The sequence below is a fragment of the Labrus mixtus genome, chromosome 18, assembly GCF_963584025.1.
Source record: "Labrus mixtus chromosome 18, fLabMix1.1, whole genome shotgun sequence".
Lineage (NCBI taxonomy): Eukaryota > Metazoa > Chordata > Actinopteri > Labriformes > Labridae > Labrus > Labrus mixtus.
The window spans coordinates 13,232,436-13,359,378 of record NC_083629.1 but is presented as its reverse complement, the minus strand read 5'-3'; the positions used below and the strand labels follow the sequence as shown (position 1 = coordinate 13,359,378).

The 126,943-nt window shown below is 41.6% G+C and overlaps 1 protein-coding gene across 2 annotated transcripts; it reads right to left on the bottom strand.

Annotated features, from left to right (window-relative positions):
* Positions 1 to 56,952: 56,952 nt before the first annotated feature.
* On the bottom strand, positions 56,953 to 126,409 carry kif26ab (kinesin family member 26Ab). Of its 2 annotated transcripts, XM_061062802.1 has the most exons (16): positions 126,154 to 126,409; positions 125,723 to 125,941; positions 98,663 to 99,139; positions 92,807 to 93,012; positions 73,808 to 73,991; positions 70,635 to 70,847; positions 69,469 to 69,562; positions 67,884 to 68,146; positions 66,868 to 67,051; positions 65,911 to 66,070; positions 65,430 to 65,592; positions 61,297 to 64,543; positions 60,327 to 60,520; positions 59,422 to 59,445; positions 58,987 to 59,137; positions 56,953 to 58,895 (listed from the first exon to the last, which is right to left on the bottom strand). In XM_061062802.1, the coding sequence occupies exons 1-16, from the start codon at positions 126,214 to 126,216 to the stop codon at positions 58,714 to 58,716; spliced, it is 6,024 nt and encodes a 2,007-aa protein (XP_060918785.1). In that variant the 5' UTR covers positions 126,217 to 126,409; the 3' UTR covers positions 56,953 to 58,713. The 2 variants fall into 2 exon arrangements, with proteins under 2 accessions (XP_060918785.1, XP_060918786.1); XM_061062803.1 differs by lacking the exons at positions 92,807 to 93,012; positions 98,663 to 99,139; positions 125,723 to 125,941; positions 126,154 to 126,409 and adding an exon at positions 76,300 to 77,417.
* Positions 126,410 to 126,943: the final 534 nt, after the last annotated feature.

Sequence of the window (126,943 nt, the reverse complement as noted above, 5' to 3'; positions counted from 1 at the left end):
AGAAATTAACCTGTAGCGATAGTGAGCAGTCCTCTGAAACTGCAGCAAAAAGCGCCGTCTGTTGACACAGGCCCTTAGTAAAAATTCTGGTCTCAACCCTACTTTTAGATGGAAGGCCACAGACTGTAGTGCTGGGTTTGCATAATTCAGAGACTCATAAACTGCTAACTGAGTACAAAGTCATTCAGTTCCTATCAGTTGTTGAAACAATACCAACAGTCTCATGTGGACTTCAGGCTGATTTTCTATATACAGTTTTTTTTTCTGTCTTTTTAAGTCTTTTATATATTTATGATACAAATGCATTCAAACACTCACCATACCTCTTATCGTATACTCTTCCAGCATAATACTCAGGCTCAGTGTGTTTATGTTGCTTTCAATTGGAAACATCTTCTTATAAATTCTTTTTTTTAGTAAAACCTTTTCACACTATTTAATTTTGGATAAACATCTGGCGGATAATACATCTTACTCCTCTGCGCCTACAGATACGCCTGATTCAATAGCACCTGAAATAGCACACACAGACACGCCTTCAGACTGATGTACTCTGTGTTCCTGTGCATTGTCAGCTTAACATAGGGAAAGGTAGAAATAGGTAGATTTAAGAAGATCAATCACTGAGGCGGTATATCTTTGCATGAATAGAATTATGAAAGTCTGTAATTGTTATTCATGAAAAATACAATCTGACAAAGTAGAAGTTTCCTGCCTACAATAGGCTTGCCAAGAGGTGGAGTGAAAGAACATGCTCTGCTTTATTGACAGCCCAGGGGAACATGATTCCCTTCAATGAATATCATTTGGCATATCCCCATCCCACGCCTTCAATAATTTACAGTATTGATTTGAAACAAGGTCATCCACTGTGAAGTGGATAGAGGAGTACAGTGCTTTCATTTAATGCTTTAGTGATCTGCAGCTTCTGATTTGGAACACAACAAGAAAGACACAGGCGTCTGAATTGAGCCTGTAGGGAGCAGTGACACAGGCGTCTGTCAGTGTGAAATAAGGACTCAGGGAAAAGAAAAAAGATGCCTTTTTTTCCCACTACTGATACTTCACATGTGACATCCTGATACCACCATGCAGCATGATGAAATGCATTATGGGACAAATAAACACAACATCAGAAGAAATCACTTAATCTACATTTTTGAAAAATTCTACAAATTATTAATGGCATTGCCCCGTTTCTTTGACATTTCCAATCAATTACAGATTATATCCAGGTGATTTAATGTGATTTGGAGTTGCAGCGGAGCGTTTTTGGGATGTGTGGCATTAATCAAAGAATTATGCGATGTGAAACACAGGGGAGGCCTGTTGTCACTGTTACAGCCAAATCAATCAGACTCTGGTGGGCCCCCTGTGAGCACACAGGCCATTTTTATTCTCCTAATATCTCTGTATCTGTGCGAGTGTCTATATGCACAAGCATCAAAAGGATTTTCCTTTGTTTTGGTGCTGTTTTTTCCCCACCTTTTATTTTAAGAATGTAAAGCCTTAGATTCAAAATGAAATGTAAAGGATTCAATTTCCCAGGTAAATCCATAGATCCTTCTTTGACATGCTTCCTACAGCTTGAATGTATGTACTCCTTTGTTAAATACCTCATTCTTTATCAAGCAGCACAGCAGACTTCCTGTATCATATTGGATGAGTTATAGAGCGAGCTGCTTCCTCCATCCCCCCTGGCGCTTCTGAATAAAAGGCTTACAGCATTTCTTAAACTATTATTGGGAATATCAAACATCCTTTTCCACCAGTGAATTAAACCCATCGCTCTCATCTTGATGGCTCTCATTCTTCTATTTCCAGACAGACTGATGCTGCTGCATGCCAGGTGAAAGTTATATTTTACCACCCACTGTGTGTGTTTGTGAGTCTGTGTGTGTGTGGTTCTGTATGCAGTAGGCAGGGGTCTGTTTAGCCAAAATATTAAACAGTTATTTCCCAGTTCAGACCTCCGTGTGTTCAAAGTTGCATCAGTGTGTAAGTAGTTAAATGTGAGAGTGCTCATAATTCACAACTGGAGCTTTTCCAAGATTCTTATCTCGCCGCGGAGCAATTAGCACAGACTGTTTCCACTGTACACCTTATCCCATCAATAATAAAACTAACACTTTTAAATAAACACTAAAGAAAAAGGTCATCAAAGAGCAATTTTGTTCAGCTACTGCACATGATTATCTAATATATACAGACCTTCAGTTGACTTCCACACAGTAGATTATGTGATACAAATCAGTGGAAGCAGAGTTTTTTTTTTCTGCGCTGTCTTCATGATAAGTCTTGTGGAAAGCCTTTTCTTTCTTCTAGTCTACTAGCAGAAATCCAACAGCAATCCCCCTGAGATCTGACTCCATTCACACCTCTGAATGACACACACTTCATCCAGACTGGGATGAGACGTATGAATTATTAAATCCAAGCATCGTCTATCCTCCGCACTTCATGAAACGCCGCACTTCCTTCATGGGAAAAACCCCCTCCAGTGACAGCCAGACACATTCAGTGCCTCCAAACGATCTTTGAAGAAGCGATAACATTCTGACAAACAGTTAGCTAATAACCCAAAGTGATCCTTTTTTAATTTGACTGAATCGCATGAAGTCCCTCTTATCGACGGTGTCATATGTTCTGTGTGATGCCTCTCCAACAACAAGCTCCCAGCAGGGGAGCTGAGGATTAGGAAAGGATTCTTCTGACATCTCTGGAAACCGCTCTACACAACCAGCTGTCTGCAGTCTGCTGGCAGAGGCTGCAGACCGTTCAGATCCAGGCCTCTGACTGAGGCACATGCAGGCAACCAGGCCAGCTGTCCAGTAATTAGCCTATTAAAATGGAGATCCAGGTACAAGTAGAGCAGCAATATGAAGATCAACCATGTTTATATCTTAAGCCTTGGGCAATGTCAGAATGGATTCGTAAGGCAGGTCTTTCTTCTGATCAGCTGGAATGTTTTATCACATAGTCCAATCAGATCATAGTGCAGCTGTAGTTAAATTACACCTGACTGTAACATAGCCCTACATATCTAAATGCAGACTAGGGTCAAATAGAGCCTCTCTGAATATAAGCTTTGGTGAAAGCATTTAACAGATAAGGGACATCTTCTCGTATGTCCCTTCCGTCAGCGCATTGATTGAGGTGCAATGTCTCCTGTAAAATATGAACTTTCTCATACCACTGCTTTAATCATTTTTAGCAGTGAGTCGTTTGCTTTCTAGTTTGTAATTCTGCGCTAGCTCTGGATCGTTGGATACACTACGTAGTTAACAAGCTTCGTTCACACACATATCACCTTTCGTGATAACTGAATATCTAGTTAAATTTTTAAAAACGCGAGTTGCATTACTTTGGCCTCTTTATAAAATGAGCTGCTCACGAGTAGCATAGTATCAGAAAGATCAGACATACAGGCATAAAGAGACGATAGGAAGCAGGGCGGGCTGTCTGATCAATTAGAAGATGTTCAAGTGTGTGTAAATAAAAACAAAATACAATTCATATATAAAATGACCAAATATTGATAGATAACCTAACAAATAAATCTGTGAGTGTATTTTGCAATTGCAATTTAAAGAGCTGAATGAAGCAAATACTTTACATTTTTGCTCAATAAATTAATGAACTTTTTATCAATTATCAAAATGATAAGACAATGTGTAAATGAATGAATTGACTAAGTTTTGTTTTCACCTGAGCCACTTTAAACTGAGAATATTGCCACGGGTTGTTCAACAAGCAGCGTGACACCATTAACTGGAGCAGCAGAGACCATCCCTCTCCTTGAGGAATTGCTGCCCGTCTGCACATCAGTTATAGAAGACACATCAGTCTCTGGTATAACAATGTTGAATCACTGGCTGTATCAACTGCCTGGAACGACAAAATTAAGCTCCTAAATTTTCCTAACAGTGTCTGATGAGTGATGAATCTCTCCAGCTCGCAAGCACTCTCATCCTTCACCGACAATACTATGAATGTCTTTAGATAACTCTACATCTGACACACAGACTGATGGACCACACAGTATACTTGTATGAAGACAGGGGACAAAACAATTTAAAAGGTTAGACTGGTGTCTGTATTTTCCTACATATTAAGGTGGTCAAAGGTTGGTGACTGTGACCTGAATAAATTCTCTCGCTTTAAATGTGGCAGCTGGACGATTTCTGAGGATGCTAGGTCAGGTAGTTCTCATTAATGAAGAGTGCAAAAGACTGTGAACTGGAAAGTGCAAATGAACAGAACAGATACATTAAGTATTGATTTACACAGAGGTGCATACTAAAAAGCACTTGGGAAATGCTGATTGGACTCAGGAAGGGAACAAACACTTTCATCAAAAAGGATTTAGCATTCTAAAACGCCAAGAACAAGATATCTCTAATGAGCATCACACAAAACCATGGTGATAGTGATAGGATTTTAACATCAAGGATTATTCAGGTTAATTTTCTCCTGCACTAATCTACCCCATGCTTCGGTTGGCAGCTGAATAAGGATCTGAGAGTCGAGCTCTAATGATCTACATTTAACACATGACCTGCGCAGACATGCCAGCTATTCTGTTTGACTTCAGAACATGGGATGAAAAATGTACGTTCTAGATCACCTCAATCAATACTCCCATTAAGACAGAATCAACTGACCATTAAAAAGCTGTTTCTCCAAAAAAAAAAAAGATGGAACAACCTGACTGGTAACGTAGAGCAAAGAACACGCAGACTAAAACCACAGAGTCAACAATGGGAGACGAATCTAAGGCCAAGTGTGGCATAGATGTTTTAAAAATTGCATACCTATTTAGTTTGATTGCTAAAGGCCGGCACATTCATTTTCTCTCTCACACATACATGTCAATCTTTACATGAATATTTAATGACCCTGAGAAAAGGTCTGAAACTGGGCAGACAGTATTGACATCTTGTTATTGCACCTTAAGCTCTGTGAAGAGAACTTCAGTAGCTACAAGACTTTCACAAGGTTTAAGGCAGAGAAGCAAAAGATATCTGTGTTATATGAATACCTTATCTTATAGTATATGGTTCCGGATGATTCTTCTTCCAGCAGAGGAAAACTGAAGACAGAAAGTAGTTCAGTTTAAGAACACAACTTTATTCCTATTTTGAAATTCACAGCCAATTAAAGCGTGGGAGATGCTTGACTTTTTTGCTGTCATGTTTCACAACTAGAAACTAGCTCTTCAACCTCAGTCTGCTCAGGGAGAGACTGTTGGGGGGTGCAATAGTTTATTTTCACTGCAACACTACCACATGCAGAGTCCAACAGTTCTGTATGTGCATCAGGGTTTTATCAATCTCCAAACAAATCAGATCAAATCTAGGGAGGACATATGCCTCTGGGGGAAAAGGTCAATTTTGGGAGCTACAATGTATCCAGGGGTATTAGGCGTCCAGCCAACACTTCCTTGTCCATGCATTGCCATTGTTTACAGTCAGTCTTACGTATGATTCAATACGCTTAATTTTCTGTCCACATGAACTGCTTTCCTGTATACAAAGCCTGCAAGAAACCATAGAACACTAGGACTACAACCAGAAAACTTCCAAAAATTACAGGTTTAATTGAAAAATTATGATTTGTAACGTAACAAGTAAGGTTTAAAGTGTTTTTTTATTATTTGTTTAAGGAATGCTAACTTGCATTTTTTCCTAAAATAGAAAGAAATCAATAAGAACCTTTTGTACAAGTTAGTTTTTTTTACAGATGAAACAGATCTTCCACTATCATTACAATAGTGTCAAAACTGAATCTGAACACAGACTCTCTAAACAGGATATATAAGTACTGTAGGTACAAGAAGACTCATACCATATCTAATCTCCATATAGAAGACAAGTACACAAAGTGAACAGAGAGATGGCTTTATCCACGGACTCAGACTTCCGCTGCCTGTGTGTGAAGATAAACAAGGTAGAAGGGAGATTAAAATGTCCCAAACATTTGGTGTGTTTAATTGAAACCTCCCCTGGGACGGTGCAGAGGGGACGAGAGGGCGGAAAATGCGTCTGGGGAGCTACCACTGGGCTCCTTGTAGGTGAATCCATTCCCCCCGTCGCCTCTCAGAAGGAGATGATGAATAGTGTGACATCAGAATCCCACAGGGAGGAGGAGCATGCCACTGTGTTCTGAAACAACCAGGCACTACGTGGCCTTCAAGTGAAGATTTGGGGTGGGGTCCAGATGTAATCAATAATTAATCAAAACATTAAACATTTTTCCTTCACTGTCATGGTTGTGTCACAGATCTTTAAAAGATGGAATTCCTTTAACCATAAAGTTAAATCGTCTAGTTTGCTGATTGGTGAGCCACAGCTCTACTGAGCGTCCCTGTATACTTAACAGTTACAGCGGATAGCTACGTCTATTTGAAATGATGACTCATGCCTTTTGCACAGCGATATTCAGCTTCTTCCCTTCAGGTGGAGGTGTTTAGTCCAGAGGTGCAGAACAAAGCGGTACACAAATAGCCTTGTTCCTGATGCTATCTGCTGCTAGCTGAACAAGCTTTTTGGTACCTTAAGTACTATTGATACTTAAAATTAAAAATATTTTTTTACATTGTTTTTTTTGGTTAGGAACATATTTTAAGAAAGCTGGAACTGGGGTTGGGGTTCTAGCCAGTTGCATTATTGGGTTGTAGGATCAAGTGCTTATTGAGTTCTAGTAAAATACAAAATTCTGATAATCTTAAGGTATTTTTTCAAAGACCAATAGTTTCTTGATGAATCTGTCGCATGGAACCACAAAGGTACCAGCTCCAAATGTAATACAAACGAATAAGTTCCAATAATTTAAAGTTTGTGAGGATTTAAATAAAACATTTGTAATGTGTCAGAGGATTGTTTATTTAATACAAAAATCCTTTCTTTTTTTTTTTAAATAATTCTGATTATTTGCCTGGCCGGAAGTATAACATTGGTTTTAGAAGGAAAAGAAAAATAGTATGGTGTTCATTCTTTCTCAAGGACCACAATAGTATTAGCTCCTTTGTGGTGCCCATCCCTCCTATCAATGAGCATTGAACCATGTGACTGACACTGCTGACTGATGGCTTTTGTCAAATCAATGAGATGTGAAGAAGGGCTGTGATAATGTTGTTAGCAGCATCGTTTTCTTTTGTTCTTGGTTGAGCTGGTGATTGATGGAAGGGGATGACCAATTTTTTTTGTTCAAGGTCAAGAAGAACTGAGTGCATTAGATATAAACTTACTGTGCAGTAGGTGTCCTTGAAAGTGCAGCAAGAAACGAGCACAACGAAAATCACTGACACATCAGTTTCAAAAACAATCTTTGAAAGCAGTGGGTTTAATGAGGATCTTCTTAGTAGATATCTCAGGCATTAAGGAATAGATCTACATTTAAGCCAGTGTGCAAGGATGTGACGAATCAAACAGATGTTGTCAGGTAGTTATTCCTGTGAGATGACTATTTTCATTGACATATTAGTGCTGTTTTGGCCCTATGAAGAGCCAGGAGAGGTATTCAGAAATGACTGAAAACAAAGGCATAAATGTTTTTTCAGACCTCATTTCCATTTCAAGCTGAGAAAATGGCACTTTGCTTTGATCACAGTAGTTGCATCGTCCATCAGGGAGCAAGTGACAAAGACATTAAATTGATGAACAGAAGCCTCTTAACACTTTAGTTAATTCTCTTTCATGGTAAGCTTTTATAGTTGTTTTAATTCCAAATTCAGGCATCAGGAGCAGACAGTTAAATGGTTTTATTTACATTAATATAAATACCCTTACTGCTTATTTTTGCCTTTGTGTGATAACTTTGTAAGAGGAAATTTGGAAAAACTTTAAAAGAGCGGCTTCAAATGACTGAAGATGAATGTTTAAACATTAATGAAATGTTATTGTTACTTTCCACGTGGCTCTGGTGGTTGTGATTACATGGGTGCTAAACTCCTGTCACCCTTACTTCCCACTAAACTCACTGGTGAATTCTCTCGTTTGGATTTTTAATTAGCTAAACTGAGAATATAAATTAGATGAGAAAATACTTTTTTCTTTTTGTTAAACAGATTAGAGATGCTTACTCGATTCTCAATTAGCTGCTTAATTTAAGCTGTGTGTGCTTGTTTGTGTGAAGCCCAGTTTGTTCCAAAGCTAATACCCACTATGCTAATTTGGTTGAGTACAGCAGAGAAGGGTAACGCAACAAGAGACAGAAAACAAATGAACGTGTCTGGGATTAGTTCCCTTTGATCACCAGAAGCACAGCATAGCGGGCATTTTCCCAAAGAAAGTTTGACAAATTGTTGCTGTAGCATCAGGAAATTAAGGATTTTTTTTTTCCACGGGGAAATCTTTAGTAAAGCAGTTATAAAAACATGATGCTGGGATTTCTAGTCAGGTGCAATGAGTGAAAGGTGGTTAGCACACTATAATTCAAACATGCTTATCTCAAAATTCCCCTATAAAAAATAATTTGTTTATATTTCAAAAATATTTGTTGGCAGGGTGTGTCTACAATTTAAAGTCATCAGCAACATGTGGCCCTTAAGAAAAATCTGGCAACGTTTCTGTTGTTTTATTTAATAATGTGTATGTATTTCAATATAGACAGATTTTATTGTGCACAACAGGGACTTTTTTTTTGCCCTACAGTGTGCAATGTGCATGCCTCCAAAAGATATACCCTTAACAAAGTATAACAGACATTTGTTCAAAATACATAGAAGATTATAAAGATGTGTAGGCTGTGGAATTTGTCAACACTAAGTCAGAGTATTGTTTCTATTATCCTCCCAAAGAGATATAGTACATTGTAATGGGTCATTAAAAACTGCAGGGTGGAAAATGGCATGTTCACTTCTGCTCTTAACCATCTGGTGGCACTCTTCCAGCTCTCAGAGACCCAGGAGTGTGCTTCATGTACAGTCTCATTATGGGACCAAAAGCTGCTGCGCCCACTGAACAAAGGCTTTTGTGATGGAGATCACTTTCCATTTGATCCTTACAGTAACACTGCCATGATCAGATAAAGCATTTATGTACAGTGCAGTTCCTGTTTACACAGCTTATTTTCCTTTGTTCTGTTATGGTGAAACACCTTCCATTGATTTAATCACAACCCATTCAGAATGGCTTGATCTGTGACAGCCATAATGTGATTAATGAGATGCATCACTGAACGATTATATCAGTGATGAAGACCAACTCTGTAAATGATTTCCACATTACAATTCATTAGACTAATCTAGTAAGTGGTTTCATTCTTGACAGATGGACAAAGATGTCACAATCGTTCTGAATATCACTCGGATATTATCTTTTTCTGGGGATAATAAGTAGATGTTCCGTACAGTTTTGCTTTTCTATGTCTCTATATTCAAATGTATTGACGGGACATATTAAACATTTAACTTAAAACACTAAAAGTGTAAAAATGTATTATTTTTTATGTAACTTTAAACAAAACTGAGTAAAATGTTTTTTAAAAATGCTGTCACTAGACAACAAAGTCTCTAAATCGATGATGTAATATTTTGGTACTGGAGTTAATGCGCCCCTTATGGCAGCCGTCCTTTGTGTGACATGATGATTTCGCACCATGAGCTAATGTCCACAGAATCAGAAAGGCTCCTTGTGAAAAGAATTATGCCGAGCGTCTCTTCTGCCCAAGTGGCAGCAACCCCCCACCCCACACGCCCACTGTTTTGACTGTCAGCAGCCCCGCCTCCCCTCCTCGGCCCTAATGAGCCATCTCCTGGGGCAGGGGTTTACCCCTGCTAGGGGTAAAGAGGCCATCATGTTGCTCTTCTAAAGACGACACATAGCCATGACTTCCCCCTAATTGTGCGCCTGTGTTGGCTCATTTGTTTTCCTCTTTAAAAATGTACCCCCATATTTTCCCCTCCCCACTTATACACAGGCTGTAAGCAATTTGGGGGGAGCACATCGTTTGTGCTGGCTGGGGAGGGCTTTGAGGCCTCTCTCTCTCTCTCTGATGTATGGGAACCGCCCCACACACACACACACACAACACACACACACCCGCAAAGTACAATGAAAATATGAAACACATAAACATTCTTAATTATGCAGACACAGACAAATACACACAAGTACACACACAAGTACTCACACACACACACACCCATTGGGACTGTTTGTGTGTGTGGCGAATTTCAAAGTAGTAAACACCAAAGCCAGACTGACTGTGACCTGTAGGAGAGGAGACCTTTAGCTGGCACATTAAATATTGATGTGGTAAACTTATGCAGATTGTTTATTGACTGGTTTCAGAGAAGGAATAGGGGCGGGGGGAAATCATGCTGGTCTGGCTAACTCCCCTTTTTGTTTAATTGGTTTGATTTCTGAATAGTGTTTCAATGCATTTCCTATTCATGACAGTTGGTTCCAATTCCGGAAACAAACAAACAAACAATTGAGAAAATAATTAAAAATACTGACTGCCTTGCTTAAGTGCTCCTCTAGAGTAAGTCTTCATTTTGCACGGGATGATTCCATCAACACAGACACAATTAGTCTGTAATAACTCAATCACACACAATTAAGGCTGATTCAATGTAAACACAACCCCCCCTCATTCACTTGACTTGGCTGTGACATTTGCCAGGTGGTGTTTGCATTCACTCTGTATAGACTATTATTAGTCTCATGCTCTACAAGCATCCTGCTGATCTGAATGAAGGCAATAAGGACATACGAATCCTTCGACTCAGAGACTAGACCTGCACTTTGTGCAGATATTCATTAAGGTAAAGTTAGTTTACTAAAAGGTTTTTTTTTCTTCTATTTATTCATTTTAAATCTGTGGGGTGAAACATGCCCAAATATAAGACTTGGTACACTTTAAGGAAACATATTCAGGTATTTTTTTAAATATGCATTTGAGCAAGACATTCAGAAGACAATTACATCAGGTAAAGGAAAGCTGCACACTTTACAACCAAATATTAGCAAATAGATAAATGATTTTCTGTTAATCAACAAGTTGATTCATTGACCCACCAATGATGTGCCTTATATACTCTGTTTATCATGTTGATCTACTTTTAAACTGAAGGCCATTTCTTTATGGGGCTGCTTCACATATGTTCATAATTATGACTTTTTATGTATCTTTTTATGAAGTGTTATGTCCACATGAATGGACATTTTCTGTTGTTTTACTTGCGATGTATTCATTGTCTACCTGCCCAAGAAAAACAGATGCAAATTAGCTATTAACTAACTCTGATGCAATTACATTTTATTGTGTGCTGCCCCTGTGATAATATACGAAATACAAATGTTGCAGCTATACAGCCAGCATAAAGAATTGAGGGGTTTGTATAGACTAGCTAGTTTAAATTCTACACTGCTCTGCACAGGCTACAAATGCTGCATTCAGCTGCCTTTTTTTGTACTTCATTGACTTCATCTATGGTATATAAAAAAGCACAATGATGACAAATGTAAAATGTTAGATTCATGACACATAGGAAGCCTCTATTCTGAGATGTTTTCACATGTTTTATGGATCATTATGTCTCAATCTACCTGCTTTGAAAAAATGGTTTGACAGCATCATTAACTTCATCCAGTAAGGGCATTAACTGATCTTGGCCAGAGATTTTTTCTTTGACTGATTGTCAGAGCTGTATATCTTCTCATGAAGGGGTAATTAATTACAAATTTGTAATTATTAGATTACCCGACAGTTTGAAAGCCATTGAAAAAATGATGTGTGGAGAGAGATGAAGATTACTCTGAGATAAAGAAATTAAACTGTGAAGGTAAAATTGCATTTGGCAACATATGCTGATTGTGTCTTTTCTAACTGATCTACGTAAGCAGCTCAATAACAAATGGGTGTGTTTAGATGCAAGGAGATCCTTAATTGTGAAAAAATGTTATCTCATATTCAGTTGTTTCATTTTCTATCCAAGCACGAACACATAAATACAAATTAAAAAAGGAGCAGACTGCCGCATTCTGCATGTTTAATGGGGAATTACTTTCTTCAAGTTCATTATCTTGTTCACAAAAGCTGAATATAACATAAATTGCATTTTAATTACATGATTGTAAGGCTGCAGAAGTCACATATCAATGTCAGCTTCTTATAAAAGACACATTCTACTGTCAAACTGCACTGAGATGTAAATTAATCTGACAGTGTTTAATTAAGTGAGTGGAGCGATACTGTTTTACAGTCAGACTCTTTGCTTCTGTGAGCAGCCTTGTGGAGGAGGGATGAGAGGGTAGAACGTAAAAGAACAGGCAGACCACATAACATGACGCATACTGTACAGATTTAAATGTAAAGAGAGGAAGGAAGGATGCATTTCTGTCACAATTTTCTTCAAACTCTTCTCCCTTATAGTCTCATTTTCATGTTAATGTCACTTTCCATGATGCAATGTGCAGTCTCTGTGAACCTCACATCTACCATTAGGGCATTAGGGAAGTGATATTACAGATCAAATCCAATTTGCAATGAAGATTTACACAATGCAGCTTCACTGTGTGAGACCCTGATGGGTGAATTCTGATAAAAACCACTAAACACACTCAGGTGAGTCACCTAGATTAGATACTGTTCAGGTACTGGCTGATATGTTTTCTGATGCCTGCCGCTGCCTGGTTTGGTGTCCCCTGCCCAGCATTACACAGTGTTATGGCTTGTCCTGACCTTCTGTTCATTCAGACAGCACAGCATGGATGCATGGCTGGGAAGGTGTCCAAGCCATGCAGCACCATGTGGTTAATCCCAATGAAACTACAGTTGCAAATATCTACTAGGTTGCAGCAATGGAGGAGCATGACAAAGACAGAGTCTGGGTACCGAATTCACTATGACATTCCTGTGTTATCCCAGAGAGCGGATACCATAGATAAATACAGAGAGATAAAGAGGGAGACAGTGATACAGTGTTTTTGCCTTAGGTGAGACACCTGTTACTGTCTCCACATGACAGAGAAAAGAGAGATCAGAGAAGAAGCTCAGGAGAATGGGCTTTGAGTGTGCATAGCTGAGTTTCTACCTCTGACACAATTGTTCATAGCTGCTTTTGTCAGGTTCCTGTTATTTCACATACGCACAAAAAAACAAAACAGCCATGCAGATGTAGTGAGCATGCTTGTATGATCACACGTTTGCTCCTCCAGCAAGTACACCCACACACACAGCAGCACATAAGCTTGGGCAAAGGTCCCTTTCACATCTCCTCTTGAGTATATAGATAGCTTAAAAAAAAAACTGTGGATAGAAAAATCTAACATTTTCTTTCAATTCCTTTCATTGATACAAGTGTTTCTATGGATGCCAGCTACTGTATATGAAATAAAACACACCCAACATCTTGAGAGTGAGTAAATCAATGCCGGCAGCCATACTGGAGCAGACATTAAATAGCATCGCTGTTACTTTCCCTCTATGTTTAACTTAGACAATCCCTATGACAAAACACACCGATGTCCTCCTCAAACTACTGTACCCACAGAGTAAATCTAATTAGTGCCTGTTTTTCAAGGGTTTTCAGTGCGTGACTGGATGTTGTGATGGGCATATGTGTCCATACCTACAGGGGATGTGCGCAAAGAGAAATACTGGAGGAGCGAGTCAGAGAGCAAACGTTGGTGCGTGAGTGATTGTGTGTGGAAGGGATTAGCCTGACAGCCTGATTGGCATGCAGGTGGAGTACTGCCTGCTCTCAATGCAGCAATATTTTGCAGCAACCCTCTGACAAGCAGGTGCCACTCAATCACGCTCACCCAATTCATACTGTTTCCTTAAAGCACAGATGGTGCAGGACTGAATAATGATTCCACAGCTGAAATTTTTTCAAAATTCGCACAAGGATATAGGGCAATAAACAGTATTTCATTTAAAATTAGCAACCTGCACTAGCTGCAGCTGGTAGTGACAGGAAGAAAAGGAAGTAAATTAGTTCATATTAATTATTTTTGTGAGTCTCATCCTCAATTCATGCTTACATGTCAGCTAACAATGCTTTACACAGTGCACCAGCAGCTGATCTCTAGTCTGCTGTTGCATTGTGCCTTCAGGGGAGGGTTTTTTTTTTCAAGAGGTAGCTTCCATTCTCGCCCTGCATGCACACTCAATACGGTGACACCAAATGTGTCCGGTCCTGCTATCAAGCACCAGATAATTGTGTGGCCTCATGGAGAGCCAGCACATGGAGTTTAAACTTGCCTCCGGCCATGAGCACCCTGCATCACTGTTAAAACCAAAATGTCAAAAAAGCAGAGAAAGGGAGTGCAGACACTGAGTTTACTGCCTTGAGGGAATGATATAACCTTGCTTAACGTGTCCCTGGTGGGCAAGAATTTGAGGGATTTTTACAGGTAGTGCAGGTGTTTTATAATGTAGAGTGCAGCAGGAAATCACTTCTGCTTTGTCAATCAAGGATGGATTGTTTTATGGTGTAGAAGTCTTTGAGGGGTTTCAGTTATAGGATAACACAAAAAAAAGAAAACATGGTGACATGCATTGCAACAATCAAACAGGTACTGGTTCTCTCAACCAAAAACTGTGGTGCTCCATGCAGGGCAAAATCTCATAACCCAGTGGCAATCGCCTGACAACAATGTATCCAGTGGGAGCAAAGGTACATTTTTCTGGTCTTTAGGTTTAGCAAGAGGTTATTCAAGGAAAAGACTTTCTTTGTGAAGTAAACTGGTAAAGATTTAAAACGGGGTCTGCAGCGTATCCCAAAGCAGTTGATTTAAGGGGTTCCTTAAACAGTGAATTATTATTAATGCTGGGTTTGATTATAGTACAAGAAATGTGTTTCTCAAAACCAAAACCTGTTAAGTGTGGATGTAGGCTTATTCTTAATTCTATCACATGAGTGGAATCCTTTTCCAGTGACAACCTCTCGAGAGGATCAAACTGTGCCCTCTTCTTAGATTGTTAACCGACACCTCTTCAGTCGATCTGACAGAATCTAACACCTTAAGGTGTCCTTTAATCCAGTTTATCATTATCACCCTCCTCCCCTCTCTTGTCCTCTCCTTTACTTGTTTTCTTTCTCATCGGCACCCAGACCATGGTGACCCCTGACCCTGCTGGCGCTTGAGGTTAACACAAAGCTTGATGACTTCCAAAAATTGACAGAAAAAATTTCTAGCCATAAAGCACAGAGGAAGAGCCACAGTAATTGAAATAAAAAAAAAAAAAAAAAAAAGAACTGGATTAGCCAAAGTCAGGAGAAGAAATCTGACACAGCAGTCCTTTACAATTAAACAGAAGCTTCGATCAACACCTTTGCAACCTGCTGTAATCCTCATCACCAAAAAATAAAGTGAAATAAGTCGCAGTGGGAGCTGTGATTAAAGCAAGCTTTCTGCTCGGCTGGTGGGTACACCTCACAGAAAAAAACAGAACATAAAACTTAAATTACGTTCTTTTATAAATCTATTCGAGAGTATAAAGTGGGAAGTTAACAAACTCACACTCGGCCTTAATGTTTCATTCTTTTCTTCATTGCAAGTAATCTTCCAATAATCTTTGAAGGGTTCCCAGGAAGTTTTGAACTGTACAGTAAATTGACTTGAAATGCACTTCACTGGTAAATGACAACTCCATCGTGAAATCTATATTTTTCATCTGTATCTTCTGAAAAACCACAACGTCTTAAAGTGTTGAATGTCAATTAGGGCTGGGTAGATATGTCTTTGTGCCTTCGATTTTATCACAACTGTTGGGTGCTGATTCAAATTCTGAAGTATTGTATACAACAAGTATTGCGAACCGATAACATCATCTTTTTCAGCAAAAAATAAGTGGAATTATACAGTAGGAAAGAGAGTAGAAGTATAGTAGAGTAACATTTCCAAAAACATGCCCATCACACCAGCCAATCTAAAAAACTGTTATCTTTTACAAACAAAGACTCAGCTGCAACATCTAGACCAAACGTTTCTTCAAATTCACTTTCTATATAATCATGAGCTGACATGCATCTGTTTCCTGTGTTACCTGGGCAGTCCCACCCCTTCTAGTATAGGATTGGCTGCATGGAGCAGCCATATTAGCAATTTGCTGAACAGCACAGGCTATGTTTCAGTAGTAGTGCTCAGAGCAGCTGAAAAAAAACTAAACAAACATTCTGAAGCGGTAAGCTCAATTTAGTATGTGAGCTTACAACGGCTACCGCAAGCGGGTAAGGCTAGCTGGGATAAGGCTAGCAGGGCAAATGCTAATGGGCTAATAAAAAAATTAGATACTTGAGTTAATTGTTTTTTTATTTCAGGTCTAATGTAAATGCACGTGAGTGCTAAACATTGAAATTGAGTTATCTGGTCAAAGGTATCAAAATAATAGAATACTTTGTCAGCATTTTAAAGCCATTGTTATATTCTGAGGATCTTTTTTTTGTAAATGCTGCAACATTTGAAATAATATCTCTCTTGATTGGAAAGGATTCAGTGTCTTGTCATAGAGTAAGTGCTTTAGTTTATAGACCTGCCAGTATTTAGGATCCTGAGGGGCTCGCAGTAACATGCTGACACCATTTTATCCATTTAGTTGAAAATGAGAGGAGAGTGCCTCGCAGTTTTATGATCTTATCCCACTTGGCGAGATTTCTGTCGCTCCTGTTATGTCTAACGCCCGCGGCATGGAAAATAGAATATATGCTCTTGTTGCTCTCCCTCTCTGTCTGTGAATGTGTTACAAACTCCTACACTCTAAAATATTTGTCTGCACACTAAAATATTTGTGTGTGGGTGTTTGCAACCCCTGAGTGCTTGCCCTTTGCATAAAAAAACAGCAGAGCTTGTTTACCTGTCATCTCAGAGCCTCTCAGCTACATTGTTTACCTCTTCCTGGAGTCTCTCCCCGCTGGACAGAAGAGCAGTGTGAGTCAGCAGATCAGAGGAGAAGGCAGACTTCAGGTTGAGAGCAGGCTGTGTTTAGAGACAGTGCCAAACTTTACCCTGCTGATGAGTGACCTGTAAAGAGGAAATGACAGTCAGACACAGATAACACCTACAGCAGAAAATTACAGAATGTCAGACAATACAGACGGAGGCCTTTTCACCCCCATGAACCTCTACCACTCCAGTTTTGTAAAAAGAAAAATATTTTCGGGAGGACCAGTGGCCTAGTGGTTAGTCTGGTGCCACATGTACAGAGGCTGTAGTCCTGCAGGTGGGCCTCCCAGGTTTGAGTTACATCTGTGGCTCCTTTACCGCATGTCATTCCCCACGCTCAGTTACAGCCAACCAGTGTCCTATCTAAATGAAGGCATAAAAGCCCAAAAATAAATCTAAAAAAAAGAAGCAAAAATTGTTCTGTCTTTTTTTTCTGGCACCGGTTGTTGTTGACTGTCTGACTAACACCTGAACCTGTGAGATTGAAGTTGGAGTGAAGAGTTGTATTTAGGCCAATGTGTCCTGTCTCTTTTGGTGTCCACACGTACTTATCCCTGTTGTTAGTGTTTCTTAAGTGTTTCTAAATTAAGTAACAAAAGAAATATTACCTGTAAACATTTAAAATGTAGTAGAAGCCATGAACTTGAATAAAGACTAACCAATCATGGACAAGATTGACAACCAAAGACATGACTTCTGCTATGGAATTCACTTTAAAGAATATTGTGTTAACAAGGTGAAACCACTACCTTATCCCAATATTTAAACCCAGCTATTATGTATAATTCATTAAAGGAATTTGGTTGAAAAAAGAATCCATTAAAGGTGTACTGTATATTAAGGTATACATAGCATATACAGCTTTGGAGTTTCAAGGTGGGAGAGGGATGTAGTGCTACAAAAAATGCAGAGAGACAAAGAAAGGAGCAACACCAAACGACTGTCTGTGATTACTCATCATAACACACCATGCTGAAGTCTGTGGGTGTCCTGCCTGAGCGTAAATCAATGCCTGTGCTCCCTTGGGCTCTTTCAAAATAGTGACAGCTCCAGGCCTCACCTACTGTAGTCACGACACATCCCCCCTTATACTCAGAAATAGCAAAAAATAAAAACATTTTGCATAATAAAAACAGACAGAGGTTGACAGTTTGTGTAATCGTATGCTTGTGCTGGCAATTTATCAAAACTTGTTGCCTAACATTATTACTTTGGAGAAGAGGAGGGTGATTTAGGTAAAGATATTACATTATCTTCAGAGATTCACACTGACAGAAATGATAAAAAAAAAGCCAAGAGATCAAATAAAGGTATTCAATATGGGTGTGACATGAGACAAGACGATACACTATACTGGTATCACTAGAACAAGACAAGAGACAGATGTACTGATTCACTATGTAACCCACGAGACAGCAGGCTCCGAATCCTTACTTTGCCCCAATAACTAACTGCTATGTGTGACAGTTCTGCTTTGTAACAGAAATGTATGTGCCTGTTTATCCTCCATCTGTGGTGGCATCTGTTTCATATTGTGTTCCCTCTTTGTATGCCAGCATTTGGCAACAACACATTTCAAATGTTATTTTTATCTGAACACACAATGAGCATTAGGGAGGCAGCCTATTTCTGTATGTGTCTGCTTGATTGCATTGACAAATTTAAGATGACAAAATGTAATTATATGTATTAAACTGCGAGACAGAAGGTCTGTCAAAGTTTGAACTCAAAGAATAAATGGCTGCCCTCTTACTCCCATTAATATGTTCTTTCCTCAAAAGAAAAGAAAAGGAAGTTGTTCATTTGTCAGTGTCCTGCAGAAGTGCATATGAAAATCACTTGTGCTAAAAGCCAGGCTAAGTGCGAACCTGATGTCATCGACGTTCCATCTTCCACAAGGTCGGGATCCTGTCAAGTTCAATGACCCCGACCAAGAGTCAAGCTTGTGGTCGCAGGACACTGTGTGTTTTTGATGAATCTCCATCTGTGAACTGGACATCAAGGTCATGGACAAGATGCTTTAGATTTAATTTGATAGCAGCAGTGTGCTTGACTAAGTGCATCTTTCCAACGACCACTTGCCTTGGATTGCAGTTTGGTGGGCTGTGCAGCAATAAATTTCAATCCAAGACATAAAACTGTCCAATCAAGACCACACAACTATAGCGTGGGATGTCTTTTTTCTCGTCTTGTTATAATTCCATTGTAATTAAATTTTAAATGTGAATCTTATAACAAGCAAAAAAAAATTTAAATCATGGTTCACACATGGTGTACCCATGCATAAAAATAGTAAAAGTATCATTTTCTCAGACATGCTGGCAGCCCCTTGCATGCATTTTGCCTTTAAGCATGGTCCAGATTGGAGAGTAATGGAGCCTATGAAATCAAAAGGGATGCCAGCCATGCTAAAAGAATAAGAAGTGAGATTCACCACACACCATTTCACACATACAGGACTCAGAGCAGCCACAGAATGAATGTCAGAGGTATGTGCTGTTCAAGAAAAACCTATGCATTTATACGGGTTTCACCTTCACTGAATACAGCAGGGGGATGGTGCAATGTGCCAACCATGAAATGAACTATTTCTGAGACATGTCAGCTTAAAGAAAGCAGTGCAGCTCCACACACCTGTAAGGGTTACAAATACCAGCTGAGTTGAAGCTTATTGTAAACAAACAATACATTGCTACAGTTAAGTGTATACTATTGAAAAGTGGCTACAGCAAGTAGGGTACTACTAAATTAAATAATATACTTTGTATTCTACACATTGACAATCCATCCTTATTGGGCACTTCCAACATTTAAGGATAGTTTTTTTGCTGTTGATCCAAGAAACAAATCAATGACCATCCCCTTAAACATGCCAACTAGCTTAATATCATATCAGGCTGGAAATGAACAGCCACATGTTAACAGCTGCAAACACACAAAATAATATTTAGCTTTTTAGCAACTGAGCTATAGGCATTTTATATTCCAATCCTTGCACTATATTAAACTAAGCCAAGCTAAGCTAAGCTAATAAATGTGGCTTCTTAACTATGTACGATGTAATCACTATCATTTTATTCAGACTCCAGACCAGAATGTGGAAAAATATATATATTTTTTAAATGTTTGATCTTTAGTTTAAAAAGCAAAAAAAAAACTGAACGATTATTTTAGATTTTCCTGCAAGAACATCATTACCCCTCCCTTTACTTTTTGGATGGAGTGCATGCTGACTTGCTGGTCAAATGAATTCTGACATGTTGAAAATGAGAGTGTAATTAAAAGATTAGAGTTTTTGAAATCTCTGCTGTGGGTCAAACAAAGGCCATGGTGCCACGTCATTGCAAACTCAATAATTAAAGCTCTGATTTAAATAGTCACAGTGCCAATTAACAAGAAAGTTTGCCATTAAGTAGAGGAAGAGACAAGAGTGAAAGGCTCAGCCATATCAGGGAGGCGGAGCTGCTCAGCTTTCCTCTCAAGTGTTTTCATCTAGTCGTGATGTGTGTTGGTATTGTAGCAGTCGATGTCATTACACTGTAGACATAGTAAAGAGATGTGAGGAGGTCAGGTTTACTATGCAAAGCTGTAAACCTATTTTATGGTGACTTTCACGAGGCTCTTGCTAGCCTGTCACTCTTTATCTGCTTAGCAGCCGACAGACCACAGCTACACCACGACCTCTGATCTCGCTCCCATTTGCTGTTAGCAACCTCTTTGAATTTTAAGTCCGGCGGCCGATCCAGGACTTTAAAGATTGGCTTTGAAGTTTGGCGTGATTAACACATAATAACTCTTTTAAATGATCTTGCTTTAAAAGGCGTCATTTTTCAATCCAATAAAAAACTTTAGTCATTTCAAAGCAGAATAAACTAGCTTTGTGACACAGTATTCTGGTCTTTATTTATGTGGCTAAATCTCAGTTCATTTACAGACCCGGCTGCTATAGTGTTATTGCCTACAAAGGTGACTAATGAGCCTGAGGTGAGAAGTGAAACTTGTCATTAGAGTGAAGAGTCTAAAAGGGGGAAAGCTGAGAGGGTCAAGACTTGTGTGAAAGGAAACAGGGATGGTGATTGAAACTGCAGAGTAAAACTTGAGGTAGGGGCTTGTGATTAACTGAAAGGCCAATCATTATGGCCCCCCCTATCGTTTAACACCTTGATTGCCTGTCTGCCATGTCCCTGTCAGACTGACTGCTTCATCAAAGCTCTTTGTCTGGTAAGAGCGCCCCATTTGGTCACGGAGTCATTCCCAGGAGACCGCAGGAGACAGGCAAAAATTGGTCAAGAAAAATGTCCTAAAATATATTACTTCTGTGAGACATTTCAGGCTTTTTCCATAGCTTAGTGAGTAATAGTGAGTCACAACTCCACATGGATCCTTCATTGCTCCTCAGATTATATACAACCCTATATTCAAAAAAGTTGGAGCGTTGCCTAAAATGTAAAAAAAAAAAAAAAGATAACATGATTTGCAAAACAGTGAAACTCTGGAATTGATTGGAGAAAACGCAAAGACAACATATCAAATGTTGAAACTAATAAAAGTAATTGTTATTGGACAATGTATTGACCATTTAGAAATTCCAGCAACATGTTTTTAAAAAAGTTGGGACATGGGGGCATATTTACTACTCTGTTGTATCACTTTTTTCTTTTAACAACACTCTTTAAGCAAGGTCTAAGGAGACCAATTTCTTTCAATTTGAAAGTTTAATGTATAATAATCTGTCAGCTTCCAACAGTTCAAAGTATCTCTTGTCTTATTTATGCTTCAAAATGCTAAAACAAAATTAATCGGGTGACAATTCTGGACTGCAGGGAGGCCGGTTTATCACTCAGACTCTGTTACTTCAGAATCCAGATTCATGCTGAGCCCATTTATGGTTTCTTAACAAATGTGCATGTTACCCATGCCATGAGCACTATTGCACGCCCATACCATCACAGATGCTAGGGAGCAGCTAATTTGCTAATAAGGTATTTTAAAAGATTATATTTCTATAATGTTTTGTTATTGTTAAAGTCTACCAATTTTTCCCCTGACCATTCTCCACTGGCCATTAAAGGGCAGAAGAGAAAAGTTTCTTCACCAGCACCAGAGACCTGGATAGAACAGGGTGTGAAATATTCCTATAAAATGGAGATTAAATGCCCATTTTGAATTGAGCAAGGGAGCAAATTATGTCCCAATTGCTTCTCTTTTTAGAGCTTTCAATAAAATGCCTCACAAATCGGGAAGGGGTTATGGGTTGCCACATCTAACTGACAGAATAATTGTGGAAAGAGCTATTTCACTGGTGTTAAATAAGGATTGTGAATGATGGAGGTGGACTCTCAGCGTGATGTAGTAGGTATATATTTTATACTGCATTCTCTGAAAATAATAGAGTTGATAACAGCTTGTTTGATAATTTAAAAAGAATAAGGCGAGAATTTATTGTACACTTTTGGCCTACATCTTCATTCTCTTTATCATCTGTATCCCTGAAGCTCAGACACCCCATTCTAGTCCCTGCCCGGGAGGTCTGGCCCTCCCAGTGACCCCAGTGTACCCCTTCAGACTAAACAATGATGCTGGGTCAACTCCTCGTGGCCTAAGACAGATGGCTGGCTCCTCTCTGTGGTCACCACCATGGCCAAGGTCACCTCCCCTGCTGCCTTTGCACCTGCACCCCAACACTCCCATCATCATCATCTTTATTCCTGCTACACCTATAGCACAGGCCACTGCGCAAATCCCCTACTCACCCCCTCCCATGTTAAAAGAGAAAATGAAGCATTTAGATTCTGCTGGTGTGCGCTGCAGCATGCTGAGGACTACATACCACCTGCAAACAAAACCTGTAGTACAACAGTGCAAAAAAAAAAAAAAATAACTATGTGGTCGAAGATAAATTCAACACAAGACATTTTTCATTAATGAAGACCTGATTCTAGTTTGGCGTAGGACGACAAACGATAAAGACTGTGAAATAATGTCATATTAAGACAGATGCATCCCTTGCATTAACACCGAATCAATTGGCACCTGTGTCATGCTAGAAAATGCTCCATGGCAGACCATATATGGGAGAGTAGTATTGACTTCAAGAGGCTGTGATCCATGAGAGAGGCAACTGTCACCATAGCCTGACTCCCTCCCTCACCAATTCAATACAGCAAACCATCAGATCAATGTCCACAGACACAGTCCTCCCCCCTGCAAAACTAATTATCTGAGCATTTTATACTGCCAAGTCCCCTCCACGCTTTGTTTATGTAGCGCTGCAATTAGTGAAAGAGTCAATAAAAACCTGAGGGAGGTAACCGGTGGAGGAGGAATAATAGTAGAAGGTGAGTGGTGGAGTCTCAAGAAGGCTGTCACTGCACAGGAAGCAAGAGCAGGTGGGAGGCATGAAGGCAGGACTGAATGTGTGACAGAGCAGACTACATGTTGGTACATTTTCACGACACATGTTCTAACACAGACTGTTCCTGCGAGTTTCTCACAAGTCAAGTCCGAGTGCAGTGCCAAAGTACTGTGTTCTCTAGCATCAATTTCCCAGAAGTGTGATGCTGCTGGGTCTTTATATTACTTCAGCACGCACAATTAAGTTGCTGTGAATATTTATGGTGGTTTTAAAGACATCTTTCTCAGTCCCCCAGGTGTCACAAAGTGACTGTAATCAGAATTCAGAGTAGTGTCCCGCTCTCTGTCGATAGCCTGCTTGTCTACTGAGAGCTGTAAAATTCAGAGGCTCAATCTGCTTTTAAAGGTCTGCTTAACCAGCAGGAAAGCTGCTAAGCTACAGTAAGTGACAGCAGCAGCTCGTCCTCTTGTACTTCTATTACCTCAATTAATGCTTGATGTACACATAAAAAGTAGGGCTGTAGAAAAAGTCCATAGATTAAAAATGTAATTTTATAACAACAACCTCCACGCCTGTTGATGTCGCTGTCCAGCTAGTTGGCTGGTTTCTGGGCCTAAAGCTGCCACGAGCAAGAGAAGCAGCAGCGGAGGTCAAGTGGCATCGAAAGAAAGTGATGCGAGGGCAAAATAAGATGTTCACTTGTGGGGTTTTTTCACAGTGTTTTTGTTTTGAAAACAAGAAAGATTTTGTTTGTATGTTGTTCATTATATTTACACTGTCTGCCTCTATTTGTCCCATGAAACCCACAGCGACACAGCCACAACATGGACTGTAAGTGTTCAAATTCACAGGCCGGCAAAAACCAACAAATTGTTACAGACTGACACTAGTGTGCAATCACAATTTCCTGCAGAGTATTGGCTCTGAACTTGATGAACAAAAAAAAAAATTAAAATACAGAGGCCAGGGTTTGTGCAGATACAGACATCACTACACACTTCAGCTAGATTATAGTTGCTAATTGAGATGAAATATTTGAATATGATTGATCTTTAACCTCAGGGAGGTACAGTGAGACTAATATGTTGATGACTCAGTGGGAGTTGGTCATCTCTCAACTGGAAGGTTGGGGGTCAAATACCCAGCTCCTGCAGACACATGTTGAAGTGTCCTTAGGCAAGGGTGTCCTGACAAATATAACCGATTTTTGACCCATCTCGGACTCACACGCGTGCAGTTTCATGCCATGCGCACTGCCTCACAGACACTATAAGAGAGCCACACATACAACCTGTAAGAGTAAATGCTCTTGAACAATCAGACAGAGACGTATGGCTTGTGAATCGAGGATCTGTTCATTTCTCTTGGAGCAGTTCTTTTATAGCATCCCAATCATCCCGTTATGGGCAATCATCACACTGGGCAATTACAACATGTGTGCTATATAAAGACCATGTCCTAGAAGTTTCTTGGCCGGACAACTGGTCTATTACCAGGAAAGGGTGGGTGGGTATGTGTACGTGAATCAGAACATGACCTTATGACCTGGCTAAATTCAGAGGTTAGATAACTATTAGTTTGTGCTGTTGCTGTCCAGATTGTGTGTTTCTGTTATGATTCAACCTTTCAAACTACAACATAATTCCCCCTTTGGGGGTTAGCAAACCCACAAACAATAACAGATCAACACATCATTACTACAATAGTCATCAATATCCATCAATCAATATAAGTAAGGGCGAAAAACCTGGACCTGCTCCTTCATCAGGAAAATTCCCCTACGACACCCATAAAAGAAATATTTAACATATCAGCATTGTAGACATGAGGTGCCCATCAGCAGAAGAGAATAAGGTTTGACTGACATACAGGAGGATAAAAAACAAATCATTTACCTGCACTTCCTCCTCGTGCATTGAAGTACCTCTCTGCAATTGTTGGATCCTTGTGTCTGCGCTGCCCATATATGCGCATTCCTGCAGTCTCTCTCTCGCTACCGAACATACCGTAATAGATCCTTCCTTCAGGAGTCAGAGAGAATTCAGCTGAAGAGAGTGAGAAAGTAAAATTCACTGTTTCTATCATTTGACTTATTAGTCAAAAAGAGAATGAATGATGGCTCTTCAAATCTTCCAAGGAGAATACAAGGAATAAAGCGTTTGATAATCAAAAAATGTCAAATTCTTGAATGTTTTTAAGTGGAGGTTACTTGAATGAGAGATGGTCATGTAACCTGGGGCAGTTTTTTAAATATTATTTGTAATAAACAGTTACTTAACAGTCAGTATTTTATTATGAACATTTTAGTCAGAAAAGTCACATTTGTATTTGTTAAAAATATTTATTCATTTATTGCTTTATTTATTTATCTGCTCCGAGGCTGTAGTCCTTGAAGCGAGTGGCCCAGGTTCGAATCTGACCTATGACTCCTTTCCATTATGTCATTCCCCACTCTCTCTCACTCCCGGATTTCAGACTCTAACTACTGTCCTGTTTCTCCACTAAAGGCACAACCCCTCCCCAAAGAAAAAAAATAAAAATCAGAAATCGGAATCAGCCATAGATGTTAAAATCTGTTATTTTCTAAACAGTTATATGGAAATTTGATTAAATATTAAATTTAATTTTGAATTTTCCCCAGTGAGTATCGATTAGTATTTTTGATTTTATAACTACAATATTTACTTGTTTAAATTTTCACTCATTATTTGTGCTTATACAAGCCTCCACTTATAAGTGGCAAGTTCCAGACTACAGTGTTTCCAGCAGCACTCTATAGTCAAGGCAGCTGCCTCAACAACAAGCACCATTACATTTTACATACCACCATTACCTTTTTACATACATCCACCTTTCCTATTCCTGCTGTACTGCCGGAGTGCCTGTGCATGGTGTATATATTTTGTGTTTAATTTAAAAAAAACATACCGTATATTTACTATGTTTTTGATGTAGTGGTGTTGAACTCTTGTTGCCAAAAAATAACAACAACACTTTGAAACATGTAGCACACATGACAAAACCTTTGGAAAAAATTAGCACAGGCATGCGGGACAGTTTAATTTAATTGTTTTCATGATCGTGGAAAAAGAAAATCCTAATAGAAATTGAGACTCTTGTAACTGCCCAGCACTACTACTACTACATTACAAATACAGAGAGTTAGAGTGGAGTATTACCAGTAGTATTTAACAGACAATAGTGGAAATTAAATCAATCCAAATACTTACATTTCCTTTTTTGTGTGTATCTGAATGTGTTAGTGAGATTGTGTAACACAGCAGGGGGGAGTGAGCAAAAGATTGAAAGCAGACTTTATTCCTCTGGGATATAACGATTGTTTTTGTTTGTGGTGGGTATAACGCCTACCATCTGTCGATTGAGCTATTCTGAGTCCGTCTGAAGCTCGTCTATGTGATAGAAAGGAGATCCGGAGGAAAATTATCACAACTGATACAAATCTGCAGAAATCTCCTAATCCTGAAATCCTGTTCATTTGATAATTTAAAGACAGTTGGTGAACCATTGAATATGCTTGTGAATGGTGACACTTTAAGTCTTTGGAGCCAATAGATTTCCATGTTAACAGTAGAGCCACCAGTGTTTCATTTTCCTCCAGAGAGCTGCTAAGCCTGAGCCACCAGCTTGTAAAACCTAAAGACCTAAACATCGCAGGCCTTCATATGAAGTCTTATCTTTAATTTAATTAAAACCTTGATTTCCCTTAGCTGAGCGCTGATTTCCTCCAGGTATAATTATGCTGGTTTAATGTGTGCACTGGGGTGTTTGGTCACTGGCAGATGATCTATCCAGAGAGCATTGATCCCTGACCAGCACAGCCAGGAGCATTTATTACCTTAGTGTGTATCAGATTAGAGCATACAAAACACTTTGCACACAGATCACTGCAGTGCACAGCAACTACAATGATGCCTAACTTGTATAGCCAAAGAGATGCGTATGTTGTTAATGACCAGGGTTTCATCAATTACAGTTTAAGTTTTAGAGCTTTATACAGTTTTAACCTAATCCCATCATCATTTGAGGATTAGGACTGTTAACGGCCAGTTAAAGCCCTAATAAAAAGGCTGACAGGCAGGTTGGGTTAAAGTTTACAGTTTTTATTGTTAAAAACAGACAGAAGTCATGATGGGTGGGCAGATCGAGAAAATGCTCGGGCAGGCAGTGGGGACAGGCTTGTAAAGTGAAACAATAGACAACAAGTTATATCATTTGCCATTCTTTGAAGTGATACAACTGTGAGCCTTTCTGTAACAGAGGGAGGTTTGGCATTTGAAATAATAAAAAAGCAGTCCAAACTCTGTGATTCACAAGAAAAGGACTTAAACAATCAAACCCAACAGCTTGTTGAGGTTTTCCACTGAAGATGAGCAGCTATACTCAATGCTTTAAAGAAACGCTATTTATGTCTATTTTATCAGCATTCAGAATAGTAGATGTCATGTGATTGCAGTATGTTTTTAAAAAAAATGTTTTTGAGCAGAATGAATACAGTTTAATAAAAGCAGAAAATATTTATAATCTTAAATACTTTTTATTAATTGTTGCACTTTTCTAGACTGATAAGAGGATTTTAGACCAGGATATTTAACACCCTTGCAGCCATCCTACTCAATTTGAATTCAGAAGCTTGTTTTCTTCTCTTAGTAAAACAAACAATACTGGCCAAATGCCCATCTTTTATGCTTAATTAAAATCTATTCTCTGATTTTCTTCTCTCCTTTTTAATAGTTTCCTTTCAAACATAGTGAGTAAACAGTGTGGCTAGCTGGCTAACTTCCCCTGCCCTACAGGTATGCAGACAATTAGAAAAGCCTCCCTGTTTGTTCTAATTCCCTGCAGCCGTTCTGCTGCAGGCAGGAGAGTGGTGGTGCCTTTTAATCAGCACCGACGTAGGAAGCTCCCATGTGTGACCAAAGCCCCCCCAGACAGTCTGAAATGAGTCAAGAAAAAGAGTTTGGTCCCTTACTCTCTCACAATCACTCTGCTTTCCTCCTCTTTTTTTCCTGTGCCTTTCTCCAATTGCTCTGTGGCATTAGGTTGGCGACTCGAGTCTCAGTGTTATCTCCAGACAGCAGCCACGGCAGCCAGAGCCAAAGTGTGGAAACACAAGATCCTGTCTCAAACTCAGCCTTGGAATGGAGCTTTATCAAATGCCAGGTATGTCTCAGATGTCTGAAAAAGGTTCAGAAACATTAAAAAAAAACTGCCCTACAAGTGCTTCAGACATCAGTGAGCAACTCTCTTCTCATCAAACCGTTTTTTTCCTGCTCATTCACTCACCAGGATCAGTGGGGCTCAAGCATTTCCCAGAAAAATGGTCAAAAAGCTATTATGCAAGAGTTTGTTCTGTCCAAGAAAATTTGACATGACACATTTCATGAGAGCAGATATGGAGTACAATTGTACTCTGACTAAGTATATCACTTAGCCTCAGGAGTACTGTTTTAGTATGATGTGTTCTGTATACTGTTTATTAACGTAAAAATATAGGCTAGATGATAAGAAGCACTGTGTAGTCAGAGTAGGAAGAGTGCAGGAATGTGTTGATCTGTCGCTTGGCAACTGTCCCGTTCCAGTCAAATAGGGGAACTAGTTTAGCTGCAGGCAGGGAAAAATTAATGACTAAATGAAAAAAACAACGAGTTGTTACTGATTACTACAACATAAAGCTTGTACACCAATTGGAATATGAGCATATCACACTCTGGGCCTTGCTGTTGTACTGCATATCAGCACAGCTAGGGCCATGCTGATAGTGTTTAACAGGTGATATTTTTTAAGTTAACAATTGTGACAGGACACTGGTCAGACACATGTTCTAAATTCTTTCCTATTGTATGGAAAACTGCTATGTTTTCAATTTTGGTCAGGATTCCCATCTTTAAACTAGGACCCACAGAACAAATCACAATAATAGTCAGGGTTTTTCTACCCACTAATTTGTTTTGGAGCCGAAACAAAGGATTCCCCAACTCAAACAGTTTCCTGACATCCTCGGCACAGAAGAAGGAAGCGTCCTCCTCCCCTTATCTTAGAGGAAGACGCTCTTTGTTCTGAACACAGTTGAGGGAATCTTTGACAACATCAAAGAGTTGAGGAGCGTTTCTCCTACTGCTGTGCTAATGAGAGACGACCATCCTGCACAAGTGTGATTACAGCAGCTTCATTAAGGGGTGAACTCCGCTCTAGAAACCACTGCCTCTGGGAGCTTGTCTACTCAGAACTCATATTCAGTGAAGATCAGGTCTGTCAGCGATGAGTGACTGGGTTAAAAGCACCTCTCTGATGACTTTTGATCTTTTGGAGAGAAAAAAAACAGTAATGACTGGTTTCTATTGTAAAATCATAAAAAGATATGGCAATCATGTTCAAAGAAGATTACATGTAAAATCAGCATCCTGCTAAGCCTGACAGAAACTCTGGTGCAAATTCACCCCAGGCTGAACAGATCCAGTGTGTGAGCTGAGCTGTTTATCATTGCCTGGAGAGCTGGAGAGCTATTCACTCATAACAGAGAGGGAAGGGAAAAACAAAAGGGACTCAGTTAGCATTATATGTCACAAAACATAAACCCAAGAAATCACCAAAAACCAACTGAGAGTAAGAAAGAGGGGAAACGAGAACAGCTTGACCCTGAATTGCATTTCTTCACCAAGGGACGCATCAAGTTTATTTCCAGCAAAGTCTTCAGCAATCATGCATCACAACATTGAGCATCTATATTTACAACCTGTGCACCATGCACTCATATTGTTATGGATTATTCTGTAAGACTGGTCTTTGTAATTCACCATGGTTTATGGTGAGATTAATTGATTGACCTTTTTTTGTTGTGTGTCTGTAGGGAGTCTGAGTATGGAAGGGAGAGAAAATAATAAGTAGATGTGTTAGTTTTGCAAATTGAGCCACATTAACAAACCCTAACACTAAAGATAAAGTAGAATCTTTACAATACATTCCCACTCACTGACCCATATTATCTTCTTTATGGGCTAAGTTAGCAACAGTATCTGATGCCACCTTTTGATATATAAACCACAATCTCCTCCCCCCTTTCCTCCATCAAATGGGGATAAAAGGTGCCTCCCTCTCTCCTCTTCTCCACCCATCTTGCTATCATTATTTGAGTTGCATGAGATCTCCCATTAAAATTAGCAATGTTTTATGGTAATTTCCTGTTTAAAAACCCTGTTGCTGAGGAAGATAATTATGTCGATTATTCAGGCTCGCGTACCCAAGATGCAAAGGGCACAGCCTCCCGTTTGCTCTGGGCCGTTCTTACCCACAAGTGGAAATAATTGAAATGTGGCAGATGTTTAATTATTGCCATTTTAAACACAGTAGACTGTAATGAAGAATGTAACGTTTGTACATTACAGAGTATGGTAATCACACATTTAATACAGCATGGTAGTAATTATTTTCTTAGTAATAGAAATGTAGAACTAGTGAAATGTTTATCAGGCTCATGGTTCATCATCACTCAAAATAAATAACCCTGAATACATTTATGCTAACAAAAAAAATAAGAATTCTAGTTTCCTTTTTATAAAGACATTTCAGGACAAACTTGGAAAAAGCAATTCAGGACAGCAACATACATTACATCAGGATAGAAAATGTCAGAGCCAAAATATTACATCTGACAGGAGCAGAAAATTCCCAATATCGTAAATGATGATGTATGATTTTGCAATACGGAGGTAACATGATGGATCAGTGGCCGGTTTTGAAACTGGTGTCCTACTGGAAATTCTAAGGAAACATGCTGGCCTGATATCATCTGGAATTCTCTTAATAACAAGGGTAGGCACAAGGGCAGTGGTCTCAAAGGACGTCGTCATCTATTATTCATCTGAAGATCTCATGAATTAATAACAAGACAATCTCACCATATATGTTTTACATCACAAACAGGAAAATACACTATTATCATTAATATTGTCTTTTTGTATCTTGCTAAATTATAATTCTAGGAGGAAAATGCAGCACAAAAAGGACTTGATTGAGATGAAAAAAGAGAAGTAGTGTAAAATCTTGTATAATTCAACTAGAAATCAATTTGTTCAGTTGATTGTAATGAAACAGGGCCAGTAAGCCTGACACATGTCATCATTTTCAGTCTTTAAAGCTCCCTTAAGTTTTAAGCGTGTTGTGAGACAGACTGATAGTAATATTGATGCCGCTTTATGACCTGAAGAAGAAAATAAGATCATCAGTGTCTAGATTTATCATTTCTATATAAACATTTTTTGTAAAGCCTGTAAACACTGCTGCGGGGTAGGTTTAATAGTGTGGGTTATAACAAGTATCTGAAACAGCCTTTTTTTGTCAGTAACAACCAAAATCACTAATTATAGAGCCCCAAATGAGTATTAATCTGCTGTTGAAGAAAGTCCCAATAATGCACTTATTACATCCGTACCACTCTAAAAAAAAGAAAAGTCAAGAAAACTTTACAAAGTAAAGCAACCAGCTGCAAAGCCTTTTTGAGTTTAGTCAACTGTGTTGTGTCAACTTCAAGAAGTTTACTAAAAGTGCAATCTTAAGATTGTCAAACTTAATATTACCATTAAGATCTACTTATTCACTTAAGTTGGAAAAAAATATTTGTTTTTAATTTGATAAAATGGAAACTGTGTGTTCTTAGATTGAAAACATACAGCAACAGCACTTCATCATTTTAGTTGAAAGACTATTAACTTTAGTTCAACTCAAAAAGGGTTTGCAACTAGTTTCTTTACTTTTTTAATTTCCTTTCACTTTTCCTTTTCTTCAGAGTATAACTAGTATTTTTCCAAGAACTAGCATACCAGTTGTTTGCTCTTTTTTACAAAGGGAACGTTTAATTTAGACAGATTAATGTCATCAGTGTGAATAAATGAGATCTGGAGCAGTCAGAAGTATTAAGAGCCCATTGCTGGTCTCAATCTTTTTCATGGAATTTGTTGACCTTAACAGACAGATAAAGCATTACCAGCCTTTGAGATACCATCGTATCAGAGTTTTGCCTGCATAGAAAATAACGAGGAGGCCGTCTCTGGCCTATTTCCTAACACCCCTTTCCTCTCCCTCTCTTCCTATGTCTTCAAGGTACAATCAGTTTAAATTAAATTAAATGAATATAGTGCCCTCACATCTTTGACATACATATTGTAGAAGTAGTATAGAAGGAAACATATTGATAATAAACAGATTATTTAAAGGTTTATTTTTATTTAGAGATAGGACAGTGGATAGAGTCAGAATTCAGGAAGAGACAGAGTTGGGACTGACATGCAGGAAAGGAGCCACAGGTGGGTTTTGAACCCGGACTGCCCGCTTGGAGGACTATAGCCTCTGTATATGGGGTGTGCGAACTAACCACTAGGCTACCGGTACCAAAAAAAATATTATTGCCACTTTTAACAGCCACAGGTACTGAGGTTAAGAGAGTAAAAGAGTTCATGATAACCGTCAGGATTCTGGGCATCATCAGACTACCACGTGAATGATTACGCTTTAATCTGCTAGAATGTGAAATTTGACATTTGACAGCTATTAGATATCCTTAAATGCATTGCTTGTAAAAGGTGTTAGGATGATACAGTATGCACAGTGTATGCACATATGGTAAGAGAGGTATTAACTCTGCCTCATTTTTAGCTAGGATAACCCTTCATTCTCCTGGTCACTTAAACAACATTCCTGTCTTCACATTAATTAGCATTAAAAGACCTCACAAAGGTGTCCATCTGTCTTTGTGCATGTGAGGGCAGATGTCTCTCACCCAATAGTCCACCTCTCACCCTCTGAGCCTCCCTCCTGTGGAGCATGTCTTTTAATTAAAACATAGAAGTCAGACTGTACCATGTCTGTGGCAGCCCCTCCTTCCATGAGAGGAGCAGGTATAGAGCCTGAGTGAATGCACAGGGCCTGCCGGGAGAGAGATGTGATAAGAGTAGACATGATACAACGACTTCACTGCAGGGTGGATTGAGGACATGGAGCTACGGCTGTGGCCCAGCTGTCCCCCCATTAATGCCAAAGAAGACATTCAAACAAATAAACCAACCACATATTTGACCAATTTACTAAGGCTGAATGATTATTTACTCACAATAGTCCATCTTTAAGTACAGAATGTGACCTACAACAAGTCTAGTTTCTATATACTATAAGTATTATTATATATAGTCATATTAAAAATGATCACAGTTTTGTACTAACAGATTTTGTGACATTATCAGTGCTTTTCACTTGTCGGCTGCTAAACAGATAAAACAACTACAATATCCATCATGTTCAAACAGACCGACAGTGTGACTGTCATGCCCTACAGCTCTCTTGTAGAGAGAGAGCACTCTGAATCAGTCCTAGGAACTGCTTTAGTGCACATCTGTATGCTCATTGGTATACATCTTTATAAACAAGCTATTTATCTAATTATATCATTCAACAATAATTATAATGGATGGAAAATGAGCTGTAATATACATCTTAAAGAAAACTCCAAGTTAATTCTAACTGGATTAATTTTGTCGAGGAGATGTAGTAAATAAAGCCCATTGTTTAAAAAAACTGATGATTCAATAGGTAACTATAGAAACTATAGCATTCATCTGGCCTTGCAATAGTTATAAACTCAAGGGCTATAATAAGCAAATGCAGGTTTTCATTTTAAGAGGAAACAGATATATTAACTGAAGGAAAGCAATTCAATGTTCAATGACATCAGGGTTTTGGCCAAGAAGTCTGGGAATGCTTCAAATGAGTAAGCAAGATGACATCATCATGACATCATTTCTGTGTTTGGTGTGGTTCAAGTTTGTTTGACATTCTCACTTAGTGTATCTGAAATCTATGAGTAAGCCATTTTCAGACACATGGGATTTTATTTATGCCAAATTAAACAAAGTTTAGGAGTAGTATTTGTGGCAGGGAAAGATGGATATTTGCATGAAATTCTTCAAATGCAAATTGTTACAATGTTACAATTCACTTAGCAGATGCTTTAATCCAAGGCGACGTACATCAGAGATAAGTACAACACTAATCCAGTCATACACCGCCACTGAAGCAATGCGGGGTTAAGTGTCTTGCCCAAGGACGCATTGGACATGTTGCTCAGCTGGGGATTGAACCCTCGACCTTTCGGTTGAGAGGCGATGACTCTACCAACTGAGCCACAGCCGCCCACGGCTTGTGCATTTGTGCAGATAGATTGCACACAAGACAAGATTTATGCACAGGTTTTTTCCATGGAGAACACAATTATGGACCAATTTACACCCCCTCATTTTTCTATGCTGCATTTATCTCAAGCAAAGAGCACTTGGACTGAAATGAAGCATGGCAATGGTCTCTGTTTATGAACACTATCAAAACACACGGCACAATTCCCAGCCATATGCTCCACCAAACTCAGGTTGCCCATCAAAATGACTTCAAATTACAAAGAATTCATCCGTCATGTTCCTATTTGATTTGGGCTTTCACTCTAAGTCCACTTAGCTACAACAGTTTACCGCTAATTGGGGGGGGGGGGGGGGGGGCAGGATTTGTCAAGATGGTTGCCATATCACTGGAGCAACTCTGTTTTGCTATTGAATGTCTTCAAAAGTCCTTCTGTTCTTTTAACATGCACGCAGAGCACTACGTTAAACACTGGGGGCCCTGGAATTGTTTTCCACTAATGCCTCCTTGGGTGAGAAACTGAAGAGCAAATCACCCAAAGGTAATATGTCTACGAACACTATTTAACAAAGCCTGATAAATATTCAGCGTTCTTTTACCCGGGAATGAAACCTCTATCAGACATTGCACAGAGTATAGCACATAATTATGCCACCTCGAAAATGGAGATCTAACGCCCAGTCTTGTCTGATGCCCCCCAGCTTTTAATTAACTAAATTACTGCATACTTCTCCCCCCATTGATTACTGCTATAGGGATTGATTATTCCCACACACATACACACTCACAGAACTGCTGCAGGTGGGGAAACTAGTTATAATGAGAAGAAGTGTTGAAATTGTAGTAAATCATGACAAAATGAAAGTCAAATATAGACATTGTGCAGGCTCCAGTTTTTGTGAAGCTCTTTAACCTCATTTGCAAATGCAATATTACCATATTTGCTGGTCTGGGTATAAATGTCCTCTAAGCACGGACAGAGGACAGATGTCTTGTTATAACTAGTCTTAGCCCTGGATCATTGCGGGGTGATGCAGAACATCCACAACCACAGATGATCTATTCAGCTATTTTCTCAACACATGTTTTAAGATCAGTAGGAGATACTAAAGCTTCCTTCATTGTATTTGATAAAGATGGAAATTTGGTCAATAAAGAATATCTTATCTAATCCTATGCAGTGTGACTGTGATCATTCAGCATTTTCTCCCCGTTTGGAGTCACTGATCAAACTGGTTCTTATCAGGGCCTCACCTTAACATCCTTTACCATTTGAAAATACATTATTATGAGCTAAGTAATATATCCCAGCCTCCAACCACACCTATCAAAGGTAACAATTATTATTAGTCTCTACTTCCTGGTACTGATTGAGGCTTCAAGGGGAAAACATTTCAGTAAGACAATATAAAAACTACAAATGCAGAAAATAATGCTGAATGGGAATGAGATGGCTGTTATTCCTATCAGTGTTCCTGCCATTTACTGCATGGTTTACAAGAACTCACATCATCATACAATATGAGACTGTGCCTGAGGCTTCCTTTGAGGAAGCTGTGGGGCTCTCGCTCTCTGAATTACTGTAACCACAACTGCACTGATAGGTGGGTTCCAAGACATATCAACATACTAATTCAAAACTTTTAGGCTTATTTAAACAGACTAAAAAATGAATCCTGAACCATTTGACTTTGCTTTTTTGCATCAAAGCTCACATCAGCTGACACATCTGTCCACAAGCTTGCTGACCAGCCTGTGCAGCAGCTGTATGCATATGGCACCTTCCTGTGACATTCAGAATAGATGATTTGCAATCTCTGCACCACACTGACATTCAACAACATACATATTATAAGAGAATCTCTTTCTTTTTTTTTCCTTTCTGCCCCCCATCTTCCCCTCTTGGGCTCTGGGAAGTTGGTACAGGCTTCGGTTGCCACAGCCCTGCTGTCAGACTGCCATAGCAGCATCTCTCTGCCTCCCTCAGCCCATGGGGTACAGCTGACAACATATGATCCTCAGAGCCAGACAGCGAGCCCAAGCTCAGCAAGAGAGCCTTCAGCTAGAGCTGACACATTCCAAGGCCCATTTCAACAGATGGAGTTTTTACAGGTACTGTTTGGAGTAAAATACCTCGCTTGAGGGAACAGCATCTGGTCCATCACAAATTGGATGGTGCCCACATCCCCCTCTAACTGCCTCATATCATCCACCCTATCACCCCACCCTTCTTTGCCTTTCTGCTTCTCCATTATGTAGCAGATAGCTACTGTCCATCAGAACAAACACAACACTCTTGTAGATAATAAAAATCCTGCTGTGGAGAGCACACAGACCCAGTAAAGCATTACTGTGTTGATTCATTTTCAGATAAAGTTTCAGACCATAATTCCCACCAATCTAACGCAGTAAGATCTCCAGCATTGCGTCAACAAAAACAATTCAGCTCCACTCAGGTTTTTTTCCTCCTCTGCTTGACATGAGACAGTGTTAAATCTCATTTCCGCAGCAACTTGAGCCTCGTGGACCACTCCGAGTCTCCATCACTCACGCGGTGCTCAATAACCTTGGACTCATATTTCTCTGGCAGTGATTTAACGACTTGCAAAATTACATTGCGGTAGGTCGAGCCTGTGTTGATGTTGATATCTCTACTCTTTACTGTCCTGTGTCCTGTCATTCTGCTCCTGTTATTTATCACAACCAATGCCATGACTCATGGGCAACGCCCAACTACACATTCATCTCTCAGTTAAATAATATGTGCCGGGCCAGGTCCGGAACAGAGGAGCAGGGTGAACTATGAGGTTTTGAATACTGTAGCAGATAAATTACAGCTATCAAGGAGCTCCTCTGAAGTTGTGCTACTGAGGTCTGACATGCTATAAAATGAAATTTACAGAGGCAAGGCAGTTACTGTAGTTAGATTACTGAGCTGCTTAATCCTGCTAGGTGGAAATTATGCATTTTTATATTTCAGAATGCAACAAAATTACCTTTGTGTTTTGTAGGAAGTGATTCAAATCCTGAGCTTCAGAAATAAGATGGCAAAACAAAAACAGAATAATTATTGAACCTTTACTACCTTTTTACACTGCTTTGTTTTGTGTCACAGAAAGGGCTACATTGGAGGCTCCTTGCATTAAAACACAGAGAGAGGGAGAAGATCAATATTTGAGGAGTCTCAGTCTGTGCATTTTAAACAGTCAATGGAAAAAAATCATGCATATTCCACATTGTCTGAATTATTAACTATTCTACAATTTCTCTTTGTATTGGGAGAGCATAATATCAGAAATGTTAGTGAATGAAAGCAACATTTACTGTTGATGATGAAAAGGTAGTGTTCAAAGTCTCAGTAGATGGCTTTGTTTTGTTTGTTATTTATATGTATTTGCTGATCTGTAAACACATTTTATAAAGACTTGTTGCTTTGAATGTACGTAGGTATTAACACTTAATACATTTTAGAATAAATTGATAGTCTAATTCACAGGTGTTTCAATGGGCCCCGCCTTGCTGCAAAGACTTTTCTTGAGCTAGGTATGTGCTATTGTTGAGCAGAAATGTAGTTTATGGAGTATCATAAAAACCAATCAAATACATGACTTTAAACCACACAGAAATAGACAAAAACATGAACTTTTTCAATAGATTATAATTGGGGTTTGTACTGTGGATGTGAATTAAATATTGCTGAATACAAAGATGAATTCAGACAAGCTGAGCAGAGACAATCAAGCTCCTTATCAAAAGTCTGTCTTGGTCGTGAAGGTACTAATTAATCTAAAATGGGAAGAAATGCCGTCCTCGCAAATACAATCCTTCTATCACTGCAAAATATTCTACCTTTTTAGTGTCATCTGATGAAGATGTTATAGACAGCTCCTACAACGAGATTAAAACTGATATGACAGCAAGACAATGATAGCTGACAAATGGCCAGTAATTCAATCACTGGTGCAGGACATGTCATGTCAGCCACTCTATCGACTGTGACAGGCTGTGTGAGGTGCTGGCAGACTTCTATTGACCCGGGGCATACAAAGTGCTGATGCATCATTGTGTAAATTTGTATAGGACTGGTCTCCTCCACCTTTGACCGGAGGAGGAGCGGCAGACCTAAACATTCAGAAGAGGAATCTTCTTATACCAATACTAATCTTCTTATACCAGGTGCAATAGTAACATCCACCCGGAGTCAATGGCAGTCACCTATACTATTGGTTGTCAAGGGTAACAACAAAAAATACATTAGTTACAAGAGGGTACATTAAAGACACAAATACAAGCGCATGTGTCTGATGCCTCTGTGGTTTGATATATCCGAAACAATAACCTACCTTGGACTATCCATCAGACTGTTCATACTGGCGTCAAGATTAAGTAGGAAAGTAGCATCCTACATTTCCTTAGTCAAGTCAAGCCACGTTTATTCATATAGCACATTTCAGCAACAAGGCAATTCAAAGTGTGTCACACATGACATCAAAAGCATCATCATCAGCAAGAGAAAAATAAACATTTAATTCCCCATTCACATCCCAGCTCGGAAGCATGAACAGCAACACAACATCCAGGCGCCATTCATTAAACAATCAACGTCCAGTTGAGAGGAACTTTGATTGAATTGATCCGGCCAAGCCTTGTGTAGAAAGAAAAATGATGGACCACAATGTTTGTATTCGTTTCCAAACGGCGAGAGAGTCAGTGCATCTGGAGAATTTATTGAGCACATTGCAGCAGGAAGCAGAAACAAGCCCCTCTCAGCAGCATGACTAAAGCCATTACAAACAAAACCAATAGTTTGCATTTAGGTAATTAGTGTTCTGAGACATGGACAGAGAATACACTGCTGATTCATGCCTAAACACATCTGCCATGAGGAGAATGAAACACAGCAGTATTCAGGCTTATAACCTACCATGTAAGACCTGGTTAATTGTTTTTGCCAAGTTTGTATCCTCTTTTGAGGATACAGCTGAGTTTAAAATGTATCTGGCCCAAAAGAGGCCATCTAACATCAGGGTGTGTTTGTGAATGTGTGTGAATGATGGAAGGAGGTTGAAGGGTAGGGCTCAATCATGGAAACCCTCTTTAAAGGCTTTATATGCGATTTTTTGATCCAGCAGATGTCGCCCTTGAGCACCAGCATGAAACCAAAACAACTCGAGCTGCATTGTTGTGTTAGCATGCTAATGCTAGCGATTTTTATTACGCTCATATCTTCACACTGCATGTAAATTTACACGAAATGACTGTGATCTAAAAACGCTTATGTGACATTCAGTTAAGCAGTGAGTACAGTATGTTATTCTTCTTTTCTCTAGTCCCTCAATTAAACAACTTTTATACATGAGGGGAGGAGCCGGTCTGCTGTCCCGGCGATGTAAACAAAGTGAAGATAGGACTCGGAAAACTCGGAAAGCATCACAGACAGTTGGACTCGGGTGTTACACCCATTGTAGACAGTCATGACTCAGAGTTATTTTCAGAGGATATACTTGATTTCAATTACATTTAAAGAGCCCATATTATGCCCTTTTTGGGGTTCATATATTTAATCTATGTACCTACTAAAGTATGTTCACAATAGCTAAAGTTCGAAAAAAGTGTCTGTTTTCATGTACTGCCGCTCCATGCACCGGCTCGCTTCTGACTCTCTCTCTAAGGCTCTGAAGTGCCCACGTTCAGAGTCCCCACGTGTGCCAAGTCTGATCTGATTGGTCGGCCTGTCGGCTCTGCCGTAATTGGTCAGTCGCTCAGCCACTTTGACTCTGAGGGCCGGGGATCAAAAACATTAGCACCTTAGCACTACTGTGCTACCGCAGGCAACGGCATGTCGTGGGCGTGCCACAGAACTTAACGGGCATACAACATGAGCTGCAGGGCTTGCCACAACGAGCCAAAGGGCTTAGATCAGTGACATCACACTGACAAGACGTCACACTGACAATTTTTTTTCGAGGGGGCCTAGAACCGAGCGTTACATGCAGCTAACGCTGCAGCAAACGCTGCAGCTAACAGGAGGACGTAGGAGAAGCCGCGTTTCCGCGGATTTTGAATTTTTGCAAATAGATGTGCCTAAACATGCACAGGACACATGCAAAACACACTAAAGAGCATATAAAACCAGAAAAAGCATAATATGGGCCCTTTAAGTGTGAAAAATCGCATATAAAGCCTTTAAGTCCATTTTCCAACCTTTTTTAAAAGGAACTTACAAAGAAGACAGCATAGAAATCAACAAAGAAGTGACAGACTGCTCAATAAGTGTGTTCACATGAAGACGGGTGGCAGACTGGTGGTGATACCTGCGCCATGACACCTCGGCTGCACAGCTTGTATGAGGCAGGTGTTGCCAGCCTCGGGGGTTGGACCGTCTTTCACCTTACTGTACTTGAAATTATTCCACCGCCCAACGCAGGAAGAGCAACACAGACACTGTGCACGCAGACGTGGGCAAACAAGCACACACACAAAGCACAGAGAGGTGGATGGGGGAGAAGGTGCCACGCAAAAATGAAAGCTGCTGCTTGTGTAAATTGGCTGATGCTGCCTCCTCTTTGCCAGATTAACTCCACAGGGCAAGGAAGAGAGGGAGGGAGGGGAAGGGTGCGAGTGGGGGGCTGGGTTCAGTCCCCTCATCAAAGAGCCTTTCTTTCCCCCTTCTCTGTTTTTCTCTGTGTGAGGGAGTGCCAACTCCAGAGTGGGCAATCCATTCTGTGATTGCATGTGAAGAAGTAAAAGCCACATTGTCTATGCTGAAAATCACACCTGGCAGAAATAAAAAGCTTTGCTTAAAGACTTGCAGAGCATTATGCATCAATCTCACACTCACATTGACAATTCAGCTTAAATCCAAAGCAACAAACACAGGCTGCAGAATTTAGATGGAAGTCAAGCCACTGCATCGCTTGAAGCAACAGCAGAGCACCGGAATAACAATGAATTATATGCATCATCCTCATGTCCCATTATTCTAATTCCAGTCTCTGTGTCCTGTGTTTGGGTGTGCTGTTTCCAGGCCCTGCGGCCACAATGTTTTAATCTCTTGTGCCTGGCCCGAGGCCATGAGGCCGACCCTCAACCCTGAGAGACAGGTCTGCTGACACTCCTCCGCTCTCCTTTTGTGGGGCTGTCACATCCCTCTCTCAAATCCTCAGCCCACTTCTGTCTTCTTCTCTCCCCTGAGTGGGTGTAATTACATTAAGGAGTCAATCCCTGCTCAACCCTCCTCTGCACATCTCCATCCCGCTGCATATTTTAGCATTACCTTTTACATAATCCCAACCTTAGATAATGATAATGACCTGTGTCCAAGGGGCCACCTGCCTTTTGGCCGCAAAACAATGCTTAGCTAACCTCTTCTAGAAGTAAAATAGCACACCCCTGAAAAAATGTGTAATAAAATATTTAGCATTGTATTCGTCAAATATTATCCGAAATATTTCTCACACAGCTATGGTTCAAAAATGTCATGAATCTGCAGATTCATGGCTGAAAAGGTGAAAGCAACAATTGGATGTAATCTTCTGAGTGATATATGACCTCTAAGGCAAAGTTGTGACAAAGGCAGGTTTAAGTGGATGTCAACAAAAGATCTCTGAATATTCATCTCAATGTAAAAGACAAGTCAAAGGCAAAGAGGGTGTAGTCATGCTCTTCATGGATAAATTATGTCTTATTCAATCCAGATAGGTTGAAGTTCACCAAGATAATCAGATTTGGGAATATTCACTCATCTTGATAATTGCTTTAGAACCAAACCTGTAGTTGTAATTGCATCACTTGGTTAATATCAGCATTCGCCTACTGTTAATCCAATTCTGTGTGAAGTGGGTGAGCATTGCTCTAAAGTTGTGGTAATTGAGTTATAGGCTATCGTTTTCAGCAAATCACCAGGATTTCCACAGGCTCTAAAAGGATGATTTGCTGGTGTGCAGAGTCCCCGAGGAAATCAAAGCCCAATCAGACATGAAACTGAAGTGACAAAGGAATTGCTTGCAACAAAATAAAACATTAATCATTGTGGTTTTTCAGATGCTTTACAATATATATTTCATTAATAGGCTTTTCATAACAGCTCCATTACAGTGGAGCGGCTCAACAGAAAATGTAAAGAATAAACTTGATACTAAGGTGCACCAATAGATCGGCATGTGACCGGAACGAGTAGTATCACTCAGACTCCAACACACACCGTTTCCCTGCACTCACTCCCTTCTCACCTTTCTGCCAGTGGCAGATCTGCGCGTCTGCGCTGCCCGTATGTACATGTAGTATTAGGCCTATGTGCGTGCTCCCGCAATGTGTCTCTCTCTCTCTCTCCCTCGCAGGCTTGGGAAATGCAGAACGTTCAAATATTTCATTAATATTTCTGTAATATTATTTGGTTAAGGAGGGACACCTTAATGATAAAACCTCAGTGTATGAGCACATTTAGAATTATCCCGTAACTTTGCAGGAAATATTACTGATTAATAATTAATGGCTATAAAAATGATTTAAACTCTTTGTAAACACAAATAGCGATCACGGAGGTAGAGAGAGAGGCAGACAGGTGAGAGTCTGAAAGTGATTATTTCTTCAGGAGTCAGGGAAAATTCAGTTGAACAGAGTGAAGCAACAAACTTCTGTTTTTATAATTTGATCTATTAATGAGATAGATTCAAAACCTAAAGAGTGTTAAAGGCTGTTTGAATCTCCAGAATGTGAAAATGTAATGCAGAGAATTCAGTTAATGTGTTATTGTAAAAGATCATTGAATACCTTTTGTTTACTTTACATAAACACTTCCACCATATAAATTATGGCATAAAATCAAGTAGAATACAGGTAACAAAGGGTTTTATTTTCAAAATGTTCAAGTAAGTTAATTTGAGTGAGCATGAGAGATGCGGTCATGTGGCAGTTTTTTATATTATTTTGTAACAGTCAGGTTTTATTATAAATAAATACAATTTAAAAAACCAAAGACATTTTTATTTTTTCTTGCAGTCCTCAATAGAGCTTTAAAGACAGAAAATCGTTATCGGCCAAAATCAGTATCGGCAAATCAGACCAGGTAAAAATCGGAATCGGCCAGAGAAATTGCATCTCTACTTGATACACTACTGTGATAGGTTATTATATAAATTGTTGATTCCTTGATTGGTTTATTATCAATACTCATTTTACAAGGGTTATAGGAAAGGCAGGAAATTTAATTCTATTTCCTCTTTCCAGTGTCTTTAAAGCGACTTCGATGTCTGGTGCATAATCTCTGTCTGGCCACAGTTGTCAATGTTCGAGTCATGAAAGTTTTATTATGATGTTTCAGATCTCAAAAAAGGAAATAAGAAAAAGTGTTATATCCAGAAGAGTGGCTTTCTGTTTCAAATATAAAGTAAGTGCAGCTGAGGAAATTCTGCTGTAACTGCTAGCACATTTATGAATCATCTCTTGAATGATTAAAGTGCTGCAGCCACTTGTTCAATCATGTACAAGCTTTCTGAATAAATCTCACAACTATTTCATTGATCAGAACGAAGAGATCAGTACAGTTGCTACAGTAACGTGTATTGCTATTGGAGAGTAGAAAAGAAAAAAGACAAAATATTCCAGCACAAAGCAACAGCGCGGCACCATTTCTCTGTTCTCCTTGTACAAACGCTTCAAAAATATTTATTCATCCTCTGTCTTTGCAGGGTGACAACAATGAATTTTGCATGGATTCTCTCCAAAGACAAAAGTGCCAGGTTTTGTGAAGGAGGCTGGCATTGTGGTGCCCCCCAGAATCCACTCCAGACCCCCCGCAAGGAACCTCGTCTGAAGTTACCCAGAGAAGAGAGGAGATGCCTGCCTGCCTCATGGAGGCCCTGCTTCTCCATATTCATGCTTGGATTTCAGGGGGAAGACTTATTCATCAAACACGGCAAAAAGGCAAACTCAAAGCACCTCTTTTTTTTGGGTATGAAGGCATGAGGGGGTGCACTGTCATGTAAAGAAATATAAAATAACAGGCACACCGCTGTGCTCTCTTTTGTGGAGCAGAGACTTAGTCCTCCATGTCCATAGAAAAAAAAACATTCCAGCACAAAGGGGATCAGTGAAAATATTTGATATTTTGGTCAGAATGACATGAAGCATTACTATAACTATCCATTCATTTTGTGAACAATATGTATAATCGTGAGTAAAGATTTGTTTTTGCAGCAGTTGTTATTTACATGAAATGATTGTCATCGGGTGTAAAGAAGAGGATATAGCCACTGTGACGACCCCCATTGGTTGAAATTAATTTGTAGCCTGCACATAGGTATCTTTTTAGTTGAAAAGTCATTTATAAAAAAAAGACTGAAGATGGAGGGTTTTTTGTTATTCAGCCAACTTGTACAGTGTGACCTGATGGGAGACAACAGGTTGATTGTGCATTGCTGTCTTTCTATTCTAGCTTACAGACTGCTTTGGTAGCAACTTCATCTTTACATATTTAAGAAGACTAGAATCAAGCAACTGCAGTGCACCATTATTATTTTAGGGGGGCGGCCCGCCCCCCTAAAATAATATGGTCAAGTTCATTTTTATTTCTATATAGCGCCAGATCACAACAGAAGTCATAAGGATACCTTTCCTATAGAACAGGTTTATACCTCCTCATTTTATTAAACAAACTTAATAGCCTTATGTTATTTATCTTATTTACACGACGGCATGTAATTTCTGTCTCGGTCGCGCATTTACAATTCTCCTCTGCTCTCTGTGTCGTGCATGGCGGAGTTTCGCCCCGATGCACACACATACAGACACATTCGCGCGCACACACACACACACACACACACACACACACACACACACACACACACACACACACACACACACACACACACACACACACACACACACACACACACACACACACACACACACACACACACACACACACACACACACACACACACACACACACACACACACACACACACACACACACACACACACACACACACACACACACACACACACACACACACACACAGACACTCTCACCAGTGGAGGCCTGAGTGTGTGTGGTTGAGTCTGGCGGACGCACACGCAATAATAAAAAGTCCATAAGAAGCATCAGAAAATAAAGTAGTCGGCTTAGTTGACTTCGGACTTTTCTGGGCATCTCTCTCTCTGCCGTTACTCAGGGAATGCGCTGTTAGCATGCGGCATTCAGGGGTGGTCAGACAATGAGAGATGTATTCAGGTGCGCTCAGAACCCCCCACCCCCTGCCACCCCAGAGCTCTAAACCTAGGGGAAAGACTGAACTGAGAAGAAAAAGTCATATAGACAACCTGTAATGAGTAAATTAAGGGTGTGAATCTCTCTTAACAAGACAATTAGATCTGATTGGATTCTAATCTCTAGAGCTACAATCCGATTCAGGGACGATTAATTCAAATACATTACGATTAGGTTGGATTACATTCTATATTAGGGCGATATGGACCAAAACTCATATCTCGATATTGTTTGGCTGGATGGTGATACTAGATATATTTCCATCCATCCATCCATTTTCTTCCTCTCATCCGAGGTCAGGTCGCGGTGACAGCAGGCGCAGTAAGTCAACCCAGACTTCCCTCTCCCTTGCAACACTTTCCAGCTCCTCCTGGGGGATTCCTAGGCATTCCCAGGCTAGACGCAGTGTTTCCCACACATAGACGATACTTGGACGAGCCGAAATGATTTTATGGCCGCTGAAGTATATTTCCGACCTGTTTTTATTAAATTTTTCATTTAATTTTAAAATTGCTGCGTGCACCTGAGAGTGAGCCTGCGAGAGATTGAGCAAGCGTGAGAGTGCTGCTGCTTATTCTGTGCTGAACTCCTGAAAGTAAGAGAATATCTGGTAATGTACAGCTGCTTGCTGCTAATAGTGTGCTGCTGAACAACAGAATATCGAGTGGAACTTTCAAAACGTGAGTTGTACTTCTGGTGTCTGTGCAAGAGTAGATTAAAGTTGTTTGTTGCAAAAACTAAATTTATTTAGAGGGGAAAACACATTTGATATAAATACAAGCCTAATATTAAAACATACCCTAAAATGAGAGTAAAAAAAAGAAAAAACTATGTCGATAATGGCGAGCAAAAATCATTTCTCAATTTCCTGATCTGAAAAAAATAATCTGTGACTTAAATCCCTGATCTGATCCAAAAGAACATAAAACTTTATTAACTAAATTAAATGTAATGTAAACAAAAACACAATTTATTATTTTGGCCAGTCAAATAGTTAATTTTGGTTAATTTCAGTCAGTGAAATTGGTCACTAGGAACATGTTTCCAGTGCAGAGGTCTTCTGAAAGGGAATGGGGTTTTATGCTTTGGACGCATATTGATGCTTTGAACATGGCCTAAGGTAACACATGGGGTACACATGGCAGATCACTTGTATCACAAACCAAAGTCATAAAACTACTTTTCAAGTACACTACAGATGGCTTGGAGGTCTTTCAACAGGCAACAATACACACACAGCATTTGTGTGTGTTTCATGGCTGCATGGATTTGTAAGAAAAGGACTTAAGAGGATGGGGCTAGCTGCCAACAGATTGTCAAAATGCCCTCAGTGCCAAGTCCAGCTGCTGATTGTGGCATTTAAAGTCATTTTACCCTTAAACTGCCTTTCTTTTTACAAAAAGAGACAGGCAGAGGCTTTTTTTTCATTTAAAGATCAAGTCCACTTAATGCTTTAGACTCTAACCATCATTCTCAGGGCGAACCCTGCAATCCACGTCGAACAATTGTTTTGCAAAAGTGGTACTAAGAGTTTAATAAGTGTCCCCATTTTTCTAAGTGAAACAATGTCAGATTTTTCTGCCTCATACTGAGTAAGGAGAGTTTTCTAAGGGTTCAAGTCTATTGCAGCTGTGCATGAGTGCCTGTCAACATGAGCCAAGACAAACTGTGTGTACATGTAACTGCATCCAGCCTTGTCACATGAGATGTTTGAGGCTGTTAACACCACTATACAACTGTGGGGAAATATAGGACCCAATCAAATTGCAGTACAAGCAACTAAAACAGAAGCCAGTGTTTCTCTTCTCACAAATTGTTTGTCTTCTTGACTCCTGCCGGTTGTTATCGTGTTACATTCTTTATCAGAGCATTTGGAGGTTTTATGGTGATGTGATTTATATGGGCTTGTGGCACGTTAATGATGCCAGGGAGCCTTGCCTACCATCCATATTCATGAACAACTGTGTTAGGGGAGCTGTCAAGAGGGAGGGGAGGAGGGGGAGGAGGAGGTGGAAGGACTGCCACACGTCCGCCAAAAGTCTCCAGAGCACAAAGTCTGGATTGTGGTGCTGCTGAGGCCTGAAGTTCATATGCCTGTAGGCAAGGGCCCACCTGTTCATCCAGACGAGTCTCATTCCCAGAGAGAAGATCAATGATTAGGAATGAACAAAGAAACAACATGCTGAGAATTGGATATTGTGCAACCTCCAAACTTCAACCTGATGTAGTGGCTATTTTAACTGAATATAGCTCACAGATTGGAAGACTTGACAATCTCTTTCTCTCATTATATTTGCTACTAATAAAATACAGAAATGTTGTGATGTTTATGTTTAACAGCTTAATATGGTTGAAATCAGGAAAAGACTAGGGGTAAGAAAACTGTGGTAGGATAGTTTAACCATTAACCGTGTTGAAATTATTATTATTTAGACTTTGGTTGGCACTTAAACCTACTATGGGTGCTTTTCAACATTAGTGTTATGAAACACTCAAAACAATATTAAAATGTTTTCTCTATTAGACATACAAAAGCAAACTAAGCCATTAGCAGAGAAATTACTACATTGATGTTGTTATTTTAAGTGTCAATTACTGAGTCATATGGCCACAATGCCATTTGCAGCATGCAGGCAAAAAGAGCTTGCAGTTTACTGAAAAGTATTTCTGCTAGTATTATGTTAAAAAGTATGATATTATTATAGAGACAGAGGGACACTCTCTTTGAATAATTGACACACTTCTGTACAGGACAGGATATGGAAAGAGATGAGACATTCTGCTTTGTACATAAGGTCAACAATGTAGAGATAAAATGAATGAAAATTCCTAGCTGGTTCGAGTAAAGGCTAATTCATGCATTTCCTTGTTTGGGATATAGTACTTTATCCTAAAGGGAATAGTGGTGCATGACAAAAAAATAATGTCCATATAAAATCCATCCAATCCTTCTGCTGCTTTTCAAAGCTGTTTTCTTGCATAAAGTAACAACAAATCACAAGAAATTAGAAAGAAAGTTCAAGACATATGTGCTTCTTTAGGAATATAGACAACATATTGCTTCAATACGCAAAGATACAGACACTACTTTGTTAATGACACAATATGTATGAATTACAATAAACTTAAGTCACCCGTTATAACTCAGACAAGCGGATGAGAAAGGATGTGCACCAAAATGTTTATAATTTTTATGTGATCTTCACAACATTTTGAATTTTGACTACTCAAGTACATAACTCTAAGGTTAGGCTATTTAAATCCACCATTCACTCTTGTCCATATCATTAGAGAAGGCAGAGGATTTCACGTCCTATTAGCGACCACGACCCAATCAATGAACTGCGTCTTAAAACAGCTGACAGCTAATTACGAGGGCAGCTCTGTGTGAGCCATGCCATTCAGGTAACCAGTGGTAATTAAAGAGGAGGAAGAAATATCTGCTGAAGGATGATCAAAGCGCAAGCGAGGCAGAGCAGAGTGAATAGCACGGATACTCCAGGGTGAGGCCTAATTTGCTCCTTAACCAATCAATAACCATTTCATCTCAGTTGCTATGGAACAACACATACTAAAAACACAATGAACATTACCTCGGGGAAATTGGCACCAGAAATAATCTTGTGAACAATGTCTTGTTGCTTCATTTTGAAATGAAAGGGGCTGAGCCGCATCAAGGACATCATGTTTTGTTCTTTTTCCCAGAGAGGTTTCCATCCGATTTCATTACTGTAACGAGAGACCAAAGTCAAACCGCTTTTTTCACCATGACAAAAAACATGCTCTCTGTTGTAAAAGGATTCTGTCTACATGGCAGCTAACCAAGCAGAATCATGCATCTTTTGACACCGGTCATAAAAAAGGAGGCTGGTTACAGATCTCTGCTATTTTAGTACCTCTGGGAATCGCATAACTGTACCATATTTCTCCATATGGGGCTCCACAGAGAAATATAATCATAAAAAAATAATTAGGGTCCTCCTGTAGCATAAAACTCATGCATGAATCTTGTGATATCCTGACATCTTCACAACGACACACACTCATAAATCATCACTTTAGAGCGACATTTCAGACATCTTCAGAAAGACAACAAAGGACTTCTACAATCATATAGTTTCGACTTTCACCCTGGTTCGCCCACATTCTCTGACTCTGTTATCCAAAAGCCCATATAGACTTTCAGCAGTCTTGCTCATTATCGAAGTGGTGAGAGGACATAGAGGGTGTCCCTGACAGGTCAGACAGGTCATACTTTAAAGAGAACTAGATGAAAGCTGGAGATGTGAGTTCAGGCGGCCAAGTGACACCATTGTTGACATAGAGCAAGCGATGGTAGCCATGCCTTTCAAACTGTGGATGAGAGTCTTAAGTGACAGCACAGCTGAGGAACACGCTGTAGCTTCTTTAAGCTGTTCTCAGCTTAAGGTTTTTCATTTGATCTAAAACCAAAACTCTGTATCTTCATATGTTTCTATTTGCTCTAATGTAGCAAACGACATCTACTGGTCATAAGTCTTTTTCAAAAATCTGACCTCATTATTCAAGTAAAGGCGCAAAATATATAATTGTGTAAAATGCAATTTGCCTTTTAAAAGGGTTTGCAAAGTACTTTTATTCCTATTTTTTCTTTTTCAGCAATTTCTTAGGCCTGGAAACTAGATACTTTCAGTATTCTGTTGTATTGTTTTACAGAATAGTGAACAAATTTGTACTATTTTAACATGATTGCCAGCTCTAATGAAGCTTGAATCACACACGAGCAAGAATGATGTAGTCCATCAGTAATTCACACAGAGCACATTTATTCCCCACCTTCTTTTGGCGATGAATGAATAACAGTAAAAGAAAAGGGGGGTTGTACCAGCCTGCCAACCAACTCAAATAGGCAAGCAGCAGGACGTGTGCTCCCTGCCAGACGAGCCGCCATCACAGCAACTGTTGCCACGGCGCAGAGCTGCCAGCCTACTTTTGATTAGCGGGTGTTTTGGATGTGATTGGCTACAGTATGAATGGCAAGGCAAAGAGAGGTCTTAAATATTGTGTAATTAACCTCTTCACTTTCAAATATTCCACTTCAGACATCACAACTAGTGACAGCCTCCTGTCAGCTACCTGCACCAATCAAGCTCTAATGTAGGAGAATACAAAGACGGCGTTTGGGCTGTCGCCACTGCAGTCTGTCTGAAACTGTCTGGTGAGACAATGTACTGTATCTCAGTGTTGACACTGAATGGGCCCCTAACTGCTGCAATGGAAATGAATGAAAAAATAATAAGGCCTCACAGCTATAATCATCATCTGCAAGTGTAAATGAAAACAGCTCACATAATCAAAAACTGGGAGTGAAGGGCACAAGAAAGCATGATGGGGAGAACAAGGCTTTGTCTGATTGTTGGATTAACAGAAGTACGACCATGACAGCCTAGTAATGTTTTTACACACGTGCAAACTAGCAATGCAATTACTGCTGCATTGCAAAATGTACAGCAGAAAAGCACAGGTGTATGCACCAAAATGTAATCGTGCAATATTAGGACCCACATTTTACTGAAAGTTGCACATCTATAAGGAACATTTTTTTTTTTATTGTAACAAACACGCAGGGCTGCAGATATATCTGTGCTGAATTTCCAATTAAGTTGACAGTGTGTAATTTTTACAATTCATTCTACATCCTATTTTTAGGCTGGGTCAACAACTGCTCCAAGGAGCTATCGTTTGGATGACACGAGCAGGGGAAATATTATATTATGAAAACAAATGAATAAGGCAAAACTGAAATTGCACGACTTATTAAAAACACAGAATCCCAGTCACCACAAAAAGCATCTGTTGGTTTAAAAACATAATAATGCATTGAGCAAAAACGACTTTGTAAAGCCGATGCCTCTGACGTCACATCTGAAAGTTGTTGTTTTTTTACGTCACTATTGAAACTCTTGCGAGCTGGCCGCTGTTGCTAGCTGTAAACCCAACGCATACGAAACAAGTACCTTACTAAAAGCCAACAGTGTTCACTTACAGTATCAAGACAGCCCTCTCTCCCCGCCGTCCTCGTTGTCGTCCTGTTTGGCATCACTTGTCCTCCGCCTCGTTAGCTGTTAGCATTCTCGTTTTAGTAATAGCTAAGTCTTTAGCACCGACGTCGGGACTTTTCCTTCGACGAATTAAGTCAAATAAAGCTGTCCATAATCACAATAGACCGCACGAATTCCGTTTAATCTTTTCGAAACTTACTTGTTACTACCTTTGACTGTTAATATTAATGTTACTACTCTTACTTCTGCCAGACTGGAACCCAGGACTAGTGCTATTTTTTTTATCAAGCGTAAAGGTTTACGGTCATCGTCACTGGCGATGACGTCATTACGTACTGTAAAATATAAGATTTACTTTATTTATTTATTCTGTTTTTACACTCTGTACGTCATGCAACACACACATAGGCTGAAATATACACATGCACAAACAGGATCCTATGGACATGCATTAATGGAGAAATGTGAGAGTGACGGAGCTTCCCTCAGCGGGCGCTCCTGAGCTGATGGTGTGGGGGGGGGGGGGGGATTGGTGCCTTGCTCAGGGGAACCTCGGCAGTGCTCAGGAAGTGATCTGGCACCTCTCCAGCTACCAGATTTGGTCCACACCGGGACTTGAACCGGCGACCCTTCCGGTTCCCAGCCCAAATCCCTACAGACTGAGCTACTGCCGCCCAGTAACTGTTTATCCGTAGTACTAACAGCATCATCCCATTGATATCCCGTTAGTAGAAGCTAGTTCTACTTCTCATTCTATATATAAAAATCTTTTTTATATATAAAATATGGATTAACACTATTTCTTTGGGTAGGGGTGGGCGCCTCTTTGAGGGGTTGAAGACCCTGCAGTAGCATGTGACCGCTGAGACTTTAATACATAGGCTAGAATAAAATATAGCCTACTGTAGCAGTATATATTTTGTTTTTTGTTTTTAATACATTGATGCCAGATGATCATTCCATGTGTAAACTGTATTTCACACGTTTTATTTCATGGATATTTTACATCACAAAATTATCTTGGGGAGATGGGTTTAGGGTTTGGCTCATCTTTTAAAGAGGGGGAGGGGGGCATGACTATGCAAAGCCACTTTTGTCGACACATCTTTTGCTGGTTTTGAAGCCTGCACACAACCCTGCAATTTGGTGCTGCCAACTCAAAAGCAAACAAACAAATCAGAGGAGGATATTGTGTTGAAATATAACATTGGATGGATTAAAACACTTGAAAGTTGTTTGTGTGAATAATGCCAGTTTTTCAGAAAGGCATACAATCAGGGTTTCTGAGAAAGCAATAAAAGCCCTGTAAAATCAAACACCCTTTTTCAAACAGATACAAAACAACTAACGTATTCTTCCTGTCAAAAATGGGACACATGTTATTCTGCTTTTCAATGGCGAATGAAACCCATTTATCTTATCAGTTGCCAGAACAAAGCCAGACTCAGAGTATTAGCCTGCGATTTCATGAGTCACAGTTCATCTAGGAGGAGATAGGAAGTGCAATGCTCCCATTATTTTAAGAGGGACTGGTAATGCAATGACAAAAGCAGGATGTAAGATCAATTTAATGCAGTTCCTACTCAACTGAATGTGAATCACTCAAATTAGAAAGCAGAGGCGTTAATAATACACTTTTATGAGTTCCTTCTAATCTGCAATTGTTTCTCTGTCAGCCTTTTAATTAGTTTTTTAAGTGTAAAGTTCTTTCTAATGTGCGTAGCTAGATAGCCAATTAGGAAATGTGTGAAGAAGTCATTCTCACAGGCTTTAAAAATTAATTTTCTTTGTTGTGAAGTTCTACAATTCTACCTTTTAGGTATAAACTATTGCAGTTTATTTCATTTGGCCTTTACCCTTCTTACAAGCATCATATTCTGACTGACTTGCCTCTTCAACATTACATATCTTGGTTAGTAGTTCCCCCACACAGAGTACAATGGTTCAAATTTAAACAGAGTAAAAACTCCATTGCCCCATGTCTTTGGGCTACAAGTGTCGGCTCAATGGAGTGGTGAGCCTTCCTGTAGCCTCACTCTGCTGTCCACCAGATGGCTGCTGCTGCTGGGAGCCAGCTAAGGAGGCTGCCTGGTGGCCGCTGAAACTGAAACGTAGAGGGGGCTGCTGATGAAGAAACGTCTTTAGACAGACTAATTAAAAAGGTCTTTTTCATCACACCGGCCCATCTGTTAGGAGAGCACAACCTGATGGAACGACTTTTAAGGCAATATCTTAGTGAGCACTTTTTCATGATTAAATTATTTATCTTCTTTATGGGAATAATGGATTTCTTTAGAGTGATCTCCTGAGTGCAATTTGCAGATCTTTAAAAGACCCGAAACCTTTAAAAGACAAAACAAAGCTCAACATAGGAGGGCTCCAAGTCATTAACCTGACTGTAGTGTACTGCAACACACCTAACAATTCATGTAATCAAGGACTTTACACTGTCTATTTTTTCTGCTCAGTTGAGTAGAACCTCTTGTTTTTTTAACCCATGAATATTCATTGCACATTAACTCCTCACATCAGTATTCTGAAGGCATTTTAAAACAGTGTCTCTAAACAAAGCCTTTATGTAAATCAGTGGTTATCCACAAGCAATCTGCAACAAGGGACAGCAAGAGTACAGATACAACAAGGTCAGTGCTGGAGAAAGTTCTGCTCACCGCTCTTTGACAAGGTCAGTGCAACATGAACAGACTTCACATGACAAACCAGTGATTGTTGCATTGATTAACTTGCATTTTTAACCAAAGTACTGTAGTAAAGTCCAGTGCACTGACAGAGAAAATGGCATCCTAGCAAGAAGACACAACATCAGACAGCATCAGAGACTGGCTGTATGCATGTGCGTGTGGCGGTTTGTGCATCTTCATAACCAATCATTACCTCGCCAGCTTGCAGGTCAACACACAACAGGCTGTTTGAACTCATGACCCACATCCTGCTCCTCATTACTGTCCAAACCACATCAGGAATCCTCGAGTGATCGTAACAAAAGGGAAATTATTCACAATGCATTTTTAACCCGTATGTGAATTATTATTCTGTTATCATCTACAGCACTACAGCCTCTCTTGCCCCTCATGTTTACTAAATTACACAAGTAAACAGGCATAAATCTTCACTGATTTACAAGTTCAAGCTGTCTCCCAAAGGCTAATTAATTCACCTTTACATTATAGACTGCAGTGCTTTAATTTACAGCCCAAGTGTCATGTTGCTGGACTTGCACGGCCACCCAATCAGAATTTACAGTACATACAGGGAGGAAAAGCCTTCAGGACTACATCTTTTAAAGGTTTCTGTCCTGGTGCTAAACTCCACACACATGCAATCTGTTTGAGGATGAGGATGTCAATGGTTACGACCCCCCTGAAGCACTACCATGCACATTTAGAGCGAGAGAGAGAGACTGTGAGTGTGTGTAGGCTCTGATAATTTAAGGACTTTTCCTCCACACCAGCTTGTTTTAATTACTGGGAATGAGTGGCGGCATTTGGTCAGGTTTATGGGGATTCTTCAAAGAGAGCGTTTGGTTTAGACAGACAAATCTGTGGGCCTGCAGAGCTGTAAATCCAAAGACTACCACAACCACTAACAAATGCCCAGAGGCGAATGCATGCAGCCTAAAAGGAGTGGAGAGGGAGAGAGGAGGTTCAAAAAGTCTGTTTTACTTTTAGCTTTTGAGGCTTTTATGTGTAGCTAGACATTAGGTCTAAAATTATGAATTACAATAGTAAAGGGAATTTTTTTTTTGATTTTGACAGACGTTTGTTGGAAAGGCCAAAGTCAGAAAGCCCTCTGACCCCATTTGACTCACTATACAAAGCACAACAATCAAAATTTGATGAGATAATAACGGAAACAAAGACTTCAAAGGTGGAAAATACATCAAATTGTCTGAGAATTGAATTGGGATAAAACCTCTCACAGGGAGCAGTGAGGAATACAGGGTCAGTGCTGGTTTGGGGCAAAGAGGGTGAGCTGGCTGATGACAGGGAACTCTTGACTTTTCAGTGAACTCATTTTTATTCTAATTCAACATTCAAGTCGCTGCTAATGATCTTAGCCCTGAGGCAATGTATGCTGGGATACAGAGGGCTGACTGCTGTCTGCTCCACATAGACAGACTCAGCAGACATCAGACGTCAGGACTGGCCAACTGAGACACTGGCTTCCTCACCACATACATTTTTTTACTATCTGTCAAATCTTAACAGACTGCAAATTAACTGCACACTAATTTTAAATGAATACAGTGTTGTAAATCTATTTTTTCATGCAGTGGCAGATTAGTTTGTATATTTTGTAAATAGCCTGGGTGCTTAAATAACCCCCCAAAATTTGGATTTGAAACACACTGACCAGCTGGGCTTTCCATTCAGCCAAATTAACCTCTAGTGTCTTTGATCAAAACAGAATTAACAGGGAGGAGGACGATGTTATTGCACAGCAGGGTTTGATTTCTAGACGAACACGTTCACACACCTACAGTCTAACACTCCACAGGACTTCATGTATCACACCGAGCTGAAGGCCCTCCTGATACACCAAGTAATTAATCACTCTGGACTTGTACCATCCCGTTTTATCTCATTTCCTATGTATCAAACGCAACAACTTTGAGCAATTTAAATTTTGAATCCGGTTATCAAAGAGAACTTTATCTTCTCCCACAAGAATCACGGCTGGTGTTATGTTAAATGTCAAATCCTTTTCATAAAGTATTTGTTTAGTATTAATGAGATATGTGGATTTTAAGCACTCTAAGAACAAGGACAATCTTTGATGTCAAATGCATACTGGGTCCAGCAATCACTGCTATCACCTGGACATAAGAAAGACAATCACTTGATTTTAAATTTAAAGCTGGTTCACAATTAATAAATCATAACTGAAATGATCAGTGTTTGGAGAATTTGGCTGAAAAGGTGAACAGCTAGGCAATTAATTAAATAGAAAAGAGTGAACTCTTTATTAAGAAGATTGGAGATTTACAGAAACAGCTCTCTACACCTGATGTAACCTGAAATAACCTGACGTTTTACCCTCGAGGTAGTCTTGTGATCTCAAGAGAGAAAGGTTCCTCTCTTGGTTTCATTCAGACTTTTCTTCATTCCAGTGTTGCAGAAACAAACAATCCAATGAATACAGAAAAGGGAAGTAAGAACATTGGATCGTGAATCATCAGTAAGAAGAAACATTTTATTCACAGGTACTGTAAAAGTAAAACACAAGCTGCCATATCATACATTTATACACAGGGTTTGAAAATGCTATACAAAAACAAAGGTTTTTAGAAAATATGGGTTTTGATATGAAAAACGACCTTTACATATAATTTTTTTGAAAAAAAGGTCTCGGTTTGGTAACAGTTATTTAATTCATGAGCCTAACCAACCCCACATTAGCAGAAAATAAAACAGAAGGTATTGTAAAAAATTAGAGTGAAAAAAATGGAGTAGAAATGATTTGTAAAAATGATTAAAAAATCTCATGCAGCATCTTCAGAGAGGGCCTGAGAGAGTACATCATTGTAAAAGAAATATAACAAAAAAGTCATGTTCATCCTGGATAAAGAAATCATTTAAAGTACAACAAAGCCTGTTTGTTTATCGTAACAATCATTTTTCAGCGATCCTCTTTGTTCCCGTGGTGAGTGAGCCGTTTGATTCACAACAAGCACATTCTGGAAGCTACAAAGAGCTGATAACATGATTGATTTCCCAAAACAATGTCATGATCATTTGCTCTTATTCACTGCAAAATAACAATTCTGTAGTCTTTGTCTGAGATCAACTCTGATCATTTGCCTATTTTTTAAAAAAGAAAAGGGGGGCAAAGCCAAACTGTGCTGCTGCTCGTTAGTCTGTGGAGGTTGTAACAGTGAATGCATGGGAATGCATAGAGCGCTTTACAAAAAAAAAGTTTTGTAAAAGAGGCCAGACGACTTGTGCTATCTAACCTGTGTCTCATTGTTGTACAGAGTATTATAGACAGCACTCATTCCGAGCCAGGCTAACCAGGCTAGGCTAATGTTGGGAAGTCTCTCAGATACTATACTGAGGCACGAGAGAGGATGGCTGAATCAAGACTAATCACTCACTTTCCATCACAGTGGCCCTCTGATTGATATGTTTTGGTTTAATAATCTCTCATTTTCAGTGAGACAAACACGGCTTCTCCGCCTTAGTGCATCCACTGAGACCCATTTTGATCAAGGCAACTGGAGGAGAAAAACATTCACTGAGCCTCGCTGGCATTCACGGGCCGGCTTGTAGGCGAAGAGTGACAACAGCAAATGCAGTCCTTGTTGAGAAACATAGTTTGAAAAAACTAGAAAACTACAGAACCAGAGAGTTAACGTAAGGCGCTAGAGGCTGAATGAACATGGTTAAAATGCTGACTGAGGTTTGAAAGAAGAGAAAGGCAAAGTCTGGGAGCGCAATAACATTAGCTTATTGCTTTTTCTCTTTTTTTTTCCCTCTTTATTTTTTCCCTTAAAAGGATATTTGTACACACCACATAGTCATATAAATACACTATACAATGCAATATAAAATATTTAAATTTCTTAAAAGTAATATGTTCAGGGGTTTGCTCAGGTATGCTGAAGATACCTTCACCTTATGAAAAATAATGACTCAAAACAACACAGTTAAAAAGGCACTTCCAGGTGTTGTTCATTGTATCTTGAGTAAGTGATGGCCCTTGCTTTGCCATACGGGCAACAGCGTTTGTGCTCACGTTTTATTTCTCCAACAGTCAATCACGTCCTGGACAACGACGCACTGTAGCTAGGTGTTAGCATCTCCTCTGTCTTCATGCAAAGATTCACTCTCATCTCATCTCACATGTTGTTCTTCATTCCAGTGACAACTACACATCATTATCCTCTTTTTTTTCCTCACTTCCTCATTTCTCCACCTCCACTTGCTTTTGTCCTCAGACCTCGATCTCCCGCAGTCCCTCCTGAGCACAGGGCGTTGGCATGGCGATGTCAAAGCAGGTCACCATCATGATGCGGGACTTGCATAGATTGACACAAAAGTCCAGCTCCTCCGTGGCCTGTGCCAAGGCCTCCAGGTACTCCAGAGACTCTTTATCCAAACTCTGGTCCACCTCGACTGTTAAGAACGACATTTGAAGATTGGTTACAAAGGTTAACACCTCAGATTTTTTTAAAATGTATATACATTTAAAAAATAATTAACTCACACTCTCCTATCCACTTGCTGGGGTCCATCATCAGTCGTGTTTTGGCGTCTTCCAGCTCTTCCAACAACACTTCATGCTTCACCCTTAGTTCTCTCACTTGCTGTTGCCTTCTCTCCAATATCTTTAGTTTACTGTTAAAATACTGCAGACCCTGAGAGAGATAAAGATGGAGATTATTAGTTACAGATACAACTAGACAACTATACAAAAAAGCCTGCTTCATCAAAGTATTTTAAACAAAACTAGCAAAAAAATTGAATAAAATAAAGTGTAAGGTGGGTTTCTGTTGTAATAGTGGGATTGTTGATGTTGTAGGTTTGAAAGAAATGTTATTTTGTATTAAATTATAAATATGGTACTGAAACTTGTGCAAAAAAAAGTCTGAGCTGCTAATAATTAAACCTCAGTAACGATTTAAAAAAAAACTTAGCTCACCTTGTCAACATCCTGGAATGGTTGCTGAGGACAAGAAAGGAAAAACAGATAAAACAAGTTAATATTTTAAGCAGGATTCTATATTCAAAGAGCAAAATATAGAGAAAGTTGTATAAAAGTATATCAAGAGAAATATTGGAAAAACAAGCAATGGAAGCACATACACAACACTCCAGTTCTAATTTCAAGTCAAGTAAAATCAGAGAAAGCTATTTTTCCACTAAGGAAGTGATGGCTGAGAGAGACAAATTAAAGATCTTCCTTTTCTTAATTGAAACTAAATCAAACCACCATCTAGCTGATTTCATATCTTGACAATTCCCTGTCCAGCTGTGTTGATGAGCAGGAGCAGTTAATGATCAACAGATGAGGAGTACGCTATAAAAAGCGATCAGGCAGCCGGTGATGAGTGCTAGCAGATTTGGGCTGCTGTTGAGTGCTGATATATTTATCAAAAATTCCCAGAACAATCTTCTCATACTATCTTGTTTTTCATTTTAACACAACCACCATCGTCAGCAGTAAGGCTGGGTCGTCACTCATATCCAAACCAATTAACCCTCCTCAGTAATTGCCTCCTGAACTCTTGACATTCCAGAGGATCGCTGCCAACATACCAGGCTCTGGGGACCTCAACACAGACGCTTTAACTCTGGGATTTTCCTCTGAGCTGACTGAAGGTCAGACGTCTGAGACATATTATCCCTGTCCAGTTCTTTAAAAAGAAACTGGGAAGATGTGAGTGAAGACATTCCCACAAGGCGAGTCAATGTGGCACTTGCAAAGTATTCCTGAAGCTTAGTGAGAGGGATTCACAAGCCCTTGACCTAGACATTACATTATCCAAAACAAGTTTAACCAGATAAACCAGCATGTAAAACAAGTCAGGATGACCCTCCACTCACCTCTGCTGTCTCCTCCTGACGCCGCCTCTGGAGCCGCTCCACATCGTCGATCTCATACACCTTGATCTCAAAGGGCTCCTTCAGCGGGCCAGCCATAGGAGGCAAGTCCACCCACTGGCCTGCTGTGGCTGCCTTCTTCCCAAGGGAGGAAGTGTCTGGCAGGGGGGCCGGTATGAGCCGTCTTCTCTGGAAGCCTAAAGAGCCATGGACAGATAAACACCTGTTTTACAATAGTAGCATTTGCAGGGATCCACGGGTAAATATGTATGAGCCTCACTCTGAGATGTAAAGAGATGCCAGGCTTTACACAGGTCGGCGGAGAATGGTGATTGCATATTTATAAGGCTGTCTATGTTGCCTTTTTTGTATAAAACGCACATGAATTCAAATGGTTATATATACAGGGCTACAAAAAAGCTGAACCAGGTCACTGCTGCTCGTGTTCAATTCATCTTGTTTGATCATCACTAGGATGGAAGCAGTCTTGTTTGAAGCATTCGTTATAATTTTCCTGTATGTGTATGAATTATGTATGCTGCTGATTCAGGAGGAGAGAAAATCCAATGATATACCAATTCGTGAATGTAATGAAAATGGATTCATAAAGTTAGAAGTGCTATATGGGTAATTTCCTGGGAGAAAAAAAACACTTATTTCTGGATGCTACTTCAATGGGTTTAGATTACATCCCACATACACTGCCATTCCCATAGTAATACATATTCACAACATTTCTGACTTTAAAGCGCCTGTGAGAAATATTAAGCTGGTTATTAAACAGACCAAATTTGATACTGATGTTTCCTTATAAACTGCAAAAGCAAAAGAAACCATCAGCAAGAAGATTCATTATTTCTATAGTTATTGTAATGCCCGTAAATGCTACTGCAAGCTCGCTGTCAACACAAGCGCTTTGAGCTATAACAGCATTGAGATGACTGAAACCCTCACACCCACATAACTCCCTCACCATTTGTTCTCTTCTTGGGATACTTGGAGCTCCTCATTCTGCCCGAAGACGACATGCCACTCTCGCTCATGGAGTCATGGGCTGAGGACGCGCTGCCCGTGGCCTCGCTGTCACGTATCATGCTTTCGTATCCGCTGCTGCCTCCGCTGTGGTAGAACAGAGCGGTGCGGCCCATCGCCGGAGGCAGCTCCCCGCTCAGTACGCTGCTGTTGTCGCTGCCGTGGCCACTGCTGTAGCGCTGTGGCCTCCTGGGTGCTGTGATTTTGCTGTAGGGAGACGGCAGCATGGCTACGGGGGATTTGTCATCGCTTACGTTCACCCCGCTGTCATTCCCACTGTCCGAATCGCCCGAACCTCTCATGTGTTTGCCCGAAATGTTGCCTGTTGCCAGTTCGCTTACACGGCTGTTGGCGGCCCTCATAGCCTGCTTTGTGCCCATGATAGTTCCTCTCCCGGGTTTACCGCTGACTGCAGCAGTAGCGGTTCGAGTAGCAGAGGTCCGTCCTGATGGAGGGAGGTTGGCGTTGGTGTTTCTGCTTACAGGAGCAGCCAAAGATTTGGTTGATGAGCTCAGACCTTTGGAGTTGTTTGCCGACAGTGAGCGTGCTTTATTACCATTGACAGTTCCTAAAGCTCTTGGATTAACAGAAGCTTTAACCTGACCGGACCTGCTAAGACTTCCTCCACTTGGGGAAGATGGGCAGGTAGCTATTGGAGAGCTGGATGAATTCGGAATACCAAACCTAGGAATGGATCTGTTGGATTTGCTGCTTCCGAGACTTGCCCCACTATTTTCCCTACTAAGTGCAGTTCTGGAGCCTGATAAGGACAGACTTTCACACCTTTCCAGGGACATTTGGCTTCCATAATGCTGCCCAGATTCCCCTCTCGGCCCTCTGCCCTTCAGGCTGGAGGTTACTTTGGCTGTGTTGAGGCTGGAGGTTTTGAAACCGGTAGAGTCTGCTCTGTGACGTACCTCAAGCTCATCCTCGGACACAGCTGCCCTTGCTCCCCTTCCTGCCTCACCATATGCTGACTTTAAGGCACTTTGGGGGAGCAGGATCTTAGTCTTATGGTCCAAACTGGACTTTCTCACTGGAGGAGGGGGTGGAGGTGAAGTGCAACCAGGTCTCGGAAGATTGCTTGCTTTCTGTGAGTTAGCCTTGTTATTTTTCCCCAGGGAGGAGTATTTAAGGCTGTTGGTAGATGCAATAACATCTTGGGCTCCCTTGTAGTCTGTGGAGGAGTGGACAATGGTAACAGTCCCCAGAGTGGTGGCACCTCGCCTAAGCTGAGGCATTTTGCTGGGCGGAGTCTTACTGACGGACTTCTCGCAGCCATCCACCACCCTCTGAGATGAGGTAGACCCCTGCACCTTGGGTGGGCGAGGTACACTGTTGCTGTTGTTGGATGTTTTGCCGGTGGGGATACTACTAGGAAAGTTTCTGAGGAATTTGCTGGTGCTGCTGGAGTCGGAAAGTTGAGGTTCTGGGTGGTTGTCGCTGCGCTGCCAAGGATTCTCCTGCTTAGCCTCTTGCCTTGGTGGCTCTCGGCTGCTGCCGCTGCTACTGTGAGAGATGGATGAGGTAGGTTTAATCTTCCTGGGAAGACTTGAGTGGACTATGGAGTGGCCCTGTGGAAGCTGGGTTGAGCTGAGCGAGTGAGCTTTAGTTATTTTAGACGTCATTCTGAGGGAGCCTTTGGCTGATTCAGGAGATGGGGGCAGCTTTGTCAATGAGAGCTTGCTTGAGGCAGCACTGTCACTGTCTAGTTCGGAAAAACCAAATCCACTGTCGTTTAAGGAGTTCATGGCATCTCTGGGAGAGGAAACACAGTGCAACATATCCAGGGAATCGAAGTAAAAGGTGGCATCTGGTACCATATGTTTAGATTGTGGAAGGAAGACGTCTGTTGAATGAGCGCCTTCACTCTCCACGGTGCAGACGCTAACCTCACTCAGCCAGGAGCTGATAGATGAACCTCTGCTGTCCATGCACCCCGCCGCTCCTCCCTGTAGGGGCGTTACCACGGCGATGTTCACCTCTGAAGCTCCCATCCCCGAGGTGTAAGCGTCAAACTCATCATTGATGCTGCTGATGATGCTGACAGGTCTGGACCCAGAAGCAAGAGCCTGAAGGGAACAGTCACTATTAAAGCTGATGATGCTGGATGGTCGACCATTATCTACAATACTGCCTATAGAAAGCTCCTCCACCACGGTGAACACCAGCTCATCCTCTCCGTTCAGCTCCACAGGCTGCTGCAAGGTAACAGTAGCTCTGAGGATGTCTCGATCTAGACATCTGTCCCTTAAAGTGGAGCGAACCTGGCACACTTCCACTGGCCCTCGAAGCAAAGGTGAACTGTAAGGATCCCGTCTTTTAACTGCTTGGTGACTCATTCCAACAGGTGGCATTCTGGTGCTGGATCTCTCCTCCTTGTCTGTGTTTTCTCTCTGCTGTGACGGAGGCGGAGCTGGTTTGGGCAAAGCTTTCTTATTGGGGTACACCTTTTCCCTCACCACAGGCTCTGAATTAGGCCCTCCAGCAGTTGCTTGTTTGTCAAAGCTAACCCTACTTTCTGAAACCAAGGATTTCTCCCCATCAGCACTGGTTCTACATACATTTTCAACACTGTCTGTTGGTGCCATTTCTGCAGGTGTGCATTGCGCTTTAGCATTGTCCAGTTTTGATTTACTGGTACTGCAGGATGGTTGTGTGGCAACAGATTTAGGAGATTGTTTGGGTGAAACCTCTTGGGTATGCGGAATATTTGCTACAGTCTTTGGTGAAACAGAACCTTGGCTCTCCAAGGATTTGTCTGTTTTGGGGCTGGCCTGGCTTTTCTTGCCCTCTCCGACAAACGCAGTGGGTTCTTCACTGCCATCTATACACTCCAGCCTCTCCTGCAGCTCAGCAAAAGTGTTGCATTTGAAGAACTGGTCTCTGTCCAGAGGGCCGTCTTTTGTAGACCTCTTTTTGTTCAGGGAGGGGATGATTGGAACAAAAGCAGGTGGGCCTTCGTTGTCGCTAAGCTCCCTGTCTGAGATAGCCGTTCCCCCAGGGCCTACGTAAATGACAGTATCACAGGATTGTTCACTACTGGAGGAGTAGTCCGGGTCACTGAGCATTAAAGGCAGGTCTGGGTCCAGAGCTACTGTCCGAGGGTGGAATGGCCTGAGGTGGGGCGGCCGGCGGATCCTCCCTTCCTCACAGGAACTCTCTCCCCCAGAAGAACTGGATGCATACTGCAAAGAGAAGATGGAGTATAAGAGAAGTGAGTCTTTTGGATTTTAAATTAGCTCATGAAAAAGATGACAGTAATACGATTCTATCTTCTTACAATATTAATGTAACAGTCTAGTTTCCATTCCCCCCCTCTACAGAACCCTTTTAAAATCCTTATAATTTATAGAAGATTTATTCCTTGACGATTTCAAAGTGAAATCAATCAAAAACATTAATTCCTATGAAAATACCAGTCGATATATCCAAAGGTTAAAAGTTCACATCAATAGTTACAGAGAGATGACCATCAATAATACAAAGTGCTGTATGTGGGCTGCATTATAATCATGTCAGGGACCTTTACAGAATAAATACATGCTGTCATTCCACCTAATTATCAGGAGCATATATTTCCCTAATCCGAGGAGCATTACACACTTCCTTGGGCGTTGGTATTGATTACATGATTATGTGTTGAGGAGCAGAGAAAAAGTAGCTCTGAGTTATTGCTCTAATAATCTTTCATTTGCAGAAACAACACATTCATTGTGTTAATAGCTCCCAAATACAGAATGAAGACGAATATTTCGACTTTATCTGCAGCATGAAATATGATGAGATCCAAGTTAAACATGCGTAATTGCTATATTAGACATAATTAAATTCTGTTTAATGTTGAATAACAATGCCTTTGCATTTATCATTTCTAAACAATGAGTATTAAATGGAGTTATTGCATGGATCGTTATTAAAAAGTAGTACAATTTACATGCCAAAACCCCCGTGTTGTTGAATTGATTAATACTGCTGTCAGTGTCTCTTTTTATACATATATCTATTCATGCATTAGTTTATAACGGCATATGTTAAACAGATTTATCAGCACTAATGAGTGTATCAGTGTACCTTCGATTTCTTCTTCCTCATGCGGTGGATACGGGATGCCAGCTGGATGGTGGTGAGTGAGTCAGCATAGCTGGCAGGAGAATCGGAGATGTGGGCGATCATGGTGGTTCTGCAGTTGATGTTGCCAAGGGACTCCCTCAATAACATTGTCAGCTTGCTGTCCCTAGGGAGTGAATTTAAAGTGTTTTTATTATACAGCATGGCAACATTTCAAAATGACAATAAAAGTTGATGATATTATTCCAGGAGGAGCTATTTTTAATTATCTTCACAGAAAAATGACAAGTTATTAGCTATTCATACTTGAGCAACCATAATATAATCTCTGCAATACCAGAGGATTTTACTTGAGGCAAGCTAAAGAAACTATAAACAGTCACACTGAAAATTATAATACCGAAGACATGTAGCAACTTGCCTGAAACAAATACAACTTATTAAACAGTATAAGAGAATGTTCATCTAGCTGTAGTTTTCTTACCTGTAAGGTACATGTTTGGCTCCATTTGCTAACGCCATGATGACGTTCCCCAGAGCATTCAGGGATAAACACAAGCCTCCCCCTCCGTCTCTGCTCTTACTCAGGACCTTCTCACAACTCCCCAGGTCGATGAGGTGCAGCCTGCTCCGTCCGCCTGACACTGTGCCAACCACAGAAGAAGAAGAAACCAGGTGAGAGCTGCACAGACACTCCCTCTCTGAGGTCACTTCCTCATGCACAGTGCCATGATGACAGGAGTGGCATGGCTCAGCCAAGACTAGACAGGGCACTGATTTATTTATGAGTAAGATTCCCACAGTGAAGTCATTCAAACTGGTGAACTCCCACCAGATGTGTAATTTAGGGCAAAAAGAATGCTCAGTTGGTTAGACACGTTAAAATAAAGAAAAGAATTCACTGAAAATCAGACACGTCACGACACAACAATCCATTTCTGATGATTACAAATGCGGCGGAAGGGGAATTGGCTGTCATCTTAACAATCACACGGCTACACATCGTTATTCTGGGACTGATGCTATTGAAAAAAGCAGCAACAAAACATTAAACTCCTGTCAGGACGGCGTCAAATCACCATTTCCAACAAAAAATAATGCATGCATACAAAAACATGTCTTTTTTTAAAGGCAACAAACAATTCATCCATAAACATTGGAAATATGGGACTAGCCTGATGTAAAATTTAGACATTGAGCACAATTTTCTGCCACAACAAAAAAACAACAACTCGTCATTGGTCATAATGTGGAGAGGAGGGGTAATATTTAAAAAAAGTTAAACTCTAGTTATACTTCTGTTAAAAATGACATGCTTTTAAATGTGTATAAGTTCAGAAACAAATAGCAAAATAGGTATTAGGTATTGCACACATGTGAGGGGGCCACTTGTTGATACACTGCTAAAGAATTTTCTGTAAAGTAAATTGATGGTACTAACTTCCTCCCTTGCCGCTCTTCTCCATACGGTACTGGTAAATGTGTAGCGTGAACAGCATGTGGGAGTTGCGTCTCTCCTCCTCATCCACATTCGGCCTACTAGTGCTGCGCGCAGCAATGGCGGCATCCAGGAAGAAGGCGGCTTTCTCGGCCGTCGGGGCACGGAGCTCGCTCTGATTCTGAAGCTGCAGAGGGGAAGGAAGAGACAGAGGAAGGGGTTAGGGTGGGCAAAGACCACATAGTGCTTTAGAAAGAGGATAGATGTCGAAAGGATACTGGGGAGCGAGCTAATTGGACCTCGGCACACATTTCTAGCCCATTAGATTGGGTCTCGGGGGCAATTAAAAGAGCAGATATGCACACACAGGGAGGGGGATTAGGAGAGGTAATAGTTGAGCAGGAGGCAAGGGCACTTCCCCTCGCTATGGATGTGATGATGGTGGTGGTATGAGACAGAAGGAGAGGAGGAGGAAGAGGAAGAAGAGAAGGCAGTGGCGGAGGGGGGTAATCATGAAGAGAGCCCACGTGTGGCTGCTGAGAAGAAGAGAAAGCTGAAGCTTCACACAGCCTTTGAAGTCCATACAGACCCCCTCCCCAAAAAAAACATCTGACAGCAACACCTGTGAGCGCCATCAAACCTACAGTCCTCCACCATCCCCCAATAGCAGTCCCATTGTGCTGCAGAGGGCCAGCGCTAACATACCGGTAATAGATGCTGATGGATGCTGACAGGAGAGTCAATACAAAGGTAAGAAAAAAGCCATCAATACCACAGTTGGCTTTGGTGGAAATATAAAGCAAAGGATTTCAGAAGGCAGGAAAGATAGAGTGGGAAGTCCTGGGAGATAAAAACACACATACACTCACATAAAAAAGTCTAAATCTTTTGTAGAGGAAGAGGTAGATCACAGACAGCCAGAGATCAATACTCACACAGACTAATACTGAATAACCCGCAGAGTGAATGAAAGGATCAGGGAACAAAGGAAAAGTGCAGGAGGTGAAATTTCTTCTCACCTGAGTGCCACAGATGGGATCCTCCCTCAGGTGGATTCCTGGGGATTGGCCCTCCTGCAGACTGCCTGTTGACACCTCAGACAACAAGTCCTTCAGCTCCTCATCCTTCCCGAAGATTTCCACCGCAGACACTCGGACAGAGAAGCGCGTGCCAGTCTTCTCCTTTCGCTCGTTGATGAGCTTGAAGAGCCAGGAAATGGCACAGGGCACAATGCCGAGGCTTTGAGTGGAGGTGTCTTTGCCAATCATGGTGTATGTCTTGCCTGGGGATGTGTGAAAGAGAGAGAGGGGGATGGAAATGGCTTTGTGTGCAAGCAAGGTACACTCACAGTAATTTTCACCTTAAGTGACTTTTTTCAGAAAGCTGTTTGGAGTGGGTGGAAGTTGACAAAGGAGTGGCTTCATGGTGTTATTTCTTACAGTTATCATTGTTGTGTATTATGTGAACATGTGCAGAAAGGGTAATGTGCAATATATGTTGTTTGTAGTTGTCTTTGCTCTGTGCTGCTCTGTTTAAGTACGACTCTGAAGTCAGGACTCCAGAGCACTAGAACACGTTAAAAAAATGGAAGGCTCACAGAGCAAATAACATCATTACATCCCAAATTTAAGGTCATTTATATATGCTGTACTTGAATTTCTTATTTTTGCTTTATGTCATATTTCTTTATTTCTTTTGGATTGAACTGTTTAAACATATTTTCAGTTTATTTTTCTCTGTGATTGCTAATGGTTTGTTTCTATTTCCCTTTGTCATGATGCTTTTGGTGTCCTGTGTGAAGCACTTTGAGTTGCCTTGTTGCTGAAATCTGCATTATAAATAAACTTGCTTTGCCTTGTTGACATGAGGACTGTTGTGAAGACAGCTAAATGTATGCGGCATTGAGGCCAAGACTATTTAGCCACGGAAATAAAGTGTCACACAACTTATGATATTGTATCCTCCCTTATATTGTAACAGGTCATACCATATTGTATCTTTTTCTATATACCTTATCCAGTCATATCATATTGGATCTTATCCTGTCGTATTGTATTATGTCCTGTTGTACTGTACCATACCATATTGTATCCTGTCGTATCGTAACACATCGTATCACATCATATTGTGTTGTATGGTACTACACTGACAGTGGATACCTTCTGGGGGTTATCGTGTTAAACAACTGCTAATGAAAACATGTATAATGTTTGATGCAGGGCATTAAAAGTATTATCCACTACATGCCAATTCAAAAGAACTAATCCAAGGACCCATTCCAGAAGCTTCAATCTGTGGCGTATTACAGGTAGTGGAAGCAGGAGTCTGATGAGAGCAAGCCTGCAGCCTAAGAGTAACGGCCAGTCCAATTACTAAGATTTTAATTACAGACTGAGCCCTGAAGCTGGATGCAGCACTTTTCACCCCTTGCCCCCACCCCAGACTCACTACCCGTTCCTATCCTCAAGTCTCCCATTCCTTGACTCATCCCAGTGCACAGCTAAGCCAATTGTTGTACATCAAGTGTAGCTAACAAAGAGCAACGAAAATTTTCTTTGGCTAACAATGACTTTTCTCTAATCTCTTGCCAGCGGAGGAGCTTACCGAGCTTCACTTGGCCGAAGCAGAAGATGCAGCCGTCTGCACCGTTCACCACAGACTGGATGACCTCGGCTACTGTCCCTGAGCACACCTCAGCCTGCGGGAAAAACACAGAGACATCCCCCTCACAGTTAATTTACAATTCAGTCACACCAAAGAAATAATGTCAAGAAAAACAGGCATACTGAGAACACCGTATCCCAACAGTTATTCTATGAACTAAACAGCTATTTGGAGGTATTCCGCATTTGTTCCACCAAATCCCATTAATGTTTTCAGGATTTTTCATCACTCAGGAGTATGTGTGTTTGTGTGCTGCAATGTGTGGCTCATTTTTGCAATCTGTTTCAGCATGGGTCCTCTGGGGCCAGGCTTCTGCAGCAGAGGCCCCTTCCCCATACATCACACAGCAAACAAGGCCTCTAACAGCAGAACAGCTTGCTGTTAGCCACCAGCAGTGCTGTCCCAACGGCGCAATCTAACAGCCCTGGCCTCAGCTCTGCAGCAGCAACATTTAGACTCCAGCTATCAGCAGCTTACTTAAGAAAATACTTGCTCAAAGTAGGTGGTATGATAGAAGATCTGAGGCTCTCACTGCTACTGGAACGCTGAACACCAGTGATGACAACATTCTCTGCCCTCATTGCTATTTATTGTTTACTGCACCATGGGGAAATGCAAAAAAAAACTTGACCTTACACTTTTTTAGAATTTGCAGTGATTGACATATATAATCACTCCATTTTATGCATTAGTGTTTGTTTTAAGCTGTGCAGAGAGCAAAACTGGCATTCTCCAGAGTCAACATAAAGTAAACATGTTTCTGACCTTTGTCTTTGATCTCTGTGGGTATGCCTGCTGTGGGCTGCAGTGGGCTGAGGTTACATATAGCTCTTCTATGAAAGGAGAGGTTAGATATAACTGGAGTGGATTCAAATCATTCCCCAAGGGGGCTTAAAAGGCCCAGCTGTTAGGCTCACACTGGTAAGAATGCCCCCTGACCCAAGACAGGCATTTTTCCTCTAAGCCTCTGGCCACACCCTGCACAGCATAAAGATGTCCCTTTGCCCTTGAGAGGCTGAATTCCCACATGACACCTTAAAAAAAACATATACATACACACACACGCACACACACACACACAAGCACATGCCCTGCTGGCTCCTTACTTGTGAGGCATCCTGGGTAAAAACAGCATCGAATGCGAATATCTTTGGGACCGCCACGGTGGCAGATCTCCTGTGTCCTGAACCGGAGTGTGGGCTGGAGGCGGGGTCGTAGAGGGTCAGCTGCTTCTTCCTGCTGTCCACTTTCAAGAAGGACTGAGACTCTGAGGAGTCCGCAGTCTCCACAGACGGACAGATACGCATCATCACTTTTACCTGAACCGCCAGGGGCGACCAAGAAGGAAACAAAAGGATAAGAAAGGGTTGATTAGAATTGAGAAATAACACAAATCAGAAATAAACTGATCAGACAGACTAAGAGAGGGACGTGAGAGTGTAAATGACAATATTTGCACGGAGAAAAAAGAATACAGAGACACTTCAAATCCTTTACCCGCCATTGGGATTGTAGGTTAGGATCCATATGGAGGGAATGGCACCACTTTGTGCATTTGTATCACGTCCACTTTGTTAGAGATGATAGACATTGAAGGTTACCATGGAAACTCTCAGTCTCACATCGACTGGCAAACCCAATGGGTCAACACATCGCATAATGGTGTCAGCTAAAGGCAGCAAGGTGTGTATTGAAAATCTCAGCAGAAAATGGTGGAAATTAATATGTGAAGCGCCACGCTGAGGGATTATCCCTCAGGCGGGGTTCTTTTTTTTCTTTTTTTCTGGACCAGGAGCCGCTCGCCAGCATGGGAGTGAAGGAGCATATGGCCCCCCTCTTATCCCACCTACACTATTTTCCTCCTTCTCATCTGTTGCCTGGAAAATGGCAGCTCCAAACCCACCCTGTTGCATTCCGGGGATTGACATAAATGGAGTTTTAACACATTCCACAGCTCACGGTAGAGTTCACTGTGCCAGCACGGTACACAAAACATCATGACGGCTCACATCTTAAGGTGTTGATTTGGCACTACTTCCACAAGCCTGTGCATGTCTAACATAATCAATGTGGTTACAGAAGTGAGGTCAGTTCTGCAGGTTTTATTTTATAGCACCATATTATAAACATAACAAAGAGATTACACCATTCTCTCCTCTACCTGGCTAAATACAGTAGATGTATTGTGTGTGTTTTTTGTGTGCAAGTGTGATCATGTTTGTGCATATCAGGCACAAACCTGATATGCTTTTGAAATTCCGACAACTCTGTTCTGCCTTACATTGTGATGGTCAGAAATACATCAGAACTATATCTCCAAAGGCAGTGTGTGGAAATATATCTCCAACTGACAGGAGACATAAACGGCTCTTGGGATATGTATAGCAGCCCCTGTCGGCTCCCTCTGTGTTTAGTGTTACGCCTAGCATTATATCAACTGAACACTTTCTATATCATACTGTATATGAGAAAGGGAACTCAATCCTGAGCCATTCAAAGCTGCTTAGAAAAGCACCTGCGATGCCTCCCAGGCATTGAAACAAAACCCTTAAAATAAAGCGAACCTCCGTCCCTTTTTGACTGTTTCACTCAGCCTGGGACTCCCCTCTGTCATCATGCCGACACAAAAGGCCCATTCTTAGCTCATAAATATTGCTACATATCCAGACACCAGCCCTCAGAAACAATGCCAGTAGAAATCCCTATATTTCAGTGAGTGAATCCATCTTTGCATTCTGCAGGCCAAGTGTGAACTCTGTTTAGACTCTGCAAGGGGCCATTATGGTGACTGACATGTGCATATGTTGAGTAATTTACATTTGCTGTGACATTTAAACTAGGCTTCCAACATAGGACTGCTAAGGCTTCGTCTACCAAACAAGAGGCTACCAGGCGAGCTAATGTCTCAGTTTTATTTATGTTGGCAGGGATCAGACACTGGAGGCTACAGAGGATTGGCTAGAGTATTTTCACACCTCAGAGTCCGTGCTAATGGCCCCTGTTTCTCTGTCCCTTGATCCCTCCGTAAAACCCATTAGTGTGGCCTGGCATTCCTCCATCCACTCCGCTGTCTGTGGCTGAGAGAACTGTCTCTAGGTCAAAAGTGGAGTGGTGGATGTGACCCACATACGGTTGATGAAAACAAGACATTCACTTAAGTCTTAGGATAAATTAATATGAAACCGATGCAGGGAAGGTGGAAACCAGGCAGGCCACTTTTAAATAATGGCAGCTGTGATTCCACAAGCAAAAGAGACACAGCGACAAAGAAACAAGGAAAACGCATTGTTGTTCTGAACAGTCATATTATCATTACTATGATTGTTAATGGTGTTATCACTATTAGTCATATTTCTCTACTTTCCAAATGTCGCATTACTACTGTGAGTATCTGTTCAAGGTGTTGCTATGTGTATGCTTACTTATCTTTATCCATTTCTCTCGTTTTGTCTCGGCAGATTGCTGTCCACCTTTGAGTCTGGTTCTTCTCCAGGTTTCTACCTGTTAAAAGCTATTTTTTTTCCCTTGCAACTGTTGCCAACTTTAGTGGAATCATATTGGGTCTTTTGAAATAATAACAAAGAGTGCAAGACCTCCTCTTTATGTTAAGTCCCCTGAGATAGCTACTGTTGTGATTCAGCTATAAATAAAATGTACTGTAAACTTCAGGTGTTGGCTTGTGGAGGCTTGTTAATGTCACCCTTTTTTTTATAAGGGGATTAACAATATGTACATACTCTCAGCACTCCTGATACCTGGCAACAGATCCAAGCACTTCCTATCCAGGTGGGATCTTGTTGGGGGACTTCTTCTGCTCCATAAATAGAGGACGCTGGCTAAGACAAACAATACTCCAATAAACCACAGAGGAAGAGCGATGTGTTTGTGCAGCTTTGTTTAATGACTGCCTGACTTTCATCATCACGCCCTGCACCTAAAATGTCATTAGACATCCCGCTGTTAACATGAGCGCAGATTTGTGAATTATAGTTTTCTCTGTCTTTCTGCATTCAGAGACAGGGACGCTGGCCTCTCACAAACTGAGTGAATTCATGACATTCCTGCAGGCTTATCAGACTACATCTGCTTGGACTGGACCAGACGGCACGCTGCCTGTGGACCAGTTTGTCGCCACCCTGCATTCTCCCCTTCTAATTGGGGTCTGTGTGTCTCTTTGTTTGTGTATTTGTTTGTGTGGGGTAGGGGTTATAAGAGCTTACATGAAAAGAGTCTGATAGAATTGAGTGCTTTGTGTATGCTCATAAAGATTTCATCTCACCTTCCCCATCCCCGGGTTCTCTTTAACTTTGGACACAGCTCGTAGCAAGCATGGCGGGGCAGGGGGTGGCGAGACTTGCAGGATGCCGCTGAAGTTGGTTGGGTAAATGGAGGGCTCCTGTGGGTGGAGCAGTGAGGGCTGGTGCTTCTTCCGCTTGGAGGAGAGGTTCAGCTTCTGAGCTGCCCTGAAAACAGGAGAAAAAAAGATTAAAGGTAAACAACCATTTCACAAAGTTCACACATTAGCAAGTTTTTTTTTTTTTTTTGCTCAGGTGAGCTTTTCACCCTGGGTGGTGGTACCCAAGAAAAGGTTATTGATTTTAAATGTCTAGCATGACATTTTTTCAAGGCGTGAGCTGCAAGGCTTTTAAAAATCAGATGCTGAAACTACAAAATAAAGGTCAACAAGCTCCTTTTAGTTTCTCAGAGTAATACAAGTCAGCAGGAGAGCTACACTGTGCCATTACCCCCCAGACAATTTCCCACTCTAAAACTGCTTTTCTTCCAACTCACAGTCCCCTACCAAGAAAGATAATGCCTCAGCCCTCCACTTTACCTGGAGCTGGCACAGTTCTCTTGCACCTTGATTTTCTTTTCCTACTGAATCTACAAAACTACAGGATAAGTGATAACCAGAGAGCCTCCCTGCTTTCAGAGACTAAATCTAGGCTGTCAAAGCAGGAAGGCAAAGTGAATGCTCACATTTATCTTGATCAAAAATCAAACAACTGTCACAACCATGACAGGCGAGTTCTGCTCCGACGCTGCCCTCTGGGATATAGTTATGTCTATCTTGCCAAGGTTAAAGACTGATGACAGAGTAAGTTAACCCTATATGTCGGGATATTTGATCGTTTACATTAGACAAGCTTCTGTTTCTGCTTTGCACAACCCTCTGCTGTAACTCAATCAAGCTTTTTGACAGTCCTCTAATTAAAATCCACTGTCATTCTGGCTTCTTGTCTTGAAGAGCCAATGCAGAGGAGACATAAACCGGTCACAGGGCCAACTGAGTCAGGCGCATGCACTCTCTTCCATCTGAACTCCCGCAACTCAAAAGGCGGTACTGATATCTCTGCATGATCCACAGGGAATCAGGCCAGACTTAGAGTGGTTCCAGGGAGGGCATCACATCGCCCCAGATCAGCTAACGCCATATCTCAGCTGGAAATTCAAGGTCAGGGGGAGGAAAGTAATACTCAAAGGAAATTAAAATGCACTCAAATGGTTTTGAACAAAGTAGTCACACAGGGAGGACAAAGAGGTTGGTTGTCAACATTTAGGAAAGAACATTCGAGTGAGAGAGAAAGATGAGAAATCTGCAGAGTAGTTGGAAGCAAAATTAGCAGAGCATGCGTAAGATAGAGCGGAAAAGATCAGATCCATGTGCGTCCTTGTGAGCAGTGATTTCCTAACACGCCAGGCTGAGCTCATTAGTCCGGCTTTGAGCTCCTCCGGACAGGACTGAATAGGCTACGGCCAAAAAACACAACCCACCCTCCCCATTCCTGACATCCAGCCACCCTCTCCTTCTCCCCTCCAACACTCCCCTCTCCACTGTACGCCCCCCTGCAGCGACAGCCCAAGAGCACAATCAGGAGACACACTGCCGGCTGATGGAATAATTATTGCATCCAAGAAGGCTACAGGAGAAGGCTCTCCCTGGGGAGCTGCCTATGTGTGATAGCATGCGAGACGCATCATGTGACAGAGAGAAAAAATGAGATGGAATAGATAAATGTGAGATGGAGGGAAAGAAAGGGGAAACTACACTTAAGTACACGTGGCTGTGTGTGACTACATGTGTGTATGAGAGGTATCCGCAGCACATTCATTCAAGATAGATGCATCCTGTCTCTCTGTTTCTGGTCCTCACTTCCTCTTTTTTTTTTTTTTTTTACTCATTCTGTCTCTTTTCTCCTTCAGCAAAGAAATAAATCAAAGATCAGGAGTAACCATGAAGGATAGTTAGAGCACCAGACTGATTTATTATTGCGCTCACAATCTAAAGCCAAGCATGTAACCTTGAGGTTTAATTCAAACTGCACAATGACGATTGGTGCACATGTGCTCTTCAATGGAAGGTGAGAAAAAAGGGATGAGATTGCTGTTTTTTTTTCCGCCTCACCCACAAGTACACAGGGAAATTAATTGCTTGTCACTTTCTCTCCCCTCCCTCCTTCTTTATCTCTCGTTCTCTTCGCAACTCTATGATCATTGGAGGGAAAATGGGCGGTTAGGAAGAGGCTCAGATTTTCTTCGCCCACAACAGCTTGTCCACCTGTTCACTCTCAATCCCTATGCTAATGAAGATGTTTCCCTGCACCATTTGGTTTGAAAGCTCAAAGCAGAACATTTGCACACAGAAATGTAAAACATCTGAAATTCACCAGAATAAGTTTGCAAAATACTCACATAGTTTAGATACTTTGAACAAACTGAGTCAAAGGTTTGCTTCAACATGCACAAGGAAGAAAATGCAGCTGTACTTACAACTCTTTCCAATCCATTATCTGGCTAATTGTAGTAGTCAAAGAACAGACAACTGATGTAGTTCAACTTTGAGTTCCATGTCTGTGTTGTCACTGTTCTCCATTACTCGCAAAAGTGAAATAATGGCAAAGTCGCCAATAAAAGAGCGAGGCGGGGCGACTTGCTAGTTGGGACACAGGGGTCCTTTTTGCTGCGATCACAATCATCGAGGTTCCACTTGATTTCACCGAGGTTTGTGAGAAGCTGAGTGGCCAGAGGGGGAACAGAGTGGGGGAGGTGGAGGCGTGGGCGTTGTAGTACTAAAAATGGGAGACAGGTAGAGGTGGGCGGTCAAGTTCCCTGCAGAAAAAGCATTAAATTCACAGTGAGGGTAGTCCAGAAAGATGCTTAGGGAGGAGTTCAGAAGGACAGGGGGCACCTCCTTTTTTCATTTGCCGCTATCTCACCTCTTACTCTTTCCATGCCTCCTCACAAGAAAAAGTTCAGAGTCAGTTCAAAGATGTAAAAAAACCCCGCAGAAGCTTGTTCTTTAACTCAGTTTTCCATGCTTTCTCTAACATCCAATTCTGCACATACATCCCACAGGCTGAATCTCTCATTCAGTAAATCCACTGGGGTGTTTCTGCAGGTCCAGATGCCCAGGTCCTTCCCAGAGTCTCTGCTCCTTCTAGCAGGAGGAGGGGAGTAAAATCACGCCTGGCCGGACTGCAAGATTTCCTTGGGTGACTGAGAATGAGGAGAATCCCTACTCCTGTTCCGCCTCTCAGTTCTCCTGCTATCGGAGAAATGCTGGCAGATGTCCTGCTGTCTCTCTCTCTCTCTGCCTGCCTTTCTCCCTTTCTCACACATGCACACAAAACTCCCTCCTCTCTCGCTCTCTCTCTCTCTCTCTCTCTCTCTCCTCAGCCCAGCCCCTTTTTCCTCCGACTGCCAGACGAGGTGTCAGCGCTCGATTGCTGGCTGCTCGCGGCGCAAATTGCGAGTACTCTCCTTTCCTCTGTGTCTCTAACACACACATACACATACACACACACACACAGCCTCTTACAAACCCCAGCACACACACACCCATGCATGCACCCCACCACACGTCAAATGAATACTTAATGCATACAGGAGCCTTCTCTTCTTTTAGGGTCCCACACTTCAAACAGATTTGGTTAGTATGCCTACAGTGCATGAATGCATGAGCCAGAGAGTGTATGTGTGCACGTCGGTATTCTTGCCTTTGTTAAAGGATGTAATTAGCCAGATGAATGAGAGTGTTATTAATCATAAGGAGTGACACTTAGACAAGGAGGATATACTTAAGCGTAGAGAGATGGATTGCCTGAATGAGCGATGCTCTGACTCAATTGGAAAACTGAGAGATTAAAAAAAGGAGTGAAAGCGAGGGAGGGCGAGAGAGAGAGGACGGACAATGAACAGATGACGTCTTAGAAAGGCAGATTTATGCTGGCCAGTGAGGAGAGTGAAGTCAGTCAATGGTCAAGGGTAAAAAAGGGAATGAAAGCATGTGAGTGGGCGAGCACTGGGGTGAGAGTACCCTGTATTCCCCCGGTAGCCAATTTACCAGTAAGCCCTCTCAGCCCCCGACCATCCAGTCTCTTTTGAAATGCTGCTGCTTTGGCTGCAGAGTGCCTACTACAACATATCAGCAGACAGAGTGGGTGTGAGACTTTCCAGATGAAAGTACATTCAGCACAAACACACAGCAAGCTCTCTCTGCCTCTCTCCTTCTGACACAGTGCCCCTTCTATGAACTCTGCTGGATTACATTTTGAGGCCAAAATAAAAAATGCATAAAATAAAACCCACTGCTGCCTACCCATTTGGTGAGTGGAGCACAGTAATGAAGCACTTTGATGTATCACATAACCTTTACCTTCATCGTTGCCACAGCACGCCTACCTCTGCTTTTCTGCCATGTGTCCGGATATGTTCAACTGAGGTGGGCTTCTTTTAGAGAGCATAAGCTGCTGAACAGAGGTGTGTCCAGACCTTTTAGACTGCGGGGGCCCCAACTGTAGCACTGACTTATTGGTGTGTGTGTGGGGTAGGGGGGGTATGGTTAATCTGCCTACACACATTTTACATTTATGTACCATTTGTCTCTACTTTGTCTAAGTACATCATTCTGTATAGATTTTTTTTATTTAAAAGGATAATAAAGAGTGGCAACATATAAATTATCCATGTTTCTTCATTTGAGGATTATATTTTTTTATTTATTTTTTTATTTATCTTATCTATTGTGTTTAATGTGTATTTTTGAGCTTTCATGTCTGTGCTGCTGTAACGGCCGAATTTCCCCTCTGGGGATCAATGAAGTATTATCCTATCCTATCCTATCCTAAAGAAGATGTATCTTGAAAAAGTCAGTATAAAGCACCAACAAAATCATTTGACAAAAGAAAGCAGACTGTTGAAACCATAGACTTTGTAAAACTTTACTTTCCAGTTGAGTGACCATCCTATCTTCATTATATATCTTTTCCACATGTGTATGATAACAGCATTTGAGGATCAACCATGTGTATCGATATCTATCTATCCCTACAGATCGAACATAGATCTAAGAAAGATATCGGCCGATATATAGGTATCAGATTATTTCTCTCCCTAATACTGATATCGGCCACAAAAATTCCATATCGGTCGGGCCCTAGACAAAATAAATGTGGACATTAGCGCAAGCAGTCATTGTTAGAAGCTCTCATTGTGGTTTCAAGTGCAATACATCTAAATGACGTAATTATAGGGACAAGTCGCAGTTGAAACTTACCTGATAGCCTTTCAGCTCCATCACTGTCTCCTCATGAACAGACCGCAGGAACAGATAATGATTGTAATATATATAAATGAGGCAAAGTGAGATAGATGTAAAATCAAGAGTCATTTAAAATAAAAGGTCTCTTTGTGTCTTTTGTTCGGGAAAGGACATCTAGATTTCACCCCTAGTGACAGTGAAGGAGGAGGAGAGGTCAATGACACAGAGAGAGAGCGAGAGAGAGGGGAAGCTGTGTCTTCCTGATGCTTTGAAATGCGTTGGCTTTCTGTCAATAATCGCTCCAACCCTCTTTTCAAACTTTGCCAAATTAACAGGAGAAATTCCCCCGCCCAGCAAAGTCATTAGCTGCCACGCCCATTAGCTTGTTTGTGCAAAATTGTGTCTGTTCCCCAGGCCAGCTATACGGATCTTCAGGTAGCCTCTCTCTGCGGCTAATTACCATGTTGGCCACATTTACCATCCTTGACAGTTCCTTACTGTGATTCTACTATTTCTCTCTTTCCACAGCCAAGATAAGGCTGAACTGGCCATTCACGCAGGAATCAGATCAGTGAAGCTGATATCAGACTGCTTTAACCCCCTACAGTGAGTCTGCCTCACACTGCTGCTGATTAGCTTTTCTAGCGAAGCTCTTCATGAATGGGGATGAGAAAACTCCAGCCAGCCTCAATACCATGCAATGATAATGACTATAGCACAATGAGTCACACAGAGACATTCATAATTTAAAGGCATTCGTGAGATATTTCTATTGTAACTAGGTGCATAAAAACCTTGTTGTTAGGTTGCTGGTGTCCAAAATGCCAAATCAGCAGATGGTGGGGATTGATTGGGCTCAATGTGTGTTGGTTTATCAGGTAAGGTGCTATGTTTTTGAGTCATAAGAAAATCAATCTGAAAGCCCCCTAGAGCTAAAATCAGTACACACTGTCTTATTGATGGGCTGCCCTTGACACGATCAAACAGCCGTCTGCCCCAAAGGTGTCGGGGGATAACATAAATCTACCCGCTGAGCTCAACTCTTAAAGACATACAGACTTGGTTAAGTTAGAGCAAGAGCAGCAGACTAATAATTAGCCTCCACAGTTAAGTTTCTGCATGGTTTGCTCTTTGACAAATTTGTTCTGGATTAAAACAAATCTGAATCTCTGTGCTGGCCTCAAAGCTGTGGCCCCAGGTTGTTCACAGCCTGACCAAGCCGCTGCTCAGCTTCAGTGGTGATTAAGCAAGCATGACATCACTTCTCAAACACACACAGATTCAGGGGGAGATGAGTTCATACTCTGCCAATGAGCTCTGGCATCATGAAGGCCCACCCAGACAATATTTACTAGCGAAGCCAGGATGTTGATGATTAAGTGCATAAGAAATGCTTCCACCCAATAAACCTCTTTTGAACCATTGTAGCTGTATCTAAATAGGTCAAACACTGTCAGCTGAAAGTGTCAGCATCCCCAAGATCTAAAGCCACCCATGTATAAATATATATGTATTACCTCAATGAGTAAAGCTAAGGGCTTCCACATAGGGTCAACTCTTAAAATAACCAATGAAACATGTGAATTCTGGTCACCTGAGAGAGAGAGTATTGGGCACATGGGGAAAGAAACATAGAGAAGGTGAATGTTTGTAAAAGATGATCCAAGCATCCTGTGTGGCGCTGAGGTTTAGTGTGTCTCCTGAAGCCCACCCCCTGCAATCAAGGACAACTGGTATAAACATTAATTTTGTTTTTCTCACTTCCTTTCCATTATCCTAAATCACCCAAAACAACCTATACTCCAGAGTGCAACATCCTGAAATTATTGAAAGTGCTTCAACAAATAACATATTAACAAATATGTGCAGTTTTAACCACACTGGAGCTACTAAAAAGCTCAGCCTCAGAGATACAGGAACAGAAATCTCCTGCTTGCACTGTGGTTATCTTAAAATTCAGATTACTATCAAGAGAAATCCAGATATTTCCAGTCATTTAGAAAAATGTTTTTTTCCCTTTTCCTTCATCTGGTGCATTAAAATGGAAGAGAGAACCAACAGGCTTATCTGTCTGTCCGTTGAATCTTATCAAGCCAAAGCTTTGAAGCTTTAGACTGACTGCCAGGATGTTTCCTTTCCCGCTTGCCTGTTTTAATGGTAGAGCGAGGGTAGAGCTTGTCTCTCCTGTGTCGGTTAACACAACAGCAGTTTGCAGGAAGTGGCCCAAACACCTCCAGGCTAGGATTTATACACTTCCTATAAATCCACAGAAATAGATGAAACAGATCTCGGCTAAATCACACAGCAATGAGCATGATGTCCTGTTAGCTGAGCAATATCCTGACTGGCATGTTCCAGACATATTGGACCTTTAAGAAAGTCTCTTTGTTCCAACAAGGTGTTCAACAAGCCTTTTGTTTGTCAGTGTGTCAGCCTTGGACACAAAATACCAAATGGGGCATCATTTGTGTTCTGACTGCTGACAGCCCAAGGCTGCACATCTCTCCTGCACCAATCCTCAGCCAATTAGCAAAGGCCAAATGCATTCATGTAACACCTGTGAACACAATGAACTGTCATAGAAAAGAAAATATCCCCCTGAAAAGAACTATTCTTTCTATTCTAGTCTCCTTATGCAACTGATTTGTCATATTTGTGTCATTAAGAAGATTAAAAGATTTCTCCAGTCAAAGCAATAAGACACTCAAAGCTTTCCGTAAATAAAACTCTACATTTTATCTGGGGTTTGTAAAACGGTTTCGTCATGGTCTCCTCAAAAGTCTCTTGAAATGGTGTGTCAACTGACGTGGAAAACGGGGGAATTAGGGCATCCTCTGGAGAATAGCTTGAATGACATGGGATTGTTTGAAGCACAGGGGAAGAAAGAAAAGAGTGCAAGTGGGGAACAGGGAAGAAAGCGGTGCATGAGGAAATGGTGGCAATCAAAACACGGAATATGGAAGAAAGAGTTTCAAAATACAGTCAGTAAGAGGGAAGAGGAGGAGAGGCAGAGAGAAAGAGGGGGGGATGCAGGGGTGTTAAGCAGAGTCCTCTCTTCGAGCAGTGGGCCTTGGCTCTGTGCCAGCGAGGCGCTGTCCATGAAGAGGTAAATCATTTTCTGCCCGAGAAAGAAACAGGAAAAAATGATCTTTGGGGATGTGCCACTGCCAGCTTGGGATTGCTTTATTCCCAGAGATGGGAATCCCCAGTCGGCCAAGAATAAATGGAACAGTTGGCATCAAAAAGTGAAAAAAAAACTCATCAATATTCAAGAAAGCCTGGTTGGGTGCTGCAGTGTGATCAGCAACAGTAGATTTAAGAACTAGCTTGTAGCAACACAGAGGTAGAAGATGGTGTTTTAAAATATCAAAGAAACTACACTAAGCAGGTTTATCTTCTGTGCCTCTGGGCATCATCAAGAAGAAAAGACTCAGGACGAAAAGATTCCCGAAGGACATGTTAAACTCTTAATAATGGAGGAGTGATTTTTGAGTTGCAGAAAAGAGTGTGTGACAAACCCTTCTGGTGGTAACACTGACATCCGGTGCTTTTTTGTTTCATACTCTGCCCATAAAGCATTCCGTCTCCAAACACCCAACACCCACTAATTCCCCCATCCCCATGCTGAAAGGCAACAAAGCCTTACTGCTAAATTAGGGGCTTAAAGGGGGCTTAAGACAAGCAAATGAAGGAAATTTAGGAGTAAAAGTCAGGCGCTATAATTCTACCTTCAGTTCATTTTATTGTTCTGCTAGCATTCAGGATCACATCTCGCTAATTTGGCCTAAAGAAGCCCGAACATAAGGCCATGGAGTGGTGAAGAAAGCAGAGGATATTAGCTCTGCAGGACCCATTTGTAAGTCAATGAGATAAAGAGGCCACTTTTAGACCCCAAGAGGAAAGAATTGGACATACCTGAAATGGAAGTCTAAGGGAAACCCGAAGAGGCTTCAAGTAAACTGCAGCTTTGGATGTGAGGGTAGAAATTGCTCGGCTTTATAATATCAAATTTGTTTGGGGCAGAAAAAAAGTCTCGGGAAGAAAAATTCCCTCCTCAGCTGATGGGTGACAGATGATAATGAAGACATGTTGTTCCACACTCTGCAGACGGTAGACTTCGCTCTCCTGGCATTGCTGACAGAGATGAGCAGCTGCTTTCATCTCTTCCAGGGCATTTTCACGCTGTACCTCAAACACTGCTTCAGGTATTCTGCTACACTCCTCTCCCAGGCGGAGGAGAATCTTGGGATAACTTCCCGCCCTGAACGCACATGCTGAACTTCCATTCACCCACCATCCCACCCACGTCTTCCCTTGAAAAGCTCAGGAAGGCTGTCCTGCACAGGGAAAGCGAAGAAAGAGAAATCTTGGCACTCTCTTTTTTCCGTCTCAGAAATCAGTTTAGTACACAGTTGAGACAGGTTATTTGATTAACAAGAGACAAATCTGTGCTTTCAGTAACATGCCATACCTCTTTGATTAAAAACGATGTCCTTTGGGATTTATACATAACATCAGATCAGAATGAAGAATAACTTTAGAGAATGATGAGTGTGTTATGGACAGTCAAGGAGGAAGAAAGCCAGAATACTGAGTGCTCCACTTCTCTTCTTCATTAATCACTCGCTGCCGGAGTAAGACACCTAGCGACTATTTATTTGCACTTCTCCACACAGAGGCTATCACAACAAACAGGCCCGCAGGCTGAGGAGAACATTTGTGAGTGATTCATCAGTGCTCTGTCCATAGAGACAAAACACAGGGGGGAGGGGACGCATACATGTGTTTCTTAATCTTTCATCTAAATTCAAATCAATGGGAAACCTAGAAAAAAAAAAAGTAGAGGGGGGTCCAAGACAGTTGAAATGAGCTGTAATGTCAGAGAGAGAGTCATGATCTTGTTACAATATGATTTCAAATATAGGAAATGCTTCAGTTACTGCCTAAAATGCAGTGTCATGTATTTGCGAGTACACTAGTCAATACTGCAATTTATTACTACAACTTAAAATACATTTTCTGTCTCCAAAACACAAGATTACAAAGCGATAAAATATATTATATATGACAGTATAAGAACATAGTAGAACAGTGCACAGCTAGCTCAAATGGAACAGACTCAGACTAGCCTGCCCTGATCCGTGAAAACATTTTGAGTGTGACACGCATGGGGGCATTGTTAATATTACTGTACGTTTGCGGGAGTTGTGCACATTATGAGCGAGCCAGACCTACAGAAATTAAATATTTAGTCTGCAACTCCCACAATGCTGAGCAGCCGGTGTTAACTTGACTTGCTTGAGGTTACTCAGCATGATTTCCTGAAGTGGAGTCAGTCATGCCAAACAACTAAAACAGCAATCCTACCACCTCAATTAGGGATTAGTAATCAAGTGTCAAGAATGGGGAGGTTAATTTCATATTGTACATTTTCTTTATCACTCGGGGATACTTACGATCAACAGTCATTTTTAGGAATAGGAATCTGCATTGGGAAGGAATGGTATCATGACATCTCTAGATCTGGGTGTAGAGCATTAAGTGACATTTCTTCAGATGGAAGTTAGAGACTATTATTTGTCACAGATGTATGGAGTAAAAGGAACACTAATCTCACAGCATGGCGAAATGTGTTTCCTTGGAACAGCGACGAAGACATTAGCGACTACAACCGCATTATTCCAAGTTAAGCAGTTTATCCTGTATCACACACTCATAAAAGTCAACCGTAGAAACATACTCAGCCTCACTCACTGGGCCACATAGAGCGTACGGGGATAATGGGATTTTTAACACACGGCAGCTGGCTCTCACGTGCTGGGTCGTGAACCGATTACAGGCAATAATCCTCCCCATTCAAGACACAGAAACAGAAATCCAGAGAAGATGAATCCTCCTTGCTACTTTTAGTTTGATACAGCTGTTTGCCTCAACTTGACTAAATACTGGACATGAAAAGGTTGAAAATAGAATATCATACAACACAGGTCTTAATACTTTGTAATAACCATCTAAGAGCTACATTGTTGTGCAAATATGAATTGAAATGTTCACTAGAAGCACTATTGACCTTTTTCCTCCGATCTGTAAGTCCTATAAATGCAGGAAATCGGACAAATCATTGTCATTTCTGCTTGCTTCCATATCATAAAACAACATTTAAAGTTGAACTATTCTGCTGATCCCCTAATGTGTTTCAATGCTGGATGACCATACTACTGTATGTTGGAGTAATCCCATGATAAGACTTATCATTAAAAGCTTGTCCTGCAAATCACGCAATAGTTCCCCTATATTAGTCCCATAATGCCTTGGTTTGCCAGCAGACAAGTAACAAAAAGGCAGTATTTGATGGTGAAATGTTCTAACAGTTGGAGCTTTGGTTGATGAGGTTAACTCCAAAACACTGGCCCTGACAATGGCCTTATTCTCAGTGGTAATCCGAGCTTCATCTGTAAAAGCTGGGTCCATCCTATTGACAATCAGAAGGATTGGGGTGCTGCATGCGTAGGTTCCTGCAAAGGATAAAGCCCTAGTGTTTGGGGAAATCAACCATCTATCACTGATTAAGCAGCTTTTAGTTATTCATGGTGACTAGAAGGCAATGCTGAGGCTCAGTGACGCCTGAGAAGCCCCTCCAGGAGCCATCTTTGTTTCTCTGTATTGTAAGACATAAAGGCAGCTCGTGGGAGCAGAGGCCACAAGCTCTATTCTGCAGCCATACACAGTCAGTCGTAAAATTCCTTAATGCATATTCACTGCCACCAGCTATTGCAATTCACTCTTTTTTTATTACTAATACTTCCACACCGTGCCTCAATACAACACAAAAGTGACTGTGGTAGTAATGACACAGATAATAGACTCCATTTGTATGACACCTTTCACTGAGGAACACTAAAGAGGTTTAGATGGCATCCCTCAGCTAGCATAGGCACGGTGCATAATATTCATTCAACAGGAGGGGGGAGAGCAAAGTTGAGCATGATATAACTAAACACTAACGCACTGATCATAGAGCCCTGTGGGCAACTATCAGAGCAGTTGTCCATTAAGGGAATGTTGTATGTGGGCAGGCAAACAGAGCTGGAAATAGATTGATGCTAAAAGGTTTGACCTCTCCTGCCTACACTCAACTAGTTGCACACAACCTGGCCTTTTTATCATCCTTACAAACTCACTGGGAGACAAAGGCAGCACTATGTTAGGTGTCAAGCCTACAGGACTGAGGTCTGCGCCCCATATCCTCTCATTTCTCTACTTGTGAAAGGAATCTGTCATGAGTGGACAGCAGTGCTTTCCTCTCTCCCCGCAGGGCTTAGTACACGTGGACCCAGGGGCGAGTGCACAAGCTTGAGTCAGCGCTTCAGCTCTTTGTTTGTCGGCCCCCCCCCCTCTGTCCGCCCCCTGCAGACTATGTGAGTGGGCCAGACAGACTTCCTGACTCAGGGATTTATTTGGGGGATCGGGGGGAAAAGGGCAGTGGGTTATTCCTCGTTCAGGCTGTGACAAACTCTCAGCTTTTGCTCTATCACTGGAGCTGTTCCCCATTCATGATGACAGGCACAAGATATTCTTCACTGCCTGTCACTCTGGTAGCTGCGGGGGGGGGGGGGGGTGCAGCACTATCCCACCATGTTATCATATCCCGAGGAGGAGACAGACATCCGGAAAGAGGCGAGGGAATCAGCGACAGCAAGAGCGCGTCTTCAGCTGTGCAGGAAATTCTTCACAAAAACCGATTATGTAGAGGGCAACTCTCAGAATCCAAACAAGAGTTCCTCATGCAATATTCAGCTTGTGCAGCATGCACTATGTCAGAGCCATTCAGACTGTCTGGACAGGCAGGGTTTAACACAGAAAAGGTTTGTTTTTGATATGTGTACATCAGAGAACAATACTGTCATTTTTGTGAGAATCGTGGAGGATTGTGAGTCAAAGAAAGGCTGTCGGTGGATTTGAAGGTGTATGAGGGCAGCAGGATGTATCTACCTGCTGAAGATCCCTGAGGCTGCAAGGCCAGGTTTGGATCTCCATCAACACCTCAACCTTGACGGTGCCTGACATGCCTTGGATTAATTCACACCTGTGCTTATCTACAGGCTGCAGCTCCTTCTTGGCCTCAGCTGGTGCTGCCACTGTGTCTGCTGCTGAACCAAGGCAGCCATTAGTCCCATCAGCCTGATTATGGCAGAGAAATGCCAGCTGGTGTTTTATCCAACAGTAAACAAAGACGAAATACCACAGAGCAGCTCAACCATCCCAGCACCCACCCACTCAATAGTTCTGATGAGCTATTCACCGCCCTGGGCATGTGTTGCTCGCATTCAACAGATTGATATGAATCAATTCTCATTTGTCAGGCTCTGGAGGTAGAGGTAGTATTAACATTTCTGCTCCACTGTGGCTGTTTCCTCAACACAGAGCCGGCATCTCAGCAATATGTTTTCTGTCATGCTATACATTCTGCTCACACTCTTGCTCTGGTGGAGGAATCCATCTCGCTGCGGCTTGACAACAAAACCATTAGCCTCTCACCTCCAGGGAGCAGACAGTCCAACTCGGCATGCACAAAACTGCACATTCCACACGAGTGGAAAAGAAAAAGCAATGCAGAGAAAGATAGGATAGAGAGAGAGAGAGAGAGAGAGAGAGAGAGAGAGAGAGAGAGAGAGAGAGTGAGAGAGAGAGAGAGAGAGAGAGATGCAATGGGAAAAAGTCAAATGCAAAAACAGAAACAAACATTTGGTTCCACGTACAACACAACAAGAGTTTCAAATTCCAAGGGAGCTCAATGTTGTTTGTGTGCAAAAGAACTTACTTGACTCCCATGGTGGTGAATCCAATATTCTTCTCCACAGGTACATACCTCCTGCTTCTGATTCTGTCAGAATGCAGCATCAGCCCGAGCACGCTTTCTGAATGACAACACTTACAAGCACATTCATCCCAGGGAGCCACCATCCCACTCTGTATATTTATCCATCTGCCATGTGGGCCAGATCCACTGTGGCAAGTAGATCCCGCTGCTCTACATAATCTGTCCTGCCTACTAGCTAGATCTCATCTGTCAATCCCAGCACTGCCAATCAAACACAGCCCAGTCCTGCTTTGTCTGTTCCCGAGAAAATCTGTATTTCCCCGGCAACACATGGAAGCGTAAACGGCTTCTTATAAGCCAAAAAGGTCAGACTGGAATCTTTGAACTTATCCTGATTGGACAATAAACTTCAGCAAGACACCAAACTTGTGTAATTCAGAGCAAGCACTTGTGATCCTGCAGTGCTTCCAATTTGCAACAAACATGACTCATTATTAAACACACGCCTGTTCCTCCACTTGACTAAATTAGAGTCCAGTGGAGTAGAGAGGGCTATTTCCACTTCCTGATTCCAATCCTTACCTTTGAAAGAAAAATCAGTGGCATTTGATTCCCACAAGCTAACGACTTGTTTCTATGGTTACTCAGAGCAGCCTTGGGCATGAAGGGCAGCGTGAGTGTTGCAGGGTCTTGTGTGTGCAGGAGAACAGAGGCTAAATGGCCCTCCTGCCACAATTACAGGAGGATTCCTTCTGCACAAAGACAGTCATTACGGCATAAACACTCACCTGGGCAGCAGCTGCAGGGCGGCGATGGACGGCCATAAAAAAACACTTCCTCCTGACACTCCTCCAGGGCTGCATTCCAGCAAACAGCTGTCCACCCTGCCCGTGCCGTGCTACAGCACCGCCTGCCAGCATGTGTGCCACCTTTAAAGTCTGTGATGCCCCAGAATCCTCAATGACTTTGGCTGAGCTCTGACTACTGGATCTTTATATCCTAACTCGTAAAAGTGGTTGCATCATGCATACAAGGAAAAACTTCACAGTGCCCATCTCAAACATTAGCACACGACCAGTAGTGGCCGATGACTCAGTAGAAGCTATTAGTCGAAGCAGGTCTATTCTCACTGTGGTGTTTTATTTCAGGTGACATTAAGGTAAAGCAGTTAGAAAAGCAAAACAAAAGAAGAGAGCATAACAAGACCCACTGAGAACTTTTTTACGAGACACGGTCAACGATGGTTCAACTCTTCAGCAAGAAGTGAAGGTGAGATTGTACCTGTGTTTACTCTCATCAGTAGAGTACTTGCTAACGTTTGCCTCAAGGCAAGAATGTTTTACTGAAAACTGAATCATCAACACTTCAATTCCTACATTATGAACACTTTGAAATTGTAAGACAGCTTTAATGAGTCTGCAAGCCATTCATGAAGCTTGAGATGTGTTTTCTAAAGTCTTTACATTTCCAGATAATCTGGGCCAAGTGTCGGTACTGACCAAGCACTCAAACCAGATTCCTCTAAAAAAAAAAAAATCCCTCCTGATCCGCTTTAAGTCTGAGTCCAGTCTATTGGTGTCTCAGGAGGATTCACTTGTTAATATTAACAAACGTATCTCACGGGGGAGTAATTATTTCTTCTCTTGAACATGATAACAGTGATAAAAACACATCAGACCAAAGAAAGACCATGGAAAGTGTCCTATGCTTCGCACACTGACACATCGAACTGAGCAGTCGGCTCCTCTCAGCAGTGGGCACTGAGAAATCCCACAGGCCTGGGGAGTAATAAACACACCGTCACCATCAGCAAGTGTTAATGGGACAGAGAGATGGGTAGAAGGATCTGCGAGATGGCGGTTAGCCGCAGCGGCTAGCCCCCTACTGTGAGCTCCGCCTGGTTTCATTACACGACGCTATGTCAATACACTAATCATATGCTCTGTCACAAGGCAATCAGTGCTTAACGTACAAGTCAGCTGAACACATGGCTCTAAATTCATTACCCTGACCCCCCCCTGTCATACTCTGACACACATATACTGTAATGACATGCACACACACACACCATCCAGTCGAAGTTTGACCCTTGACTCTTCCTGTCGCCCTGTGACTGTATAGTCTGTGTAATTACCATCTGGTCATTACTGGCACCGGGGTCTTCTTTGTTTCAGGTTATTCTGCATGATTACCACAAACAGGAAGAAGGGGGAAATACAACTGTATCACTGATTTTCAAAAGCATTCAAAAATGTTTCAAGTAAGACTTACTTATTTGATCCCTTGAATGTAAAGCCATTTCATTTTCTATGCCTCTTAAATATAATGTGTCAACACAAAATGTCTTAACCGACTGAATACTAGTCATCACCATGTCTGATTAACTAAAGAATATAAAATGATATTTAAAAGTTAAAGTGGTCAATCAACTTCTGTTCACTTTATGCTTATTCATGCCATGAGTGCCAATGCGAGGAGTCATTAAGAGATGACACAGTAGTCCTATTTAGACTGCTGGTTCAAGCCGCGATATTTACCTCCCTGTGATGTTTTGCCTTGCATGAATGAATGAATGTTGTGGAGGGGAAACGGGGTGACAAAGTTACCCTCCTCTTTATCGTCTTCGGAAGTAGTAGCGTGTCACTGCACTTTTTGGAGAAACGTTTGCAGCATAAAACGAGCTAGTGAGTCAAATTGGCAGGGTAATCTCTTTCTTTCTTTCTTTCTTTCTATCCATCTGTAGTTCACATCGGGAGTCTTAAGGAACAAAATTCAAGAATTGGTGGACATAGCTATCAATATAACTATGAGTAGATTTACCAGAGCGTGTGTGTGAGTGTGAAAACCTTTGCCCTATTTTGAAAAGAATGAAGTAATTTGACGGCACCTTCTTTTATTCTGATGTGGCACATTACTAAATCATGTATAGAAATTGTCATTAATATGACTCTGACCTCTTAGTGTCTGAAGTAATCAAAGCCTTTATACTGAAATGACTTTTCAACTCAGTAGACATCTTAAATGAAAAAAATTAAACGTTTTTTTCTAAACTCAGGTGAACGCTTCACTTCTTTTTGCAATGAAAAATGAACGAATCTCTTTTGTTCCATCACGCTCTTCCTTTCTCTCTGCAGCAGAATAGCGCATGCAGCTCAACTCTGGCTAATTGCATTCTAATTAAAATTTCATCTCTGAGTGGAACGGTGTTAGTGAATGTCAGACAAGTGTCTAAGGAGCCTTTCTCCAATCCATCGGGGTAGAAACTGCTGTTTGGATATTCTGCTGCTACATCCTTGGCTCTCAGGGTTTACACATGCATCCCGCTAATTGTATCTTTCGAGAACAAAAAGGAATACTAATCAGATGTGAGTTTCCAATCAAGTCTAAAACGTGAAGGACACCCATTGCATTGTTTTTTGTTTTTTTTTAAATCAAGTGCTCCCAGTGCAACGGAAACAAGAAAATCTGTTGATTGTTGCAATTTGCTTGACTTTAGGGATTTTACAGTTCAATCAACAGAGATATCCAAAAAGATGAAACTAAGACAACAACAAGATGATGATGATGATAATGATATTCCAGCTGCAGATGGGCAGGAAAAGGGTGTGGGCTTCATATCAACGCCACCTCCAATGCCCTTTTCTGTGACTGCAGAATGTAATGCTTTTTAAATCTGGGCCCTTCATCATTGTGTTTCTCTGGGCCAAGCTAAACACCACATTCTTGGCAGCAAATTATCATCAAGGAAGAAATGAAAGGTGGAACCTTTTTACTATACTTCCACCTACACCCCCTCTGCCCAACCAGGACCTGCTGCAGAGGAAAAAACAAGTCCACCTCCCTCTTTTTCCCCCCTGCTATTAGCACACTGTAACTGGCTAGACGCGGCTCTTTATACTTCTCTTTTTGAGCTTGTGTCCAAAGAAAACATGAGAACTAATAAATCAATGTCAGGAATTAACCCTGCCTAGCAGAAGGTTGTACCTTGCTGTTGTAAAGGACTACAGGAAGCTGCTAACACAGGACGTTGCATATTTAGCAGAGGATCTGGAATGTCCCCTTTACCTCATGGTCCAACTGATAGGCTCTGACCCTTTTTATGCTGCCACACAAACTCCATTTGGGTTTCTTGAGCTCCACAGATGCCCCACGGGGCTTCCTGTCACACTCCACAAGCCCCTTCAACCTCCTGCAGTGCAGAGCTTCAATGGTCCTATGCATCATTCTTAGCCAGCTTCTCTTTTCGCCAACATTCATTATGGAATAGCACTCCTCTGAGAGTGGAGGCAGGGGATGTATGCACTGACCGGCCTGCCAGGGAATCTATCAATGACAATTCACCACATTGCACTAGGCAGCCGCCCGCCTGGAGAGGGTGAAGGATTCTCCAGGGCAACAACAACGCTGCAGCCAAGAGGAGCCGGAAAAAAATGTGTTTCAGAGACACACTAGGACCGAAAAGGTTTCACCCAAAGCTGCAAAATCTGAATAGTTGTTTTAAAAGAAACAAAAATAATCAAACAAGAAATACCTCAGGACAATACTCGGCTTTAACCTCAGTTCCTTTCGTGAGACGCTTCCTCGTTGATCTCGAATTATGCAATCCTATTATCCATTCATTAGCATTGGTGCCTGAAACTTAAGGTTCATTTAATCCCATGATGGTGCATATCCCAAGGCAATGCTGTAATTCAAGCATTGCAAGAACAACATCTCCCTGGAATATGTGCCCCACATGGAAGTTAACACCATGAAACACAACCCAAGTCAAACATTAGGAAGGCGAGTCTGTGCATATTCCTTCTACACGCACAGGAGTCTGAATGAATGCATGCACAAACACTAAACACTTCATTTAACACCACAACAGCTCGATGTAATCTCTACATTTTGACAAAGAAGGGGGTGCGGGTTACCTTATGAAGAAGGAGGCTGCTGCAGATGAGGATGCGGAGGTGGATGTATTAGGTGCTGGGAGTCCCGGTTGGCTGCTGCTTCTTAGCCTGCAGGGCGTCAGGGTGCTGCTGTGGCTGGCGGTGGTCATGGTGGTGGTGGTCGTTGTGGTGACTGCGGCCGCTGAAGGTGCAACATCCCTGTCAGCTTCCCCCATCAAACCGTGCGCCTGTTGACCCATAGATTCACAGATAAAAATCCAACCATCACTTACAAGTCTTTTACAGTTTCCTTCCACTCCATTAACCCGCCTGTGCCACAGATGGACAGGCAGCTGCTGCAGCCAGAGTAGGTTAGTGGGAGTCAGCAGTATCCACAGCAGAGCGCTGCGAGGATGCAGCCCCATGCATTGATTCTGGTAACACTCTGGAGGTCTGCACTGGCTGTAGCCTACTGTAATTAAGTGATAACCCATATTTAATTAGTAATTAAATCACAAGTGATTTACTCTACTCTGCACCCGATTATATCTCCAGCTCTGTTGCTAATTTAGGACTTTACTTACAGTACAGAAATGATATTCATGACATCTTGCAGGTTGAGTAAAACTTTAAATATATAACAGTGACTTTCAAAGGGAGTAAACAATCAACAACAATGTGAGGAATGAGATAGCTTTACAAGGTTTCTAAACTGTGCCAGCATGAGCACACCCTGCTCTGGCAGCTTGGTAATTGAACAGGAGTAAACTGAGGTGAGCTGCATCTGTTTCAGCCCGCGGGCGTTTGAAACGAATGCCAAAGCCGCACGGGGTGTATGGCCTGTATGATTTTTTTTTTTGTCATGTAATGTATGTGCTGAAGCTGGTCATATTTAAAGGTATTTCAGCTTCATCCATAGTATTAGAGCTGCAAAAAGACAACAAGTAGTGACATGATTTTTAAAGACGTGTTTAAATTTTTTTTAAAAAGTTTTCTAGTTTTCTTTAGCTGTTGTTTTAATATAATACATAATAATGTACAATTACCCGAGGAAGGCTAATTTTTAGTATGACAAAGTCAAGTGAAGACCGACTTTTGGTGCAAGTCTTACATTTTTTTAAAGATGAAATAGCCAATTTAGAAAAATAATACGTTTTACCTTCATTTTAGAAGACTTTTTTATTTTTCCCCCTTTAATTTCTGCTATCCTCAGCAAAATGCAAGTTCCATTCAATGCAAAGAGTTAGTTAAAAGTTTCAATATGGATAAAAAGTTTGTATAACAAAGCTTTAAACATACAAAGTCCAGAAAGAATAAAAGCAGGTGATAGAGTCAGCCCTCTAGCCAGCTGTAGCTACGACTATTATACTAGCCCTTCTGTTAAAGTTTGGAGCTAAATCTGGTGCATCTTAGTGGACTATCAAGGTTCAGCAGGAGCTCTGCAGTCTGCAACGGTTCACTGATTGCTCGTGGTCTCAACTGAAGGAGAGCAGAGAGCTAATTATAAAAACCAAAAGGCAACTCTTGAGACTCCACTTCAGCGGGGGTCCCCATCCTCACAAAAGGTTAATCCTCACCGGAGCCGATAGATTATCCTGAGAGACAATGATCAATAGTGGCTGACAAGGACCGGTTCTTTGGCGTTTTCAGCATTGGAAAGTAAATAAATAAAGGACAAAGTTTTCCTGACAACATTTATAACACGGACACGTGGATAATGTGTGTTCAGGAACGACCTTGAATGCAGCACTGTGCTGCTGCAGCCCACTCTTACGTGACAGTATGTTGTATTATAAACACAGTTCAGGCCCTCTGCATATTTAACACCTCAGTGTTTGTCCTAGATTCATGTTTGGCCACACAAAATAACATCCTTCATGATCGTTTTTGTAAAGTGTACGGCCTTCCATTATATGCCGTTTGTCAACTCATGCTGACAGCTGTACTATTTATACGCCAAGCCTGACATGTGAATGCTACACTCCAGGATGTGAGGACATACTTACATTCTGACATTTACATCAGAGGATTGGCTATTACTCTGCAGAGTGTTAGCTTTACATTGCAGCTAAAAGAGCAGCAATATTAAAGCATGGGTGTATTATCTTCTCCTAGAAAGCTTCACTGACCGTTTGTCAAACAGTGTGTGCTCTTCATGGATTCCTACTTTCCGTTTTCTTCCTTTGGAGCTTGTTATCAGAGTTGAGAATCACAGCCTTGTTTTAAAAGTCCGCTTTGGCTCTCTTGAGGCTTCATCATGGGGGTTAAGTCAGAGATCAAGCTGCTGTGTGTGAAGTTATGACTTGAGGAGAACAGCATGGATCAAAAACTGGCTGCAAACTGAAATGAGCCAAATACAGGTCCTCAACCGGAAAGCCTTGCACCATGCTGGTGTGGGTGACAGGTTAGGAACTCAGCACATACCAGAGAGGAAGACCCATTACACTTTGGCATGAAACACTAGACTACTTCACACGCAGCCAAACAGGAAGCTGATGTGTGCAGCTCATCCAATCTGTCACCAATCAAGCCTCTGTACTTTTGGTTTTAGAATCATTGGCAGCAACTTTAAGAGCAAAGGGGGTTTGGGGTTTGGGTTCAATATGGATCAACTGCAGTCTAAATCACACATATACATAAGTGCACACACTTGTGCACATCACACTGCCTATCAAAGGGTTTCCCCTCTGGTAGTAAAACTGGGACTTAAGCCCCTCAGCCGCGCCGCTGTCAATAGCATTGGACCTGAACTGGCCCTGATTCTGGCTAAAAAAGAACAATCTATCCCCTGGTCAGGTAATTAGGTCGTGTCAGAGGAGCCATGTGTGCACGGCCGTTTGCTCTGAGAGTGAGTAATGAGCTGTCCTTCCACTCTTTAGCCCAACCCTCCCTGATCTGTTGCCTTGGGTTGCTACTGGAGAGTAAAGGCAGAAAAGGGAGGGGTATAGAGGTCTGAGCTTCAAGAGTGAAGAAAAGACGGAAAAAGACTTCAGGAGTGTTGTGATTCCTGTAAAGTCTGAAGTGACCTATCAGTAGTCCATTGAATCCGAAGCTGTTGAAAGGACCGAGAATCCCCCGGGTGACCTTTGGCCCCAGCGGTCAACTGATGATTGCTGCTGGAGTGAAATCGGCCTCGTGTTAATCTGGCTGTCTTGCTTGGATGGCCTCTAAAACCAAACTGAAACCAACCGAGGTGAGAATCGAATACTAACAACACAGGAGTCAGATGGTGTGAGCATGAGCTACAAAGCAACACCCAGACATTTCTCTTTTGAAACAAAATGTTAATTGTCTATTAAATATAAACTCTCGGGTGGCGCCAGCATCCTAGTGGTTAGTGCGCACACCCCATGTGTAGAGGCTTAGGTCCTCCAAACGGGCGGCCCGGGTTTGGGTCTGACCTGTGGCTCCTTTCTTGCATGTCATTCCACACTCTCTCTCTCTCCCCCCCGATTTCTGACTCTATCCACTGTCCTATCTCTAAAGTAAAAAGGCATAAGAGGCACAAAAATAAACCTTTAGAAAGTCGAAATTCTCTAAATTGTTTGCTCATTTGTTCAGACTGTGGGTTTTCTTTCCTTCCTGTATCCGTTTTTTTTCTCCTCTTGTTGTGGCTTTCTGTGGCGCACAGCCATGCCAGCCCAGCTGTACCAAAGAATCAGCAGCCAAGATCATCTGCTGGGCTTCAAATTGGTGGCAGAGGAGCGGGCCAATGCAGCAGGACACCAGTGAGCCAATAAAGGAAACCCTCGTGAGTCAAGAGCTCTTGGTCTTTGTAGATTAGTGCACATGTGTTTTTTGGATTTTATGGAGCAAAGGAGAATCCCAGATTTGGGTCAATCAATTTCTTGTTTTTAAAAAGTAGAAAAAAAAGAGCTTGGAAATGTGGTTTTCTGGTTTATCTTAACAGATTGAAACTCTTCATTTAAACCACCAATAATAAAAGGAATTAATTATTTGTGTGCCATGTGTTCAATTCAAGGCAGCTTTAGTCATATGAACCATTGGAACACAATTACAATGACGGAGCCAGGCAGTTTTGATTCCATAGACCGCAGACATCAGTCCAGATGTGAAGCAGAGATTCCCGGTGCTCTGTAATGGGCTGTATGTGTGGGAGCACCCCAGGCCTATTGGTTAACACACAAAAAACGTCCGTCTCTGCTTCTTTGTCTGAACAACAGTGCATACTTTCCCAACAGAGAAACAAAGAGAGAATCATGATTTTACAGCTTCCCTCCCATTCCTCGAGTTTGTGGGTTTCGTCAATCTGTAGGATCTGGTTTTAATGAAAGAAAGCAGCTTGAGAAAATAACACCCATTTCAGCTGTAACTTCATGTCCTGAAGGGATGTCTGTCTCTGTCCGAGGAGGTTCCCAGCCTCGTCTCCATCGCGTTGAACAACTCATCCCAGCTGCACTGTGGGCCACTAATTGCTTTTAGACACATAGATGGAGAACACGAGTCGGCCTCTCCCTTCAGTGCCAGACCGTTTGATTTGCCCTGGATTGCGTACATGCAGTTAAAAGCTTTTGATGGCTGCCCATAAACCATCTCTAAAGACACTTGTTGACATTAAAAGGAGGAGTGAAAATCTGTCTTTGATTGTAATGCAGGGAGAAAAGAATAGCAGTGCCAAGACATGAAACAGACTGCAGTTATCAAAGCAGTTAGAACAGGAGTGTCAAAATATAAAGTGTATTTGTCCCAACGTAAAACATTACAGTGCAAGGACCAGATGATGGTATAGCATGAGCTAATGCTAGAACATTTTTTAACTGTAAAACAAATGTTGGTATTAAAAAGTGATAAAATGTGCAGATAAATTACTTAAACTCATAAATAATGTACTCTAAGATTACTCCCATGACTCCAAGGGCAAAACTCCAAACCTTTTAGAGTCTCTGGGACATCAGATAAAGCTCAGGCTAATGCTTATCCAACATGAGAGGAGAGTTATGGTGACGCTGTGGGGTGGTCATTTGAAATGCCCTTGAGGACGAGGTCAGCAGATTAGTGTTGCGATGACCTCTGACCTCAGATCAGTCAGACTCCTTGACTACTGAGGAATGAGAGGTCAGCAGGCCTGCATATGCAGACACACAAATTTCTCTACAGGGCTTTTATTCCGCTAAAGGTTTTGAAATGTAACATTTGTCGTCACAAGATGAAGATGATGAATCATGAAGAGAAGAAATATAGAGAAACATGGCTTTATGAAAGTATTATAGGATTATTTTGTGTTGATTTAGGTTCTTTGAAATTACCCTTCTTCATGAGTGAATGACCTTAAAAAAAAATCTGAATTCATCATTTTTCTCTTCAGGGAAACAAAATAGTAAGACCAAAGCCATTAAGACGACAGCCTGTTGGCCAAATCCATCCCATTAATGAATCAAATCTGGTGCTTTAAATCATCCATTAAACGAATCCAATAAGAGATGTTATCAATCACCAAAAATGACATTTTATCCTGATCTAGAATAAAAGTGATTCTACTGATAGTTTATTGCCGTATCAGTGTGCTTTTAATTAAATAACCTGCTTGAATTCAATTGTGTAAAACGCTTTTTCCTCTATTTTCTTGCTAGATGATTATTACTTTCTTATAGGCTTATTAATTGGATAAGCACGGAAATATGTATTTTATTAATACGTTTAAGCCCAAACTGCTTAAAGGTTATGAAACAGACTGAAATCAACACAGGGCTGACAAAGCAAAAATGTCCGCCCCCTTTGCACCACACCTTTCTTCGAATTTTGCCCAAGATCATGATCAGTTATAAGCTGCTATTTTGACTTAAATTATTTCCGCTCTTGCGGATACTTTAAAGTGGCTCTAACTTGAATCAAATGCATGAAATTTAAGATACAGTTTAAGATGCATTAAAGACATACCGGTTTAGGCTGAGGGAGGAAGTTGTTGACTCTGGAGATGCTCCACATGCCCTCCAGGTACTGCTGCGCCTGAATGGTGACGGAGCTCAGGGATCCACTGATTTGCCCTCCTGCCACCGTCACCTGCACGCTTGTCTTTTGCCCCGAGGAGGCTGAGGGAGACTGCGACCAGCCCGGTACCCTGTGCCGCTCCCCCAGGGGTAGGACGGAGTGTGCAGCAGGTTGGCTTTTGGACAGCTGTTTTGCGTGAACACTTGAGGATGACACGGTGAACCTAGCCGGCGGCGGTAAGAAAGATGTAGTGGGCGTGGCTTCCATGTTTGAGCTGATGGTGAGGATGGGATCTTGGAGCGTCTGCAAGGCCTCCTGCCTCAGTTGGTGGAGAGGTGTGGAGCATACCTGGCAACAGCTGACACTGGCTTCATGGCTCCTTGGTGTCTGGAGCTGCTCGAATAGAAAAGTTGCATATCCAGGGTCCTGTAGAGAGAACACGAACAAGAAAGAGATGTTTTCACTCATTCTATCATATCTCGTTATCCTCTTTTTCAGAGGATTTCCTGCATGTAATTCACTTTTTCCAGGAGCATCAGTGGTCTGCAAGCAGTGTGGTCCCTGAACCCCCTCCGGACCTTCTCCCCCTGCTTCAGCCCCTTCCCCTTTCTCAGGACATTTGTTTGTTTGGACTGAGCGTGCAATTTAAGACTCCAAATCAGGTTGATCTGGCATTTTCTCATTTCACTCCTAAGACCAAACAAACCAGACGCGAGGAGACAACTCTGGAAAAGGGCTTGGAGGGATTACGTGAAGATCCCACAGAGAAATTCCTCCCAAGAAAAACACATTTATTTGTGTGTATTTTTAGAAAGACGAGGGCGTATTATTGCTTTTAGCAGTAGTGTCCAGTGGAGTTTTGTCCTTTCACTTTGTCTCTAAAAACACTCCCTAGGGTGTCGGTCTCTTATTGGGAGGAGTGAGAAAAGAAAACAACAGCTGAGGGGACTCTCGCCCCCAAAGCCATTTAATTTACATATGATAAGTGTCCCAGCATGAAAACATAAGACAAGCCACCAAATGTGACAATAAATACCTACTACAGTGAGCTGGAGGCCTGCAGAGCTATCATTGAAATGTTAAAGCGAAGGTTGGACATCAGTTTCTCTGTGTTTTTCGAAACAAACACGCACGCTAACACTTGCACACACAGACAAGCACAGTCTCTTAAGAGGCATAAAGGGGCACCAGGCTTCTGCCCAGTGGAGTCGTGGCCTTAGACAGCAGCCCGCAGCCCATACATAAATGTTTATGAGGCCTTTGCTCCGTGGAAGCTCCGAGGTGATCAGGAGGAGCGAAGCGGTGGTGAAACAACAATCCTCTGCTCTAATGCAGTGCCACTTAATACAGCTCGCCCAGTAGACCTAGAGACCACGGAGGCTGGCTGAGGGACTCTAAATCTCCTCCCCCATGAAAGCAACTCGATACCAAGACTCTTAGTTGACCTTTCTCTGTGAGAAAAACCAACAGAATTGATAGTATGATCACGCAATGTTCGTACAGCCCAGCAGAAAATCATGGAAACGTATCACTCCGACATGTTTTTAATTCTTGAAGAAGAAAAAAAACTATACTCAAAATATGTTGATGGGTAGATGTTTATGGGTAGGTGTTGTGCTTTTCCATATCGATACTGACAGATGTACACATTTGTTACATCTGTCAGTTTGTTCCCCACACTTCTACAAGTGTGGGAAACAAATAAGGAGGTATAAATATGTAAAAGAAATGTCCTTTCGACTTTTTCCGATCGCAAGGTTCCAGACAGATTTTTTATACTTTTTGGGACATCTCAAAGTTAAGGGATCTGCCTTGGCAAAGCAGCCAATGAACTCAATGGATACGCCGCACCAACAGCTTAGTTTCTCTGATAACTTGATAAGTAGTTTGGGAAGCAATGGGTTTGAAAGCACCAAACAACATTGGATTGAAGTGCTTCTTTGTTCCTGCTGCTTCACCTATGATTCTTTCTCAACAGACTCCAGTGTTAGGATGTATTTGGGGCTAGGTTAGCGCTAACAACTCGTGGAGAGCCTTGGTTGAGCAATCATGCATTGGAGTGTGACTGGACTAGTCTTATGTTAACTGAGCGGTTCTGGTTAATGATTTACTATATTGGCTTCTTACTTTACACTTGAGTAGGCACGGACAGGATGCAAGGACCACAGAGAAATGTATTCAGGATGTAGAAACCCATAAATCTCTCAGGCAATGAGAAACTCTTGATGGGCAGATGACGATCAAGTGCAGTACAGGATCAAGTGATTGTTGCTGCCTGAGTTTATCCCGCAGTGAGGAGAGGATTTAAATATAAGAAGCTTATAACAGAAATATGATGCGATGATAGAGCTTAAAAAAATGATAACTTACTACATCCTGACACATGAACAATCTCGACTGTTATGCTCCACCAGGGTATTTATGTGCGAGACGGGACAGTTCCGCTGAAATAAGATGAAACAGCCTATGACAAATTGGACTGAAAAGCGAGACAGAGCTGAAAGAAACACCCCTGGCTGCCATTTTCACAGTCTAGTCTGGCTTCATGTATATGCTTTCTAGACAGGAAATTGAAGTCAAGTCATAACCAGTCAACTCCGCCCTTCCATCAAGCATCACCCTTTACCCTCCGACCAACCCCTTCACCCACCTCGGGGCACATGGTGGATGGAAGAAATCAATTTCCCTCTCTCGCTCCATGCATTGTTAGGTGTTGATTTAGTGGAGCTAATAAAAAGACACACAAAGCTGAGCCCATCTGCTATTCAGTTCGGGATTCTGGAGGTTAGGGAGCGGTCTTCTCCTGTAAAGCTGTCTGTGAGCTTTATGCCCGCTGGAGTGAATGGGGGGTCAGGGCCAACAGGCGTATGAGGGTGATGGTGGTGATGAGGAGGATGATGATGATGATGTCGGGGATGTGCAGGGGAATGATGAGGCTCTGTTGGGACTGAAGGCCAAATAGTCAATCTTTATATTGTTTATAAGGGGTGAAGGAAAGGATATAAAATAAGGACTTCAGGATAGGTCAATACTATTCAGAGCACTCCGGCATTTCATGTCTATCGTTTTCCTTGATTTTTCTTGTTTTAGGATTCCCTTAATGTTGTGTGCCTGCTTTGGACTGCTCGTTGGTTTTACCCTTGCCTTCCTCACCTCCACTGAGGATAGTGTTTTAAGCTTGCCTTCTTTCTATAAATTAATTGTAAACAGAACCAGTTTTATCATCGCAGTTGCTCCTAGTCTTTACATTTCCTTAACTGTGCCTGTTCTTGGTTCTTTCTGGAACTTTCCTTTCTACTCTGTCTTTTTGCTGCCTTGGGTTTCTCTCTACTTTTACCCTCGCCTTTGTCACTATCATGGTAGTCTTTCTTTATAATACATTTATTTGGAGAAGCCCTTGGACAATCATTGCAGTCCATGTTTGGGTCAATTTTCAGTTTTTCCTTCACCCTGTCTGTTGTGGGATTCTTTCCTCAGATTTGTGTGCCTACTTTGTACAGCTCTTTGGTTAATCAGTTCCTTTCTGATTACTAATAAAAGCCTTACTGAAATAATGAAAGCCTATTTCAATAAACTTCAAACAGAGCCTGCTCTGACACCGTAGTCCGCCTTTGGGTTTTTCTCTGTGCTCTTCTGTGTAGCAGGTTCACAGTCTGTGTTTTGGTCCTACTCTCTCCTTACATTTCAGCTTTTCATAAACAAAATATAGCTTTCGAGCAATGTAGTTACAAGTTTAAACATTTCCCTCACTTGTTTGTTTTATCACAGTCGAACTGACTGCAGGAGAGCTTTAGCAAAAGCATAAAGTTGTTACATATGATGCATGACTACACCCAGCCCTGGAGCCATATTGTTTCTTTTACCATCCATGATATATTACTGACAGGTGCATGTGGGTGTGCAAGAGCAACTCTGCTTTAGAGAGAAGTATGTAATGGGCGGCATCAACACAATCCAAATGTTCAAAGTAAACCTGTTGGTGGAGAGGCGTGGAGCTACTTCAGCGCTCTGACTGCTGGCTCATTGTTTTGCACGTGGGGAACCGTTTTGGTTTCCAACCCGAGATCTCTCTGCAATAAGAGTCTAACTGCACAGGCAAGGATAAGAACGGAGGGAGAGAGAGAGAGAGAGAGAGAGAGAGAGGGAGAGAGGAGGTAGGCTGGGGTTGTGGCCCTTGCCTGGAGGCCTGTGGGTGGTTGTGTTGGTTTACTGCCTGTCAGCGCTGATCTTTATTAAACTCTGGGGACAAATGCAGTCAGATGCTATGGCCTTATTATGGAAAGGAGGTGTGCCGAGTGCAAAGGGGAGAGAAATCCCTGCATGTCGAATGAGCCCTCTGTAGCCCTTAGAGACCTAAGTTTGTCTCTGTCTCCCACACTAACCGTGATGAAAACCAGGGCAGCAGGGAGAGAGAGAGTCACCCTGCTAACTGACGGTCTCTGGGTTGATGAAGAGTGTCATCACAGACAGGCCATGCCCAGAGGCTGATGGAAACAAGCTCAGCCGTAACCACTTATGGATGAGGGGACAGGGAGAAAGATGTGCATGATTTCGCTCCCATGCCTCCTAGGTACCGGGCAAAGTCACACATTGGATTTCTCCTCAAATCACACCTCATTTCCTTCATTTCATCAGCACACCTTTCCTCCAACAAGACAAAGTGAAAATGCCATCTGACTGTTTCTGCATTCGCCAATCTGATGTCCTTTTGAGCAGCGGAGCAGCAGGCCAGATATGCACTAACAACCTGACTCAAATCAGGGGAAGGTCAGAGTGATTTGAAATGCATGAGGCCCCTCGCTAGCCGTGAGACTTTTAAGCACGCTCCATCGAAAGTAAAATACTCTGGGAAACCATATTTTCTATTCCAGTTGAGCCCGACAGATATTTTCCCAGACATAAAAGCTCCCCATGACCCACTGAAGCAATGGCAGACAGCGAGAATGAAAAGAAAATTGTATCCACATGCATCCATGATGAGGAAAATAAAGTGAAAAGTTGTGACATGGTGGATACAACCTGCAGCTTTTCAGACCAAATGTGAACTTGTGTAGTCTGCAGTCAGGGCATATTCCTATCAATTCAAGTTGCCAGCCATTGGTATCATTCAATGCCAATTCACTTTTTTCATGTCTAACATCAGTCATAGCACATTCTGACTTCTCTTTTCTTACTTTTGTGTTTATTGTTGTAACAGTTTAGTAACACAGAAACACAATCCGGTTTAACTTCTAGAGGATTCTTCCAGCATTCATTCGTTCCTGATCAAGTCAATAAAATCGTACACTGCTTTGTATCTGTCCTCACATATTGTGTTCCCACCAGCACGAGTCCTGTTTACACGTTACAAATTCTAAGTACTTCCTATGACTGCATTTCTTGTAAAATCAGGACCACACAGCATAACTTTCCCTTCCTGTGAGGATATGACTGAGCCATCTCTGTTTACTCGCCCTGAGACAGTGTTGACCCTAACCACACACCGTCTCCTTTAGTCTCAAAGGGATTGGCCCCCAATAAACCACAGGACCCCAAACCAGACTCTGGAGTGTGGACGAGAGCTTCCAACAGGCCAGCTTTCCCACAAGGTACAGCCCTGGCCTCACTCTGACAGCTGAGTGGGAGAAAAATGAGCACAGCTGCTGGCCTTGCCCCCGGGTGAGCGCAGGGCATTAAGGCAGATTACATTCCCGGGATAAAAGCAACACATCCAGCGGTGTAATCCCTCTCTGCACCCTGCTCCTTCTCAACTATCGCCTCCACCTCTCCAAGCCAGCAGACTCAGAGAAGAAAGCTGGAGGGGCTCTGATTAGATATCAGGTGGAGGTTTAAGTGCAGCAGCAAGATCTGGGATACAGACCATTAAATTTAACCACTGCCTGCTCAGAGGCAGAGAACACAATGACTCAGGATGTCACACTAGCATGCCATTTAACTTTGTGGGAACGCCTTTGGTAGGACACAGAAAGGGACGGCTCACCAAATCACATCAAACAGATGTTTGCCCCTGCCTGCTGACTTGACAAGATTAAACAAACTTGTAACAGCACTTTTCCCAAAGAGAGCAGCAGTATCTTCAGCAACACAACCACACTGTCATTACCTACCTGATAATATTGTCCCAGTCAAAAAGCATGCAACACTACAGGAATGCATTCATTCATCCTTGGTGGAAAAACTCTGGCTGCTTCTGTTTTCCGTCTCTTTAAGGTTTTTTTAATGGAGCATAATGAGATTCCATCAAACAATGATGAAATATCTCTGCTGCTTCCAGCATTTCTAATGGGAAATTTTTGTTTTTAAATTCCATATCCCATTAGCTTTTGTGACAGATATGGTTGCAAAATGAATTCTGCTTTTGCATTTCATAGGCTGCCGTGTCAGTAATCCTCTTTGTCTCTGGTTATTTTGTGATTTTAATCTTAATAACTTTTGTGGACTGCAAGAAAACCTCAAGACAAAGAAAAGAACAAAAAAATGATACAGCATGCAGTGCTACATTATCAGCAGTAGCATGCCTGCTTTCTCCCCACAAGGGTAAGAAGGCGAATAAGGCATGCGGTTAAAAATTGTGAGTTTGCAAATCAAGATGGAACACCAAAAATGAACTACCGCGAGACATATGAATTGATTTATATTACTTACGTTCAAAATCAAAGACCTCATGAACCCTTACTTTGGAAAATCTGTTTGAATAACAGCATTCTTCAGAGATACTTACCCTTGTATTGGAGACAAACTACTTAGATACCAAGTCAACAACACATTAAAATGAACAAACTTCCCCTTATTCAGATCAAACAGAAGATTACCTTGTTTGGAAGAGTACATCAGATTTTTTTTGTTGCAGTATTTCCTTAAATGAACAGCCAAGTTTCCCTGCATGGAGCATCTGTTCACAGGGAGCTTACAGAAACAGATGTCAGTCTGTCTGCCCAGTGTGATTTAGCCCTTTCCTCCCTTTAACTGTCAGCGAACTGCTGACAGAAAATGCAAATAGGCCTTACTCATTGGTGACACTTTCAACACATGATAGCTCCACCTGTCCAGAATATCAGTGACACTTTATCAAATGAAGGACTGCATGATCCTGCTTCAATATTTCCTACAACATCCTTTAGTTTCTTATATCTTGACAAGATGTGGTGTGACATGTCAGTTTGTTTTGGTCCGACACTGCTCTCTGATACGGCTCTTTTCAGTGAAAAGCTCCTCCTATCATCCATAAAAACAGCTGTCCCTGTCCATCAAAAGTTAAACAGCCACAGATCCCACTGGTCCAGAGGTTAAACATAGACAGAGTCTGTTCTAATCACTTATTATCCTTTGGCAAACCTCCCTGCTACTAATAATGACCCCATATAATGATGTGTCAACGCTCCATATGGTCCACACATTTATCAGAGTGTGAGTGTTTGTAGCTCCTCCTACTGAAGGTTGAATGAGACCCAATGTATGTTTTTATAAAAGTATTATTACATAAAAGGTTAACTAAACTTTGGTTGACGCTTGTGCATGCTGGTCTATGTGTGAGTGTGTGTGTGTGTGTGTGTGTGTGTGTGTGTGTGTGTGTGTGTGAGAGAGTGTGTGAGAGAGTGTGCGCGCGTGTGTCTCCCCTTGTGAGACTGTCTTTACACTGCCCCCATCCATCACTCCAGCCTTTCGTCACTCGGCCAGTTAATTACCTTTTCCTGTTCAGTCACGCACATAAAGAAACAAAGCTTTTTTCAGACTGTTTGGACAGACTTCACTCTCTCTCTCTCTCTCTCTCTCTCTCTTTCTCCTTCTCCGTCAGCTGAGGACCCAAAGGCTGTCTCAGCCCCAGATCCGTCAAGCTTTCATCAGCTTTGGACAAGGTCAGACTGCTGGGAGGTCCAGTCTGGACTCCACAGTGAAAGAGTGATAGACATTGGTAACTTCCAGGATAACATCTTCATTTGAAGACTGGTGGTGGTTGGTCTACACTTTAACAAACAAATAAAACATTTACATCTTTCACAGAAACCAAAAAATTCCATTAATTACAAAGAGAACAACAAAAGCTGCGTTTCTCCTCCAGGAATTTTTTTCCCAGGAACGGGGAACTTTCTGAGGTATGCATTGCGTTTCCCCTGCAGGCTTCAGGGTCTACATGAAGTCCCAGGAACTTTATTGTATGCAGCATTTAGAATACAAGCAAAGCTCAAGGACCTTTTTACACCCCCTCCATGGGTTGTTCTTTCACAAAGTATAAGTACTTTGGTACATTGGGGGAGGGCCCAGTACTTAATGCTTCTGATTGGACGAGTTAGCAGCATCAAGAAGACAAGCACAGCAATATGCAGCCATACCACGCTTGCATGTGAACAATACTCCAGAAGTAATGACTTTCAATTTCGTGTAAAAACAAAAATGAAAAAACATCAGTAAGCTCAGTATTTAAAATCCAGCTTGAGTTTACAGGTGGAAAAAAAACACAAAACAAGTGAAAAACAGGTGTGATTTATCAAACTTCAGGAGACAATGATAGACTAGACTAGAGGAACATTCTGGTCACTTTTATAGACGCTCCTAGGACAGAAAGACCTGGCCACTTTTGGTGATAACACAGCCATAAAGAAAAAGCTCATACTCAGCAGCCTCACTAGACGACCTAGGAAGATGAAAATAATTTTTATCCTGTACAAATATCTTCCACATCCCTGCCCACTGCTGCCATGGAGCAAGTCAGGCAGCAGTAGCACGGCTGCTTGCTATGTTCTCCTCACCAGGGACACGCTGGTTTGTGTTTATGTACACTTGCACCAACTATTGTGCACTTCTAATTAGATTGGCTGATTTTTGGATCCGAGTTGCTCTCAAGGTAGTTTCTCTCTTGCCTGTGGAAACAAACCAGAATGAGAGCATAATGAAAAATTCAACAGGCTAGCGGAGTAGGCAGGAGCCAGGTGTTCCTGTAAACTGCAGGTGAAAGAAAGGGCAGAAGGGGGAGGGGAAAATGGAACGTGGGGATGGCGCTCAAGAGGGTTCAAAAATTATCTGGAACATTCTCGGAGATGGTCAGAGAAAGATCAGAGATTAAAATTTGATCATCGAAATCTGCAATCTGAAAATGATGTTAATGCTAAAACAGTGTATTTTAAGTTAGAGTCAGTATTTTACACTGTTCACATTCGTCTTTATTAGTATGCTGCATAGTGACATTGAAACAGGATTCTGTATTTCCAATCATCCACTGGAGCTCATTGAGGGATCTATTTTTGTCCAAGAGCCCACTTTAAAACACTCACTGCATAGCAGAGGATCCTGATACAATAGTTTGTTCAACAGCCTAACCCTCTACTTCACTTGTATATTCAGTGTATACATGGTGATGACAGCCACCTGCTTCTACTTTGTCTGAACTGTCACACATATAGAGCTGCAAACACTGCAGGACGTTCTACAGGGGGACTTTTTCACCAAGCATGGAAACACAGCACTCCCATCTCAATACCGTTTATTTAGAGAGGAAACAAACTGCTGCTGAAGCTCATGGCAGCTAATCTCCAATGCAGAACTCCCTCAGCCACGCGGAGAGCAAATGTGTGACATGTGAGTGTGCACACAAACGGATAATAACCACAAAAATGCAAAGGGAGCTACTCATGCTCAAACAGAAGTAATTGCATATCTTCATCAGTATTCTCCAGATCCCATAATGTGAAAAAAACTTAGTATAAAAAACCAACAGTATGATTAGAATGAATCATTTTCAGATTAACATTTAAGTACCAGGCAGCACATCAACATATGGATTTTAAGGGAGCATATTGGCCTCGTTTTATATGGTTGCTATTTTATTTCATCCCAGGTTTCCTACGCTAAAATTCATAGGGACGCTCACTCCTGGTAAGGAAAATAGAGCGGTATAAAAGTGATGACAAGGTGAAATGTTGAGTATCCTACAACAATTATTCTCTCCACTTCCCTGCTGGAATGGTCCGTACAGTAATTGTGCTGGCGGGCTGCCATACTGTTCAATATTCAAGTTTTCTGTCTGCTGCTGGAGTTTTTATCTACCTCCCACTCTTGCTCTGCACATGAAGAGACTCTATATATTGAGTCTCTGTGCATAATGAGAGCCTGTAAGTGGTCATTGTCAAGCATGGCCCCTTTTTATTTGGTAGAGATCTCAATTTTCACTTTCTGGCTAATGTGCTAGCACGGATTTGTGAGCAACAGGCTAACTGCTTGCTTAGCATCACAAAGCAGCAGGGACATTAGAATGAGCTAAAGGTTAGTCCCCCGTTTTGGCTCCTCACATGTTTTCATAAAGCAAAGCACAAATCATCCTGAGCCAAGGTGAGCGTCCCCAACCCATCCCCTTCCAGTTTGCACAGCATTATCTCAGAGAGTGGCATCCTTTTGTTTCGCACAAAGCTGCCGCGTGTCGGCAGAACAATGGAGCTGCAGAGTTGCGAGTGGCTGAATCAGTCTGGTGCAGCAGCCCAGTGGAGGTACAACAGAAAGAGGGGGGATGCTAATTTATCATGAAAGATGTCATTACCATGCCAATAACTTCTCAGAAACACAATTATCACTAATAATAGAAATTTAAACATCAGCTCGGGGCTTTCTGCCAGGGAGGGCTGCATACATGGGAAACTTTTGTGTATTTTTATTAGAGGTAGACATTGAAGGCTTGTAAGAGCACTGCAAGAAAATAGACATCGAGATATGAACTAACCATTATCTTTTTGTTATTATTTTTTTCCTTGTTAATTGAGACGTCTAGACACATTCAATTTAGCATCAGCGAGATAAGGAAGGAGGCTGAACTATCTTGGCGGAGAATAATGCACGCTAATCCACTTACTGAGAATGAAGGATTTCAATTCACCGTCTTAGAAAATGCTTGGCTTATCAAAAAAATGTCACTGGCACATTTTGGCACAATTGTCTTGACAGAATAATACAATCCTGCAAACTGGCATATGGCTGCTACAAAAGTCAACCCCAATCATTTCAGTTCAAATTAAAATAAGTTGGTGAGGATTGGTTGGGCTTGATGCCATTTATAATAATATTCACTTTAGGGTTAAGGATGCGTGTCCATTTTTCTGTTCTTGTATTGTTTTACATTTTTTCTATTGCAATGAATTTGAATTTAACACATTCCTGGTATTACACTTGAAAAGGCTAGTACAGTCATGCCAGTAGCTCTCTACTTTATATTTAAAAGCTAACCTTAATCAATCTTCCTTCCAAGTAACTTATTTCTGTGTCCATGAATTAAACACAATGTACAACATCCAGTAGAAATTTAGCAGGATAGCGTTTGCTAATCAGCAAAAATTCTAAAACAGTACCAATACGGGCAGACTGTAATGGACACATCAACCCACTGAAAGACATGTATCACCATCCCGAGAGCTGCGAACATGGCAATAACAAAACGGCTATTTCATCCATGGAGAAAGCAGACCAATTTGTAAATGATGAATGGACTTGAGCTTGTGAGGCGTTTTTCTAGTCTTCTAGTCTACTCAAAGCACTTTTTTCACCGCAGGTCACATTCACACTGACGGCAGAGGCTGCAATGTAAAGTGTCCAGCAGTATTACCTACTTCTAAATAGGCATTCAAACGCTGCTGCAATTTGGGGTTCCATGTCTTGCCAAACGTCACTTCAACACGTGGCCGGAGGAGATGGGGATCAAAGCCCTGGCCTTCCAGTTGAGAGACGATCTACTACCATTGCCTCAGCCGTTTAAAGGCTTTGACATTTTCACTTCTTTGAAAGAGCCTACATGATAGGTTTCACATTTGAAGGAGACACAAGATCTATGTAGAGTAAGACTTCTAATCTCACCTTCCCTTGAGCACACCCAATCACAAAACAGGACAGAAGTTACAAGAATGCCTATTCTTATGTCAGGAACGCCAACATAGGCCGACAAGGACATGGCTGATGTCATTTCACATCGTGAAATGAAGAGATAACCTTGGAGTTGTTGGCAGCTTTGTGTTTGGGCTCAGAGTTTTTGTCTGGAGTTGTGCTTTTTTTATATCCTTCGGGGACTTTTTTTTCCCGCCTGCTCATATGAAATGTCACAACACAGCTGAGCAAGATGTGGAATTCATGTTGACGGAGAAACAAGTAACCCTGCGAGAAACAGAAGAGAAGCTGCAGTGTGCTCTGAATTGCGTGTTCACAGCTGCACAGCAAGGATGGAAGACGTCAAAGTGAGTAAAAATAGAAAGCTTGAGTCTGCAATGAGATATATACTTTTTGGCTCAAGGGTACAATGGTTCTCATAACAGTCTGTCTGTGTGCATAAACCCTGAGTGATGCACTTTAATTGCACTTAAGAGCATGAGAAACACAGTAACGAGCAGTTTAATAACACTTCAGGAGAGGAGAGCTGTACAGTGTGTAGACTAATGGATATTTTATGTATTTAAGAGTGGAAAATGGAAAGATGCCAGATATATCATTAAGTGTGGTATACATTTTTATGCATAGTTTCAGTCGCTCTGTTTTGTTAATTTCATGAAGTAGCAACAGGAAGAAAGATCTTGGAGCGATTAGATCATGTCAGAGTGAATCACGTGCTACATCTGCGCACACACTCATACCCACACACACAATCATATTTAAAAAGGGTCTGGGGATGCAGAAGCATGCCTGCTTCATGCTCAGCGTCTGATTGCAGGACTTAGGGGTCATAGGGTAACTAATTGTGTGACTCAAGGAGGTCAGCGTCAGTGTGGCCTTCTGCCCGAATGCTGGAACACCACCAGAAGGACTGTCAGGAAAGACAAACGAACTCTGACCTTCCTGCTGATGACATCGACCCCAAACTCAGCGAGCACACAGGCATATCTTAATCTGGGTCAGAGACAGGGGAAGACCTCTGCTGTCGATCTGAACACTACATGCAGATGTTTTGCTGATGTTTACCTGTCTGACCGCATGTTGAGGTATTCATCAAATGAGACAAATGGAAGGAATCTTATTCTCCAAGCAGCTGAAGTCATCTGTTGCTAGCAGTCTCTTTTTCAAGCATCAATGTGCACAAAAGAGACTGCTGGAAAAACAAAAGCATAAAATCCACTTTTGCTGCAATCTGGTGAATCTGACGAAAGCATTCTTTCTTTTTTAGAGACACCATAAAGTGCTAAACTTAGCTCCCCCTCAAACTCTAGGAATTCCACAAGAGCGACTCTCAGCTTTTCCACAGCGAATCCCTGAGCAGTGGAGCTTGAGATGGTTATCATTTTTCAACAGTCAATAATTAGCCGACTTGCTAATCAGCTGTTTTGTGCAGCGTGCCTGTCCATGCCTTCTCATTAAGCCGTATCACAGCAGACGGCAGGGCTTTTACCTGCAATCATCAGCTGTAATCCCCTGACTTAACCACACTGACCGTGCCTCTACTGTCTGGAATGTAGACGCAGTTATGCACCATAAAAGAGTATTTAAGAGGTCAACTGTGTGTGTGCTTGTCCCATCCAAATATGTGTGACGGATGGATAAAATCACATGACAACAGAAAAGGTATTGTGATGGAGGTCTAGGGATCATCCAAAGAAAAGGAGTGTCCCACTTTCATGATTAGGAAAATGTAAAAAAAGGATTTCCCTACGTAAACAAGAGACTGCGAAGTGTGCCAGAAAGAAATGGCCAGATGGGATGTCTCCCTTTCTTTCTGTGCCTGCTGCTCCGTCCCTGTGTTGGAAGACAAAAATGACCCAGACCTGTTTCAACAGCTGCGAAAAGCATCGCTCTGCTTTGTGAAAGTGATAAAAATAACGGCATGAAGTGTCCCGCTGTGGGTTACGCCCTGAGCTGGTCTGTTTTTCCTGACCGGGTAGGGTCACTGTCAGGCGGAGCTGGACCTCCAGCCAACACACATCAAGGCAGCACTTTCCTAGCCTCCATTTTCGCCCCTGTCTCTTCCTGTTTTGACAGGAAACAGGAGACGATAACATTGTCGCGCAAACAAGCCCAGATTGCCTGCGACCTGCTGCCACACTGTCCTCATGTGGCGAAGGACTTGTGTTTTCTTTAGATGGGCCTCATGTGCAAACATACGAAAAATAACACACTCACTGTCTAGTACAAACACAGACACACATCTCTTTACACAACTGTTTTCGAGCCAAGGTGGAATAACCTCTGCAGAGCCCGGTACTGTCTTCTTTCTACACTTCCTCACAGGCCCCCAGCAGCGTGCCAGCACAGCGTCGCACAAAGGAACACAATAAAACAGACCACCAAAGTCACGGACACAAGGCTGAAAGAAGGGAGATGAAAGCAGCGGTTGCCACGGGGAACCAAACATACACACATTTGGAGGTGAGCAGAGGAGCAAAGTCAATATCTGGAGCGGGGGGGGGGGGGCTGGATTTGGACGGGTGTCTTATCTGCCCGAAGCTTCCTTTTTTGGAATGTGGGGCTTTTATGTAGCCAGGAAGCACACCACGGTGAGACACAACAAGTGGAGTGACGGGGCCATTAGAGCGGCTTTGTTGACAGCGAGAGAAGCTCAAAGGGAACGGGACACTTTGATTGGCCTCTCTGATCCCCCACTAGCCTTTGTTTATGAGCTAATTAAGCATTGTTCAGCTACAGCAGGAGCCTCGAGCACCTCCATCCCCATAGCACCACCGTGACTTTCAATGGCTACTGTAGGGCTTTTACAGCACGCTTTATAACCTAACAACTCGAGCAGGAACCACTTTCTGAACGGCTTTTTGGCATGGGAACCAATATCTGATAAAAAAAAGATAGGTAGAGATTTGGATGTGTGGGCACTTAAGAGGTGCACAAAATAAAAAAATAAAAACACAAATAAGCTAAAGTCCCACAGGTCAAATACAGGTCATGTTACATCTCCAGTAGCCGCTTCTGTTGGAGTTCAAGTGTGCCCAAGTTTCAACCCTCCATTGAACGCTGCAGCCAAAACAGCCTCCCCCTCACAAAGAGATGAAGACATAAATGCCCAGCGTGGGACGAGGGGAGGATGAGGGGGTCAGTGGACGGACAGAAAAGGGAGGCGAGGGTATCTAACGTCTGGCATGACGGATGTGGTAATGACCGTGTGAGAGCGCTGAATGCATGTCGGTTAGAGAACGCTCACAAAGACAGCTTTTTTTGGATCAATTTCTGCACATTCGATTTGAAGGTCAACAACAGCACATAGAAAATAGAGAAAATCACAAGCATTGGCGAATTAAGATTGCAACCAAATGAAAACCGAAATGGGAATTTAATAAAAGATTTTGATCGCATGACTTGTCTCTGAGTAAAGGTCAGCATTGCTTTGTGTGACTAAGGCCTACCTTGGAAACCAACACATAGCTGTAACGTCAAAATGAGGCTGCCACCACCTGTAAAAGGCTATCTGTAAATAAAAACACATTTCAGTTTGACCCCATAATAGCTTTACAGCCGACCTTCGTCTGGACTTGCAGTGGACACTAAAGAATGACTCTTATGTACTTCTGGGCACTGTATGCTGCTCTGGGGAGAGGGTGGGAGGTGATTTGGTTGCAGAGAACCAGAAGAAAAACTTTGGCATCCGCTCTTGCTCCGAATAGCTTTGCAGGAATTCTCCAAGGCCGAACACACAGGTGTGCTCTCCAGGAGCTTCCCTCCTCTTCAGCGGGCATCAGAGGAAGGGAAGCAATACGATGTTGCACAGACACGTTCAAAGGCATTCCACCAATGTTTGTGTTTGATGCATACATTTAGACCAGTAAACAACACCCACTATCATTGTGTTGCTTTAAATGTCTGAGTGCCTAAAACACACAGCAAGAATGATCCACATATTAAAATAAAACACAATGAGAGGACAAAAAACTAACTAAAAGCAGCTGAAAAAAAAGTTACATTCCATGATAAATTTGTCCACACTCGCTCATAAGTTCGTTCTCACACTCAGCATGGGAGTCAGACACTTAGCCGGGGGTCCAGACAGTAAGGCCCAACAGCCAGTTCCCAGAACAGCGAGGATATTCGGGCTTTGAAGATGACTCCTAGCTGATACTGAGAAGCAAAAGCAGAGGATGGAGAGGCAGTTTGGGACTCGTAAACAGAGAGGTTTAAGTTTAAGTGCCCGACACACACGAAGGAGATAAAACAGCCCAGAGCTCTTCAGCGGGGAGAGTGACATCATAAAATAGAGCAGCAGTAACAAGAGGGGAAGCATAAAGGACGGATCTATTAATGGGAGTGGGTTCATGGGAGAGAGGTAGGGGAAGGTTTATTCCACGAGCATCCTCTGGGAGTAATGACAAGTTGAAGATGGCACAATTCTCCATGCAGTAAATCTCTGCTGATCTGAATATAAACTAATTACCCTCATTTAGCTGTTTCTCCACAGACGGGCGATCTCCACAGTAAATGTGTTTACTGAAAGAGTTCACAGGAGGGAAAAATGCCTATTAAGTTTAACATTGCACAAAAAAAACAGAGCATGCACCAAGTTTCCAGATGTTCCGAAGGTTCAAGGCGCAAACATTTTCACAAAAAGGAGTTTAAATTGTTGGTTACAGCAGCAATGTTGCATCCTTCTCTCTCCTCTTCATCAATGAATTGCTGCTTATCTGGACTAGAGATGGTTGAATCCTAAAATAGAAAGTAAAGCTGTCAAGTTCAAGTAGCAAAGTAGGGACGTATCTGCTTTTTTTTGTTGTTTTGCTGAAAATCCATTACAAAAATCCATACATCTGGGTTTGACCTTTTCATGTTCTGCCTATTAGAGAATTAAGCAACACAGTCTTTTCTGGGAATGAAAGCAATTATTCTGCCATTCTGTAGAATGCATGGCTTTGTTATTTCCTTCCAAATACCAGCAGGCTAACTGAAAGACGAGACATTCAATAATGAAAGAAATGCACACTGAAAACACTTCTTTTCTCACTCTAATCCTGCTCCCTTCATACCTGCTGAGGTGCAAATTCAAGGCTTTGGAATATCTAATAGATAATATTATGATAATGGATAATAATCCAACTGATATGGTGGTTTAGCAGTATAATAAGTGGCATGTTAGATACTGGTATAAGCTGTAAACCAGCAGCTAAAGTCAAAAGAAACAGCAGGGTTAAAAAGGTAAAGAGGGCTCTTATTCTCGTCATATTCAATCTGAAGCTAAGCCAGTACCAGAGTAATAGCACTGGCCAGTCACCTTCTCCATCACCTTCCCCATTAACCAGCCCACCACCAGCAGGCCTGTGTGTAGGAATAGGGATAAAACACCGGCTGTAATAATGCAATCATAAATTGGTAGCAGTTAAGTTCAAAAAGATGGATGACTTCTGCAGCAAAGTGGAAAAGATGGAGGGACTCTGAATGTGCTTCATCTCTTTCTTTTTCCTATGGTACTTACACGCACATTCACACATCATCAATACACACACACTCATCCTCGCTCACAGAGCTGGACGCTCAAGCATGAAATGAACATGAGCGGTGTGAACTTTGACTGGCATTTTCACACCGCGCAGAGATTTATAGAGCACTATATACGTATCAGAATGAGCTCCTGACCGTAAAGAATAGCCCGACGTATAGCAGAGGAGACCAGTGAGACAGACTTAACAGAAGCCATCTACCAATCACAACACAAGCCACCTCAATCCATCTGCTATTACACAAACACAAATAGAATCACGTAGAGTTGCATGCATACTGTCACTGGGACATATATATAGAAATATGACGTGAAAGCAGAATGGTGCACTCACACAGCAGCTGCACAGTTTGCTACTGTGGCTCACTGAGAGGCTCCTAAGGTATTGGAGAGTCAGAGTACACTTTTAAGTTATATTGAAATTTCTCCCACTGGTTCCAAAAAAATAGTAAATGTTTGGAATTTGGGGATTTACAGTAAGACATGTTCATGAGAACAAACACTTTAGCAGCAGGTGCTCAGACAAGTTTATTTCCATATAGACATTCATACACTGCTGCATGAGGGTTATTAAAGACTGTGCTTTTTTACTGAGCGTCGTAAGAGCTGCTCTAATACATACTCACACTGAAGAACCAAAACAGAAACTCTTTAGCTCTTTGTTGTGACAGGCACATAACTTTTATGTTTCAGTTCTTTCTTAATGTAATCTCTGTTGTTTCAGGCAACGTTTTGCAAAACCATTAAAAGCTTCTGCATGCTACCTGTTAACACTAAACAGGGCATGCAGTTAGCAGCTATCAGCAACAAGCTAGTGAAGCTGCCGAAACGTGTTTCTCTTAGGAGTTGGTGGAGACCAAAACAGAGATAAATGTTGAATATTTATTTTACTAGTATTTGGCAGAAAACCTGCCATGACACCACATACATGCAGCTCAATGTAAACTTGATGTGTTGTATATATATCAGTCACTGTGGGCTGGGGCTGTGATATTATGAAAGCAAAGTGTTAACAGTTTGCCTTATAGCCCCAAACATGAAAGAATGAGTTATATAAATAAAGTTTAAACAAATAAGTTAAACTTAAGAGATCCTCCTAATATATAATACACTTTATAACAACAATTTTCCAAGTAATTTGGGCATGTTTTCCTGATTGCAAACATAAATAAGGCAAAAAAAAAACAAAAAAAACAAACAAACATCTGCCAGTAGGAAAGCAAAGAAGGCAATGTCAAGTCCAACTTCGACACCATACTCTGATCCACTGTTTGCTGTGAGCAAGGGAGCCACGCCCAAACAGCCCAGAGTTTGTCGTCTGCATATCCATCTTGGCTAGGATACACAGTGCTGGCATTCTCTTTCAGCACTTTGCTAAAAGCCAGGCGATTTGTCTGCTACCACAAGGCCTGCTGTCAATTGAGGCGTTTTATGGAGCCAGCAGGAGATTACCTCCATCTCAGTGCTCCTCAGTGTCTGAGTGCCCGCTCGAAATATACCTCAACTACTATGTTTTTCCAATACTCTGAATCAGGCTCAATAATGGATTGCTGCCTGTCCAGATCGCTCATCACTTCACATAGCATTGACATATGGAGCTGGGCTATAAGAGCATGCGCAGTATGTATATAGACACACATGCACACTTTGGTTCAACCTAAATTAAAAAGTCAAACTGATTCATTCCCACTGCTTACACTTCTTGTTGCATTTGTGTTCCTTGCTCGTTGACATTTCAGGCTTTGTTTCTCGGTTCTCAGACTCTGCAGACCTTTGCTGTGCTCTAACACATTGCCCTGTCAGCCCAGACTGCACATCCATTGTTTCATTTAAGTCTGGCTCATTGTAGCTCAAGATCCCTCAGTAAACAGCAGTAAACCCATTCAGACGAGAGCTATTATGCAGGGCAATCATTTTTTAAATATACAAACAATGAGAAACAGCCAAAGAATGAAAGTGTTGTCACAATCTCACCATTTCCTGGTACTATAATTCAAAGAATTCTGTACAAACGATTGTTAAATGGACCAAATTAAGATCCAGTTCTCAGTTGTAAATGCCTACTAAGTCATGTCTATTTTAAAACACAAATTTACAGAAAGATGTTGGACTATTACAGTGATAGACACCATGATTTTGCTTTTGCTAACTCTAAATGACCACTTATAACAGATTTGTTTGATGCTAGCTAGCATGAAGTCAAAAAGCCATACTGATTAAAGAAAGATATTCTTTGGGAGGAAACCAGCTTTATTTTTTTTATTTTTTGTTAACTTAGCCTATATGAGAAGACAGGTAACTCATTGTTTCGACTGAAACAAGGGGAAACTGCTAGCCTTGCTACAAACAAAGTCAGTCTGCTAGCAACCTTTAAGTTAATCCTTAGCTTATTCACCCTGCTGTAAGATTTCATGTTATCCTAGTAAGCTAACTCCCAGTTCTAGCTTCATAGGCTGTTAAATGAATGTCCTCCAAGTTTTGGTGAAAAATGAATAACAGAATGTCCCAAAATACAAAGAAATACAAAAAAAAGACTTTTAAATCATTTGCAATTGTGTTGAAAAAAACAAAACAATTAATTTCCCATCTGTGTATGGAGTACATCTCTAAGTGCAACATGCATCTCCAGGCCAATATTTAAAGGGATTTAGGAAAAGCTAAGACATTCAACCAAGCATAAAGTTTCATGGCTGGTAGCTTATTGCTTTTTCATCAGCTCATTATAAGGTAATGGTGCAGCTGCTCTCTTAAGTCCCACTCTTTGATTGAACGTCTTTACTGAATAACTGTTAGGGATAATAGGTTGACTTTGAATATTTGACTTTAGCGAATGAAAGCAGACCGCAACCTTTACAATAACTGAGGGCAGGAGAGTAAATTCCCAGGCCTAAGCAGCTCCAAATAGCTCGTCTCACCTTGACAGGGAACTGAGGGAACATCTGGAACGACTCTCTGTAGACATTAAAGTGGCATGCAGGTGTATCAGAAAGGGCCAGATGGCCAAAAGAGGAGACATTCAGGTAAACTCTGTGCATATGTGCTGGTGTCTGAACTCAACCATGGGTTGACCCGGGTGCACGTGTATCTGTTTGCAGATGATGTGAATGTGTGTGTATGTGTGTGTCTAGAGGAAAACTGCACCTCAGTCAGCTACTGTTCATTTTCAGTCATGAGCGCAGTGCAGCTGAAAGGAATGAAAGTTATTTCGGGTTGAGAATTCCTCATCCTCCAACAGATTCCTTCATATTCCCCTGTTGAAAGGGGATGAGCATGAGGCGTCAGCATCAGCTCAGTTTCCGACAAGATCCATCAACCCTCACATCTGTGCACCCTGAACCCATTTCCTGCCCTCTGCCTCATAGCAATTTAGCCTCTCCAATTGCGATAAGTATTCACTTTCAGATCGCCAAATTAAAGAGAATTTGCAGCTGATATAGTGAAGATGAAACATCCATTCCAGCTCTGCCTGAAGGTTAGTAAGTGAAAACTTCAGAACCAGATGGGAACATCTAGAAGGTGGAAAGTTGATGAAAAACCATTTACATTCCATGACGCAGTCATTCCATCGTCGACTTCTAAAGCACTGTGGCGGAAAAATATGGCTTCCAAGTAGAAAAAAAAGCTGTAAAATTATAGAAAAAAGGGATTTTTTTAAGAACATTTCATCCTACTAGGATTTGGTTATATAACATGCATTACCTGTTCTGTAAAAGTGTCGCTACAGCCTGTGTCATTTGAAGTGTTTTTTTACTAGTGGCAACAGAATAGTCGAGTTATATCATAAAGCTACCAAATTATACTCTATTGATAACTTTGGTTTCATAAATCCAACCATGTTTTCCTATGAAAATAAATTTTCAATTTAGAAAAGAAGCTGCTGAAACTTTCAGTACATGAAATACCTAGCAGCAACTTTTCAGATGTATCACAAAGAAATAAATTAAATAAAACATGAATAGGATTTTGAATAGCCAGACAATGGATGCCAGGGTTTGTAGTTTTTAATACTTCCTGCTAAGAACTCATTTCAGGTTCTGTGAAAAAATGATTGAGGTTTAATACCCAGCTCTAACAGTAAGTATAAAGTAACTGAACACAATGCATGCAGATGTGTGACTCAAAGTGTTGGCTGCCAGCTCCTGAAAAAGAGAATGGATGAGAATGAAGAGACTTGAGGTAATGTGGCAGTGAACAGCTGCGTGCTGCCGAGGCTCATGTGTACAGTACAGAACGGCAGTGCTATGACTGATGTCTGTGGTCTCTGCACCACTTGACACCAGATTATTACTCGGCGGTTTAATACAGCCACATGCCATAAAGCAGGAGTCACACTGCATGCAGGGATGAAGCGAGGGGACCACTCAGCCTCCTGAGTCTCCTCCATTCTCTTGCCTCGTCTCTCATCTCCTCCCGGGCTCTCGGGGGTGCACGCACCGGTGAGCAGGCACACAACACACACACACGACAGAGAGCCTCAGGGGGCTCAGGTGCTTAGAGGTGAATAGAAAAATATGGTCATGCTCTGTTTTACCTCTACTTTAGCTCAGGTTTCACAACCAGAGGGTTCTTTTACACACAGTCTTTTTTTTTTCTATCCATCTGCCAGTCACTTCGCCCGATTGCCTAACCCTCCTGCAGCGAAAAAGGGCAGTGTACACCTGTTCCAGTCCAGGTTGGCCCCCTGAAACCCTAACCCACCATCAAGAGTGGGAAAACTGACAGAAAGGTCTGAGGTCAGTCAACAAAAGAGAGGTAACACTCCCTCTGACATGCCTGGGAAACAGTAGCTGGGGAGGTGGACCTGCAGCCGGTAACCAGCCCCCACTTCTTCACTTTGTCTCCTGAAAAAATTATCTTACGCAAAAATGTAAACACACACTCATCTTTGCACAGAAACACCACCAACAAAGCATATGTTGCTGCTGGGTACTTGGCAACCAAACACTCCACTTTGACAGTTACACAAATGCATAAGTGGGCAAGGAGGAGGCAAGCGAGTAAGAGAAATGGGATTAAAGCAAAGAACGTACAGTCCACAGCACTTTCTTGGCCCATCCAGTCAAGGCAAATGGCAATCAAGCAATAGGTCTGGTTCTACTGGCCAAGTGCTTGCTCATGATTGATGAAGATTGGATCACTCTATTAGAGGAAATAGTCCTGCTATTCTGTGTTACGTCATACAATAACTTTTGTTGTCCAAATAAAAGTAACTGATAGATTGGTACGTTCACGTACATGTACAGAAATGTGTGACAAAATACAGAGTCAACTGAACTCTCAAACAATGCCTTTGTATGCAGGAAACATTTGTTGCATGGTACAGCATTGTTTTATTTACTTTCTTCATTGCTTCAGGAAACTCAACGGGATTTCACTTACACTTCACTTACATGGATTCAATCACAACGCCACACTCAAAGTGGATCAAGGGTCAACGGAGAACAAAGCAGAAACAAAGCAAGCATGAATGCAAATGAGTCATTTGTGAAAATTACCGCTCCCATAATTTATGAATTCTACTTGGGGAAAAAAAAAACTGGCCTCATTGTACAAATTGATTCCTACAGCAACATTCATCACATAAGCCATCCATAATAGGCTCGGACACACTGTGCATACATCAGCAGGGCAATGTATTTGAGATTAACTGTTTGTTAGCTTGTTCTCTGTCACAAGGATTTCACTTTTTTTGACCTGGATCTTCATAAAAAAGAAAGAAAAAAGTGGTTAGCTTTAACTAAACTCAGTTTCCACATGCCCTGACCACCTGGCAACAACTGACCTCAACCTCCAGCAGCTCAAGTGAATCCACATCTTGAAGCCCTCACACCAACGCAGGACCTTCTCTGTTAATCAGTCAGTGCACTCACAAGGGCCAAGACTGCTCGATTATTCATAGACCTCAGTATTTATGAGCGTGTGTTTAGCACTGCTGACTTATTTAGTGACCTCTCTTAAGCATGCCAAACCAAACTGCTTCCTCTCAAAAACACTGGCTTTAAAATGTCCACGTTAGTAAAACAGTTTTATAATTAAAGATTCCTACATCAAAGCTTGGAGGACAACAAACACGTTCGGGTAATCTTAACTGAAATGGTTGAATACTTTTGTAACTGTGATTATTTGCTTAAGTCCAGTGTGATATTTACTTCCACCAATGTCTGTACACTAAAAATAAAGCTGTAGCTAGCAGATGTTAGCTTAGCACCACGAGTGGAAACAAGCAGAAACTACTAGCTTTGCATGTCAAGATAGACCAATCCAGAAAAAGATATACCTGGCCCGGAAAAAAAGGATAACAGTAATATTTATTGCTTGACCAAACTTAAGAGTTTTCTCATTAACTATTAGTGGCTAGATTAAATCAAAAGTCAGCTGGTTTGCATGTTCAAAATACTTACAAGTTTAAATATGTTTTATTTTGGAGGCATCAAAAACTGGTTTGAGATTAATGTACATTTTACACACACATAGACAGCAGCCCTACTGTTCACAGAAATGCTAACAGCAAAAGCAGCAATGGCTGAGTGATTTATAACCAACAACAAGACTAAACATTTATTTGATCTCATTCCGACAGTATCCCTCACCAGCTTAGGTCCAAAGCAGTCGCCCTTGTATTATTGTCTTGTTTATATTCTTTGACTTTATTGTCCCAATAGAATATTCTGCTTCATTTCTTATACGTGTTCTGATCTCAAGAGGTCCATTGTGTGTTCATTAGTTTGCTTTGAAGATACTGGGGGGTGTATTTTGTTACCTTTGGAAAGACTCAGGCTAGCCACCTGCTATGTCCTGTTTTTTTTAATGCTCATCTAAGCTGACTGGTTGACGGCTCCTGATGCATTCGTACATTTACAACAGCTTAACAAAGAAATATTTTTACATTTCTAAAAACTGTTTTTTACTCCTCTAACTTGAGCTTCCACAGATTACTTAAACATTAGCAATCAACCTTTAACTTTATTAACATCAAGTCTTTTTGACTTTTCCCTCCCACCTCTCAAAGATCAACAAACACTACTCAGGTTCACCCCACCCCGAAAAAGAAAAGATATCCAATAACAGAACCCTTCTAAAACTGTGACTCTGGGTTTGAGCTGCTCTAGCACGACCAAGGGGAAGGAATGATCGTCCTTACAGGTCACAATGACTTTATGCTTTTAGCTCTTTACAAACCTAATCACCTGTTGTTGTCACTGACACTTTCTTAACTTTTACAAGTGACAGTTGATGGCACAGGCTCAAAAAACACTTGCGTCTCAATTCGTCTCATATGCACAAACAATTAAAATATTAAGTATCCCCCCCTCAGGTCACAGACTTCCAAAATCAAGCAATAGGTAGCATTTATGGGCTGCTATTGAATCTCATCCAGCTGTGAGGTTCTATCTGTCTGTTTCAACAGAGTCTGAATAAAATAAAAGGCTAATTAGTGTTTTGAAATTGTGGTTTGGGTGATCATCTTTCTTCACATCATACTCACCGAGGCTCCCTGTCCAGCCACAATAAGCACAATTATTAAAACCCAGACTGTCTGCTATTCACTACTGAAGTTATTCCTGACTGTAGGTTTTAATTATGCAAATGAAGTCGGTGAATTCCCCTCATTATATCTAGTCTGGAGGTTTGCAGAGTCTCTACTGTTAATGCCTGTCTTTTAGGAAAATGGGATTTTTCCAAGAGCAGTTTTAAGTCTTTCAGAAAGATACCAATTCAGCTTGAAGTTAATGGTGCAAGCTCAAGGAAATACTTCCAACAAAGTTAATTTGCGGGGGCTAGGAATTCAAAAAATGCCATAAAATACTTAAAAGCATTGCTAATGATGTGTAGAAAAGGAAGTATGATTGCATCTGCAGTTTAAGTTGTTCTAGAAAGTTGTCAAACACAAACGTAAATACTCTTGTATTGGAGCAGGCTTTTTCAGGTCAGAAAGCATGAAAATGTTGCTTCCAGTGGAAGGGGATGCAGAAAAACTAACTTGTTATTTCCATTTTTCAATTACTGCAAAAGTGGTTTCTGTGCAGAGGTGAAACTGTTGTTAAAACTTCTGAGCTACAGTGTAAGTCGTCTTGCCGTTAACAGTGTGTGCAGTTCCTTTAGACCATAACAGGAAAACACAAAAGCTGTCGGAGAGGCTTCAGCAACTTTCCCTCTTGTTTTCATGTACAAAGTGAATTCAGTCAACCCAAACACTCTTCCTTGAGTTTTGATCCCCTCTGTACTACAACTGTATTTAAACAATACGTCTACATGCAGGGTGAGGGGGGGAGGTTGTAGAGGGATGTCTGGGGACCAAGCCGACTTCCTCTCCACACAAAAAAACGGGACGGCAGACGGATGGGGAGGGAAGGGGAAGCTGCGACCTCGGGTAAACAGTCTCCGATTTGGTTTTTCCCATGACGACCTCAGACACAACACAGACTGAACCCTGGCAGGTACCGTGGTCCAAGATGCACCAGCAGGGCCACCTGAGTGACCCGTGTGACCTTATTCCTCCGACGGAGGAAGCAATTTGAAAGCAATCATGCATACAATGAGAACTTACAGGTGGGCAAAGACAATGGGTTTATTATCCTTCGCTTAAAGAAGACCATACCATAACCTCTTCACAATAAGCATACCCTGCCATCATTGTTTGTCACCCCGGAATTAAGGCCCAATTTAGCTATCAACAAGTGCAAAATAGGGGGGAAAGGGGGCTGCGCCGGTCTCTGAGCACCTGGAGAAGGCTGCAAAATACTTCTGGAGGGTCCCACAGTAAAAAGGGGAGGTGAGTTCCCATGGTAGATAATGGCAAACAGGGGTCAGCTTCATGTGTTTACAGGATGGACTTACCTGATACCTGAACAAAGATCTGATAGGCTCAGAAGAGACCACACAGGTGCTCCAAAAATGCCCCCTTGTCCCTTGTCTACCTGGACTTTTGGATGTGTGGGATTTGAGGTGAACCTTGAAGAGCTGTAACACAATCTGACTTTGGGACTCTCAACAAAGGAGAAAAGACTCAAAGGGGTAAAACCCAGCCAGCCACAACAACAGACGCAGCAGTCTCAGGGCCTATATTTAACAGCGGTGGGAATTGTGGGATCAGCCATACAGGAACACTTTCAATGCACAGCGAAGGTCGACTGGGACTTTAACTTCCTCTCCGCAGTCTCCAACATGAGCGGCTCGCTCATTTCAACTCCCCCGACTCTCCCCCCCCCCCCCCCCCCCCCCCCCCCCCCCCCACCCTCAATCCCCCACGCCCAACAGCAAAATAAAAAGATAAGCATTGTTTAGCCAAACAATGGGCCACTTTCAAAGTTTCAAAAGCGTCCATTTTCACATCCAAGGCTGGTATTTGAAGTCAAACATGCAATAAACAACTTGAGAGCATATTTGGTACAACTATAAAGTAGGCCTATATAAAGATTAAATGGCATTGTTCAGTAGTATGTGTGTTCAAAGCAGGTGCAGGTGGACAAAATGCAGGCATGTTTTAACAGTAACATAGCAATGCAATCCAGGTGATCACAGTAGCCTATTTAAATCTTTATGGTCAGAATAATTGCAGTAAGATTTGAAATCTATGAAAAATTGGCAAAAACATCGTTAAAAAAAGTTTTTTTTACACCAACCTTCAATGAGTTTTGGTCTGCCAGGGCTAGTGCTTGCTTCTTCAGCTCTGTGACTTTCTTTTGACATTGCTGGCAGAAGCCTCCCTTCTCCTCCGACTCGGAGATGGAAACTGACCCGGCGCCCTCAGGGGGAGGCCGGCTACTGCAGCGCGCGTCCTCCGCAGAGAGGAGTCTTTTCCTGGGGGTCACCGGAGACTCTCCACTCGGACATCCCTCCACCTGTAGCAAGAGAAAGAGCATTGTATTAAGATGGGTTATGAGAAAGACAACAAGTGTGAAAGTGAAAGAGTTTGTTCGTCCCATGACGACCTGTTTGAATACAGAGCACCTGTCAAAGTGCGCACCAAAGTTCTGCGACTTTAAGCGAGCTGAAAATGACACGAGACAAATCCTACTTGTACACTTAAACATGTCCATTGAGAGGCACTTACAGTGAACACACGGTTGTTTTGGTCTTTTCCATCGGGAGTTGAAATGCCCCCAAACCAGCTCATTCTCCCAGGTTAATGTAACACCTTCAGGAGGTCGTCTTACTCCAAATGAAAACGTTTTCCCGCTGTAAAACGCGGGACAGAGGAGCCATAGGCTGCACTGAAGCCCTGACTGAAGTTAACCAGTCATGTGTCAGATTTTTAACTGGACCAGTAGCTGCTGGTCGAAGGCAACTGGTGACTGTGTGCCATAAGTTTAAAGCAGAGGAGTTTTGGTTACAGGAGGACGCTCAGCCCAGAGCAAGAGGCGGTGTTACTACTGGAGTGGGAGGGATGAAGAAAACTTTTCCTGGGCGAGGTGGAGGGACTACAGAGGGTTCTGATCTGTTCTTTAGCCATAGACCACTCTTAACTTCTCCGCATCCGCTATTTTTTCAACACTTTATTGATGTTTCACGATTCTTGCACATTCATAACAAAACTCCTAATTGCCAAATATCCGCCTTGTGTTTTCATGGAATTTCATCGATAGCCTATTTAAAGTTTGATTTATTATTATTATTTAATTTAATGGTTGCTTTTAACTGTTTCAGGTAGTTGCACACTAAAACTAGGCTATATCAGTGTTCTGATGCTTGTTTTTATACTGTCTCCAGTGTTGGCTGAATTTCCCATTAAACACATTAAACCAGAGTAAAAGTTAGCAAAATTAATTTCTGATTTTACAATCGTATATCCCAGCCAGTTTATTGCTGAATAATTGGCCTGTCTTCAAAAAAAGAAAAAATTA

Bases quoted from the DNA above. Each gene is read 5' to 3' on its own strand.
- kif26ab (XM_061062802.1), bottom strand. From the start codon at position 126,216: ATGAGCTGGTTTGGGGGCATTTCAACTCCCGATGGAAAAGACCAAAAC. The intron at 59,138-59,421 runs GTGAGCTAAGTT...TATCTCTCTCAG, and splicing joins CATTCCAGGATGTTGACAAG to GGTCTGCAGTATTTTAACAG. The intron at 58,896-58,986 runs GTGAGTTAATTA...CGTTCTTAACAG, and splicing joins CAGCAAGTGGATAGGAGAGT to TCGAGGTGGACCAGAGTTTG.